Raw genomic sequence first — 121,896 nt, 5'->3', positions numbered from 1 at the left:
GAGAGAAACAGTCTATATTAGACAATCATAACAAAGTCTAAATTTCTATGAAAACAAATTTATTTAAATAAATCCAAATGAACTATTTTTTTGGTAACAATTAACATTACTTAATCCAAAAGTAAATTCAGACATTTAAGTAAGCAAATGAATTCAGTTTTACATCTGATCTTTCAAGATTAGAGTATATAAGATAATATATTCGAAATATCTTTGAAATTTGTTAGGACTTCAAAGACCTAAAAATATACGTAACTAGCATGCTAAACTTTCCTCGGTGGTTGTATTTTCACCAACTGATCTTCAGTTTTATCAGTTTTGATATCTCCAGGTTGATGAGAGGCAGTTTCAGTTTCATTCTTTATGACTTGTTCAGGGTAATTCAGCTTATTTTTTTCCTCTTGTAACGTTCCTGCTTTTAGCTCTTCAGTTATTTCATCACTTTCATTAAGAATACTCTCTTCTCCAGTTTCTTCTACACTGTTTGTTTCTCCTAAATTTGATAAAATTTTCCCATCTTGTTTTTTTACTATATCTGAAATACTGTGTACAGGAAAATCAACTTGTTCTATTTCAGTGTGTGTTTGTACATCTACATTCTCATATTCTTGTTTTTTCATAGGTACTAGCTGCTTAAGTACATTTTCTTTTTCCAAAATTATTCCGGTCTCCGAGAGCATCTCAATTAGCCTATCAGTGTTTTCTTCTACATTTGCTGTAGTACTTTCTTTGTTTTCCAGAAATCCATCGTTTCTAACAGCATCTGTGCAAACATTTAATTTTTCTTTTTCTTCACCAGCTTCAGTATCTGTCGTGTTTTCATCTTCTTGATTAGCTCTCGTCAGTACATCTTCACTTTTTTCGTCTTCAGTTTCAATAAGGTTTTCAGGGGGTTGTTCTTGATCAATGAAACCGTCTTTATCTATTCCTTCTAATCCTTTTGTATTATTTTCACTTGATTCGGCAGTTGAAATTTCTTCTTGAAAAATTTTTTCTAATGCTTCCTCCTTGACTGGCCCTACATTAGTTCCTTCAGTTTTTTTGTTGGACGCTTCTTTCAAATTTTCTTCAACTATCCTTTCAGAAACTTCTTTTCTATCTTCATGAGAGATCTCTTTCGTGTCTTCTTCATGTTTTTCTTCGACGTCCTCTTCTGAGACTATAGCCTCATCAAAGTCTTCTTCATATTTTTCCTCGTGTTCCTGGGTCACATGTTCTGCCTCAACTGTGGCGTCCTTCAAGTCTTGTGATGCATTCACAACAGATTTATTTACAGTGTCTTCAGTTCCTTTATCATTTCCATTTATTGGACAGTCAGTAATTTCCTTACAAGTTTCTTGCTTTTCGTTCTTTTCTTCTCTTTGTTCTGGTGAAGAAGATAGAATCTCATCAGTTTCGTTGTTCCAATCCTTGGTCTGAGTCACTGTTTTTTCCTGACTCTCATCAACAGCTGGATTGCCTTCCTCTCGTTCTTCTGAAGAGTGTGTCAAATCATTTTGACCATTGTTATGAATGTTTTGATTCCTCTCTAATTCTGCCTCTGCATCTTGGGAGAACAGAACATACTCGGTTAAAGGAGTCAAGGGAGTTGACGCCGTTGACTTGCTCTAAAAATAAAATACATATTTTAATATTCCGAAGGCTATCTCGCCCACACATCAGCTTGGTCGGATGAAGTCGACCAGAAAACCTCCGTGTGAAAGAGTTTTCAGAGTATTTTGTGATGATAAAACAAAATAAAAGCTAATTATTAATTTTAGGTTAAAGATGATTAAGCAGCATGATATATTCATGATGAAAGGTCGTGGTAACAGCTTCTAAGCGTTTGGTGCCCCCCAAGGCCGTTGAGAGGACGACCATCTTCAGATATCTCCAAACCTTTGTCTTAATAAGAAACTTGGTAAACTTGCCGTCTAATGTGATGGATAATAGTATTAAATACGAGGTATGGAAGCCAAGCGCTGCATACAACATTTTTGTGGTCCTTAAATATGATTCCATGCTACAGTTTACATTTCCTCGAGCTTTTTAACAGCAGATCCTTTTGATTTTTAATTCTCTATTAAGTGGAAAAAGGAAGCCGCATCAAGTTAAAAAAAAATTATGGGCTTGGTCAACCCCCATCCCATTTTAGAACATTTATATCGCCTAATAAATTGATATAAAAGTTAAAGACAATATATTTTTTATCCTGTAAAGAAAAATCACGCAGAAATATATAAACTGACCACCAGCGCTGCAGGGAAGCACCGATTAGTCACAAAAGAATCTTGGGTTCAACTTCCATGCCAGCAGTAATTTTTCAGTTTTTTTTGTAACGATGCTTTAAGAATTAATCTGCTTAATTAGAGAAATATATGTAAAACTTCGGTATTTAAAAATTGAAAAAAGAATTTATGAAAATTGGTTTGTTTGGTAAAGTCATAGCTGAATAAAGTATATCCCAAAAAAGATTTAGGTGAGGGAGGGTGAAATGTCAAAAAGGCAAATTCATGTCATAATTTTCTTATTTATTATATAATAAAGTTTACTGCATTGTTGAGCTTGCTGACAAAACGCTCATCAAAATTGCCATCCCTTTTACATTTCACTGGATTTTTGAGGGGGGGTCGTTGGTTTTCATATTAGAAAAATTTCCTCCTATTAACCTTCCCTTGCATTCCAAATTCCCCCTCTAAAAGAGTCCCCAGTAATGGGAGAAGGGAACCACGCCTCAAAAAATTCGAAACACTCAAATTAATTGTATTACTAAAACTTAAGGGATTAAGTTTCCCTTCCCTCTAATTTGATCCTATGGGTTTTCCAGAAATCTCAACCAATGAATCAATCTTCTGAGCTTCAAAGACCCTCCCACCCCAGCAGCATTTTACAGTCACTCCCTCCCTTAAAGCTTAATGTGAAAATTTGATTTGTATGGAAGCTATAAGCCCTCACCCCCCTTAAAGTAAGTCTCAAACAGATTTTGTATAAAAACCACACTACTTATAAAGATCACTTACATGTTTTGAGAAGAAAAGTGTGATAACAAGTTTTTTTATCATGTATTTTTAAATATGAACCCTGTTGAAGATATGAATCGGGAAAATGAGGCTTGGCAGCCCTAGAAGCTCAGCTAATCCCTTCCTGTAATGAAAAAACTTGGATACTTGTCTTCGTCTCGTCGTTGTTTCAGAACAAAATGGTTATACTAGCAAAACATTTTCTTTCCAAGAATCAAATTTGAAATTTAAGTTTTGGGGCTCTATTCCATTCTTGTAAGACCTTCTCCAATGCAGACCAGAAACATAGATAGATAGATAGATAGTGTATTTCAAAAGCCCAAGAGCCATATACACACAAAAATTTATGAAAAATAAAGAAATCACAACAGAACAAATTACGAAACACACATTAACATGATACATAGCGAACAATACCTTATGGTAAATTATCGAGAAAGTCAGTTTAATTCCATATAATAAATAATAGTTAATTGTAAAAACTTTTCCTTGTTTCTAATCCCTTCTCTATGTACACACCAATACGAAATATTGTGGTTGGATTACTACTTTGTAAAATTTTAGGAAGCAGCAAAACAATCCCATGTAAGTAATTTTCCCTTTAATCAGAGAGCACCGGGCACTTTTGCAGAAAATGGTCCAAATCTTCGTCCTCATCCCTACAAAGAGGACACACATACCGACCATCAGGATGTGCTATCCCCCTGTCGAACACCATTTGCCTGCTCTGGATTGAAAGGCAATTCGCCCTAAGCTGAATCCATTGACATAAAATCATAGCCGGTAAATTAAATTTAAAATAAATTTACTCTCCAAAACTAGGTTTAACCTGATTATAATGATTCAATGTAGCAGAATTTAAAACCAGCCCTTGCAAATACTGAATTTCTTGACCCTCTAAGATAAATCGTACCTGGCCTACTAAATTTGTTGGTAGATCACGGGAACCAAGACCTTCATTGCATAATTAAGGCATCCCTACTCTTACTAGTAATGACCTGCTTTAGGACGGCCACAACAGTGATGAGACATACCCCAAGATTTGATAGCAAGGAGCTCTTGCTAGTCTATCCTCATTACACCCAAAAAGTTTCAACCAAACCCTAAGTATCAAGATAGACCTACGTAGTTTTAACGAAAACAGGCCCATATCACCTTTCAGAATCTGTGAATGAGTTGTCTGATGTAATCCAAACAGTCTTTTGTAATACTGGAGCTGGAGAGACTCCAAATTTTGTGCCGCTTCTCCGCCCCAAATCTCTGCTCCATATTTTATTACTGGTAACATTTCTGTATTAAATATTCTTTTATGTATTTTTAGGTTTTCAATTCCCACTATCTTCAGATTTATACAAATTGCAGACATGGCCACTTTACCTCTATTAATTAGTTCATCAACAGGACTCTTTAAACGTCCATTTTCCGACAAAACAAATCCTAGATATCTTTTTATTTTGCTTACTTTCAGTTCTTTACTCTATAATCGAAATTCATGATTATCTTCGCTACTTGTTTTCCTTGTTTTAAAAATAAAGACTTCGCTCTTTTCAATATTTATCCTTAGTTTTTTCATCTGCGAATATTCTTCTATAAGACTCAAAAGCGTCTGCAGATCTTGCAGTGTACTAGCCACCAAAGCAATATCATCTGCAAATAATAGTAGTGATAGTTTATGGGTCCCTAGACTAACTTTTGGAGCCCATCTATTCTCTAGATAATCAACAACATCATTTATAGAAATATTATAAAATATTATATAATAGCCTAGAAAACCTGTTACCAACTAACACGATTCCACTCACACAAATATACATACTTACTATCAACCTTACAAAAAAATGAGGGAGCCCAATTCTAAACACAGCACCTTTCAATAGCTCTCTATCAACACTGTCGAATGGCGTGTGAAGGTCCCGAAATCCCACACAAAGACAAGTTTTTCCCTTTCCATATTTATCAATTAATGCCTTTAAAATAAATATTTCATCTACTATCCCGTAACCTGTCCTAAAACCTCCTTGTTCTTCATGTATTATATTATTTTTATTTAACTATTTAGAAAGCGTGGTATCTAGTATTTTCTCCATTACCTTACTTAAAGCAGGGACAAGCGCTATTAAACGATAATTCATGTGCAACTTAGGGTTTCCTCTCTTAAAAAAGCGGCATAAGCAATGATCTCTTCCACTCAATTGGCCATCGTCCTGAAGTTAACACCTTATTACAAAGAAAAACAATTATCGACATAAAAATTGAAAGAAAATTCTTAAATAATGTTATTGGTACACCATCAACACCCGCAGCCGAGCCTCCTTTTAAATTCTTGAATACAAACTTAATCTCATCATTACTCACTTCCCCTACTAAATCATAATCATGTTCCTTCATAGAATAAACAACCATCTCTGTGGTATGTGCTACCTCTTGTATTTCTGCACAATCACCTTCCAAGCTTTCCAGGTAATCAGGCCATGAATTGGCGTTTAACTCCATAATTATACCATGTATATCTTTTCCATCTTCTTCTAACGCTTTCAACTTATTTGTTACATGCAACTTCATAAGCTCCTTTTTAAATGTTTATGATCCTTATCGGTTAAATAATATCTAATTTATTTTTGTAAACCCTCTAACATTAGCTACCCATTACATAAGTTTATAACTCAAAGAACACGATCATGAAGCTTCCCAGTCTTCAATCCAAGCTTAATAGCTCTATGATCGGATCCAACTAAATCTAGTACATCAATATCAATTCATTCAGGTACAAATTTCGTATCAATCAGCGCATAATCTACAACACTTGATGTTGGGCCCGAAAGGCAAGTAAACTCACCCAGACCCTTATTATTTCCAAACCTTCCATTCGGTATGATCAGACCATGTTCCTCGCAAAGCGCCAGGAGCTTTCTTCCCCAAACATTTATTTTTCTTTTTTCATCCTTATTACTTCGTGGTATTCTACAACAAATTGGGACCAAGTCTCCTAAATCTGGGATTAATAAATCTGGAACCTCAACCTCAATGCCGGTATAAGCAATAAAATCCCCCATCAAAACGCACTCAAAATCACTATAGCTTTCTTGTATTAGCGACAGTTCATCATCTAAAAGTTCCCAAGTATTTCCTCGACTATACGAACTATTTTGTGGAGGGATATACACAACACCCAAAATTAATCTATTCCCACATTTAAAACAAATACGCAGCCAAAGTAAGTTTTCAGATCTACTACATTAACTCTTCCATAACCATCAGTAACTGATGATTTAATGAAAACCAAAATGCCGCCATAATATCTATTATTTCTCGCTGGCTTACGCACCAGCTGTTCAACCAAATATCCTGGGAGAGGTGATATAGGAGAATGATCGTTCCATGTTTCAATAAACGAAATCACATCAAACGAAAGTAATTCATCATATTAAATAAGGCAACTTATCACGTAGTCCTTGTATGTTCCATTACACTAAACTCAGTGTATGGCTCTTTATTTCCTATGCGTCTATGCTTTCTGTCAGTGCATTAATATCACTGGCCATTTCTTGGAGTTTCTCGTTCCTGGCCTCTGTCGGGTAAAAGGCAAAATGGTAATACTCACGACTGCGACTATTAATATCTGTTAACACTTGCTGTCTATTATCAACAAAATCACAGGAAAAACCACTGTAAGGTCTTCTGTCAAGTCCTTTTCTTGGAGAATGGTTTCCTCCGGGTGCCACATTACGAGTGCCTGGTCGATGTAGGTCATTAGGGCTAATAACAGCACTAGCAGGTCTTTTAGTTGCCGATACTGCCTGAGAATAGGATGTTGATGGTATCACTGTCTCGGCATCACTATCTAGCCCTATCGGGATAACAGCAGGGTAATTTGGGAGCCTAGCACTAGGAGGTGGACCAAGATTTTTAAATGGCACCAAGTTACTTTTAACCTCTATCACAGCCTTTCCATTGTACCTGAATAGTCGGCCTTGGATAAACAGCTTGTCACCTCGTAGCTTTGCATCACGGCCGTCGTTCTGTGCAAGATTCTTAATTTCCTTTAAGTGTTTACGGGCTTCTCTTTGCTTAGCCGTGTAATCTTGGGCCACCGATAGACCTACCTTTCTCAATAAGGAACTATTTCTTAAGACGTATTCTCTGATTTCGACCGAACTCCGCTGCACTACTACTGGCCATGATTTCAATATAAAAATGTCATGTACATCCCCCTGACTTATTTTGGGATATGGCCTAGCACGGTTTAATAAATCCATAATTTCTTTCTTCACAGTATAGTTGCCAAGGTGTTGAGGAGTATAACTATAAATAATCAAATTTGTTCTTTTCTGCTCTGCTTCGAGCTGGTTGGCTCGTTCAGATGTGATTACTAGGTCTGATTTCACATTTTCCAGCTCTTTTTAATTTCTTCATTTGTCTTAGCATTGCTAGATAGCTGTGTACTAATGCTATTCATCTGTACTTGTAAGGCAGCAATATTATCCGAAAGTCCCGGAATCGCATTAACTTTTTCCGAAAGCGCTGGTAATAAATCCAATTTGAAATTTATTTCTCGTAAAAACTGGGCATTTTGCATTTTCTCGGCCTCTATTGTTTGGTTTGTCATTTTCACACTTTGGATCTTATTGATGTACAAGTGTAGTCCTTAATTTGATCTAGTATCGTACAAAACAATAAATTATTTTTCTTGTCTTCAAAAAAGATAATCGCAATTTTGGCACAAAGCCACACACAGGTAAAAATTGGTAACGCAAGCTGTCCAGATTTAATCCTGTATTTTATCCGATTGAATTGCTATTAACTCTCTGAACTCTGAATCAATGCTACATATGAGATCTAGATACTCTTGGTCTAAAACAATCCTATGAACAGCAAAAAACAAATTTTGAAGGGCATCTTTTTCTTGATAAATGGAGAGTATAATTATCCAGATTCAGACTCTCTTTTTGTCAGTCAGACTTGCAGGCCAAGGCAAAATTAAGCAGAGAACCCTTTCTTTTCTTTCCTGCAAGACTTTTAGGTCTAAGGATAATGAAAAAAAGATGAAAAATACCCTTTCATTTTCCAGCCCGACTTTCAGGGTCAAGGCAAAACTGTCCTAAGAGCCCTCAAATTTTCCAATGTTTACAATAAAGTTGACGACTTTACTTTCATATATAATAGACCATAGACAGATTGTGTTTTGGCAAGCTCTTTGTGCTTTTTCTTCCATGCCTCCAGCAGTGGTGGCTCTAGGCCTGTGCAGGAGCAACTGCCCCCCCCCCAGTTCTTCTGACATCTGGAATAAAATTCCTTTATATTTTTTATTTTCTAATTCCTGACATACCTCCCCCCACCAGATTATGAGGCCTATAACTGCTACTGGCCTCCAGCATAGGTTTCCTTTGATATTTGAAGCCGGCAAAACTTGTTATTCAGGTCCATCTCTTTATTATTTGGCTTATAGCCAGAATTCTAGTTTACCTGCTTGAGTTTTTCAATACTTTTTCTATATTATCTATTTTATATTCAGGTAATAAATCTGTGCAAAATCTAAAAGATCAAGCTTGAAAAAAAGGTTTGGGCGAAGGGGGGCAACTTTCCGCCACCTGGTGTTCTTCACAGAACGCCAAGTGTCCCGCACAGTTCTCCTATACTTGGTGCAGTTTCCGTCCTGCTGGGCCTGGCTAACGACACGCATTCACACGTCTACGACACTTGACATATGTCCGCCACGCTTGGCACCCGCACGTGATTTCTGAATGTGGGCACCCCATTGGTTTGGGTTCTGCACAAAAATAGAAATAAAATAGGAAAAAGTAAAACGTAAACTTAACTAAACATAGCCTGGGCCAATTAAAGGATTCTCAATCAGTAAAAAACAGGCAAATCGTAGGTATATTTTAAAACATAAAATAATCATTAAATTTAAGAAAGCTAAGATTGAAGTCTACAGCTCTGTCTGTTTCTCTTTCCTTGGCCTGTTCTGTTCACCTGAACAGACAAATACAATTTTTCTGCTTACAAGAGATTGAGGGGCACTATTATGTCAAACTTTTTGGAAGCTGGCACTGGATGTCCCGATTTTCCTCGCGTTTATTATTTTAGATCATATGTCAACTGAATAGAAAGGTAAAACTATTTTGCTAACAAGGGTCGTAGGGAGTCACCAAATCTTAAGACTAAACAAAAAAAATAATTTGAATTTTATATATTTATTTATACGAGTTCCAGAAAGTGCACGGTTCACAAACAAATTCGCTATAAGGAAAACAAAACAAAATTAATAACAAGGAATCTCTTGCTGCAATACTGCAAACTAAATACTTTCAATATTGTGCAAAGTTATAATTCTTTGGTAAAACTGAATGTAATTTAAAATGTAAACAATTTATACTAGATGGCAAAGAGAGTGAAAAACTTCTAAGAGTCATTTTTTTGGCCATTTGACAAGGGAAGTTAAGAATTAAAGCTACTAGCATTAGCATCTTAGGATCAGGAAGCTGTATGAAAAAAGTAGGACATAAAAAAAAAGAAAAAAAAAGAAAAAAAAGGAGAATCCATATAGTTTATTTGCTGTTTAGTAAGATTAAAGCTAAAATTTCTCCCTAAATGATGTTAGTTGACGTCTATTAATATCTAAGAATTATCTTAAGTCGAAATTCAGTCTGCAGAAATTAGACCTAGGTTATCTTAAGAAAATCTTGACAGATTAAGTAGGCTTGTTGACGTTAGACTGGCACGTCCTCTTAGGGACGCAGCCACAAGCACATCTGGACGCAGTCTAGAGTCCCCCTCCCCTCCCCAAATTAAATTTTCTTAAAGTTTTAGGAAATTCTTAGTCAAACTATCAAATAAAATTAGATTTTATCACCCCTCTCTTCCCAAATTTTTGTTATTATCCCCCCAAAAAGTCCTAGGTCCACTGGTGGCAGAGATCTGTACTTTTACTCCCCCCTACACTTTTAGGTATCTGAAAAGACATGTATGTAATAGTTTAGGGTACCTTAATAGAAGAACAAGTCTTGAAATGTCTGATGGTATTGATGGTATTTTCTTACAACAATGGCGCTAATTTCCGCTCTTATAAGTTTACCATGCTCTTTGATCGAAGGCTTGAAAGGAAGCTAAGATTATGTTACACCTATTTCAGACTAAAAGGCAATGACTCAATACCATTACTATTACTACGGACGGACTCACCAAACAGAACCGAGGTTCTTGCCAGAAAGTACCCACCCTCCATTACATAACAATATGTAGCCAAAATTCTATTAAAGTTTAAAAACACCAAACTATCTATCACTAACTTTATTAGCAGAATAACGTAAAACTACGTAATGTATCGTAACATGTTAATAAATGTGTAAGCAAAGCTTATGATTACATATATGAATCCACAAATCTTCATTTTAGCAGGTGTTTTTAAGTTGAAGTAAATAGTTTTAAGATGATAAATCATCTAATCTAGTGCAGGCTTACATAGGATTTATGCATCTGACGTTAGATTCTCATTTTTTGTCTCATAACTACATGTGTTTCTCATACTTAAACGTCATTTGTGTGACGTTGTGTGACATCATTTGTGTGAAACAGAAATCGAGGTTCTAGCCAGAAAGTAACCACCCTCCATTACATAACAATATGTAGCAAAAAAAGGTAAATTATCGTAACAGTAATATCAAGCAATGCTTGATTTCACTTATGAATCCACGAAGCGTTTTTAAAGTGAAGTAAATACATTTAAGATGAAAAATCATCAGATCTAGTTCGGGCTTACACAGGCTTTATGCATCTGATATTAGATTCTCATTTTTTGTTTGATTAAAATGCATATACATAGCTATATGCGTTTCTCATACTTAAACGTCATTTGTGTGACTACTCACTCTTGAGGGAGGGCCCTCTGTCCAATTCTCCGCTTGTATCTCGAAACTGGTCTTATAATATCTGTAATTTACTTTAATTGCAGCTTTTAGAATTTTAATTTCCGAATCCCTTCAATCTTTTGGATTTGAAAAAAAAATGACATGAGAATTTTGAATACCCTGACGTGCTTGCACTTTCCCTGTAACTTTTTATGCTTTTACACAGTTTACTGTGCTTTAAAAAAAGCTTAAAAAGCTTTTAATTTTTATTTAACATGTTGCCTTCCCTCAATTTCACTTGCCCACAAAAAGCCTCTTTGTATGCAACTGTTCAACTGAATATAATCCAAAATAAGTTGATTAAATGTTTTCTTTTCAACTCAACATTCCACACCTTATTGTTTTTTAATATTTATTTTTTACATTTTTTAATTTTTTTAATGTTTTTTATTATAATTAGTTTTTTTTTTGTCCTTTTGCTGTGTTTAATTTCGTCCTTTTTTGCTCCTTATTCAACGTCAATTCTAATTTTAAATTTGAAGTTTGGTTAAGGTCTATTTGGCGAAACGCATAAACTCAAATGACATCAACTCCAAAGACAACTCGAAGACTTTTGGAGTTTCACACCGTATTAGTTTATATTTGTGTGGAATGTCTCAGTTTTGTTTAATGAGAAGTATCTCCGACGGTTTTTCTCTGTAAATAAATAGAAACTAATTGAACTTCCTGCATTTTTTGTTAGTTTCAGTCATATTCAATACAGGTGCATTTTTATATTTGTTACTATATGCTACTTTTTCAAGGCTCACTTTACGATTAGTGAGAATGGCAGGAATTTGAAATCTAAAAAATGATATTTTTGGGGATCATTAGTTTCAAATACTGACAAAACACGGCAAATTTCGTCAAGCAAAATCGAACAAGCGACGCTGCTATGTAAGTTCCTGGTGGTAATAGTGAAGTTTTTTTTTAAGTTTTCCTAGAACAAAAACTTCTTTTAGATACACAGCTTAAAAAACGCCGCTATTATATCTTTATGAGTGAAGCAAGACGATTAACCCAAATCGAAGCAATTACTTATCTTAGACGCAATTTCAAAGAACCGATTTTTTTTCTCTGAGACAAACACGAACCAAAAAATTGCCAAAATGAAAATACTTTTATCAGCGATATCCAGCAGATAATAAGCGAAATAAAATGCGATATCCAGCTGCCAAATCAAAGTTTGGATCCTGTCAGAGCCTTAAAGTGTGTTTCATACCTTAAAGATGACTAAATGGCATCGCTCTGTGAATTCCAGCTAGTATGCGAAATTGAAAGCAAAATTCCCTATGTTCCTCTTAGTAGTTTAAATATCTAAAAACATTAAAACTTCTTAAGATACCTATTGGAAAATTTTTTGAAAAAGTGAAAAATATTTTTTACAAGTGTACAAGAAGAACACTTATCTGAAAGTCAATTTTACACGTTGGGCTTTGACCCAAGACACAAGTAAAAATGCAGCCATCAACAGGAAGATACTTTTTTCAAGTGATGTGATATACAGGTGTCAAATCAAACTTCGACTTCTGTCAGAGTTTTAAAGTATGTTTCAGAAACAAAACGAAGGAGCGCTTTCACACCAAAAGTATTAACACTTGATCTCCCCTGAAACTAAATTCTAACGGTAAACTTTGTCGAGTAAAACAACCAAACGACGCTATTCTGCGAATTCCGCCAGGTATATTAAATTGAATGCAAAATCACTAGTAAAGTAAAATAAAATAACTATCTAGTAAGTTTAACTACATAAGAAAAACATTCAAGTTTTATTTTAGACACCTATCTAAAAAGTATACAAATAATATATTTTAACAAGTGTATAAAAAGGAAGCAATTACTTAATTTAAACAAAATTTTGTAGGTAGGAAGGACGAATTTTTTTATATGATCTAAGACAAAAGCGAACCAAACGGTCGGCAACATGAAGTCACTTTGAACCAGGAAATGTGGTATCCAGCTATCAAATCAAAGTCAGATACCACTGAGAGCTTAGCCTTTAAATGTGGTTAAGACATAAATCGAAGAAGCTGTTCCGTACACCAAAAGCTTTAATAGTTGATCTTCCCTTAATCTACATTTTTAAAGAAGATGGTAATTTCTTTGGAGAAAAATGACCAAGTGACGTCGCTCTATAAATTCCGGCTGGTGTATCAAATTGAAAGCAAAATTCCTTGAACTTTCTTTGCTATCTAAGTAAGTAGAAACATTCACATTTAATTTTAAACACCAATTAAAAAAGGCTATCTATAGTATATGATTACTAGTGCATAAAAAGGAAGCTTTTACTTAATTCAGATACGGTTTTCCCGCCTAGAGAAGTAATTTACTCATTTCTGATGTGAAAAAAAACAGACCTAATACTAGCCCAAACTTTTTCATCTGGCCACAGGAAATCTAGCGATCAAAGCAAAATTTGCCTGTAGCTTTTGTATAATTTAAAAGCCAACCCTGGGCGGGCCTATAGGTAATCTAAATTACAAAACTAAAACAATACGGAAAGACGATGATCAAATTAAAAATACACTATTCCATTGAAATTGAAAAGTCCACTTCTACACCATCATAGTTTTTATCTCTCAGCGTGAATAGTCACATGGCTGTGCAGCTCACAGAACAAAGCTGGCTTCACTTTGCATTTCCATCTTCACTCATTGGTGGATTTGGTGACATTGGTGGTGCAGGACTCTGAACAACATGCAAAAGACAAAGTTGTGAGGTAGGTAGCAGTGAAATTAAAAAGCTACAAAATGTGCAAAACAAAGAGTATACTTAACCATAAAGATGAAAAATGAAATGTCTTGCACAGTTCAGGAGAATTTAGGGTTGGGGGGGGGGCAAATGTATTTTCCAATTTCTACGGAGATTCATTTTTTTAAATATGTTGCGAATTTTTTGAAGATATTTGCAAAGTTGGTTTACTCTTCAAATTCATGGATTCAAAGCCCTAAGCATATCCAAAATTTGCTCATGTAAAATTTTGAATTGTTAGAGAATTTCATTGTCAATTGTTATTTGCAATTTTTATTAGCATACACCTATCACTTGCTATTAATAATTTTTCCTAAGGCGATGGAAACACAGCATAAAGTAAAAATATCCATTTGAAAATTAGTTGATATTATGTGGATATAGTGAACATAGTGGATATTAATGGATATAGCCTACTGTAATAACAACTAAACATTATAGCGGCATCTATGCTTAAGGGTGTATAATGATCTTAAAAAATAAGAATTAAATAGAAATTCAATTATTAATAAAAATAAAAATATAACTCCACACACAAGTATACAGTTTTTGGTAGCAGCCGACACAAAAAAAACGAAAAAAGAGACACAGGTGAAAAATCAGCGAAAAACAGATAATACAAGACAGCTGAAACACCTTGCCCATCTTTTGCTACAACAATCAGCGAAGTTGTATTTTCTAGAGCTCTATAATAATTTTTTATTTTGAATATTTTCTGTTGACATTTCAAAGACGTTCCCTATTTTCCTATTTTGGAGCTTGGTACCCATTTAACTGGTTTTGGAGTTCTTTTCATTAAAAAGTGATTTTCTGTTTTTCTAATTTTTTTAGACGTATACGGTTGTATAGGTTTCCGCTTAAGGGGATTTTATACCTCAATGGATCACTCTATCTCGTCCATTATAAACTTTTTCAGTGTGTGTGGCTAAGCTACTTAGCATTGATTTGGCGGTCTTGCCATAGCTTGTAAAGCTAGGATAAGAGATTTAAATAAACGATAGAAAACTGAAAGCCGACACCTATTTTCCTCAAAATCATAGAAAATCATTTAACATCTTCTGTTTTGTGCTGGAGATAGAGGTTTTAGATTCAATGAAGTTAATATCATTAGATAGTCTGACTTTTGTTTTTTTCAATTTAGTAGAGACGAGTTTCCTTTTTGAAGTTCAGGAAAGGGCTGTCGATAAAAATATTCTAGAATAAATGCTAGGAAAACATTAAAAATAAGCTCAAAAGAAGAATCATTTGAGTAATTTGAAAGCTTTTGAAGCTTCCTGTTGTGCCACCAGCCTTGATTGAAAACCCCATCGACACAGGGTTCACATTATTTGTCATCAATCTACATTTGTAAGGAGGCCTTAATTATATGTAATTTGGTAACTCAATTTTAGTAAAGCTTGGAATTTCTATTTTGCTTCAATAGATCAGAAATAGTGACAATTTCAAACTAGCTTGAATTTGAAAATAACTTCACTTTGCGTAACTAGTCATAAATCTTGTATTTACTCTTCTTTGTTCATGAATCGAATGACTTTTGAACCCGTGATAAATCTTCGAAGACTTAATTTAGACCAGTTTTGGGTATAAAACAAAGAGAACGCAAGGCCTTGAAATACTGAAGAAAAACAACTTTAACAAAAGTTGTTGATTGGCAAAAAGAACAGGAGAAGGGGGCTTTAACGAATCAAGTAGCAAAATGAATATAACTTATGGATGAGAAACAATTCGGGGTAGTTTGCCTCGGAACCAAGGAATATGAGTAAGTGTTTTTTTTTTATAAATTAGGATAAAAAGCTACCACTGTCTGTCTAGATTCCCCTTTGAGGATAAAATTGAGATAAGAAGTAAACTTCTGAAGGATTTCTGTCACCTGGATAGACCAGGTTAAGTAATAAATTTAATAAAGCGGGATATTTTATTATATTTTGGTGATTTGGGGTATATTTCGGTTAGAAAGACTTGGGACTCTAAATGAAATACAGCATTTTCTAAGGATTGAAATAGAAATAAAATTAGTTTCGTATTAGAAACTGGAACTTGTGAATAACCTAGGTTTAAGTACAAGATAAACCCCTTAACCTTAAAGAATAAATTAAAGAGCTTTTGCCTCCTCCTTCCAGATTAGGGACCTTTGGAACTTACGTAGCGTTTATTAAAATATTATCTACAAGAAGATTGGAACTAGAGGACAATACAATATTCCTCCCCTAGCGAATTCTCTGACGGTATACGAACGAGGGACTCTGTTTCCTCTTTTTAGCCACTTTTGCATTTCTCACCCGTGCTAATATTATATAGAGGGGGCCCTGATGCTCTACTGATTGGCTAGGGAAGAAAGTGGAATTAAATTGCTAGATTAAGAATTTCAATCTCTTCCGTACCTAGATTCAATTTTCTCTAGAAAAGCTGAAGTATATCAAAATTCCAAAGAACATTAACTTCCTTTTCAGGATATAAACCTAAAAACTTGGTTTAGTTTATACAACTAATTTGAGATCCAATAAAAAGGTTATTCATAGTTTCTGAGAAACAATAACTTGATGCAAAGAATTTTAATTACACTGGTACCCAAGTCTTGTCTGATTATTGAAGTGTAGCTTTTTCAATTAGAAGTATTCGATAGCCTAGAATTAACTTAATCCTCTTTTTTTGGTAAACATTCGTGGATTGAACAACAGACCTAGAAGAGGTTTAGAAGTATTCAAAATAATTAGAATTAGAGTATTTTTCCTTTTATTTCCTTTTATAATATATATCAGCTGTCACTGGATTCTGAGTACCGATTTTTACCCAAGCCTCAGTTAAAACACGCTACCAAATTTTTAGCCCTGATAAGCAGGGGCAACTTTACAACTGGTGTCAGCGGTACTCAAGTTCGGTGCAACTTTCGTTTAAGGGGGGGAGGATTAATAAAAACACATACATTTTGGTAAAATTTAGTCCTCGGTTCCTCCCAAGAAGGTGTGTGTTCAGTTTCTGACGATTATCGTCAAGCCTAGCAGCGACAGAAAAGTTGTAAAAAGTATTCATTAAAGGAATTTTTTTTAAATAGATTGACTTAAAAGGAAGTTTAGACAGCTTCTTTGTCTTTCTCTTTGTTACAAGTTCTAGTGTCCGTATCGTCTGTAGTTTGCTTAAATCTTTTTTGATACTAGTGTCGTAGGTTAATTATCTTCATCAGTGTAATCATACTGTTAGCCTTGAGGGTTAATTTAAATCGAGATATTGAGCTAATTTTTACGCAATTTATAAACTAACTCATTTTGTAGTTTAAAACAATTTAAAGGTTCAAAACGTTTCCCACATTAAGAGTTTATAATGATAGAATCATCATGATTTCAAATGAAAACAAAATCAAAGACTTAGAAATTGCACTACAACAAGCACAATCTAGAATAAACGCTCTAGAAGGGCAATATAGAGATGCCACTGTCACATGTACGCTTTATAATATCTTTGTAGAGCAGGCACCTCCCATCTCGGCACTAACATATCCAGATAAAATCCACTTGTGGATTAATATCCTCAGACAAACACATAGGAATTTAGAAACAAAATGACCTCGCTATGAATAACCAAGCTATTTGCTATACACGGGGAGAAATCCAAAGATTTGCGACGAGATTAGACATTTCTAAAATCAGAGATTTAGTTAGACAGACTTCTAAAAGAAGCCTTTTTACATGAAAAAACCAGCCACACAAAAACTGCAACTCCTATCCGAGAAACAAAGGCCATCTGAGTTGGTAAATCAAAAGTTCATGAACAAACTAAAGCAACAGACGACAAAGATGAATTATTAGTGCTGGCCAAGAGATTTGAATCGATTGATTTAATGTATAGGGACTTCTCAGACATGTCTTTGGGAGCAGCGGTGGTTGACTCAGGAGACAAGACTTCCCCCGGAGAGCAAAGAAATAACTCCAGAGTAGAATTTCAAAACGTAGGAAATTATAAAAAAAACCCATAAAAACTTTTGAACTACATAGAGTCCAGTTATATTAGAATAGATATGTCAAGACCAACTAGGGGAAATTATTCCAGGAATAAATTTAGTGAAAAAAAAAAAAACACTCGCATAAAATGCTGGACTTGCGGGGGTCTACATAGAAAATCGGAACGTGAAAAACCTCCAACCTGTATCCGCTGTGGTGAAACAGGACACAAAGCAAAATATTGTTTAGCTGCAGCACCTATAAAACAACCGCAAGAAAATTTTAAGGGTAATTTTTTCCGAAAGTACTGCGGCCTCCGAGCGATGGTTAGAGAACCACCGGAAGGCAAAGGCCCAGATTCCATAGTTTTGTAGATATACGTTAACCGTTAGAACTAGACCTAGTATGACTAGGAGTAACGGATATGTCATGACAGGGAGTCATGTACTTCAGAGGGAGGTTGAGAGTGGTCCCCAAAGCTGCGCCACGCCGACATGACGGTGGCGAATATGTGATTTAGTATCGGCCGCGGTGCGCCACTAGGCGCGCCGAATTTTTTTGGTGGTGCGCCGCCAATTTTTGACCGGCGGCGCGCCACGGAGCGCCAATTTTTCTGATTAAAATAATAATAAAAATTCCAATTCACCAAGCACATTCAACCTCAACTTGATTTTAATAACGATTTTTAAATGGTTGGCTAAAAACATGCAAGAACAATATGACAAAACAGGAATTTGTTGGGCCGTGCGGAAAGTGTTTATGTGCACCGTCGATCAGACCAACTAGAATTCTCATTTTTAGCCACTAGACTCAGGGAAACCTATGTTGTGTTTATGTTTAACATCGCATTGTTCCTATAAAATCGCGTGTTTAGTCATTTTCTTCTTGATAATGATTTGGGCTAATGTGTGTATAAATTTCAAAGTTTGAAGTTCAAACATCTCCTGATCATCAAATACATACGAAAAGGAAGTAAAAAAACAAATAACAACATAAATAAACACTTTATACAAGTCAGATACCATGGCTTAACAACACCAACAATTTTAAATCAGGCGTTACATCACTTCAGTTACAATTGATGTAACAAAAGTGAGTTTGTTCACTCTGCCTGGAGGCATTGATCTTTTTGCAGTCACTATCAGTCCTGTCGTGCTAAAAAGCCGTTTACCTGGGGCACTTGTGGCCGGTACAGCCAGAACTTGACGAGCGTAAACTGCCACTCACGGGATCTGATACTAGCATTGGACCTTGGGGTCCCACAAAATGCCGCAAATGGGCTTCTTCTTTGTATATGCTGAAATACATTGTTTTTATCAGGGAGAACTAACCTGCACCTTTACTACAGGGCTCCTGCGCCCTACACTACAGGGGGAACTAAACTGCACCCTTACCCTCTTTTCTTATCAACACGGAATAACCCTCCAAAATTCTTTTCTGAAAGAAGTGGTCAAGTTATGAAGTTTCAAGTCAAAGTATAATGCTGCTTCAACTTCAGTGTGCTCTGCTCACTGTGCAAAAAAAAATGTAATTCATTTCTATAGATATATTTCTATACTAGCTCTAGCTCTTTTCCAGATTAATTAAAAAAAAATTTCCACAAAGTGAGTTTTTCAAAGAAAAATAAAAAACTCCATTAAACAAAAAATGAGCAAAAATAAATCAAATAATCTAACAAGCGGGAAACTACCACAAATCAGCATCGATAAATAAATGAAACCCAAAACGAACTGAAATTACAATAAATAGCCGTGTCAAACTCAAAACAAGCAGAAATTAATATAAGTTGGGCTCAAAACCCCTATGCCTTTCCAAGGTCAGAATAGAATTTGCACTTTACTGAAAAAATACAAAGGTTTTTACTTTTATAACTTTAATAGATCAAATAATATTAACATTTTGATTACCAAATATCAGTATATGTATATTAAACTGACAATGCACATTCATTCGTATTTTTTTAGTAAATTACAAATTTCGTTCTGGCCTTGGGAAGGAATAGTGTTTTTGAGCCAAACTTATGTTAATTTCTGCTCGGGTTGGGTTTCATTTATTAATCAATGCTGATTTGTGGTATTTTCACGATTGGTAGATTATTTGGTTTTATGTTTGCTTATTTTTGGTTTAACGGAGTTTTTTACTTTTATTTGAAAAACTTATTCTGTGGCAACAGTTTTTTTTTACTAATTTCTGCTCTTTTTATATTGGCATAGTCTTTTCAGGGAAAAAGAAAATAATACTTTAAATCTTTTCGTTTTTTTTAAGAATTTATAGTTTGGGCTGCTATTTGTATGCAGGAAAAAAATTCTCAGCAATTTTTAACAACATAGACCCTTTTAAAAATCTGGATGCAAATAGTAGTGTTTAATTTAGTTACATATCTCCTGTAGTTGACCTAAAATAGAAAACTTGATACCATTTCCAAAGAAGAATGTTTACTTTCAATGATAGCTTGGATACACATAAGCTATTTTGATTGGGCTAAATTATCTGTGCATATGTATCCCCGAAGGTCTGGAAGTATAATCCTGAGTTAATCTTTGGATACTACCGAGATACCTCATTGGGGATTAGCTTTATCATAGTGCTTTTTGATTTAATTTTAAGGCAACATTTACTTTTTAAACATAAAAGCAATTGGGAGGGTGGACGTAGTAGGGGGATTAGTTGCCCTCCAATCACTTTCGACTATTAAAAAGGGCATCAGCCCTTCCTATTATCAATCGAATGAGCCCTTTTCGAAGTTCCTACGACAACTCCTTCGATACGAAATGCCCTGGTCTAAACAACAACAACAACAAAAAAAAAATGATACATTATACCCACATCAATCTTTACTATAAAAATGTCAAGCCTTCCAATCACTTTCGATTATTAAAAAGGGCACTAGGCCTTTCGATTTCCAATCGAATGATCCCTTTTTGAGTTTCTACGACAACGATTTCTATAAACACCTTATACGCCCTCAGGGTATAAATTACCACCCTTACTCTAAGGGCTGTGAGGGTGGTTGTCATCCTCTAAGACCTAATTTCCAGAACTTTCAGCTACGTTAAACAAAATGGCTATCCCAAAATTTTGATTGGATATGTTTTGGAAAATGGTGGGCGTGGACGGGGTGTTTGTTGCCTACCAGTCACTTTCGACTATTAAAAAGGGCACAAGCCACTCCAATTTCCAATTGAAATAGCCCTTTTCGAAGTTTCTACGACAACTTTTTCGATACGAAGTTCCCTGGTCTAATGGAAAAAGTTATACATAATACGTTGTGCCCACATCTTTCTTATATACCCCCAGGGCACAACTTAAAACCTTTGCCCTATGGGTTGTGGGGGAGTAACCTCCGCAGAAATGTATTTATTCTCCAGAAATAAATTACTCTAAACAAAATGGCTCTCTTAGAAGTTTGATTGAATGTGTTTGGGGAAATGGTGGGCGTGGAAGGGGTGTTAGCTGCCTTCCAATAACTTTCGACTATGAAAAAGGGCACTAGCTATTCCAATTTCCAATCGAATGAGCCCTTTTCGAAGTTTCTACGACAAATCCTTCGATACGAATTGCCCTGGTATGGAAAAAAATAAAAAAATAAATAATACGTTTTTCCAACATCGTTCTTTACTTAGGCAGCGCGATGGTGCTACTTATGATAAGATCCTGTATTACCTAATGTTCTTTTATCTACCTCTTTTAATCTGAAAAATCAGAAAGAAAAATGAAAAGAATTTTAAAGTGGAAGGTAGAATTTTTGTTTCAATAAAAATTTCTTCTTCATCTTCCAACGAACCGATATACACGGCGAGCCCAAGATGACAGTATTTATCTTTAAGAAACAGATTAGCCGGGATGATGGTTGCAGCCTGGAGGTCGATATCGATAAGCAAAAAAGAGACAAAAAATAAACAAAAAAATGGCGGTGTATTAGTGACGCCGCCGCCGGATAGAATCAGCGGTGGCGTTGGCGCGCTGATGCAAGCTCGGCGGCGCGCCACCGTTTTTTTTTCGGTGGAGCGCCGCCGACTTTTCGGCGCGGCTTCGGGGTCTAGTTGAGAGGACACCTCTCAAGGATGCAAAAATGGGTTGCGTCCACCTCTTAAGGATGCAAAAAAGGGTTGCGTCTACCTCTTAACGAAGCAACAAAGGTTTGCATCCATAGGGATACGAAAAAGTTTCTCTAGAAAGTTGAAGTTTATCAAAGTTCCAAAGAACATTAACTTCCTTTACAGGATATAAACCTAAAAACTTGGTTTAGTTTAGGAATTTGAGTAAGTGTTTTCTTTGTAAATTAGGATAAAAAGCTACCACTGTCTGTCTAGATTCCCCTTTGAGGATAAAATTGAGATAAGAAGTAAACTTCTGAAGGATTTCTGTCACCTGGATAGACCAGGTTAAGTAATAAAATTAATACTTATATAGGAGACATAAACTAGTGATATAGGAGACATAGCTGGAGTCAAAGCGGGATATTTTATTATATTTTGGCGATTTGGGGTATATTTCGGTTAGAAAGACTTGGGACTCTAAATGAAATACAGAATTTTCTAAGGATTGAAATAGAAATAAAATTAGTTTCGTTTTAGAAACTGGAACTTGTGAATAACCTAAGACTTAAGTACAAGATAATCCCCTTAACCTTAGAGAATAAATTAAAGAGGTTTGGCCTCCTCCTTCCAGCTTAGTGACCTTTGGAACTTACCTAGCGTTCATTAAAATATTATATATAAGAAGATTGGAACTAGAGGACAATACAATATTCCTCCCCTAGCGAATTCTCTGACGTTATACGAAAGAGGGACTTTGTTTCCTCTTTTTAGCCACTTTTGCATTTCTCACCCGTGCTAATATTATATAGAGGGGGCCCTGATGTTCTACAGATTGGCTAGGGAAGAAAGAGGAATTAAATTGCTAGATTAAGAATTTCAATCTCTTCCGTCCCAAGATCCAATTTTCTCTAGAAAGTTGAAGTTTATCAAAGTTCCAAAGAACATTAACTTCCTTTTCATGATATAAACCTGAAAAATTGGTTTAATTTATACAACTAATTTGAGATCCGATAAAAAGGTTATTCCTAGTTTCCGAGAAACAATAATTTGATGCAAAGAATTTTAATTACACTGGTACCCAAGTCTTGTCTGATTATTCAAGTGCAGCTTTTTCAATTAGAAGTATTCGAAGTATAACTTGATACCATTCACAAAAAAATCTGTTTAATTTCTTTGATAGCTTGGATACACTTACGCGATTTTGATTTGGTTAAATTTTAAGAGCAGAAGTAGCCCCGAAAGTTTGAAACATAATGCCCTCAGTCGTTCTTGGGATACTGCTGAGATGCCTTATTGGGAATTAGCATTAACACAGTGCATTTTGATTTAATCCTAAGGCAACATTTACTTTTTAAACATTAAGGGAAATGGGAGGGTGGGCGTGGGAGGGGGATTAGTTGCCCTCCAATAACTTACAACTTTTAAAAAGGACCTTAGACCTTCCTATTTTCAATCAAATGAGGCCATTTCGAAGTTCCCACGAAAACTCCTTCGATACGAAGTGTCCGGGTCTAAACAACAACAACAACAACAAAAAAATGATACATTGTACCCACATCGATCTTTACTATAAAAAGTCAAGCCTTCCAATCCCTTTCAATAATTAAAAAGGGCACTAGGCCTTTCGATTTCCAATCGAATGATCCCTTTTTGAGTTTCTACGACAATGATTTCTATAAACACCTTACATGCCCCCAGGGTATAAATTACAACCCTTACCCAAAGGGCTTTGAGGGTGGTTGTCATCCTCTAAGACCTAATTTCCAGAACTTTCAACTACGTTAAACAAAATGGCTATTAAGCCATTTTGGAGAAATTGGAGTGGCACAAGCCACTCCAATTTCCAATTGAAATAGCCCTTTTCGAAGTTTTTGCGACAACTTCTTCGATACGAAGTTCCCTGGTCTAAAGGAAAAAGTAATAAATAATACATTTTGCCAACATCGTTCTTATTTACCCCCAGGGCATAACTTAAAACCCTTGCCCTAAGGGTTGTGGGGGAGTAACCTCCTCAAAAACATATTTTCTCTCTGGAAATCAGTGACTCTGAACAAAATGGCTATCTTAAAATTTTGATTGGATGTGTTTGGGGAAATGGTGGGCGTGGAAGGGGTGTTAGCTGCCTTCCAATAACTTTCGACTATTAAGAAGGGCACTAGCAATTCCAATTTCCAATCGAATGAGCCATTTTCTAAGTTTCTACGACAACTCCTTCGATACAAATTGCCCTGGTATGGGAAAAAAAAAAAAAAAAAATAATACATTGTGCCAACATGGTTCTTTACATAGACAGCGCGATTGCGCTGCCTATGATAACATCCTGAATTGCCTAATGCTCTTTTACCTACCTCTTTTCATCCGAAAAATCAGAAACAAAAATGAACAGAATTTTAAAGTGGAAGGTAGAATTTTTGTTTCAATAAAAATTTCTTCTTCATCTTCCAACGAACCGATATACACGGCGAGCCCAAGATGACAGTATTTATCTTTAAGAAACAGATTAGCCGGGATGATGGTTGCAGCCTGGAGGTCGATATCGATAAGCAAAAAAGAGACATAAAAAACAAAAAAACGGCGGCGTATTAGTGACGCCGCCGCCGATAGAATCAGCGGTGGCGTCGGCAAGCTGATGCAAGCTCGGCGGCGCGCCACCATTTTTTTTTCGGTGGCGCGCCGCCGACTTTTCGGCGCGGCTTCGGGGTCTAGTTGAGAGGACACCTTTCAAGGATGCAAAAATGGGTTGCGTCCACCTCTTAAGGATGCAAAAAAGGGTTGCGTCCACCTCTTAAGGAAGCAAAAAAGGTTTGCATCCATAGGGATACGAAAAAGGTTCCCTAGAAAGTTGAAGTTTATCAAAGTTCCAAAGAACATTAACTTCCTTTACAGGAAATAAACCTAAAAACTTGGTTTAGTTTATAGAACTAATCTGGGATCCAATAAAAAGGTCATCACTACTTTCGAGAAACAATAATTTGATTCAAAGAATTTTAATTACACTGGTACCCAAGTCTTGTCTGATTATTCAAGTGTAGCTTTTTCAATTAGAAGTATTCGATGGCCTAGAATTAACTTAATCCTTTTTTTTCAGTAAACATTCGTGGATTGAACAACAGACCTAGAAGAGGTTTAGAAGTATTCAAAATAATTAGAATTAGAGTATTTTTCCTTTTATTTCCTTTTATAATAAATATCAGTTGTCCCTGGATTCTGAGTACCGATTCTTACCAAAGCCTCAGTTATAACACGCTACCAGATTTTTAGCCCTGATAAGCAGGGGCAACTTTAAACATTTAATAGATAGCGCTTTGCTTAACACTAGTAAGAGATTATAACTTATCTTTATTTTAAACTAGACTTTCCGTGACTTTTTCGAACTGTTGACATATTTAAGATTTCCTATATGTTTTTTCAATAATATATTGGGAGTGCCCTTTGATACTGTGAAAACTATTGGACCCTTTGTCTTTGAGACAGTCAGCGAACGTTGATACTAGCAGAATGATTTTTTTGAGGTATCACAGGACCTTAATCCATTTAAGAATCAGATTATATTTCCACTGTCCTTGGCATTTTAATATATTAAACATGCATCCACTCTTACTCTAAGTCCATATGAAAGATAAAATTTCATATATATTTTTCGAAACAAAACAAATTTTCTGTCCTCTGGAATTTCATTTTTTTATGCTTATGGGAATCAATAGCTTGAAAACAGATACAACAGCGTTAAAAGTAAGGCTCATGAACAAAAACTATTGTCTATTTGAACCAAATTTTTTGGCACTTTTTTCCAAAACTCTATATTAACTGACTAAAATGGAATCAGACATTAAATCCTTTAATTTTACTAAAAACTCTTCAAACAAAGAACGTAATAGATATCCTCTCTCATAAAAATAATACCAAAATGGGTGACCTCTTTTGGCTAATGGGATTAAACAAAATTTCCAAAGGAAACGTTCTCACTTCTGTCCTGAAACACACTTCTGGAAAATGTCTCGTTCTAAAGACACTTGTTTTAATGGGTACTAACAAGGAGAAGCCTTGGAATTAAGAAGACCAGTTGCGGTTATAGCTCTCATAATATGGGGGTATACCATATGGGTAAGGTATACCATAGGAGTGTAAAAATATAAAATCAAAGGAATTTAATGTCAAATGTCAGAAGAACTGAGGTTGAAAACTGGGGGCCACCCGGGCCTAGAACCTCTATTGAAGAAGATATTTAAAATAAGTATCAAAAGAGGAATTCAGAACTACTTCCATATAAATTCTGATAAAAACAAAACTCCTGGTAGTACTTGCCTACCCCAAGGGAATATTTCCTTGCTGTATTCTTACTTGTACTGTATCAGTTTAGCGTTATCAAATTTCCTATACCAGCTTAATGCTGTAGACTAGTTTTAACACAGTATTTTCCAATGAGATCCTAGATGGCGGTAATTAAAAAAAAAAAAATTAGAATTCAATCGATTTCTGTGTATTATTATTTTTATGTGTAAAGCAATTTATACTGCTAACGCTTCCTCTCTAAAACCGTAAAACGGCTACAATATCTTGAATGAAGACTTAAAAAAACATAATCTTTTCTAGTGTGGACACCAGATTCAGCCAAAGTCCCTGAGCAAGTAATTTTTATTTGCTAAAGGCCCAATAAAATGAGATTTTACTAGTAGCCAGACTTAACTAGTGCTAATTTGACTAAATCAGAATTTCTCACCGAATTGGCAGAGAAAACACAGAACCTGATCTAATTAGTGACAGCTAAATCTTGGTACTAGTAAAATCTTATTGTTGTATTTATTAAAAGAAAACTTTCGGCAACAGCAATTACAATTCATAAAGGTAAATATAAATTAAGTGGTAATGCTATCTATTATCTGAATAAAAGGTATTTGGTAAAGAATATTCTTTCAAAAATAATTTCTAAAACCAGATTTTCTTGCTATAACAAAAAATAATCTATATAAAAAATAAACCTCATTCTCCATCTTCTTTCTTTAATTCACTTTTTCATATTCCTTCTCAATCCTCGCAAGAAAAACACTCACCATAGATAATCTATTATCAGACCCATGTAAGGTAGATGAATTGTGTGAAGCCTGCCTAAGGTACTCTTTGTCATCAAAAATTTTTTTTTCGCCACCAGCAGGTTTGTGATCAATGTTGTCAAGTGAGCCAACTTTACTGTGAGCTTTCTCGGTGAAATCCAAGTGAACTGTTTCAATCTGCGAGTGCAAAATAAAGCAAGCGTGAGTGACGGTGCAGTAAGCAACAAAAAAAAACTTAACTTCTATCAACTCTACATAATTATAATTACCGTACTAATTTAGGCAGGAGGCACACAACAGACAAAAGAACAACATACACATGTCCAATGACCACTCCACAATGTTCAAAAAAGGGATCAGATATTAAACTTGCTCTGAAACTATTCTTTATAATGGTGGTATATGTTGGAAGGTAGTGTGGCCATTTTTATCAAACGATCAATTCATTTATGGAATCCACTTATGGTTATCAATCAGTGTTCATTAAACTATCTTAAACTTAGTACAGTCAAGTGCTCACAAGTAAGTTGTGACTATTTGATATGTTTTTTAAGTAAAAGCATTTTAAGCATTTGATAAGTTTTATTTGATAGTTATTGATGTTTACCTCTCTATTGAATTTATTTTGTTATGATCAGTGTTCAGGATATATTTGCTTTTAACAGGCCACATTCATCAGAATATTTTTGGAAGAAAATGAAGACAGAATATCATAAGTGCCAAATTTATTGGATATGAAAAAAAAACTCAGTTGGATATCTGTATTATATACTTTTCATCTGTGGTGTAGATACCCACTTCCAATAGAACCAAAAACGTTTTTTTTTCAAGTTTATCCAAAAACTTTTCTAGCCAGATATAAAGACCACCAAAACGAATTGGTACCACTAGTCAAAAATCGTTTTTAAAAAATATCTATTTTAATTGTTCTATCCCGAAAAGATTCAAAATAATTAATCACGCAAATTGAAAATAAAAAAGACGGACAATTTGATGGAATTAAATTGGACTTGATTTTGTTGTTTTCTGATATGAAAATATTTTGGCAATGGATTCTGATCTAGTTCGATAAATACGAGCACTACCACTAATCGTCTTTGTCAACCGGAACGTCGGATCGAGGAACGTCGATCACTAGCCCTTTATTTAAATCTAATATCTCTATAGTTTTTTACTTTTTATTTGGCGGATATTAATTTACCAACCAAAGTTGAATGTTTCATATGGAATATTTTCCCGAATTATTGTTCTGTGTCTTCTTTTTTTTCAAAAAAAGGTTTTTACTTTAAATGCTGAATCCAAAATCCGATTTTAAAAATATTGACGAACATCATACAGTATTGCATTTCCTCGAACGGAGAATTTTTTACTTTTGGGTTCATTGCCTTGAATAAATATTTGCAAGGGGCCGTTGACATCAAAATATCAGGATACCAGGATTCAGTTTCTGAGATTCAAGACCTTGACTCTAAGATATGGAGTCCCGATCTCGATAGCCCGAACATCTCGACCAACATCAGGCATATGAGGTTAGTAGCTGGTTTTGTGTTGAATCAGGAGTTAAGCAGGGTTGTATTCTTATGGATTATTTTGATGGACTTTGTCCTAGGAAAACGTTCGAAGGATTGGGAAAGCATGGAGATAAATAAAAGGGCAAATTTCTGCTAGACTTAGATTATGCTGATGATCTGAGTATCCTAAATGAAAATGTTAGCAAAATGAACACCTTTTGGAGGCTCTGAAAATTAAGGGTGCGAGAGTAGGTAAAAAAAAAGTAATGCTACGAAGACTAATTCACTTAAATTTGGAATAAATGAAGGTGAAGAGATGATGTTGGGTAGCGAGAAGGTCGATTGAGGGGAAATCTTCACTTAACTGGGTAGTATTATTAAGAACCTTTGGAAGAGTAGGAAGATACGTCTGCGAACCAAGGTTAGAATATTGGAAGCTAGAGTAGATTTGAATATTGGAAGGTAAAGTGATGAGAGTGGTCATGTATGGTTCTGAAACGTGAGCACTGTGGAAGCAGGATTTGTTAGAGGACTTGTCTACGGATTGTTATGGGTGCCCGTTTCACGGACCACATTTAAAATAGCAACCTGTGCGAAATATGTGGTTCTATCCCACTTTATAGGGGTATAAAAAGAGACAAATTGCGCTGACTCGGGCACATTTTAAGCATGAATTATGACAGATTACCAAAGATTGCCCTTTCTGGCAATCCATTTACGGATAAATGAAAAGAAGGTTATCCCTGAATGGAGTGGGCAGAGGTAATAAAAAAGGACTTATAGGAAATTAGAACTTCTTGGGTGGTTGTAAAAAGGGAAGACTGGAATATATTGGGATGGAGGAGGAGCGTGCACAGATTTGTTGGCCTCAGGTGGCTTGGTTGTGCACTGAGCTGTTCGTAGCAGTAGTTTTCTTTGTATTTTGCCAAGAGTATTTTCTCAAAGTCGTGAGACTTTCCGAAATTTTTAGCTATGTCTGGAACATATTCTTACTTATAAAAGTTGACAGGAAACAAGTTTTCCAAATGTTTCCAAATAAAAGCCCTAATTCTGTTCAAAAGCACTAGAATTGTTTTATCTCCCTTGAAAAATACTCTTGTTAGGCTTACTTGTTGCTTACTCGAACTGAAATAGAACTGGAGGAGTGAACTGAAATAGAACTAAAATTTTCATAGTAATCTTGGGTATTATTGTGATTTTTTTTTGTTTATATTTCGACAAATAAAACCACACTCTCGAAATATTTTCAGTTTTAAATGGAATACAAATGCACCTAAAGTTGGTAATGGAGATTTTGAGAGGGAGGGAAGAGAAAAGGTATTATTACTCTAATTTTTAAATCTTGTTTAACCTTGAGATACAAATTATTTTGCTGTTTTGTTGTTTATGTTATGAAAAATACAACAGCTCGAAATAAAAAAATATTTTTAGTAAAGCACGAATGACACTCTAGCCTTTAGAAGCCTTCGGGGCGTTAGTCCTACTGCCCTTCGTGGAGTTATTGTTCGTTTTAACGTTGAATTGATTCGTCATTGCAATTTCTGTTCACCTTGGTTCTTATTTATTCATTGATATTCATTTCAGTCCGCTTTAAGCTTAATCTTCGTTCTAATTTACCTTTTTTTTTTAAAGAAAAAGTTCTTACTTGGAAAAAGTTAAAAGAAAATCTTTTCAATAAAAGGTATAAATTTCCCACTTAGTCTGGTGAGTTTCCCTAGTTTCCTTTCGCAGCTGGGGGATAGAGGTGTAATTTTAGAAAATATTTGTGCTTGGACAAATAAAGTAAAACAAATTTTACCCCCTTGGGTGTCCTCACAATACTGTCCATTAAGGGTTGTTATTTATTTAAGTTTTTTTTTTCAGTTTATGATTTTTGTTTAAATGCGCGTTAAGATTTTGCCATTCGAAAAGCTCTTTGGGTAGTAAAATGTAATTAGATCCTGATATTTACGCAAAAACTTATTTCCAGGAGAATGTAACACAACATTTTTTGAGAGAAGAAAAACAACATTTTTAGAATGTTGATAAACAATGTTGATAAAATTTGTATGTTAACAAACAGTGTTTCTAGAAACACAAACCACAAGGAACTTCAAGATGTTAAAAAATTGAAATTGGCTATTATAAGGTTGTTGCAAATAGAAGGAAGTATAGTAGAAGCACACTGGGTAGGCCTTATTTTACCTCTTGGGGTCATTCTATCCTCTGCCTTTCCGGTGTTAATCCCCTCTCAAAGAAGAATGATGTTAAGAAAATCTACCATTTTTATTTTAGATATTCTAAATTTTTATTTTATCTCTCCCTTGGTATAGTAATACTAAAATAACCCTTAATCTGATGTAACAGCAAAGCTGTGCTGGGTAGAGAGCTAATAGATTCATTCTCCAATATTTGCCCATCATCCTTTAGTCTTTCTCTTTAGTTAATTTTATTATCTTATAATTGTAGTACATTCTTTTTTTTTATTAATTAAAAAACTTTTTCCAAAAAACAAATTTTTCAAGGAAAAGTAAAAAACTCCATTAAACAAAAAATGAGCAAAAATCAAATCAAATAATCTACCAAGTGTGAAACTGCCACAAATTAGCATCGATAAATGAATGAGACCCAAAACGAACAGAAATTAAAATAAATAATCGAGGCAAACTCAAAACGAGCAGAAATTAACATAAGTTGGGCTCAAAACCCCTATGCCTTCCCAAGGCCAGAACAAAATTTGCCCTTTACTGAAAAAAATATAAATGTTTTTACTTTTATAACTTTAATAGATCAAATGATATTAACATTTTGATTACTAAATATCAGTATTTGTATATTAAACTGACAAGGCACATTCATTTGTATCTTTTCAGTAAAGTACAAATTTTGTTCTGGCCTTGGGAAGGCATAGGGGTTTTGAGCCCAACTTATGTTAATTTCTGCTCGTTTTGAGTTTTACTCGGTTATTTATTGTAATTTCTGTTTGTTTTGTTTTACATTTATTTATCGATGCTGATTTGAGGTAGTTTCACGCTTGGTAGATTATTTAATTTTAATTTTGCTCATTTTTTGTTTAATGGAGTTCTTTACGTTTGTTCGCAAAACTTATTTTGTGGAAAAAGGTTTTTTAATTAATTTCTGTTCGTTTTATATTGACACTGTCTTTTCAGGGGAAAAAAAATAATAGTCTAAATCTTTTCGTTTTTTTAAGACTTTATAGCTTGGCCTGCTATATGTATGCTGGAGAAAAGTTTTCAGCAATTTTTAACAACATACACCCTTTTAAAAATCTGGACACAAATAGTAGTGTTTAATTTAGTTTTCTCCTCTGGTTGACCTGAAATGGAAAACTTGATACCATTCGCAAAAAATCTTGTTTAATTTCTTTGATAGCTTGGATACACTTACGCTATTTTGATTTTGTTAAATTTTAAGAGCAAAAGTAGCCCCGAAAATTTGAACATAATACCCTCAGTCGTTCTCGGGATACTGCTGAAATGCCTTATTAGTAATTAGCATTAACATAGTGCATTTTGATTTAATCTTAAGGCAACATTTAGTTTTTAAATATAATGGGCAAATGAAGGGGTGGGCGTGGGAGGGGGATTAGTTGCCCTCCAATCACTTTCGACTATTAAAAAGGGCATCAGTCCGTTCTATTTTCAGTTGAATGAGGCCTTTTCGGAGTTACCATGACGACTCCTTCGATACGAAGTGCCCTGGTCTAAACAACAACAACAACAAAAAATAATACATTATACCCACATCGATCTTTACTATAAAAATGTCAAGCCTTCCAATCACTTTCGACTATTAAAAGGGCACTAGTCCTTTCGATTTACAATCGAATGAGTCCTTATTGAAACGACAACGCTTTCTATAAACACCTTATGTGCCCCCAGGGTAAAAATTACAACCCTTACCCTAAGGGCTGTTAGGGTGGCTGTCATCCTCTATGACCTAATTTCCAGAACTTTCAACTACGTTAAAAAAAATGGCCATCTCAAAATTTTTATTGGATGTGTTTGGGGAAATGGTGGGCATGAGAGGGGTGTTAATCGCTCTCCAATCACTTTCAACTGTTAAAAATGGCACTAGCCCTTTCAATTTCCAATCAAATGAGCCCTTTTGAAGTTTTTACGACAACACTTTCAATAAAAACCTTATATGCCCTCAGGCCATAACTTACAACCCTTGCCCTGAGGACTGGGGGTTGTCATTCTCAAAGTCCTAATTTCCAGAACTTTCTACTAGGTTGAACAAAATGGTTATCTGAAAATTTTGATTGAATGTGTTTGGAGGAATAGTGGGCGTGAGAGGGGGGGTTAGTATCCCTCCAATCACATTCGACTATTAAAAAGGGCACTAGCCCTCTCAATGTCCAATTGATTGAGCCCCTTTTGCAAGTTTCTACGACAAAGCTTTCAATAAAAACTTTACATATCCTGAGAACACGAATTAAGCCTCGTATCCTGAGGGTTGTGGGGGGGAGGAGTTATCGGCATTATAGCCCTAAGTTCCTAAACTGACAAAAACGCGTAACGGAATAGCTGTTTAAAAATTTTGATTGGATGTGTTTGGGGAATTGGTGGACGTGAGAGGGGGTTTAGTTGTCACCCCAGCACTTCTAGACACGGTAGTGGCTATTCACCATTTATATTTCAAATCGAATGAGCCCTTTTTCAGGATACTACGACAAAGATTTCAATAAAAACCTTGTATGCCCCCAGGGCATGACTTATAACCCTTGCCCTGAAGACTGTGGGGGGAGTGTCCTGCTCAAAGGTATAATTTCCGGAATTTTAAACTGCGTGGAACGAAATGGCTATTTCAAAACTTTGATTGGATGTGTTTGGGGAAATTATGGGCGTGGAAGGGGTGTTAGTTGTCTTCCAATTACTTTCGAGAATTTGAAAGAGCACTAGCCATTTCAATTTCCTATCGAATGAGCCCTTTTTGAAGTTTCTACGACAACGTGTTCTATAAAAACCTTGCATGCCCCCAGGGCATAACTTACAACCCTTGCCCTGAGGGCTGTGGGGGGTTGTCACCCTCAAATACCTAATTTTCGGAACTTAAAACTACGTTGAATAAAATGGCTGTCTCGAAGTTGTGATTGGATGTGTTCGGGGAAATGGTGGGCGTGAGAGGGGGGTTAATTGTCCTCCAATTACTTTTGACTATTAAAAACGACACTAGCCCATTCAATTTCCAATCGAGTGAGCCCTTTTTGAAGTTTCTACGACAACGCTTTCTATAAAAACCTTATATACTCCCGGGGCATAACTTACAACCCTTCCCTTGAAGGTGTGGAGGAGTGTCCTCCTCAAAACATAATTTCTATCTGGAAATTAACTACGCTGAACAAAATGGCTATCTAAAAATTTTGATTGGATGTGTTTCGAGAAATGGTGGGCGTGGAAGGGGTGTTAGTTGCCTTCCAATCGCTTTTGACTATCAAAAATGGCACAAGCTACTCCAGTTTCCAATTGAATGAGCACTTTTCGAAGTTTCTACGACAACTTCTTCGATACGAAGTGCACTGGTCTAAAGGGAAAAAATAATAAATAGCAATTTGTGCCCACATCGATCTTATATGCCCCCAGGGCACAACTTAAAACTCTTGTCCCGAGGGCTGTGGGGGAGTTTCCTCCTCAATAGTACATTTTCGCTTTAGAAATCAACTACACTGAACAAAATTGCCGCCTTAAAATTTTGATTGGATGTGTTTGGGGGAATGATGGGCATGGGAGGGGGGGCTAGTTGCCCTCCAATTATTTTCGACTATTAAAAAGGGCACTAGCCACTCCAATTTCCAATCAAATGAGCCCTTTTTGAAGTTCCTACGGCAACTCCTTCGATACGAAGTGCCCTGGTATGAAAAAAAAAAAAAATAATAATAATACATTCTGCCAACATCGTTCTTTACTTAGGCAGCATGATTGCGCTGCCTATGATCATTTTATTCTAAAGTGTCATTTTTAAATACGACATGAGTAAAAATAAACTATCTAAAATAAAACTATCTATGAAAAATGTTGCTTAGGTCTCAAACATTCAGTCCCGGAGAGGGGCCTAGAAATCCTTACTCTATGCAAATGCCTTGTTTGGTATGTATTAAGAAAGGATAAACATAATATAAAAGATCTTAGAATGCGTAAAACTTGTAGCTTTAGCTCCTTGGATTGCAGAGCATGCATGAAATGATCGTTTGTGTTGCCAATTAGACCAAATTTACTGTTTCAATTTTTCGAATTGTCAGTGAGGAAGTAAGTGATTTTACTCTGAATTAATGATTTTAGAAAAAATATTTCAGACCAATAAAATTTAGGATTGAAAGAACAAGAAACATTTTGGTTATTGAATTAATTTTAACAATTTGGTTATTGAATTTTGGCTATTAATTTAACGAGCTATTTTTCCTGAATTCTTACTTAAGTGTACTGAAACATATTTTTCATGAAACGCATAGTCAAGGCTAAGAAAGAAGGGAGACACTTTTAAACAGATGACCATTCAAAGCAACCATTCATATTATTTTACAATCTTTACCCTTTTTACAGAAATTGAGCATTTAGTGATTGATAGCTCCAAGTGTGTTGGGCAAAATTAAGGTGAATTTAACACTTTTAAGTGTGTTCTTTTATTGTGTTCCTTCTAGAGCTTTCAAGAATAGTAAAACAGCTTCATTAAACCAAAGACAAGCAGAAGTAAAAAAAAAACAATAATAATATGCACTTAAAATGAACAGAAATCACTATCAATGCGTAAAAAAGATAGCAAAACGCATCAAAATTTGTTCATATGCATCTTTATTTCTTTGAAACAGAAATAAAATATTACTTCAATTTACCATCAACATTTATATTTTTTCTTGTTCCACGTGTTATTTCTATGACATGTGTTGATGAAAAACGATTAGCAGAAAAAATATCATCATTCCTCACTTTAAGAGACCTTCCGCACAAATAATTGTCAAATCAATTTAAACCCACACCTTTAATCCCTAAACTTTCTAATCCCTGCAAGAGAATTCTAAAATCTACAGTGTTTAATGCTTTCCTAAAATAAAAATACCGCTAGGGGGTTTCCATCACTTTCAAAACAATTCTTTACAAAGTCAACATAATTTAAAAAAAAAACCAATTTTCTCATTTTAAGGCAGATTCTGAACTCAACTTCCAAGTCTTAAAGTCTAGAGCCTGGCACAAATCTGGCTCAAAGTCATCTGGATCAAAGTCCTTTAGAAAATTTTAATGGAAATTGAATGGAAATATGACTGAGCATGATCAAGCAAAACGCATAACCTGTCTTAAAATGCAATATGCTTTTTAATCTCAGTCTAAGAGTACCTTTTAAAACTATTGTACCTTCAGTGCGAATTATTTACCTTGACGGCACCTCCTCCAGGAACATGTTTTAGGTTCAGAGTGGAGCCTACTTTCGGTTTTGCTTTCTCTGAGAAATCTAGCTTCACAGTTTCGATTTTAATCTTTCCTCCTCCTGGTTTGTGTTTAGTATTGTCAAGAGATCCAATCTTTGATTTTGCTTCCCATTTCAGTTTCTGAGACACAATCTGAAAAAATGATATGTATATTGAGAGACAAAAGGACATAATCAGTCATTTATGTATAAATTTAATTTATATCTTTTGTTCTCAGGTGAATAAAAGAAGCAGGTGTCACAGGGTAAAAAAATTGCCATTTAAGAGAGCTATCGTTTCTTTACAAAAATTCGGAGAATCTAAGTTGTTGACGATATAAAATTCTAAGTACCCAAAGTTAGATGAGTGGACAAAACCATAGGAAGGAATCCCAGCTTACCCTCAATATACCTTGAATTGAACAAAAGTACACTCTGTGTATCCAGGATGTACAAGAGACGTGTCAGTAATGTACCAGGAAGTGCTTAGGGTATGAAGTTGAAACTCTTAGAACATGTTGAGGGGAGAGTTGAATAACCAAAAGGCACTGTGTAAAACAACTCAGCTACAACACAGCTACAACAACTACTGCTACCATCAATATTATTGCTACTACAGAGGCTAATGGTATGAAGGGGAAAATCTCAGGAAATTGTTTGGATGCTTCTGAGCTAAATTAAAACGCATTATGTACATGCTACTAATTTTTCGGAAATGTTTAGGGTGATGTAGAACTTACCTAAAGCTAAAACATACATATTTCTTTGTCTTACTTTCTTTTTGACAGCTAAATTTTGTATGCAGAGGGAATTTTCCACGGAGGGAATTTTAGACGAGGGGACATTGTCAGTGAAGGGGAATTTTTTGGTTTTAAATATTCTTGGGGGAATACGCCTAGCAACGTATAACCACCCTAATTTTCAAATTTGTTGTCTCCATAGAATAAATTAAAAATCAACTTCCTGTCCTACAACTCGTTCAAAAAAAGATTTTGAGATAAACCATTACTTTTGAACATACTAGGATCTACAGATACAAGAAGATTTCATCGAAGATTCAATGCTACAGATTTCAGTATTAAGAAGGTTGTTTCATTCTTATTTTTCAGTCCACTACTATTCCTACTGCTGCTACTACTACTGCTATAAAAAACTCACTGCAGCACCAAGCCGTCTGAGGCCAACACACCTACACACACTCCTCCTCCATCCTAATCTATTCGAAGCCTCCCTCTTTACACCCTCCCATGAAATTACCATTTCCCTCATATCTATCCTTATGACATACTCCCACCCCATTCGGGAACGACCTGCTTTTTGTTTGGTCTAAGACAGTTGCACGGCAAAGACTATCTTGGTTAATATGTCATCCTTCAATCACAGAACGGGTCCTAGCCATCTCAGTCTTTCTCTCAATATAGCCCGTTGAAAGCGGGATTGAATCGCATTTTTCGAACAGCTTACTGTCTGAGATATGTTCAGTCAGTCGGGTACCCATAACAACCCTTGCAAGATCCAGTTATAGTTTTATGCACCAACACGGAAATAAGTAAATGACTATTATGAGCTTGCCACTGATCAAGCTCTCAGGAAATCTTATACCAAACCAACTACCACATCCGCATTAAGTGCTTCCAACACAGCAGTAATAAAATTCAATTATTCTACAACAATTTTCAGCCGAAACAGCGATATTTTCTGTATTTTCACTCTTCTCTCGAAACAAAATCTTGTATAATTAGTGGACAGCCATAGAAACAAAGTATATACGTTTGACAAATGTCGACTATAAATTTTGACAAATATGCCCTTCAAATGGCGTTGTTCATACACCCTTAACAATTTTCTAAATAGCATTTGTTATTTTCATTACCAAATACCAAACAAAATAATATTTTCGACATCATTAATACATAGATCAAGGGAAGGGAGTCGTTGTTTCAGCTATTTTGGGAGAAATTATTTTTTTTAGTAAATAGATATATAAGTTACAAAGAACAGTATACCAGTGTACTGGCTTTACTAGGGCTACCCCTTGTATATCTTAAAAGAAATCAAAGGTAAATCAGCCCTTTTGTAGAATTTTGTGCCCTTTTGTGGTATAGAGTCGAGGGTTGGCTGGGGTCAATTCCGATAGAAAAGATGTTTTAACTTTTGAAAAATCTTCAAAAATGAGCGTAAAAGTGCTTTCTGATAAAGGATAGTGAGTTTAGCTTGAACAAATATATACCCTGTTGGGCAGTCTAATATCTAAAAGGAATAACAATAGGAAATTTCCACCAGTAAATAAAACAAGAAAGTTTTAAAAATTTTGAACACATTTTTCCATACCTAATAACTATATTAAGACATCTATTTCAACCCGGCAACATGAAATTTAGAAATCTAAGCAAATTCCCCCATGAAACGCTGCCAAAATCAAATATAATTCTAGATTATTCCAAAAATATACGGCAGTTTTGATTTTCCAAATAAACCAAAGACTAATCCACTAAGTGACATTCCGAGGAATAGCTGAGGAGTGGCCAACAATCAGAAATAACCTATACAAGATGCCACGTACCAAGCAAAGTAGAACTGTGCCAAACTTCATAGGGACTGTGCCAAGAATTTGGAAATGTGCGGCACTCATGGCACTTCAAGATGTATGGCACTCCAGGTAGCGCAAACTGTGTGGCCTCTCAGGGATAGAACGGCACGCTTTATTTCTAAGTGTATATAGCTTGCAAGTTCTTCAAAGAATTTTGAAATATATTTACTAGTTGTAACAGTCAGCCACTGCTAGGGATCCTTAAATCAACCTATGTTGTGATAGTTGGTAATTTTATTCTGGTGTGTGGCCCATAGATATGATTTCTTGATTTCAATGTCGGATAAGATTTCAATATTGAGGGATAAATATTTAACATATTGAGCCTCAGATATGTTCAACTTCTCAAAGGGTCAATTGAATTGAGGGAACCAAAGTGAATACTGACCTTTTTGTCACCCCCACTCGGTTTGTAATTCTCATTTCTGGCTCCGATCCTAGGTTTTGCTTCAATCACAATTTTTCTAGACTCGATTTTGACATTTCCTCCACTAGGCTTATAAGACGTATTATTAAGTGACCCTATTTTGGATGTTACAACTTTGATGTTTGGTGAGGGTGCAGTACCGACTTGGACTTTGTTCATAGGCAATTCTGGAAATAAAAATATATAGGTCAAACACGGTAGATTTGTTTCGTTAACAAATCTACTGTTAACGGTTAATTTGTTTCTTACTATAGAAATACGGATTTTAGCACAAAAGTATAGATACCACACGTAACCTAAAGTCTGAAAGTTTGGTATAAACACATAAACTACTAAGTGAAATATTTATACCACTATGCTTCGTATTAATATTTATTTTAGTGTCCTTGATGCCAAATACGAGTTATTTTTCAGAACAAAGGTGATAATAGGGCAACTCTGCTTTAGAATATAAATTTGTATATACTATACTATCCCATTAATGTATACATGTATATACATTTTTTTTCTAGCTGTCGCTTGTCTTCTAACTGCAGATTTGTGAACCTCTGTTCGAGCCTTTCCCCCTGTAGCTATTTTTGCTTTTATTACATTGTTGCATAATTCAGTAACGACCAGGCGCGTTCCATTGCATATACCTTCTAAAATATTTAAATTATGCATTAGCATATATCGTGTTATTTTTTAGTTTTAAGTCATGGGGTGCCAAATGAGCAATTTTAATTGAATTAACAAATTCTGGCGTGAATTCTATTTTTCCCTTCTATTTATCTTTCACTGAATCATAACTTTAACAAAACTTATATTTTCATGGGAGGCAATCAACAATTTCAGCGTTTATTTTACCTACTTCTTTGTTTAGTGGCGCTAAGATAAAGCGTTCCTTCATTCCATTGTAATTTTGATTTAAAATGCAATCTCCAAATCTCCTTCATTTATTAATCTCCATCTCCAATTCTCGAATTAATCATCAAATCTCCAATCTCCTTCATCAATTAATTTACCACTGTAAATTATATCCCAAGGCAATTCGATTTCACTGAAGTCTTTTTTTGGAAGACTTATTTTGACGCTGTCTGGAACAATTAAATGAAAAATTCAATTGCCCTTCCTTCTAAGCTCCCTAAAGTTGTGCGAATTGCTCTTTTTCTTTTTTGGGGGGGGGGAGATTCACATGATGTCATGTTGAGCCTTTTCTTGATTTATAGGACCATAGCTTCAATACGATCAGCCCTGGAAACAAACATTACTATACTGGATAGTTTGCCAGTCTCCAGACAAACTATCATAGTTATCAAGCTATTCGGTGTCATACTCGTTGTCACTTCCCTTCTAAAGGGCTGGACACACGTAGCTTATTTCGGGAACCGATTTCAGCATCAGTGGACAAACGATAGCGGTAAGAAAAATTTGTTGAAAGAAAAATTTATTGCATGAGATTTTCAAAACAAAAAATCATGGACACAAATAGTCAACTGGAGTTTATAAATAGTTGCATGATTGATCTCAGCTTAGTTCTCAGTTTAGTTCTCAGCTCAGTAGCAGGTTCTTTCACCACAGACTTCTCTGGCTGACTATTTATTTGTATCCCTATTTTTTTGTGATGATCATGATGAAAATTGGCGCTGATTTTGTAAATCGGTGCCGAAAACTAGAAAATTTTTCAAGCTCAAATCGATGCCGATTTCTTTTAGAATCGGCGCTGATTTGGAAATCAGTTCCCGAAATCAGCTACGTGTGCCCAGCCCTTAAGTTAAAATTCTGTTTCTCGTTGTCGCTTGTCTCCTAGCCACCGATTTCGCTGTGTGTAATTTTCGTTCGCAATTATGCATTAGAATAATTATCGTGTTATTCCTTAGTTTTAAGTCTTGGTGTGCAAATCAACAATTTTAGTTAAATTCAGAGATTTCGGCGTGGATTCATATCATCCTTCCTGTTTATCCTTCACAGATTTCTGACTGTTATGAAATTTATATTCTCCTGAGAGACGACTGGTAATTTAAGCATTAATTTTTTTTTTTTATAGCGGCGCCAGAATAACGCGTTCCTTCATTCCATTGTCATTTTGATTACTTTGCCAATACTAACTTTTCAACTGAAAATACTCATTGCCGCATGTCTTCTAACCGCAGATTTATTTGTGCATTTTTTTTTGTTTGCAATTCTTTGTGGTCATCGCTGTCACTTGTCTTCTAGCCCCAGATATAGGCGTGCATCATTTTCGCTTGCGATTTCATTTATGACATTTACGGTTTCATTTGCATATGAGCATGGCGTAATTCATATGATTTTTTTTCCAAAATTAAGGCTCTAGGCCAGAGGTTTCCAAACTTTTTTTCTCAGAGACCACTTTTAAATTTTGCTGGTTGCGGTGTACCCCCTGCAGCTAAGTTTCTAATATATTCCTAAAACTCGAGAAAAAATGTAAAGATTAGATCCAAATAAGGATTTTTTTTGTTACGGTCGACAGCCAACAACTATGATAGCCAACTATGTTTTTTTATACCCACCTACGAATAGACAGTTTTCTATGAAGGAAGTGGGAATTGATTGGTTAATTAATTAATTGACTGTGCTGTGAGTAAAGTTGGCCAGTCAAAAAAAGTATTCCATCCAACTTTACTTTTTTTGAAATCTACTCCTAGCACAAAAAAAACAATCAATTAGCGCTTGTCTTGCTTAGGAACCCCCTCATTCGGGGTGATAAAAAAATAGTATAGTAAAATGATAGAAATTAATTAAACCACGCTGCAAAAAGGTGACAAAAGTAAGTATAGTAATCATAGAGGCATTGGCTTGGTTTCTGGAGGAAGCAAATTACTTAGTATAATGATTCTTTTTAGACTTGGAGATGCTGTAGATAAAGTTTTAAGAGAAGAACAGTCTGGTTTTAGGAAGGGAAGAGGATGCGTCGACCAAATTTTCCCTCTTTGATTAATAATTGAGAAGTGTCTGAGTCATCAGACCCCTTAAGTCTTCAGTTCTATGGATTATGAGCAAGTGTTTGATTCAGCCATTAGAAGACCTTTAGCGAAGGTCCCATTCTTTGGTGGTACACCAAATAAATGCATTAAAGGGATATTACAGGGTTATTTTATTATATTACAGGGATATACAGGGATATTACAGAGTTTAAATATTACAGGGATATACAGGGTTATTACAGGGCTATTACAGGGGACATTAAAGAGTTATTTACAGAAATAACATCACTTTGGTTAAGGTAGGAAGTGAGGTTAGAAGCTGGTTTCGAATCGAATCAGAAGTTAAGCAGGGTTGCGTTCTATGTCCATCCACATGGTTCATTTTAATTAACTTTGTCCTAAAAAGCACAGCAAAGGCTATGGGAGAACAAGGAATCAAATTTGGAAGTAATAGCCTCCTATACTTAAAGTAAGCTAATTATTTCAGCGTCCTAGATGAAAATGGTGGCAAAGTGAATGAATTTTCAGAGGTTTTTAGAGTTCAGGATTCAAGAATAGGTTTGAAAATTAGTATTAAGAAGACTAAGTCACTAGGACTGGGCATAGTATACCAAAGACAGCTGAGAACTTTTCGTGTCAGAATTTTTCCGGGGGTATTTCCAACAGGGGGGAAATTTTATGGAGGAGAAAAATCTGGCGGACACCATTGCCTCCAAAGATCTCAAGCTTAAGATTAAAATGTCAAGATCTTGGAAAACATGCCTAGAACTGGCAGTCCTACTTCCAATATGGAAAATACAACTACCCTTCTGATTTCTTTCACCTAGAAACTTAGTTAAAATTTTCTTACTTTTCTTTGGTGTATCGTCGTTGTTTATGCTGGAAGGTTCTGATTTAATTTGTGATGAACTGGACTTCGTTGGTGAAACTGGCACTGAAGGAATTTTCGTGGGTGATTTAGTCGGGGATACAGGAATTTGGGAAGGTTTATTTATTACTGACGGTTTTTCTTCTATTTGTTTTGATGATAATGCTGTCGACAAACCTTCCTAAAAAAATATATAAATACTTAAATATAATGTATATATATATATATATATATATATATATATATATATATATATATATATATATATATATATATATATATATATATATATATATATATATATATATATATATATACATATATATATATATATATATATGCATCAAATTAAAAATGTGTTTATTAAATTAAAAAGTTTTTTCCACTGCAAATAGGGAGTAACATTAAAAATAAAAAGAACATAAATTATTGTGTATATTTGGGAGACTGCCCCTTTTGAATCCCCCGCTCTTTATGCTAAAGTTTGACTTTCTTTTCAATTCCTTAAGTACCACTGCTGAAACACAAGGACCGTTGAATTGGAATGAGAATCTTTTTCAAAACACTGAAACTTTAGACTAACGAGCGATGCATTGAGGAGGGGGCAGCCCCCTTATTATACACAATAATTTCGGTTAGTTTTGAGCTTTGATGGTGCTCCTTATTTTAAGTTAAAAAAACTTTTTTTTATATTGAATATCTGATTGTTTCAAATCAAGCGGGGAAATCCCCCTCCTTGAAAATTTTTCTCAGAAAGCTCCCTCCTTACATAATAAATTCCTACAGTGGAAAATCCCCCTATGGAAACTTCTGCATAAAATCCCCTCTGAAAATTTTCCACAGGACCATTCCCTAAAGAAAATTCTCCATTTTTTTCGTTTGAAAAACTTTCATTTAAAAATAATTTGTTATTTTATTCAATTTTGTTCATTATTCAAATCATGCCAGAGATCCTCTCCTCCTCAGCAGAAAATCTTCCCAAGAAAATTTCCCCTCCATGGAAAGCTCTCGCGGGGAATTTTCGCTATTTCTAATGATAAGGGTTACACCCAATGGGCGAGGGAAGCCATAGAAATTAAAAAACATATGTTTGCTAACCTTTCGATAAATAGGGACACAGGTAATTTAAATATTGACCCAATTTATGATAACCTTCTAAAGAGGTAATCAACAGTCAATAAGGGAGTTAAGATATTAAATAATCACCAGGTGACTATTTTACCTGCTCCACCAAAACTATTTGCTTCAGTAATAGCTAACAAAAGGATTATTTCGCAACAGAATAATTAAAGTAATTTACAGATTTTTTATTTTTCCTCAGTTACTCTGGTGTCCTCACTGAAGTAACTCCATATTAGCATCTTTTCCCTGCGTGGATCAGTTTGCGCCAATTGTACATTTTTTTTTATTTTTTTGGTGGTGGTTTTATTGGTTTTTAGTTTTATCTTTTTTTTTTATCTTGTTCTTCTTGTGTGTTTTTCGTGCTGAAGACGCCTTGTTTGTATACAGGCGAAATATCCGCGTTGTTTTGTTGTTTTCTTTTCTCTCCACTGGCCACAGTCTCGTTTTTTTTTTTTTTTATATTTTTCTATTTTTTTGTTTTTGGAGAATTTACCCCCAGAAAATTCCTCTTACGGAAATCTCCCTCCACTGATAAACTCCTCCAGAGATTTTCCTCCTCGTCGAAAATTTCCCCCGGATAATTCCCCCGGGACATTCTTTCCACATTTAAAATTGAGCAGCCAAAGATAAAATGAAACACACAATCAAATGAAAACGCATCCGTGGTTTTTCTTCTAGACAAAAAATGCGAATTTCCACACTTTTGTAGAGGGGACCTTGAAAGATCTACAATGAGGTTCTCTTACATGTTAATCTCATGGGATCACTTCATTAGGATTTCATTAGAATTTCAAAGGATGAAATTCATTAGGATCACTCGACTTTTTGACGATGTTTCCTCCCTTTTTTGAAAATCAGGCAAATTTTCTCACTGGGTAGCATTAAACTTAATAAATTTTGTATATTTGCCATCAGTATAATTGGCCAATTATTTTGATGTTTTAATTGTTATTCAAATTCTTTATTCTTGAGCTTTGGTTACTATTAGGCCTAGTCACATCTTATGTCCAGTTCATTACCACGAACTGTTTCATATAAATGATTTCTATGGTTTCAGAAAATTCTTCCAGTAGTTCTGTTTTCGATGAAATTCTTCCACGAACGATATTTTATTTTAGCTCTAACTAAGCTTTTTCTTAAATCTTAAAGATAAAATTTTAATTACTTTAAAATCATTAAAAATTTTAATTTTTAGGTCTACAAAATTTCTTACTAATATGTAGCAGAGAAAATATTTAATTTCCCTAATCAGGGGCATTACTAGCCAAAAAGTTTGGGGGAGAGGGAGTGAGCGATTTTACCGACTGGCCGGTCATTTTTACCTACTGTTTTATTTTAATCAATAATTAGCATAATGTCCGTTTCGAAAATAAAACTTGAGAGCCCAATTCAGCCTAAAAAATCGTGTACTATGAAGAAGATTAATACTTTAGTTCAGTTTCTTGTATGAAGCATGTCCAATTAGTTGATGATCAAGTGGAGAAAAGATCTAAGTGATCCAGGATTAGAAATTGACCCTGAATAACGAGTAGGTGGACACCTAAGATGCTGTTTAAGTTGTATCTTGTCTTTAGCTAATTAACCAACTTTTTTTTTCAACGGATGCTTTTGATGCCTCGATTTTCCTTTCTATCTGATCAGTCTCGGAGAAGAGCATATAAGATGTTGCGCGAGGCCCTGAGTCTTGTGTCTGCAATCACCGGATCAAGGTGTTCAGTCTGAAGCTTTTCTGCAAGAATCTTCGTCTTAAACAGGACTTGGTGTATGAACATCAGAATAAAATCAAAGCAGGTAATGTACCGATGCATTTGTTCTGTTCTATTAGTTCTTTAAGAATTTCAACAATAGTGTTACACAACACTATCACACTCCTTGGCCTGGACATCCATCTTGTTATTGGCATATTCTTAGGCTTCAATGTCGATTTGGCACTCTGGCCTGCTCGTTTCTAAGCAATGACTCGTTTCATTCGACCTGTAAAGAAAACGTACAGATCGTGTAAGATTTCAAGCATTTTTCGGACTATGGAGGGGTTGCTGCATATTTTGGACTATGGAGGGATTGCTGCATATTTCGGACTATGGAGGGGTTACTGCAGGTGTGTTCCACAATGAGACTCTCTCTATGAGCCATGGATCTACTTTAGCGTAATTTTCTTCCAGTTCGGCTCATATACGTTCTTTGAAATCCTGTCGAATACCAGACATACGACCAATTTGATTCTTTAAGCTGCTTATGTGGCCAACGGGTTGGAAACAACCTGCTCACCAGCTAAAATCCGTTTAGGCTCGCTGTTTTGTGAAAAACGGTATTGATCTATTTACAATAGTCTTTGTCGAATATAGATAGATAGATCGTGTATTTCAAAAGCCCAAGGGCCATATACACAAAAAATTTATGAAAAATAAAGAAATCACCCATCAACAGAACAAATTACGAAACACACAGAAACATGATACATAGCGAAAAAATACCTAATGGTAGTTTATCGAGAAAATAATTGTAGTTCTATGTAATAAATAATAATTTATTGTAGAAGCTTTTCCTTCTTTCTAAGATTTTCTCTATGTACACATTAACGTAGAATATTGAGGTTTGATTAATACTTTGTAAAATACAATGAAGCAGCAAAACAATGTCAAGCAAGTATTTTCCCCTTAAATCAAAGAGCACCGGGTACTTCCGGAGAAAATGGTCCAAACCTTCGTCCTCATCTTTACAAAGAGGACATACATACCACCCTTCAGGATCAACTATCTTTTTGTCGAACACTTTCTACCTGTTCTGGATTGGAAGGTATTTCGCCCTAAGCTGAATCCATGGACATAAAATTATAGCCGGTAAATTGAATTCAAAATAAACTTCCTCGCCAAAACTAAACTTCCTCTCAGAGATGGGGAATTAGCCAAAACTGCTAAAATTCTCTCTGTTTTAAAAACAGAAACAAACAAAAGACAATAATCCATTATTTCCATAATCTCCTCTTAGGTTCTATTTTGAAAACTCATAGCTACGTTAAACAGGGCCACTAATCCCTATGCCACCAAACAAGGTCCAATAAACCAGTGCCCAAGCTTCTAATTTCAGCATTCTAGGACCAACAAATTTTCTATACAAATATTATTGTTTCTTTGTATTTGAATAAGGACTATTACGACTTGTGGTGCCTTAGAAGATATTAAAAAGCGTGATAAAATCGTCCGAAAAAGCTGTTAATGATATGACACTACCTCTACCTTTTACCCAAGGCCGTACCCTGGGGGGCTACTGGGTATGACCCCCTTCCCTGAAGTCTTTGTTCGACTCGTAAAAACGGAACAAAATTACATATAAACAAATTTTTGACGCGTTTTTTAAAGTTAATTGGCCCCCCCCCTCCGAACAAAAAAAATGGATACGCCTTCGGTATTCCCTCTTGTTTATTTGACTTTTTGACTAAAGAAATATTTCTTTTGGCATTTTCGATTTTCGGTGAAGTACTCGTTATCACTGGCGTGCGAAATATTCTGTATTTGAAGCTTTAAGATCCATTGTCCTTATTACAAGCAAATTTTATTTTACAACTTAATCTATATTTTTAGCTTAACTAGAAAATTTATTCAGCCAGAGATTAATCGTCAGAGACATGTAGCAACAAGATAATTACACGCTCATATGACAAGGCAAAACATTCTAGGCCAACATTTTTTGGAAGGACACTAAGTATTTTCAAAAATTCTTGGCAAACGATTATTGCGGAATAGCATCCAAAATTATGAACAAATTGCAACATCAGAGGGTAATCAAAAGAACTTTGCATTAAATAGTTTTTTTTTAGTTTATACTAAGAATACTTCTAGGTGAAAATTATTTTTACTTACTATACTTTTAATACAGTATTTTCTTAATTTTTTAAGTGTTTTATTTATTGTTTTTGACTGTATATTTTTGATTGTACAGTTCAGGACATAGCTAAACGAGTGTTTTTTTTTCCCATAGCCTTTTCTTATTTTTAAGGCTTATGCTCATTGTGCAAGGGAACTCATTTTTTCTTTATTGTACCAAGGACATCAAAATAAAAACATTCCCCCCCCTATGGCTTTATATTAGCTCTATTCATACCTGAAACCTAAAATTCTATATTTTTTTCTATTTTTAGTTTCATCATTTAGATTCTATTTTTATGTAGATTTCCTATAGTTTTTTCTTTTGTTTGTTACAAAATCATGAGAATTATAAGACTTACACAAAGTTTCAACTACTACTAACAATTCAATGCAGCACCAAGCCACCTGAGGCCAACACAGCTATGCATGCTCCTCCTCCATCCCAATTCAATTCACAGCCTTCCTCTGCTAAAGGGACGCTTAATTAAAAACTAAAATTAAAAATTAAAACACTCCCAGAATCTTTACTTCAAGGAAGTTCAACGAGGAGAGATAGATAAATAATTTTATTTATTTGAAATAATTGATGTTACTGATAGTGAAATAATTTTAGTTTTCAAGGTGATGGTGAAATAATTCACTCAGGTGAAATAATTTTAGTTTTAAAGGTCGTATCTTGCTGTAAGTCTCATTTTGTTTAAATGTATTTTGCTGAGGATGGCCCTTGGATAAGGGGCCAAAATATTCATTCATATTCATAATAAAAACAAACAAAAACAAAATTTGTGTTTGTTTTTATTATGAAAAGGCAATGTGGTTTCGTAGTTGAATACAGTAATATAACTAATAAGGTTGGCCGTCTTCTAATTATGTAAGCAACACGTTAACATAAAACCCATGTTATCATCAAAAACTGTGCTGGTTAAACCTTAATTATTACACCTTCAAAAATGCAACTTTCTATAACCGCTGCTACTTCCTTTCCTAAGCCAAATTTTCCTCTTCTGGGATTTGATTTATCCTAATTTCTACCAACCTGAGCATAAAAATCCCTAATAGAAACAGTATATTTCTATTTGGAAAACATTTTCTAAAAGTATAATCATTTCTGTAAAATAGGTCAAAATAATAGAAACATAATTGGCTTACCTTTTCCTGTGTAGACTCGTCTACACCGCTGTCATGGTCTCCATCTGAAAAAAAGAGAAATAACATATTGAAATAAGGTCAGGATTTGCACACTGACCTACTAGTACAGTCAATATAAGGTTTGACCACAAACAAATTGCAACAGAAATGGTTTTTACACCATCTTGTAGAGAAAAAAAACTGTACAACATATCAAAAGTTGTGAAATCTAGCGGGGTGCAAAATTAGTGTTTTTTAGCGTTTTGTGTTTTATTTTTCGTGTTTAAGCCTAAATTTTCGATTTTCTCAAGGCTTAGAGTTTACTTCATGAGAAACACATTTCTGATGTAGTTTTATGTGCTGAACCCGAATATTACATCAGATTTAAGATACGGTGAACCAAAAGTGTTTCACATTCATCACCATTCACGAAGTTCGCGATTCTATTATAACATAGTCGTTTGACCACATTTCTTGACTAGTTTTATGCGATGAACTCGAATATCACATCAGATCAAGGATATGTTCAACCGACAGTGTTTCACATTCATCACCAAAATGTTTCGTCAAAATAATCAATCATCTCTTAATGTATTAACTGACTAAAATCACAGGTAACAAAAATCACATTGGTAAAATGCAGGCAACTTTTCAAATGACTTGCGACATTAATCACTGGCAGTGTAGTTTGAAGCTTCGTCGTCGAGATCGTCGATGAGATGTTCCGATTTGGGAGAATTATCACATTCTGCTCCCTGACAAGTTTTGCACGCGAGAGTGCAAGACATGCCGTTTCTGACACAAGTGCACCGAGCAGAGATGCAGTTTGAACGGCAGGAACACTTAACAATCTTTAGAAGTTGGAGAGGTGCTGGGGGTAGGTCCGTCATCACAGGGTATAATGTACCATTTCGGTCCTTCCAGCCCCACTTTTGAGGGTCCAATTCTAGATTACGGTCGTCATTCCAGGCGTGTACCTGAAAGTAAACTCTATGGCTGTGAAATGCTGCAGAGTTGGATGTGGGAGGTAGCTGCTCTGGGGGAACGAAAGCCGTTGCTGTGACAAGCTTTCTTTCGAAGAGCTGCTTTCGAAGCTCGTTCAGATTTCCCCCCTTCTTTCCACCATATATTATAAGAAGTGCGTCTTCTCAGGCTTCCTTGACTTCGATTTTTGTTGCTGCCTTCTTCATAAAGACCTTGCCAGATGCTCGAAAACTTTCGTCTTCTATTACTTTTTTCAGGGTAAGACCTTTTCTGATTTTTTGGACACGTGATGTAGAATCACACCCAAGGAATGCATGGGCAAAGAGGATCAGACCACATACTTCTTGGCCTAACTTTTTTTCATTTCATGAACATCCCAGCATCTTCACTCTTTATTTTTCTTTGGCTCTGGGGCGAATTACACCTTGTTAGTGGAGACATCACAGTGGTAGCAGAGAAGGACCAGAAGATCCGTATCTTCTCCATTAACGGCAGTTACCTTCTGTTTAGCTGATTCGATAGCAGCTTTTACAATAGGCACGTCTGCATCACTGGGGGCTTGGACTACAAAATAGCCTGTTTGCCGGAGATGAACTGCAAGCGCACTAATGAATCTTGACTTGTTTTTCTTGTTCCCGAGTAATTCTTCTTTCTTAACTTTCAGACGCATGTCATTCGTGAAGAAAACCTCGTGACCAATCGTTCGATTACGATACGAATGGGCCATATCTTTGATGGAAGGTCCACTATCATACCCATCGAAAACAACAGTTGCGCCAGGGTACTTCCGCGAAATATACAGAGAGTAGCTCTGTATGATACCCGCATACGTGTCATTTTTTATCCATGGGACTCAGTGCAATAGAGATCCGCCGTCAAGTAAGTAGTGTGTCCCGTCGTTCAGCACACACGGAATTTCTTCGAGTTTGCATGCAAGTGCAATGGCCTTGGCGAATTCAGCCTTGTTGGGCACTCTCGGCATAAATGAGCTGTCAAACAGAGCAGCGGGATACGAACAAAGTTCGTACCGGAAGCACTCTGATTTAGGAAGTCTTGTCCTTTTGGCTAACGCAATGAAGCGTTGGAATAGCAAAGCCGGATCCAGTCGCTTGTAATAACCTCCCGCTGGTTGGTTTTTTTGTATATGGACAGCCTGTTCCATTAATTGGCATAAAAAATACATCGCCCCTTTTGCGGTCAAATCATGAAGGATTTTTCGACTAGCAGAATTCACAGAGTCAACGTTTGCAGATTCATATGCAGTCAAACCGGTAGCAATGCTTCTAAGCTGGGTATCCCCTCCGAATGGTGAGCCATTTTCAAAGTACGTGACCATCGCCTGCGTATCCTTGAAGTCTCGTTCTTGTCTGGGGCCTGCGTTCTCCTTGTGATGCTCGCTTGTCCCATAGAAAATTTGCGTCAGATCTTCCATTAGGAGGTTAACAGCAGAGCAGGTTGAAGCGTGCTAAAACCCACAGCGACCTCTGGGTTTCGGTCATGCCCGTACCCCTAGTCAGTCCGCCTGATGTTTTCACGAGCGCATAAGCTCTTGTTCAATAACTAGATCCGTCGACAAGCCAGCCCAATAGCGATCAGATCGTCTGACGACGTGCATTCCTTGTTGGAATGAACTATGAACAGTAGGATGGGTTTCTTCAAGCTTCACCATCTTCTGAAGGTATATTTGGCACGATTTGGCATAGTTGTTGTGACCACAGGCTGCAAGAAAAGGTAGCATTTCAGACACAGACTTTAGGTGTAAGTCCCAAAGCCCCATCCGCTCAGCTTTGATGAAAGAACGAAGTATCCCAACCATATTCATAAGCTGAAACCACAGCTTTGAAGTTTTGTGCTGAGACAGATCAAGTATCTTCTGGTCGACGAAACCTTTGATCCGCTTGAGTGCAGGATTTTCTTCAACCTCCGTCATTGTTGCCTCTCCATTCATTAGCTTGCTGTATAGTGTTTCAAGGTCTGCAACTTCTTTGGTGCCTAACTTTGTTTCACGTTCTGAACAGGGATCATCGTCAAATAACTCGGAGAGCAGCACGGCATGTAGAGCACTATCAACTAGCAAGAGAACTCGAACAGCTCGTGAAATAGCCTTTCCACTTAGGAGATGGGGAATAGTGTTTGGGGCATATGCAAGTTCCAGGACTTCGCGGAGACCGGATCCTTCAATTGTGTATCCTATGCATCCTTTCAGAACTACTGCTGAGAGCTCACTTCCTGGTTCAGAAGCCTAATTAACCCTTTAGTCTCGGCCTAAGCTGAAAAGTAAAATAGGTACATAGAAAAATTCTTACTATATTCACAGTTACACGTATAAAAAGAACTGAACTGAAAAAGGACAAATTCTCCCAGCCCGCTAACCGCATCACGCGGTGGGGGTTACTAGGGGTGGTAAATGAATCTTTCCAACCAATCCCAGGGCTCCTAATATACTGGCCAATCTCCTTAACTGCGCACTTTTTCCCTCGTGGTAAATTAAACACGTACGCAGTTAAAAGGACCCAAAATGGCGTAAAAAAATAATAGGAAAATTAACATTTATTACAAAAGGAAGGAAAATAATTAAGGGGCCCAAAGAAATGAATCTGGGAGGGACATTTATCTGAAAAAACTGGGACCAAGGGTTCCAACAACGACAATTTTAGAATGTACGGAACTTTCCAAAAATATAGTAGTCAGTCGATAGGGCGACGTTATTCCTGACTTCATTTGCCCCTAAGGACGAAAAAAGGGAAATCTGGCCACGAAATACGAATTTCTTGTTTGGTGATGCATGTGAAACACTAACGGTGGGACATAACTTGAATCTGATGTGATATTCGATTTCAGCATACAAAATTAGTTCAGAAACATGTCTCCCATGAAGTAAATGCTAAGCTCTAGGATAAAGGAAAATTTCCGCTAAAAACAACAAAAAACAAACGGAAAACGCTAAAAAACACTTATTTTGCACCCCGCTGGGTTTCTCAACTTTTGATATGTTGTACAGTCTTTTTTTCTCTACAAGATGGTGTAAAAATCATTTCTGTTGCAATTTGTTTGCGGTCGAGTCCTATTTGACGCTAGATTGACTGTACTATACAATTATAAAAGTAGCATCGACAGCGAAAATGACATCGGATTGTCGGAATTTGAGAAGTGAAAACTCCCACAAGTATAAATATCTTGAAAAAACCTCCACATGTGCTTGTGCAGCTTTTGGCTTTAGTGGGTGCTAAGTTAAAAAAGGAAATGTGGGTAAAAAATTATTAAAAACTAAGCTATACGCACAAGGCACTAAGCAGTTTAAGAAGGTGCAGCTTTCCTTTGAAGGCCTAGCTGTATTTGGAAATCAAGGTATTGTGTGTCAAGGTAATGTCTGAATTTTTCCAGACGCAAAGAATTGTAAAATTTAATTATTATTTTTGATTCTTTGTTTTTGCGGTTGAGCATGACAACCAAGAACGTATTCAGGATTTTTTTTTCGGGGGGGGGGGGGGGGTAAAAAAACCTTTAAATCATCGCATCAAGAAATTTGTTTCTGTTTATTGTTGTTACATTTTTACGAGTTGGACAAAATATCGGGGGTTTCAAACCTATTTCCCCTCCCCTGGATACAGCTTTGATGACAACACTGACGAAAATGCGGTACTGCTTTAAAAGCTCCACAATTTTGAAACAAAGAAAGAAAAATCTTTAAGAAATCGCGGTTTCATGGTATGAACAGACCTAACATGAGTTCAGGGGGACGAAAAATATTTTTAATTTGCCGCCCTTGATACAAAGGAGGCAAAAGTTTTTACCTCAGTGGTGGATCCAGGGGGTTGAGGGGTTTGCACGCCCCCCCTAGCGTAGTCTAAAGTAGTGTAATTTACTTAGTTAACGCAATTTTGCGTTAAATAAACTTGCTCCTAACGCAAGTTTATCGGATCAACCTATTTTGTGCCCCCCCCCTCCCAAAAAGTCCAGGATCCAACCTTGTTTTACCTCCCTATACGCTGGACCGCTATCAAGAGAACTGACACAGTTAAAAGACAAAATGATCTTATTTTGAGTTTTGAGTTTATTTTGAGTCTTAAGAAGCGAGCTTTATTTTTTTTGAATGTTCGACAAAATTTCTGTCAAGTAGAAGTGAGACCAAAGCGGCCATAGAATCCCTAAAGTGAGGCAAAGCTCCGGGGCCAGACGGTGTCACTGCTGAACTGATACGCGTCGGTTCAGAAGATTATATCGACCTATACCACAGTCTTATATCAGCCACTTGGTCTACTGGACATGTCCCGCGGCAGTGGTGCAAGGCAGCAATTGTCCCAACACACAAAAAAGGCTCGAAGAAAGAATGTGACAAGCCACCAAACCAGAATCCTGACCAGATCTGCTCCGCAGGATTCAAACAATTACCGCCTCTGTTCTTGGCGAGCATCAAGCTGGCTTTCGATCGGGAATCAAGCTGGCTTTCGATCGGGACGATCAACTATTGACCAAATCTTTGCTGTGTGTCAGCTGATGGAACGGTTCATCGAGTTTAACAGATACCTCTATCAACTCTTTATTGACTTCCGACAGGCCTTTGACCTAATATGGTGGAAAGGCTTGTGGCATATTCTAAGACACTACGGTATCCCAGGTGAAATAGTCGGAATCACTGAGGACACGTACAAACAATTCAAAAGTCAAATACTGACCACTGATGCGCTCTCTGGTGAATTCCCAACAACTTCCAGAGTCCTGCAAGGATGCATCCTCTCGCTGCACTTGTTTAACCTGTTTCTGCATGCCATCCTCTCCCTGATACTCGTCGAATATGGAGCCAGAATAGGAGGAATCCTAATTGACAAACTACCATATTCGGATGATATCGACCTGATGTCCACTACCGCCCAAGAACTCCAGAGTCAGGCTGACTACATTTACCAAGCAACGAAGCCGTTTGGTATGCAGATTAACGCAAATAAGAACAAAATCATGGTCACATCACGACAAGAGATACCCCCCCCCCCGCGATAGTAATAGACGGTGAAAAAGTGGAAACAGTCGATCAATTCCTTTACCTCGGCAGTCTTTTGATGGCTGACAACTGCCACACTGTGGACATTAAACACCGCCTCGGTCTCGCCAGCTCTAGCTTCTAAAGACTATCACACATCTGGAAATCTAGCCACCTTTCGAACCATCTGAAAGTGCATCTATTCAACAGTCTGATCATACCCATTACTCTGTATGGGTGTGAAACCTGGACATTAAAAGCTGAAAACAAGTGCAACCTCCTTGCGTTCGAAATAAGATGTCTGCGCCGGATAGCCAAGATCAGATATACTGACCATGTCACAAACGAAGAAGTCCGAAGAAGGCTGAAGTGACAAGACACTATCCTGAACAAAATCCGAAAACAGTAGATGCGTTGGTTCGGCCATGTAAAGCGAATGAATCCCGAACGCCTGCCCAAGATCGTGCCTGAAGGGACAACTGAAGGACTTCGACCACGGTGAAGACCGCGCAAAAGGTGGATTGAAAACTTTAACCAACAACGCATTGCCCAACTATCTCAAAATGCATTTGACAGAACAGTATATCGAACCCTAGTTCATCAGATTCTGGAAGGAGTGGCCACAAGACGTACCATGAGGATGTATGGGACTTAAGTAAGTAGTAAGTAGATAAAAATACGGAAATGATCCTAACACGATGTTTTCAGCTAACAGTTAACATTATATTGGGAAATTTTGTATATCTACTTAGATATTTTCCCAGAGACAATGCAATGCGGAGGTAGCATTATTCTCACTTTGATTTTTTTGCAGCAATGGAGCATTTGAGCTCTGAGGAGGTTCAAATCTGTTATTCGTGCTGGTTAACTACATTTATATTAAGTTCCGACTAAAATAGTCACTTGCACGAGAAATATCTTGTTTGTTGACAAAAAAAAACTTGTTATTTTTTACTGTACGAGAACATTGTTTAAAAAAGATGTTCTGCTGAGCAAAAGGAGCTTCCGGCTAAGGACAGATGTTTAAACTATGTAAGAAAAACTTGTTATTTTTTACTGTACGAGAACATTGTTTAAAAAAGATGTTCTGCTGAGCAAAAGGAGCTTCCGGCTAAGGACAGATGTTTAAACTATGTAAGAAAAACTTGTTATTTTTTACTGTACGAGAACATTGTTTAAAAAAGATGTTCTGCTGAGCAAAAGGAGCTTCCGGCTAAGGACAGATGTTTAAACTATGTAAGAAAAACTTGTTATTTTTTACTGTACGAGAACATTGTTTAAAAAAGATGTTCTGCTGAGCAAAAGGAGCTTCAGGCTAAGGACAGATGTTTAAACTATGTAAGAAAAACTTGTTATTTTTTACTGTACGAGAACATTGTTTAAAAAAGATGTTCTGCTGAGCAAAAGGAGCTTCCGGCTAAGGACAGATGTTTAAACTATGTAAGAAAAACTAGTTATTTTTTACTGTACGAGAACATTGTTTAAAAAAGATGTTCTGCTGAGCAAAAGGAGCTTCCGGCTAAGGACAGATGTTTAAACTATGTAAGAAAAACTTGTTATTTTTTACTGTACGAGAACATTGTTTAAAAAAGATGTTCTGCTGAGCAAAAGGAGCTTCCGGCTAAGGACAGATGTTTAAACTATGTAAGAAAAACTAAATTTACATATTATTTGTAACAAAACTCTACGTGGCTTCTGCTTACTGTTGCTTTTTGTCACAAAACATTCAAATTAATACATAATACATCTTATGAAATGTTATTAATTAAATCTTATAGATTTTATAGATTGAAATAGATTTTATTATTAAATCTCAAGAATCGATCTTACTATTCACAACATTAATAAAAACCTCAACAGTTGGACATATGGCGTTTTATTTTCAACTTACAATGGATACTAAAAATTTATGTACTGTTTGAGCTATGGAAGTGTGTAGAGTAGAATCTGGAATTCAATGGTGACGAAGTAAAACCCCCTAGGCTGGTACATTTTCTATGTATAAGAATGAAGAAGCAACCATAATATAAGAATCACAAAGTGCTATTAAAGGGAGTATATTGAATCGAGAGTTACAAGCCACTGAAAATTTCTTTGAAGTACCAATGCTTGTCAGCTGATAACTGAAGATTTCACAATTAAATTGGTAGACATGTCTTTTCAATGTTTACCAATTCGTCGAAAGTGCTTACTAGAAAGATTACGAAAACAATAATAAAATTGAGTAATTCTGATAAACTGTATTTACTATTTCCGTTTGACTTGACAAAGATCAATATCAGTGAAGGAAATGATCCGAAACGTAAATAATGAATTTCACTCCAAAACTTTGAAAAATGCAACAATACTTATATGCTTGTTTTCCAAGTGTTCTGTATTCTTAGTAAGGGATTAAACTATAGAGATTAAACATAGTTCATAGGCTTAACTGAGTCATAATTGGCTCGACTGTTTCCGGGGTTGGTAGCATCCGAGGCAAAATTAATTACGTCACCCCTCCCAACTCAAACATAAAAAACGCTTCGGAAGCCCCAGAAACTCCCTCAACCCCCTGTCGTAGTTCCCCTAGCCATGGCGCCCGGGGTAGGTTGCCCCAGTCATCCAACTCTTTGAACAATCCTGTTAATTGTGGATATTATTCCTTTTCTTGTACGATGAAAGATCTACGGGATTTAAACCAATGTAAAAAGGGATTTTCCTTGTTGCTGAAGCTGGGGGGGGGGGCTGTAAGCTTTTATTCTTAGGGTTTTCGAAAAGTGTGATTCTAAAGGTGTACATACGTTTTGGTTCGATGTCATGTTCAAGGAGTTTCAGGCTCCTTTTCAAAATTCCGGTAAACTTGTTTTCAAAATAACATTTTACTATTAAGAATAATCCACATAATAATTACCACTCTTGAATCAGCTACAAAGAACAAGTTTTCCTCATTACACAGTTTGCTTTTTTTTTGAAAATGTACTTTAAAATTTTTGGTTAATATAGGCTGTGGTTCATTCTTTACTAGCTTGCTGCTGTCGCTGCAACCATTATTCTAATCTCTATTCGACACCATTTTCGTGAGTTTTCAGGCTATTTCTTTAAATTCCCATAAATTTGTTTTTGAAAATTGAGATTAACGTTATAACATTAGGATTTACAGAAATAACAGTTACAATTCCTGAATCTGCTTCAAATGGCGGTGCTTCCTCACTTGATATTTTTTAAACACATTTTTAAATTCATGGTTACAATGATCAGATTTTATGGATGATGCAACCATGGCCTCACGGGAAACAAGAGCTTATCTCTTGGTTATGGTTGTTTACATCTGGACACAATATAAATTTTCCAGGTTAGGAAAGAAAAGAGAGAATAGTGTAATTAGATGAGGACCCAGTCGGGTTCGCCAGATCTCAAACAAACTTAGTTATAAGTTACAACTGATGTGTTAGTTCTGGCTTTTGAAGTCAGGAAGCGATTCGAACTCGAACTCACAACTCTTGAAACTCTCTGCGGAAGGAGGAGCGCTAATCCGAATTTATTAAGATCAAAACATTTTTAAGAGAGGGTTTTCGGATCAGGACCAAACACTGTAAGATTACGAACAAGCATCCTATTTGTGTCTTTTGAAAAGTGCTGGCCCGTTCTGATCACTGTGAGGGACAATGAGAGACAGGCTCACATATTTGTGTCTTCAACGCGTCTAACAGAGGAGGCTGTCGAATTCCGATCTTTGTGAAAGTTAAGAGCTAAGGTCCTAATGGTCTTTTCTATCACGTGGGAGCAAAGTAACATCTTTGGAGGAGAAATGGATCCCTTATGTTCGTTGGCAAGACATCCACCAGAGGGGAAGTCTGGATCTTGGCAAGAATCCGTGAAAAGAGCCAGTTCCATCTGTTTTGAAATTTTGCAGTTTACACCTGATGTCACTTTGATAGGGGGAGGGGGCTCCTCAGATTTCCTTCCCATGACCACTACCGTGATGATTCATCAGGTAAATATATAAATTGGCTGGGAGTAAGAGTTAGGATCCTACTTGTGCAAATATGCGACTAAGAGCTAATCCTTTTTTTTAAGGGAACAAAGGAGGGGGAGGGGAATCCTTGCAACCAGTGCATCCACCGGAATTGGTTGTCCAATTCAGAAAAAAACCTCGTGGAAAGTAGTAGTCAACTTTTACATTCTGCATTTTGGACTTTGAATACAATCTGACTTTTTTCAGAGGGGGGGGGATATTGTTAAATTCCTGTCATTTGGAGATCTTGCAGACCTGATCTACCATCTACCTGAAAATCTACCTTTTTTTTGTTTCAACCAAACTGGATTATAAGTAACATCTTATGTCCGTGTTTTATTTTTCAAGGGTGCAGCACCAATCTGACCCCTAATATTAAACTGATCTAGCCTCTTTAAATTTTTAATAATTTTCATTAAACAGTAATGTTTGGCAGTTCTAATTTTAGTTCATTGACAAGCCCATGCCCAACAATTTATGCGCAACTGGATATTTAAACAATTTTCAAAATAATCTTACTAAACGTATAGTTTACTATCACTATTGCTACTGGTACTACTGCTACTACTCCAACTACTACTAGTACTACTACTACTACTACTGCTACTACTACTACTACTACTACTAATTTTACTGCTACTACTATGACTACAACTGCTACTACCACTACTACTACTACTGCTTTAACTGCTACTACTACTACTACTACTACTACTACTATTACTACTACTACTACTACTGCTACTACTACCACTGCTACTACTACTATTACTACTACTACTAGTACTAATACTGCTACTATTCCTACTACTACTAGTACTACTACAGCTTCTACTACTACTGCTACACACTACTACAACAACTACTACTACTACTGCTATTACTAGTACTACTATTACTACTACCACTACTACTAGTACTAATACTGCTACTACTCCTGTTATTACAAGTACTTCTACTGCTACTACTCCTACTACTACTAGTACTACTACTGCTACTACTACTACTAGTACAACTACTACTACTATTACTACTACTACTACTGCTACTGTTACAAATAAGCATAATGAAACCAACTGTGTTCAAAACGCTGCACACGCTTCTCCTCCATTACATTTTATTTGACGCTTCACTCTTTACCCTCTTCCATGAAATTCGACTTTTCATTAAATCCTTTTCTATGACGTCTTCCCACTACTAGTACAGCAATAATACGAAAAAAAAACCGAACCAGGAACAAGTTGATAAAGTTATGCTTTCTTCACCCTCCGGACCAGAAAAAGCGCTGAACAACATGTCGAAAAACCCCCGTCTCTAACCCGTTGCGAAATTTGTTTTTTCTTCGCTATTTTTGATACATTATTTTTTATTTTTCATGAAAAAATGAAGCGTCACGAAATGAGTGGTTGATACGCTGGTGTATACCACTGCGTATCAAAGAACCCTATTTCAGAGGTTCCAAGCTCATATCTGCAAAATGTGCAATTTTATTATGTTTGGCAGAAGAAAGATCCCGGATTCGTGTTTATTTGCTTTTTTCCCCAGGGGTGATCGTATCGACCCAGTGGGCCTAAAACGTGAGGAGAGGGTTCATTCTAGCGGAAATAAAAATTTCTAGTTCCCTATTTATGTGACCAAAAAATTGGAGGGCAACTAGCTCCCCCCCCCACGCTACTTATTTCCCAAAATCATCTGATCAAAATTTTGAGACAGCCATTTTGTTCAGCATAGTTGAAAGTACCAATAAATATTTCTTTGGAAATAAAATGACCCCCTACAGACCCTGGGGAAAGAATGGATGAATTTTTTGCTGGGAGGATTTTACACGGGGAGAACTTTCCATGGAAAGGGAAGGTTCCAGGGGGTGATGATTTTTCAGGGGAAGTTTTACACTGGGTGAATTTGCCAGAATTCCTATACAAAATTTCTGTATATGTCTTGCTTTCTCTCTACCGATTCAATTTTACGCGTGGAGATGTTAAAGGTAATTGTCCGGGGTAAATTTTCGCCGAGATTGAATTGTCCAGAGGATATTTCTATGGGGAGGGGGATTTTTTCGTGGAGGTAGACCCAGAAATCCTGGCGTTATTTAAAAACGATTAGAATTTATATTAAAAAAAACAAGTTTTTTGACCCTTCCTCAACACCTTGATCTTTACGCTAAAGTTTATATTTTGTCCCAATTCTTTAAAAACGACTCCTGAAACACAAGGTTAATTAGAACTATGAGGAACCTTTTTTTTTAATACTGAAGAACTTTAGCGTGAAGAGCGAGGTGTTGAGGAGTGGGCAACTCCCCGCATATACGTAATAATTTCTGTTCGTCTTAAATTTTAATGTTACTCCTTACTTTCATTTGAAAAAGCTTGTTTTTATTATTTTATGAAGCTTAGAGACAAGAATTTTTCTAAAGGAAATGGAAAAGGTATGTCAATCAAAGTAGAAGCACATAAAAATGAAAAAATTAAGTTATTACAAAAAATTGACAAAACAATAGCCTACTTACAAAAACTAAGATATAAACTCCGAGGATTCAGTTCCGTTGAGCAATGCTGAAACATTGGACGTATATTTTTTAACAATTCAAAGTAGTTTGTTCAAAGTAAAACATTAAAAATAAGATCACGAAAATCAAATAAAAATTTTTGATTCAATGTTAAAAACCTAATTTTGGATGCTAAAAACCATTATATTTTACACATTTATACTTCATAACAGTAAAAGATCAAATCTTTTTCAAAGTGATAACTAGATAAATGCAATCACTCCTGGAAAAAAATGATAATAAAACACAAAAAGTGTATCCGTTCAGGGGGAAAATATAGTAATTCCTATAATTCCGTTCAGGGAAACATTTCTGATCGTCATATGTCAGCTAATGGTACTCTTGCAATACAAGCAAAAGTTGACGGCATATTTTTATAAAAATTACGCTTTATTTATTTGTTTCCCTTGTGTTTTCTATAATGTCATGAACTTTCATGTTTTTTTACACCTGCACTAATTGTTATTAAACACATGCACATTTAGAATAACCGTCAATAGATGATCCTTTGATTTCATGTTATCAATAATTAGGTTCTTATGCTTTCGTTATTGACAAGGATAGTTATTTACTTACAATTCATTGCTATGAAAAATTTGATTGTTTGTGTGTTACTCCAACCAAATCATATAAAAAAATTGTTTGTGGAAAACTGGAAAGGGGTCACTCAGTCACAAATTAGAACTTATATTTTCTTTATTAAGGGTCAAAATCTATTGGCAGGCAGCTACCTGACAATGGGGCAACACATTTTTCCCATGGTTTTCCTCTATTCTGCTCTCTTTACTTTGGTTTCCTTGTGATTACTTTATAATCCCAAATTTCCAGGGGAGCCATGCCCCCCCCCCACGTGCCTATGGGTATAGAGCCACACATTTTTAGCACAGCTTGTTGTCTGCAGTACGGTTAGTCAGTCGCGCAGTTTAGATTAGTCGTAAAACGTTTGGCAAACTTATTTCAATTTCAGAAACAAAAATGATTAATTTTTAAGAAGACGTAAAAAAATAACTTACAAATAGGCTACATTGAGGTCAGGGAAAACTTTAAGACCGACTGAAATATCGTAATCCAAAACCAATGTTTTATAAGTTCTTGTTTCATGTCTAATGTATATTGCTTGACGGAAATGATTTATATGACAATCAAATTTCCGTTTCTAAGGTTACCCTGTAAATATAGATATTTCTTAAAGTTTTTATTTAGGTTGAACAAGTCGTATCAACTTAGCTTGTTAGGTTGCTATTGACAGCCAAAAAATAACTTGTTACCATGTAGCGTTGGTATTGGTAACCACAAGGTGACGTAGAATCAACCCAGAAATTTAGATGATTAAGAAGCAATACATATGCAAAAAAGGCAGTATCCAGTATTTTGTTCGGGACGGGTGGGGGCGAGGCACAACTTTAAAAATAAATCTAAAATGTATTTTTATACGTTTTATTGTGTTTTTAAGAGTCCAACGAATGTTTCGGGAAGAGGGGGTTCAAACCAGTCCCCTAAATACGGCCTTGGCGTGTAACCTATGACATGGTCAAAGGGACATCATATCAGTATATGTTGGCTGTTTTTCACAGAAACACGCAAAATGATGAGTATAAGATTCAAACGCGAAATTAAGCAAGCATTGTGGAATTTAAGACATTTTATTTTGTCACGTTATGCCGCCAGGTAGCTCAAAATGGCAAAATATTAGTGGTAAAAATGATTATATTTTGGAAAAAAAAACAGTTGTGATAGTTTTTAGCGTCTTGTTAGATTAAATTACGCGTGAAATCAGACTGATCTCTCAGCTAGCCATTATTTTGAACAAATGTTCAAAATAATCAAGACAATTTCAAAACAAAGTAAAAAAGTAAAGTTGTCGCAAAGAAACTTCGTAAGAAAATTAAAAAGTCAGTAGAGATACTTGAAACATTTAATTTTTTTGTAGCTTGAGACCCCTAACTTGTGCTGGATTTGCCCAAAAAATAACACCAAAAATCACTCATCTCTGGAGTTCGCACAGGTTGTAGTAACTGACTTTCATTTTCAGAAGTACAGAAAATATAGTGTGCGACGATATTCTTTTAGACCAAAATTTCGGTACCATAGGCAAAGTTAAACGAGTTTTACGGTTGCGGTTAGTTAAACGATTAATTAGTTAAACGGTTGCGAGCCAGTGCACCCCAATAGTCGAAGTCAGCACCGCTGTTGACTCTAGAAAACACCCTCATTAAAAATTCTTTTCCCAACCATTCGAGTCTTGACCAATGAGAAGCAGTATGAATGGGGCTCTGTGGAGAGGGAGGTTTATGGCTTGGGAGCGTCAGTGATGTTGAGTAGTGTCGCTGATCACTTTTGTCGCTGGAATTTGTGTTGTAGGGAATTGTGTGGCTTGGGTGGAGAGATATCCGGCCATAAAACGACAAACAAATCTCATCAAAAAAGGCCTGGCATCCTGTGAAAAATCTGTTAAATTTAAAGGTACCTATACTATTTACTAACATAACTAAATTACTGAATTTCTGAAATATTTATCTTGGTTACTCAGGTCATGCAGACCCCCAGGCTAAACCCTAGAAGTTATGAAGGATGGCTTATTTTTTCTTGATGAACTTATAAATAAATCTCCAAAGAAAGGTAGACTTGTTAAACACTAAACACTGTTGAATTTTTTATCTTAGGAATATTTTCGCTATGAAAATTTTAAGTTTACCAAAAAACATTACGAACCCCTCCGCACATTTCAGACTCCAATCGTAAGATGCAACTTAAAAATTTCCACTTAATAAAACATACAGTTTTTCGAATGCACAGTTATGGCATTCAATAATTAATATACGCCCTTGCAATTATTTTTTTCTTTTTACGATTTTTGGGCATGAATAACAATTTGACAGGTTTCAATGGAATACACTATACTTAATTTAGTTGGTTGGCTCTTCGTCCTCTTTTTTTTCTTTTTTTTATCAGTATTCATGGACACGATTGTTAAGCTACAGCCTTTTGCTATGCGTTTAGAATATCAATGTGAAAAATCTCTCTTAAAACTATGAAAAAGTTTACTACTGACAAAGATAGTTGTTACTTAAATCGCGACGTAGTATCTTCAAACCTGGGCATAAGCTACGTAATTATTTTTTTTGCCTAGTTTGCATAGATGTATATAAACTTTGGTCTTAGTGACGTAGTAAATTATCAATCTTGATATAACCTGTTGACCCCCGTCGACCGGTCAATTCTAAGCGGAACTCATCCATGACAAAAACTAAACTGACAGCCTCTTACTTAGGATTAAATAAAAAAAAGAACAAGCTTTTTTTAACTGAAAGTAAGGAACGACGTTAAAACTTAAAACCAACAGAAATTATTCCGTATATGAAAAGGGCTGCCCCCTCCTCAACGCCTCGGTCTTTACGCTAAAGTTTTTTATTGTTTGAAAAAAATAGAGTTGTGAGAAAGTCAAATTTTAGCGTAAAGAGCGAGGCATTGAGGAGGGGGCAGCCCCTTTCATATACGGAATAATTTCTGTTCGTTTTAAGTCCAAATAAAAGTCCAAAATAGGGATAAAATACTTTTTAATAGACAGTGTATAATAAATTTCACAAATAATACCAGATATTTCGGTCACATATACAGTGACCAAAACTTATACATCAGTAGTAAAAGTTTATGTACTAAATCAAATAAAACTACATATTGCATAAATCTCTAATTCTTTTCAAAGCAAAGGTGGAAGCTAGCCTCTTTCATCTTTTTGGTCTCGGTTCATTACTATTCATTGATGTTACATTTGGACAAAGGTCAGCTACAGCGGGTTAATTAAACTTTGCTCTATCAGAATTTAATAAATTATCATAGATAGAGTTCAGCCCATATTCACCTGTATCCTGATTCAAAGCAATATTCATGAATAAGATTTTCTTTATTTCAAGCGTTTCACGAAAATTTTGCTTTAAACCCCGATCCCTAGAAATCAAAGAGACATTCTTGAACAATATAAAATGGTCTGGAAAATTAAAAATATGTTCGGAAAGAGCTGAAGCAAAATTTTCATACTTAGAATCTTGCTTTGAAGCCGAAGAAATAGAAAATTTATGTTGTAATAATCTCATTTCCAAACTTTGGTTAGTACATCCCACATATGAGCTTCCGCAAGTACATGGGATCTGATAAACCCCACTTTGTTGCCCCAATGAAGTTAGATCCTTCCCAGAATTTAGAAAACTACCCAAAGTATTATTACTCTTTAAAGCTACCCTTAGACCATTGTTTTGTAATTGCTTTTATTTGATTTAGTATATAAAATTTTGTTTTAAATTGTTTTAGTTTAGTTTTACTACTGAAGACGGTCACTGTATATGTGACCGAAATATCTGGTATTTTTTGCGAAATTTATTATACACTGTCTATTAAGAAGGATTTTATCCCTATTCTGGACTTTTATTTTATCGTCATGGAAAGGCAGTGTGGTCTCCGAAATTATCTATGGCTTAAAGAGTGAGGTATTGACTAGGGGATGAACCCAATCATATACGTAATAATTTTTGTTCGTTTTAAGTTTTGATGTTGCTGCTTACTTTCAGTTGAAAAACCTGTTTTTTTATATTTAATTTCTGATCTTTTTTTAAAATAATGCTGGGAAATACAACCCCCCCCTTCATAGCAATATCCCTTTCCCCATGAAAACTTCCTTCATGGAAAGATCCTCCCACATAACTACGACCCACTCCCCCCCCACTACCATAAAAAATCCCCCCTGAAACTTCTGTATACTTCCCAATAACCAATACTATATGTTAACTATGGGTAAAGTTCATAACTTTCAGCTTTCCCCCCGGGGACTTCGGGGGACTAAGTCATCCTAAAAGACATAGTTATCCTATTTTCGACCATGCTGAACAAAATGGCCATCTCAAAATTTTGATCGGGTGACTTTGGGAAAAAATGAGCGCGGGAGGGGTTCTAGTTGCCCTCCATTTTTTGGTCACTTAAAAAGGGCACTAAAACTTTTAATTTCCGGTCCATTGAGCCCTCCCACGATATTCTCGGACCACTGGGTCGATACGATCATCACTGGAAAAAAAAACAAACAAAAAAACAAATATTAGATAGGAGCTTGAAACCTTTACAGTACGGTTCTCTGATACGCTGAATCTGATGGTGTGATTTTTCTCAAGGTTCTATAACTTTTAGGGGGTCTTCCCCCTTTTTTCGAAAATCAGCCAAATTTACTCAGGCGCGTAGCTTTTAATAAATAAGCCTAAACGTGATTGAATTTATATATTTGAAATCAGCATAAAAATATGATTCTTTGTATGTATCTATTGGTATCAAAATCCCGTTTTCTAGAGTTTCGGTTGCCATTGAGCCGGGTCGCTACTTACTTACAGTTCGTTACCACGAACTGTTTGATTAACCGAAAAAAACTGAACTTTTTTATTTGAAAGTAAAGAGCAGCATGAAAACTTAAACGAACATAAATTATTCCATATGTCAAAGCGGCTGTCCCCTCCACCATTTCTTGCTCGTTACGCCAAAGTGTTTTGGTGTTTTGAAAAACTTTATTTCAACTCAACGGGCCTTTATTATCTTAAAGAATTGAAAAAAAGTTTAAGGATGCAGAGCAAGGGGTTGAGGAGGGGACAGACCCCTCAAATGCGGAATAGTTTCTGTTCGTTTTTTGGGTCGGATGAGATGGGATTTGCAGCTCAAATTTTTAAAATTATATTTTTTTGCTATTCTTGTTAAAAAACAAAGAAATTAATGCCCCCCCCCCCGCTAGAGTTAGAAAAATATTCGGTATATATTTAGCAGTTCATGTTATTGACCTAACCATAAATTAAACATACCACTAGATGTCATTCTTTACGCTCTTTCTGAATATAATAACCACTTTTTTCGCAAATTCAATTGTAAGCCCTTTTAGGACCCTTGAAAACAATAAAAATTATAATAGTAATAATCCTACATTGTTTTGATATAAAAATAGGTTATAGAATTTGTTTCAAACTTACTTTTTCATTGTAAATCCACTTCGTAAAAGTTTCATAATTCCCAAACATTGATTTGTCAAGATTAAGTTGAATACAAAATTCAAAACAAATCCCCCATGCTTTCTTCTTATTTTGTTAGGCCGCTTAAAAATTGCCGTTTCACCTATATGTCCAAAAATATCAAAGCCGACAGAAGAAACATGGCGGATGGAAAAATTGTTTTGAATTTTTTATCCAACTTTGTTGTGACAAATCGATGCTTGCGGATTATACAACTTCAACAAAATTGGTTTTATAATGAAATAGTTAGTTTGTAACCATTGTTTTAACCCTTTTTATACCAAAAAAAATAAAAGGAAATTATCATTTTCAAGGGTCCAAAAAAGGCTTAAAACTGAATTTGCGAGAAAAGGGATTACTATATTCGTAAAGAGCATAAAAAATGACATATAGCGGTATCTTCCCTTTATTTGTATGTCAATAATGAGAACTGCTCAATATTTACCAAATTTTCATTATAATATTAATTAGTTTTATTGGTACTTATTAAGAATCCAATAAACACGCGAAGAACCGCCTGTAGAATCTAATGAAATCTTAATGAAAAACAGTTTTCCGCTGCCTTGTGAGGTATTGCTCACTCCGTGAAAAATATTTAAACCTTAGCTTTTTGGGGTTGAAGGGGCCAAAAAATTTACCTAGGTAAGATTACGTATTTAATATATGCTATGCTTTACCATCCCCCCCACCCCTAATGTGCAAATATATAGCCTAAATTTGTTTCCAAACTATTATATTTTCATCCTATTTTGTTTTATTTCATTATCATTAACGAAACTTAACTTCTCGCGTGTTTATCAGATTCTCAATAAGTGCCATTTCATCTTTATTAATAAATTGAAACAATCTTTGCCCCTCAGTACATTTTCATGTATTGGCGCCTGCAGAGAGCGTATACATTATCATTATGCGAGGACTTGTATGCTACAAAAGAATAGGCTGGTAATTACTTTTCTACTCTCAATGATGTAAATCAAACCCAGAAAAACGTACGTTAAAACCTATTTTAAGTCAAATGTCAAACTCGGAACACTTTATCAAACAATTCGTGGTAACGAACTGTAAGTAAGGAGCGACGCGGCTCAATGGTAACCAAAACACTAGAAAACGATATTTCGATACCAATAGATGCATCAAAAGAATCAGATTTTAATGCTGATTTCAAATATATAAGTTTCATCAAGTTTAGTCCCACCCATCAAAAGCTACGCGCCTGAGAAAATTTGGCTGATTTTTGAAAAAGGGGGTAAAGACCTCCTAAATGTTATAGAACCTTAATGAAAATCCCACCATCATATAAAGCGTATCAGAGAACCCTACTGCAGAGGTTTCAAGCTCCTATCTACAAAAATGTGGAATTTTGTATTTTTTGCCAGAAGAAAGATCACGGATGCGTGTTTATTTGTTTTTTGTTTTCCCCAGGGGTGATCATATCGACCCAGTAGTCCTAGAATATCGTGGGAGGACTCATTGGAACGGAAATTAAAAGTTCTAGTGCCCTTTTTAAGTGACCAAAAAAAATGGAGGGCAACTAGGCCCCTCCTACGCTCATTTTTTCCCAAAGTCAACCGATCAAAATTTTGAGATAGCAATTTTGTTCAGCATGTTCGACAATATGATAAGTATGTCTTTTAGGATGACTTAATCCCTCGAAGTCCCCGGGGGGAGGGCTGAAAGTTTATGAACTTTACCCAATGTTAATATATAGTATTGGTTATTGGGAAGTTTTTTCTGGTAGTGGGAGCGGGGTGTGGGTTGGGGGCTATGTGGGAGGATATTTCCATGAAGGAAGTTTTCATGGGGGAAGGGACATTGCTATGAAGAGGGCGCCGGATTTCCCAGCATTATTTAAAAAAAGATCAGAAATTAAATTAAAAAAAGTGTTTGAACTGAAAGTAAGCAGCAATATCAAAACTTAAAACGAACAGAAAATATTACGTATATGATTGGGTTCACCCCCTAGTGAATACCTCGCTCTTTAAGCCAAAGATTTTTTAGTATTTTCATAAGAGCTATTTATTCTAATTAACGGCCTTTGTGATTAAGCGGTCATTTTTAAAGAATTGGAACAAAATTCAAACTTTAGCTTAAAGAGCAAGGTACTGACTAGAGAGCGAACTCCCTAATATATGTATTAAAAATGTATGAATATAGAAGTTCGTTACGTAAGTTATGTATATTTATTACTAATATAAACGTTCGTAAATAAAATTAAACAAGTTTCGAGAAAGCCATTTAACCAAATAAAAGTAAATTAATATGCAAATTTGGTTTTAATTATTCATGTACGGTGAGCCAAAATCAAAACCTGCATTAATTCAAAAACGTTCAAAAATTAAATAAATAAAAAACAAGTTTTTTTTTAACTAAAAGTAAGGAACGATGTTAAAACTTAAAACGAACAGAAATTATTTCGTATATGATAGGGGCTGTCCCCTCCTCAACGCCTTGCTCTTTACGCTAAAGTTTGACTTTCTCACAACTCTGTTTTTTTTAAACAATAAAAAACTTTAGCGTAAAGAGCGAGGGGTTGAGGAAGGGACAGCCCCTTTCATATACAAATAATTTCTGTTCGTTTTAAGTTTTAACGTCGTTCCTTACTTTCAGTTAAAAAACTTTTTTTTTTTTTATTTAATGCAAATACCTAGATGTGAAGTGCTGTGAGTTATTCTCTGAATCTATTAAGCCATTGACCCTTCAGTTTTTTGGTGATCTTACTGGTCGTCCTCATATTGTCAAAAAAAATCCTAATTATAAAACTAATAAATCGTCATTGCTCATTGCCATCTGAATTCATCTTTTGTTAAATTTAATAAAGTGATTGTTCAACTCGTGATTGTGGTGGTGAGAAGACTTTTGTCATTATCCTTTTGAGTGCAAACTTTGCGAAAACGAAACAATATAAATACAAATCAACTGAAAAGAGTTTGGACTCTGGTATGATTAATAGGAATGCAAATTGGTATATTGCAGAGCTTCGGCACTCACATTCAGTATATTTGAGAACAAAACACTGAATATTATATAAAGACTTTTTCTTCTCTTTCAAGTTTTCTTTGCCTTTTTATCCACATTCTTTTTAGTAAATTTTACCTTTTTCTTGTTTTTTTCATATTCCCTTGTGATGCTTACTTTTTATTCTTTAAATTTCTGATATTTTTATGTTGTGCTTTGTAGAGTTAGTGAAGTACTCTGTACAAGTCACCGAATTAAATCATTCAACCATTCATCAAGCTCGAATAAAAAGACTATAATCATTTCCTGGGTTCTTATTAATTGTCAATATAGCAAAGCTCATGTATAATCCTCTCACAGGAAGGCTAAATCATGTAATTTCACTGTGTCGTCTTTTCATGAGAGCTCTGTACAATTCAGATACTACTACTGAGATCAGGGTTTCCACCCTCGAAAATTGAAATTTAGGTACTAGTCTAGGAAATCTAGAGATTTTTTGGCAACAAGTCTTCGAGATTTGGAGAATTTTTAGGGAAAAAATAAAATGGAATTTTGGCGTAAAAATTTGGGAGCCATAATTGGGTTGAGTTTTATTTTCAGGCTCAATTGGGGCTTTGATCTGTGTCGTAAATCAAGCCTTTTACAAAATAGGTTTTAGAGCCAGAGCCCGGGATTGGAACCCATAGCTGAAAACACTCATTGCTGATATTGCGGCAAAAACTTCAAAATTGCTTTCAAAAAAAAAAGAAAAGAAAAATAGTGAACACATGTGAACTGTAAATACCAGTAGCAACTTTGTATTAAGTCATTAATCTCATAAATTAATTATAATATTTAAAAAAAAACAAATATTGTTTGCGGTTTCTAGTTAAGTAAATTAAATAGACAAATTCAACCTATAAGTACGGGGTAATATTAAAACTTAAAACAAACAAGAACTAAACTAAACAAGTAAATTTAAACTTAAAGTAAAAAAGGGAATTTTTACGACAATTGAGAAATTATTGGTTTTTCATGCTGCTTCTAAGGACTTAGGTGTTTACCCCCCCCCCCAAAAAAAAACCTCCCACGGAAAGTACCCCTGCGGAAAATATCCCCCGCGAAAAATACCCTCGGAAAATACCCACCCCCGTGCGGAAAATTCCCCCTCCGAACATACATGTTTTTCATTGTTTGTTTCTACTATGCTTTTCTTTCTTTTGATTACCTCATAATTAATATATAGTCACCGATTACCCTCAACCCTCCTGCCATCCCTGTGACCATCCATATTCCAAATATAATACTTATTGCAGTCTCATTTTTATATCAGCCCATCTAATGCCTGGACATGATAGCTGTAGGCTACAAATCTTATAAAATTTACTAATTCTTTACCTTCGCACTAACATTATTTGGCATTATCAACCAACTGTTCGTGATAAATAAGTCCGAAAATATTTAAAACTTGACAAGAAAACAATATGAGCCTAATACCCAAATTTTTATTTTAAGCTTTATCGTAATTTTTTTTTTATGGATAATATTTTTGGGATTACTTCTGTTTGAATCCTCTATTCCCCGACCTTTTACATAGTCTGTAGCTGAATTTTGCCTCATTAGGAGGGAGAGGGAGTTGTGAATTTTTTATGGTAAAAAGATCGTATTTAGGGCGAAGAAATAAATTATACCATATTTTCTTATAAAAAATATTTTATTTCAGAATTAGCCTTCATACAGGGTTATTAATTGTTAAAGCATTAGAAGTTGTAAAGGTAGGCCTTAGATATTTAAACAAATTTACTTGGCTATCCCGAATTTGAGCAGAATCTATTTTCCGTAAAATTTCCTTTGCCTAACTAACAGGTTTGCAAGCCCGTAAAAGGTTCCTAAAACTACAGTTTAAAATATTACGTCACTGAAAATATTACACGGGTGAAGGGACCAGAATAATAATTGTGAGGGGAGTGCTGGGTGAATACGTTTGAGGATAAAGGGTGGTATGACAAATTCCATTCTCAGATAAAAAGAAAAAAACTTAAATTTTACACACCGAATGAAACAAAAATTTAAATGGTAAGAATTCCTGGCAAAAAGATCAATTTCTTCAATGTATTATGCGGTCAACTATTAAGTATTAAACATTAATACAGTATGTCCAAAACCGAAAACAGCAAAAGAAAACCAAATTTAAACTTGTGATTCGGGTTTCAAAACAATTCTCTTTCTTTAGAAGTTCAATTTCAAAATCCAGAATCTAACTGAGCGTTCCGTTAAACAACTTTAAGTATAATTCTTGGCTAATTTAGTCAAGATACTTGACCACGAATGATGTGAATGTAAGAATTATATACCATTTGGAATACTGCATTCGAAATTATTAGACCTAAATAAAAGAAAGTGATACTTTTGTGAACATCTATAGCCGTCTATAATTAAATTGTATCGGTCTGGTTCTTATGCAAAGTAACACAGGAGACGAAAAATAACGAACAAGAGAGTAGTGAAAAATTATGGTATGTAAAGTAATGTATGCTAGGGATAGTCACTAGGGGGTCAAACTGTAGTTGAGTAATTTTCCGGAATTCGGGGAAAAATAATTTTTTTCGGGGAGACACATAGATTTTCGGGGAAATCCCCGGAAATTCGGGGATAGTGGAAGCCCTGACTGAGATTCAGATACTACTGAATCTATTCAGGTACTACTATCACGGATGCGTGTTTATTTGTTTTTTGTCTGCTTGTTTTCCCCAGGGATGATCGTATCGAACAATTGATCGCAGAAGATCGGGATAGGGCTCATTTGATTGGAAATCAAAAGTTCCAGTGCCCTTTTTAAGTGACCAAAAATATTAGAGGTCAGCTAGCCCTCCTCCCACGCTCATTTTTCCCAAAATCGCCCGATCAAAATTTTGAGCTAGCGTTTTTTTCAGCATAGTCGAAAATTCTAATAACTATGTCTTTGAGGATGACATGATCCCCCACAGTCCTCGGGGGAAGGGCTGAAAGTTATGAACTTTGCCCATTGTTTATATATAGTGTTGGATATTGGGAAGTATACAGACGTTTTTCAGGGGGGGATATTTCTAGTGAAGGAAGGGGTTACGTGGGATGATCTCTCCACGGATGAACTTTTCGTGGGGGGAAGGAATTTTCCATGGAGGGGGAGCCGGATTTCCCAGCATTATTTAAAAACAATAAGAAATTAAACAAAAAACAATCTGAAATTAAGGAGCAACATTAAAACTTAAAACGAACAGAAATTATTACGAAAAAACTTAAAACGAACAGAAATTATTCCGTATATGAAAGGGGCTGTCCCCTCCTCAACGCCTAGCTGTTCGCGCTAAAGTTTGACTTTCTCACAACTCTTATTTTTTTTAAACAAGGAAAACCTTATTCCTTATATGAAAGGGGCTTTCCCCTCCTCAACGCCTCGCTCTACGCTGAAGTTTGACTTTCTCGCAATTCTTTTTTTCAAGCAATAACAAAATTTAGCGTGAAGAGCGAGGCGTTGAGGAGGCGACAGCCCCTTTCATATACGGAATAATTTCTGTTCGTTTTAAGTTTTAATGTCGCTCCTTACTTTCAGTTGCAGATTTTTGCAGATATGAGCTTGAAACCTATATAATAGGGTTTTCTGATACGCTGAATCTGACGGTGTGATTTTCATTAAAATTCTTTCACTTGTAGGGGATGTTTCCCCCCCTCTTTAAAAAATGAGGTAAATTTTTTCAGGCTCGTAGCCTTTGATGAGTAATACTAAACTTAATAAAATTTATATATTTGGAATCAGCATTATAAGCAGCATTATAAGAGTGGTAATTAAACCACTATAAAAATGGTAATTAAACCACTATAAAATGTGGTAATTAAACCACAAGTAGTCTCATTTTTATATCAGCCCATCTATCAGCCCATCTAGTGGTAAGCAGCATGGTAAAGTGGTAATTCATTCTTTACGCTCTTTCTGTTTATAATAACCACTGTTTTCGCAAATTCAATTTTAAGCCCTTTTAGGACCCAGGAAAATAATAAAAATTATAATAATAATAATAATTATAATAGGCTTCCACTCTCGAAAATTAAAATTTGGAGACAAGTCTTCAAGATTTGGAGATTTATCGGGAAAAACACAAAATGGTAGTATGGCGTAAAAATTTGAGAGCCATAATTGGTTAGGGCTTTACTTTAAGGAGGAAGTGGGGTTTGTATCTGTGTCATTAATCAAGTCTTGTACGAAATTAATATTAGTGCTTGGGCCCAAGCTGAGATCCCCATGCTGAAAACAATTATTGCTGATATTGCGGCAAAAACTTCAAAATTGTTTTCAAAAAAAAAGAAAAGAAAAATAGTGAACACATGTGAACTGTAAATACCAGTAGCAATTTTGTATTAAGTCATTCATCTCAGAAATTCATTATAATATTTAAAAACAAAAACAAATATTGTTTGCGGTTTCTAGTTAAGTAAACTAAATAGACAAATTCAACCTATAAGTACGGGGTAATATTAAAACTTAAAACAAACAAGAACTAAACTAAACACGTAAATTTAAACTTAAAGTAAAAAAGGGAATTTTTACGACAATTGAGACATTATTGGTTTTTCATGCTGCTTCTAAGGACTTAGGTGTTTACCCCCCCCCCCCCGAAAAAAAAACCTCCCACGGAAAGTACCCCTGCGGAAAATATCCCCCGCGAAAAATACCCTCGGAAAATAACCACCCCCTTGCGGAAAATACCCCCTCCGAGCATACATATTTTTCATTGTTTGTTTCTACTATGCTTTTCTTTCTTTTGATTACCTCATAATTACTATATAGTCACCGATTACCCCCAACCCTCCCGCCAACCCTCTGACCATCCATATTCCAAATATAATACTTATTGCAGTCTCATTTTTATATCAGCCCATCTAATGCCTGGACATGATAGCTGTAGGCTACAAATCTTATAAAATTTACTAATTCTTTCCCTTCGCACTAACATTATTTGGCATTATTAACCAACTGTTCGTGATAAATAAGTCCGAAAATATTTAAAACTTGACAAGAAAACAATATGAGCCTAATACCCAAATTTTTACTTTAAGCTTTATCGTAATTTTTTTTTTATGGATAATATTTTTGGGGTTACTTCCGTTTGAATCCTCTATTCCCCGACCTTTTACATAGTCTGTAGCTGAATTTTGCCTCATTAGGAGGGAGAGGGAGTTGTGCATTTTTTATGGTAAGAAGATCGTATTTAGGGCGGAAGAAATAAATTATACCACATTTTCTTTAAAAAAATATTTATTTCAGAATTCGCCTTCATACAGGGTTATTAATTGTTAAAGCATTAGAAGTTGTAAAGGTAGGCCTTAGATATTTAAACAAATTTACTTGGCTATCCCGAATTTGAGCAGAATCTATTTTCCGTAAAATTTCCTTTGCCTAACTAACAGGTTTGCAAGACCATAAAAGGTTCCTAAAACTACAGTTTAAAATATTACGTCACTGAAAATATTACACGGGTGAAGGGACCAGAATAATAATTGTGAGGGGAGTGCAGGGTGAATACGTTTGAGGATAAAGGGTGGTATGACAAATACCATTCTCAGTTAAAAAGAAAAAAACTTAAATTTTACACACCGAATGAAACAAAAATTTAAATGGTAAGAATTCCTGGCAAAAGGATCAATTTCTTCAATATATTATGCGGTCAACTCTTAAGTATTAGACATCAATACAGTATGTCCAAAACCGAAAACAGCAAAAGAAAACCAAATTTAAACTTGTGATTCGGTTTTCAAAACAATTCTATCTCTTTAGAAGTTCAATTTCAAAATCCAGAATCTAACTGAGCGTTCCGTTAAACAACTTTAAGTATAATTCTTGGCTAATTTAGTCAAGATACTTGACCACGAATGATGTGAATGTAAGAATCTCATACCATTTGAAATCCTGCATTCGAAATTATTAAATCTAAATAAAAGAAAGCAATACTTTCGTGAACATGTAAAGAGCCGTATATAATTAAATTGTATCAATCTGGTTCTTATGCAAAATAACACAGGAGACGAAGAATAACGAAAAAGAGAGCATTGGAAAAATTATGGTCTGTAAAGAACTATATGCTAGGAATAGTCACTAGGGGTCGAATCGTGGTTTATTGATTTTTGGGGAAATTTCAGGGAATCGGGAACAAATATATATCTTTGATGAGACACTCAGATTTTCAGGGACATCTCCGAAAATTTGGGGATAGTGGAAGCCCTGACTGAGATTCAGATACTACTGAATCTGAATCTATTCAGGTACTACTATCACGGATGCGTGTTTATTTGTTTTTTGTCTGCTTGTTTTCCCCAGGGATGATCGTATGGAACCATTGATCGCAGAAGATCGGAAGAGGGCTCATTTATTGGAAATCAAAAGTTCCAGTGCCCTTTTTAAGTGACCAAAATTATTAGAGGTCAGCTAGCCCTCCTCCCACGCTCATTTTTCTAAAAATCGCCCGATGAAAATTTTGAGCTAGCCATTTTTTCAGCATAATCGATAATTCTAATAACTATGTCTTTGAGGATGACATGATCCCCCACAAACCTCGGGGGAAGGGCTGAAAGCTATGAACTTTGCCCATTGTTTATATATAGTGTTGGATATTGGGAAGTATACAGACGTTTTTCAGGGGGCGGATATTTCTAGTGAAGGAAGGGGTTACGTGGGATGATCTCTCCACGGAGAACTTTTCGTGGGGGGAAGGAATTTTCCATGGAGGGGGAGCCGGATTTCCCAGCATTATTTAAAAACAATAAGAAATTAATTTTAAAAAAATAATCTGAAATTAAGGAGCAACATTAAAACTTAAAACGAACAGAAATTATTACGAATATTAGGGGCCTCCCTCTCCTAAATACCCCGCTCTTTACACTAAAGTTTTTTTTTGCAGAACTTTTAGAAGAGCTTATTAATAGAAAGGCCTCATGAGCTCGTGACGGGCACCCCTGCTGCCATCTACAATTTAGTTCAATGCCAACAGGACTCCATATATGGGCATAGAGTTCCTTGGGAGAACACGTGGTTAATCAGTCAACAGTAATTCATGTCTGTTTTATGGTTTTTGTCAGTGAGAATGAAAAAACAGGAACTTTCTCACTTTGATGGATGTTTTCTGGATTATTGATTAATGTCTGACAGGTGATGTCAAGATTGATTGATTTGTCATGAAAAAGGAATGGGTGAAGTTTATTAATGTCTTTGATGTATCTCCAAGAGAAATGTTTCCGGAGCAGAGTTTATTAATATCTTTGGAGTTCGACCAGTAGAATTGTTTCCGGGGCGAAGTTTTTTAATGTCTGACAGATGATGTCATGGTTGATTGATTTGTCAAGAAAGGGGAATTAATTTGTTGTTTCTAAGGGGAATTATTGATTCACGAAAGGGTTTCTTAGTAATTTGAAATGTGACAGCGCAGGGATGCCAAAAACAAAAGCAACACGCAGAAATTACGTTTAGGGGTTATTTGGGCGAAACCGTTTTAGACATTTTAGGGAATTATTTCGGCGAAACAGTTAGAGACATTTTAAAAGATGATTTTAGAAGAGGTTTTAGAAGAGAATTTGAGGGTGAAGCTCTCTGGTCGTTATAATACACAAGTTCCATTTGAACAGTGTCGTGAGGTCCTCTACCCCATTCGCAACGGGTTCTGATCCCCCCTTCCAACCCCGAAGGAAGCCCCCCGCTCTCAAAGGTCCCCCGGCCCCCCCCAGGGTCCCCTGAGCCCCTATTTTTTAATTCTTTTTTAAGGCTTTATTATATATTTTCAGAACAAGTTATTTTCTTAATGTCCTTCCTAAACCTATTTTACAAGTTGAAGTACCCATTCATTTCACCTACAACTTTACTTTACAGCCTTCTGACTGCACCAACACCAAGCAATACTTTTCAAAGGGCATTTCCGAACAAGTTATTTCCTTAATGTCCTTCTTATACCCGTTTTACAAGTTGAAGTTCACGTCCTTTTAAACCACAACTTTACTTTACAGCTTTTTGAATGCCCCAACACCAGGCAATACTTTTCAAAAGGCATTTCAGAACAAGTTCTTTTCGTAATGTCCATCCTAAACCCATTTTACAAATTGAAGTACCCATCCTTTTCACCCACAACTTTACTTTACAGCTTTTTGAATGCTCCAACACCAGGCAATACTTTTCAAAAGGCATTTCAGAACAAGTTCTTTTCATAATGTCCCTCCTAAACCCATTTTACAAATTAAAGTACCCATCCTTTACACCCACAACTTTACTTTACAGCTTTTTGAATGTTCCAACACCAAGCAATACTTTTCAAAGGCATTTCAGAACAAGTTCTTTTCTTAGTGACCGTCCTAAACCCATTTTACAATTTGAAGTACCCATCCTTTTCACCCACAACTTTACTATACTACCTTTTTGAATGCTCCAACACCAAGCAATTCTTTTCAAAGGCATTTCAGAACAAGTTCATTTCTTAATGTCCCTCCTAAACCCAGTTTAAAAGTTGAAGTACCCATCCTTTACACCCACAACTTTACTTTACAGCTTTTTGAATGCTCCAACACCAAGCAATACTTTTCAAAGACATTTCACAACAAGTTCTTTTCTTAATGTCCCTCCTAAACCCATTTTACAAGTTGAATTTCCCATCCTTTTCACCCACAACTTTACTTTACAGCTTTTGAATGCCCAACACCAAGCAATACTTTTCAAAAGGCATTTCAGAACAAGTTCTTTTCTTAATTTCCCTCCTAAACCCATTTTACAAGTTGAAGTACCCATCCTTTTCACCCACAACTTTACTTTACAGCTTTTTGAATGCCCCAACATCAGGCAATACTTTTCAAAGGGCATTTCACAACAAGTTCTTTTCATAATGTCCATCCTAAACCCATTTTACAAATTGAAGTACCCATCCTTTTCACCCACAACTTTACTTTACAGCTTTTTGAATGCCCAACACCAAGCAATACTTTTCAAAGGGCATTTCAGAACAAGTTCTTTTCTTAATGTCCTTCCTAAACCCATTTTACAAGTTGAAGTACCCATCCTTTTCACCCACAACTTAGTTATAGGAAAGAGTTTGAAGTTTTACCTTAGAGACTTAGCTTAGAGTTTTAGTTTGGTTTAGTCTTAGTTAAATGTTTAGAGTTCTTAGCTTAGAGTCTTAGATTAATGGTTATGATAGAGTTCTAGTTTAGTTTATTTTTATTTAAGAGTTTAGAGTTTTTATATTATAGTATTATCTTAGAGTTTTATATAGAGTTCTAGTTTAGTTTAGTTTAGTTTAGTTACAGTTGAGAATTTAGTGTTTTAGCTTAGAGTCATAGCTTAGAATTTTACTTAAAGTTATAGTTTGGTTAAGTTTTAGTTAAGAGTTTCAAGTTTTAGCTTAGATTCTTAGCTTAGAGTTTTTGTTTGAGTTCTAGTTTAGTTTAGTTTTAGTTAAGAGTTTAGAGTTTTACCTTAGAGTCTTAGCTTAGAGTTTTAGTTAGAGTTGTAGTTTAGTTTAGTTACAGTTATGAATTTAGAGTTTTAGCTTAGAGTCATAGCTTAGAGTTTTACTTAAAGTTTTAGTTTTGATAATATTTAGTTAAGAGTTTCGATTTTTATCTTAGAGAATTGACATAGTTTTTTTGATAGAGTTCTAGCTTAGTTTAATTTCTGTTAAGTTTTTGATGTTTTATCTTTGCGTTTCAGTTAGAGTTATTTTTTAATGTAGTTTTATTTATTAGTTTTGTGTTTTAAATTTGAGTCCTAGCTTAGAGTTTTAGTTAGAGGTCTATTTTATTCTAGTTTTAGTTAATAATTTAGAATATTAGCTGATAGGCTTAGCTTAGAGATTTTGTTAGAGTTATAGTCTAGTTTAGTTTTAGTTAAGAGTTTAGAGTTTTTAGAGTTTTTGTTGAAGTTATATTTTAGTTTTAGTTAATAGTTTAGAGTTTTAGCTTTAGCTTGGAGTTTTAGCTTGGAGTCTTAGCTTAGATTTTTAGTTAGAGTTCTAGCTTAGTTTATTTTAGTTAAGAGTTTAGAGTTGTACCTTAAAGTCTTAGCTTAGAGTTTTATTTAGAGTTCTAGTTTAGTTTAGTTTAGTTAAGAGTTTTGAGATTTACCTTAAAGTCTTAGATTAGAGTTTTTGTTAGGGTTGAAGTTTCGTTTAGTTTAGTTATAGTTAAGAGTTTATAGTTTTAGCTTAGAGTCTTAGCTTAGAGTTTTAGTTATAGTTATTGTTTAGTTTAGTTTTAGTTAAGAGTTATAGCTTAGAGGTTTAGCCTAGAATCTTAGCCTAGAGATTTAGTTTTAGCTTAGAGTCTTAGCTTAGAGTTTTTGTTAGAGTTCTAGTTTAGTTTAGTTTTAGTTAAGAGTTTAGAGTTTTTAGCTTAGAGTCTTAGCTTAGAGTTTTTGTTGAAGCTCTAGTTCAGTTTAGTTTTAGTTAAGAGTTTATAGTTTTAGCTTAGAGTCTTAGCTTAGAGTTTTTGTTAGAGTTTTAGTTTAGTTTAGTTTTAGCTAAGAGGTTAGAGTTTTATCTTAGAGTCTTAGCTTAGAGTTATAGTTAGAGTTGAAGTTTAATATAGTTATAGTTAAGAATTTAGAGTTTTTTAGCTTAGAGTCGTAGTTTAGAGTTTTTGTTAGAGTTCTAGTTTAGTTTAGTTAAGAGTTTAGAGTTTTATCATAGAATCTCAGCTTAGAGTTTATGCTGAAGTTGAAGTTTATGTTATTCACAGTTAATAATATAGAGTTTCTAGCTTAGAGTCTAAGCTCAGCCACTCGCATAGGTATCTAGTTTAGTCTAGTTTTATTCAAGAGTTTAGAGTTTTACCATATAGACATTTTATATAGTTTTTGATGATGCGCTGTGGGAGGTTAGTTATTAGTTTAGAGTTATAAATTAGAGTCTTAGATTAGAGTTTTACTTAGAGTTGAAGTTTAGTTTAGTTATAGTTTAGGGTTTAGAGTTTTAGCTTTGAGTCTTAGCTTAGAGTTTTAGTTAGAGTTCTAGCTTAGTTTAGTTATAGTTAAGAGTTTAGAGTTTTACCTTAAAGTCTTAGCTTAGAGTTTTATTTAGAGTTCTTATTTAATTTAGTTTTAGTTAAGAGTTTTTAGTTTTACATTATAGTATTAGATTAGAGTTTTTGTTATGGTTGAAGTTTAGTTTAGTTTAGTTATAGTTAAGAGTTTATAGTTTTAGCTTAGAGTCTTATCATAGAGTTTTAGTTAGAGTTATTGTTTAGTTTAGTTTTAGTTAAGAGTTATAGCTTAGAGGTTTAGCCTAGAATCTTAGCCTAGAGATTTAGTTTTAGCTTAGAGTCTTAGCTTAGAGTTTTTGTTAGAGTTCTAGTTTATTTTAGTTTTTAGTTAACAGTTTAGAGTTTTTAGCTTAGAGTCTTAGCTTAGGGTTTTTGTTGAAGTTCTAGTTTAGTTTAGTTTTAGTTAAGAGTTTAGAGTTTTAGCTTAGAGCCTTAGCTTCGAGTTTTAGTTAAAGTTGAACTTTAGTATAGTAATAGTTAAGAGTTTAGAGTTTTAGCTTAGAGTCTTAGGTTAGAGTTTTTGTTAGAGTTATAGTTTAGTTTAGTTTTAGCTAAGAGTTTAGAGTTTGTAGAGCTTAGAGTAGTCTTAGCATAGAGTTTTTGTTAAAGTTTTAGTTTAGTTTATTAATAGTTAAGAGTTTAGAGTTTTAGCTTAGAGTCTTAGCTTAGAGTTTTCGTTAAAGTTGAAGTTTAGTTTATTAATAGCTAAGAGTTTAGATATATAGATTAGAGTATTATCTTAGAATTTTTGTTATAGTTGAAGTTTAGTTTAGTAATAGTTAAGAGTTTAGAGTTTTAGCTTAGAGTTTGTAGTTTAGTTTAGTTTTAGTTAAGAGTTTAGAGTTTTTAGCTTAGAGTCTTAGCTTAGAGTTTTAGTTATAGTTCTAGTTTAGTTTAGTTTTAGTTAAGAGTTTAGAGTTTTACCATAGAGTCTTAGCTTAGAGTTTTAGTTAGAGTTGAAGTTTAGTTTAGGTACAGTTAAGAAATTAGAGTTTTAGCTTAGAATCATAGCTTAGAGTTTTACTTAAAGTTGTAGTTTAGTTAAGTTTTAGTTAAGAGTTTCGAGTTTTAGCTTATAGTCTTACCTTAGAGTTTTCGTTAGAGTTCTAGTTTAGTTTAGTTTTAGTTAAGAGTTTAGAGTTTTACCTTAGAGTCTTAGCTTAGAGTTTTAGTTAGAGTTCTAGTTAAGTTTAGTTATAGTTAAGAATTTACAGTTTTAGCTAAGAGTCATAGCTTAGAGTTTTATCTAAAGCTATAGTTTAGTAAAGTTATAGTTAAGAGTTTAGAGTTTTACCTTAGAGTCATAACTTAGAGTTTTAGTTAGAGTTCTAATTTAGTTTAGTTTTAGTTAAGAGTTTGGAGCTTCAACTTTGAGTCTTAACTTATAGTTTATGTAAAAGATCTAGTTTAGTTTAGTTATAGTTAAGAGTATATAGGTTTTATATTATAGTATTATATTGTAATTTATTTTATTTTTCTAGTTTATTTTACTTCTATTTAATAGTTTATAGTTTTAGCTTAGAGTTTTTGTTAGAGTTCAAGTTTATTTTAGCTTTAGTTAAGAGTTTAGAGTTTTTAGCTTAGAGTCTTAGCTTAGAGTTTTTGTTAGAGTACTAATTTAGTATAGATTTAGCTGAGAGTTTGGAGTTTTAACTTAGAGACTTAGCTTAGAGTTTTAGTTTAGTTTAGTTTTTAGTTAAGAGTTTCGAGTTTTAGCTTAGAGTTATATCTTATAGTGTGAATTAGAGTTCTAGTTGAGTTTATTTTTTGTTAAGAGTTTAGAGTTTTTAGCTTAGAGTTTTAGTTTAGAGTTTTTTGTTGCAGTTATAGTTTAGTTAAGAGCTTTATATTAGAATTAGAATTTCAATTAAAGTTCTAGTTTAGTTTAGTTTAGTTTTAGTTAAGAGTTTAGAGTTTTAGACTAGAGTCCTATATTAGAGGTTTGTTTATATTTCTAGTTTAGTTTAGTTTTAGTTAAGAGTTTAGAGTTTTAGCTTAGAGTCTTAGCTTAGAGTTTTTGTTAAAGTTGAAGTTTAGTTTAGTTATAGTTAATATTTTAGAGCTTTATATTAGAGTCTTAGATTATTTTTTTATTCATATTTTGTTTATACTTTAGATTTTATATTTTTAGCTTGTAGTCTTGGATTATATGCTTAGTTTAGTTCAGTTTTACTTAATAACTTAGTGCTTTTAGATTAGAGTCTTATTTATTAGTTTGTTGGTTATCTCGCGTGTATTGGTGTTTTAGTTTGGAATTTTGGCTTATACTTAGAGTTTTAATTAGAGTTCTAGTTTAGTTTAGTTTTAGTTAAGAGTTTTTAGATTATAGTCTTAGATTAGTTTTATTTAGATTTATATTTTAGTTTATTTTTAGTTAATATTTTATATTTTTAACATAGATTATTAGCTTAGATTTTTAGTTAGAGTTAAAGTTTAGTTTAGTTACAGTTAAGAATTTAGAGTTTTAGCTTAGAGTCATAGCTTAGAGTTTTACTTAAAGTTATAGTTTGGTTAAGTTTAGAGTTATACCTTAGAGTCTTAGCTTAGAGTTTTTGTTAGAGTTCTAGTTTAGTTTAATTTTAGTTAAGAATTTGATGTTTTACCTTTGAGTTTCAGTTAGAGTTCTAGTTTAGTTTACTTATAATTAATAGTTAATTGTTTTACATTATAGTCTTAGATTAGAGTTTTTTTTATAGTTGAAGTTTATTTTATTTATATTTAAGAGTTTATAGTTTTAGCTTAGAGTCTTAGCTTAGAGTTTTTGTTAGAGTTCTAGTTTGTTTTAGTTAAGAGTTTAGAGTTTTTAGCTTAGAGTCTTAGCAGAGTTTCTGTTGAAGTTATAGTTTAGTTTTAGTTAAGAGTTTAGAGTTTTAGCTTAGAGTTTTTGCTAGAGTTGAAGTTTAGTTTAGTAATAGTTAATAGTTTAGAGTTTTAGCTTAGAGTCTTAGCTTAGAGTTTTTGTTAGAGTTTTAGTTTAGCTTAGATATAGTTAAGCGTTTGTAGTTATACCTTCGAGATTTAGCTTAGAGTTTTAGTTTAGTTTAGTTTTATTTAAGAGTTTACAGTTTTTTAGCTTAGAGTCTTAGATTATAGTTTTTATTATATTTCTAGTTTAGTTTACTTTTAGTTAAGAGTTTGGTGTTTTACCTTAGAATCATAAATTAGAGTTTTAGTTAGAGTTCTAGTTTATTTTAGTTTTAGTTAAGAGTTTAGAATTTTAACTTAGAGTCTTAGCTTAGAGTTTTTGTTAGATTTATAGTTTAGTTTAGTTGTAGTTAAGAGTTTAGAGTTTTTAGATTAGAGTCTTAGCTTAGAGTTTTTTTTGAAGCTCTAGTTTAGTTTAGTTTTAATTAAGAGTTTATAGTTTTAGCTTAGAGTCATAGCTTAGAGTTTTTGTTAGAGTTCTAGTTTAGTTTATTTTTATTTAAGATCTTATAGTTTTATCTTATAGTCTTAGCTTAGAGTTATTGTTGAAGTTCTAGTTTAGTTTAGTTAAGAGTTTAGAGTTCTACCTTAGAGTCTTAGCTTAGAGTTGTACTTAGAGTTGAAGTTTAGTTTAGTTATAGTTAAGAGTTTTGATTCATAGCTTAGAGTCTAGGATTAGATTTTTAGTTAGAGTTCTGTGTTAGTTTAATTTTAGCTTAGAGTCTCAAGTAGTAACTTAGAGTCATGGATTGGAGTTTTAGTTAGGGTTGAAGTTATAGTTTAGTTTTAATTAAAAGTTTTTAGTTTTACATTAAAGTCTTAGATTAGAGTTTTTGTTAGGGTTGAAGTTTCGTTTAGTTTAGTTATAGTTAAGAGTTTATAGTTTTAGCTTAGAGTCTTAGCTTAGAGTTTTAGTTAGAGTTATTGTTTAGTTTAGTTTTAGTTAAGAGTTATAGCTTAGAGGTTTAGCCTAGAATATTAGCCTAGAGATTTAGTTTTAGCTTAGAGTCTTAGCTTAGAGTTTTTGCTAGAGTTCTAGTTTATTTTAGTTTTAGTTAAGAGGCTTTTAGTTAATTAGGTTAGCTTATCATGAGCTCTCATGATAAGCTAACCTAATCTAACCAAACTTAAACGTGGAGAAACCTAACCTCAAACCTAACCTAACCTAATCTAACCTATGGTTTTGGTATTTCTATGCAATATTGTGGAATTTTGTGGTTATGCTAGTTTAGACTAAACTTCATCTCTAACTAAATCTCTAAGCTAATATTCTAGGTTAAACCTCTAAGCTCTAACTCTTAACTAAAACTAAACTAAACAATAACTCTAACTAAAACTCTAAGCTAAGACTCTAAGGTAGAACTCTGAACTCTTATCTGTAACTAAACTAAACGAAATTTCAACCCTAACTAAAACTCGAATCTAAGACTTTAAGGTAAAACTCAAAACTCTTAACTAAAACTAAACTAAACTAGAACTCTAAATAAAACTCTAAGCTAAGACTTTAAGGTAAAACTCTAAACTCTTAACTATAACTAAACTAAGCTAGAACTCTAACTAAAACTCTAAGCTAAGACTTTAAGCTAAAACTCTAAACCCTTAACTATAACTAAACTAAGCTTCAACTCTAAGTAAAACTCTAAGCTAAGACTCTAAGGTAGAAATATAAACTCTTAACTAAACTAAACTAGAACTTCAACAAAAACTCTAAGCTAATACTATAATATAAAACTCTAAACTCTTAAATAAAACTAAACTAAAATATAACACTAAGTAAAAATCTAATATAATACTCTAAGATAAAAAATCTAAATTATTAAATATGACTAAACTAAACTTCAACTTCAACGAAAACTCTAAGCTATGACTCTATGATAAAACTCTAAACTCTTAACTAAACTAAACTAGAACTCTAACAAAAACTCTAAACTACGACTCTAAGCTAAAAATCTCTAAATTCTTAACTATAACTAAACTAAAACTAAACTAGAACTCTAACTAAAACTCTAAGCTATGACTCTAAGGTTAAACACCAAACTCTTAACTAAAACTAAACTAAACTAGAAATCTAATTAAAAGTCTAAGCTAAGACTCTAAGCTAAAAAACTCTAAACTCTTAACTAAAACTAAACTAAACTAAAACTCTAAGCTAAGTCTCGAAGGTAAAACTCCAAACGCTTAACTATATCTAAACTAAACTAGAACTCTAAAAAACTCTAACCTAAGATTCTAAGCTAAAACTCTAAACTCTTAACTATTACTAAACTAAATTTCAACTCTAACAAAAACTCTAAGCTAAAATTCCAAACTATTAACTAAAACTAAATTAGAACTTCAACAAAAACTCTAAGCTAAGACTCTAAGCCAAAAACTCTAAACTCTTAACTAAAACTAAAATAAACTAGAACTCTAACAAAAACTCTAATCTAAGACTCTAAGATAAAACTATAAAATATTAAATATAAATAAACTAAAATTCAACTTTAAAATTAACTCTAAGCTAAGACTATAAGGTAAAACACTAAACTCTTAAATAAAAGTAAAATAAACTAGAACTCTAACTGAAACTCAAAGGTAAAACATTAAATTCTTAAATAAAACTAAACTAAACTAGAGCTCTAACAAAAACTCTAAGCTAGGACTCTATGGTAAAACCCTAAACTCTTAACTAAACTAAAATAGATCTCTATTAAAAACTCTAATCTAAGACTCTAAGCTAATATTACAAACTCTTAATTAAAACTAAACTAAACTAGAAATATAATTAAAACTCAAATTATAATATAAAGATATAAACTAAAATATAAATTCAAAAAAAAACTCTAAAATAATAATCAAATATAAAAACTCTAAAATCTTAACTAAAACTAAACTAAACTAGAACTCTAAAAAAAACTCTAAGATAAGACTCTAAGCTAAAAACTCTAAACTTTTACCTAAAACTAAAATAAACTAAAACTCTAAGCTAAGTCTCTAAGGTAAAACACAAAACTCTTAACTATAACTAAAATAAACTAGAACTCTAACAAAAACTCTAAGCTAAGACTCTAAGCTAAAAACTCTTAACTAAAACTAAAATAAACTAGAACTCTAACACAAACTATAAGCTAAGACTCTAAACTCTTAACTAGAAATAAACTAAACTAGAACTCTAACAGAAACTCTAAGCTAAGACTCTAAGCTAAAAACTCGAGGCTCTTAACTATAACTAAACTAGAACTCTAACACAGACTATAAGCTAAGACTCTAGGCTAAAACTCTAAACTCCTAACAAAAAATAAACTGAACTAGAACTCTAACTAAAACTCTAAGCTATGACTCTAAGGTAAAACTCTAAACTCTTAACTATAACTTTACTAAACTATAACTTTAACTAAAACTCTAAGCAATGACTATAATCTAAAAATGTAATTTCTTAACTAAAACTAAACTAAACTAGAACTCTAACTAAAACTCTAAGCTAAGACTCTAAGGTAAAACACCAAACTCTCAACTAAAACTAAAGTAAATCAGAACTCTAAAAAAAACTCTAAGGTAAGACTCTAAGCTAAAACTCGAAACTCTTCACTAAAACTTAACTAAACTACAACTTTAAGTAAAACTCTAAGATATGACTCTAAGCTAAAACTCTAAATTCTTAACTTTAACTAAACTAAACTTCAACTCTAACTAGAACTCTAAGCTATGACTCTATGGTAAAACTCTATACTCTTAACTAAAACTAAACTAAACTAGAACTCTAACTAAAACTCTAAGCTAAGACTCTAAGCTAAAAACTCTAAACTCTTAACTAAAACTAAACTAAACTAGAACTCTAATCAACACTCTAATCTAATAATCTAAGATAAAAACACTAAACTCTCAACTAAAACTAAACTAAACTAAAACTCTCAGCTAAGACTCTAAGCTAAAACTCAAAACTCTTAACTATTACTAAACTAAACTTCAACTTTAACAAAAACTCTAAGCTAAGACTCTAAGCAAAATCTCTAAACTCGTAACTATAACTAAACTAAACTAGAACTTCAACAAAACTCAATGCTAAGACTCTAAGCTAAAAACTTTAAATTCTTAACTAAAACTAAACTAAACTATAACTCTAACAAAAACTCTAAGCTAAGACTCTAAGCTAAAACTCTAAACTCTTAACTATTACTAAACTAAACTTCAACTTTAACAAAAACTCTAAGCTAAGACTCTAAGCTAAAACTCTAAACTATTAACTAAAACTAAACTAAACTAGAACTTCAACAAAATCTCTAAGCTAAGACTCTAAGCTAAAAACTCTAAACTCTTAACTAAAAACTAAAATAAACTAGAACTCTAACAAAAACTCTAAGCTAAGACTCTAAGCTAAAATTCTAAACTATTAACTAAAACTAAACTAAACTAGAACTCTAACTAAAACTCTAAGCTATGACTCTAAGGTAAAACACCAAACTCTTAACTAAAACTAAACAAACTAGAACTCTAACAAAAACTCTAAGCTAAGACTCTAAGCTAAAAAACTCTAAACTCTTAACTAAAACTAAACTAAAATATAACTCTAAGCTAAGTCTGTAAGTTAAAAATCCAAACTCTTAACTATAACTAAACAAAACTAGAACTCTAACAAAAACTCTAAGCTAAGACTCTAAGCTAAAACTCTAAACTCTTAACTATTACTAAACTAAACTTCAAGTCTAAAAAAAACTCTAAGCTAAGACTCTAAGCTAAAACTCTAAACTATTAACTAAAACTAAACTAAACTAGAACTTCAACAAAAACTCTAAGCGAAGACTCTAAGCTAAAATTCTAAACTCTTAACTAAAACTAAACTAAACTAGAACTCTAACTAAGACTCTAAGCAAAGACTCTAAGGTAAAACACCAAACTCTTAACTAAAATTAAACTAAACTAGAACTCTAACTGAAACTCAAAGGTAAAACATCAAACTCTTAACTAAAATTAAACTAAACTAGAAATCTATCAAAAAAACTCTAAGTTAAGTCTCTAAGATAAAACTCGAAACTCCTAACTAAAACTTAGCCAAACTAAAACTTTAAGTAAAACTCTAAGGTATGACTCTAAGCTAAAACTCTAAATTCTTAACTGTAACTAAACTAAACTTCAACTCTAACTAAAACTCTAAGCTAAGACTAAAACTTAAAACTATAAACTCTTAACTAAAACTAAATTAAACTAGAACTCTAACAAAAAATCTAAGCTAAGACTCTAAGATAAACCTCGAAACTCTTAACTAGAACTGAACCAAACTATAACTTTAAGTAAAATTCTAAGATATGACTCTAAGATAAAACTCTAAATTCTTAACTGTAACTAAACTAAACTAGAACTCTAATTAAAACTCTAAGCTAAGACTCTAAGCTAAAAACTCTAAACTCTTAACTAAAACTAAACTAAACTAGAACTCTAACAAAATTTTTAAGCTAAGACTCTAAGCTAAAAACTCTAAACTTTTAACTAAAACTAAACCAAACTAAAACTCTAAGCTAAGTCTCTAAGGTAAAACTTCAAACTCTTTCCTATAACTAAGTTGTGGTCGAAAAGGATGGGTACTTCAGCTTGTAAAATGGGTTTAGGAGGGACATTAAGAAAAGAACTTGTCCTGAAATGCCTTTTGAAAAGTATTGCTTGGTGTTGGGCATTCAAAAAGCTGTAAAGTAAAGTTGTGGGTGAAAAGGATGGGTACTTCAATTTGTAAAATGGGTTTAGGATGGACATTATGAAAAGAACTTGTTGTGAAATGCCCTTTGAAAAGTATTGCCTGATGTTGGGGCATTCAAAAAGCTGTAAAGTAAAGTTGTGGGTGAAAAGGATGGGTACTTCAACTTGTAAAATGGGTTTAGGAGGAGCATTAAGAAAAGAACTTGTTCTGAATTGTCTTTTTAAAATTATTTCTTGGTGTTGTTCATTCAAAAAGCTGTATAGTAAAGTTGTGGGTGAAAAGGATGGGAACTTCAACTTGTAAAATGGGTTTAGGAGGGACATTAAGAAAAGAACTTGTTGTGAATTGCATTTGAAAAGTATTGCTTGATGTTGGAGCATTCAAAAAGCTGTTTAGTAAAGTTGTGGGTGTAAAGGATGGGTACTTCAACTTGTAAAATGGGTTTAGGAGGGACATTAAGAAATGAAGTTGTTCTGAAATGCCTTTGAAAAGTATTGCTGGGTGTTGCAGCATTTAAGAAGCAGTATAGTAAAGTTGTGGGTGAAAAGGATGGGTACTTCAATTTTTAAAATGGGTTTAGGACGGTCACTAAGAAAAGAACTTGTTCTGAAATGCCTTTGAAAAGTATTACTTGGTGTTGGTCATTCAAAAAGCTGTAAAGTAAAGTTGTGGGTGTAAAGGATGGGTACTTCAATTTGTAAAATGGGTTTAGGAGGGACATTATGAAAAGAACTTGTTCTGAAATGCCTTTTGAAAAGTATTGCCTGGTGTTGGGGCATTCAAAAAGCTGTAAAGTAAAGTTGTGTGTGAAAAGGATGGGTACTTCAATTTGTAAAATGGGTTTAGGATGGACATTACGAAAAGAACTTGTTCTGAAATGCCTTTTGAAAAGTATTGTCTGGTGTTGGGGCATTCAAAAAGCTGTAAAGTAAAGTTGTGGCTGAAAAGGATGGGAACTTCAACTTGTAAAATCGGTTTAGGAAGGACATTAAGAAAATAACTTGTTCGGAAATGCCCTTTGAAAAGTATTGCTTGGTGTTGGAGCATTCAAAAGGCTGTAAAGTAAAGTTGTGAGTGAAAAGAATGGCAACTTCAACTTGTAAACGAGGTTTAGGAAGGACATTATGAAAATAACTTGTTCTGAAAATATATAATAAAACCATAAATAATTATTAAACAATCGTGGCTCAAGGGGCTCTTTTGAGTTCCGAGGGACCTTTTTAGGACCGGGGGCTTCCTTAGGGGTTGGGATGGGGGGATCGGAGCTCTTTGGGGTGGGGGTAGAGGAACTCACGACACTGTTCAAATGGAACTTATTTATTATAACGACCTCAGAGTTTCACTCTCAAATCCTCTTCTTAAACCTCTTCTAAAATCATCTCCTAAAATGTCTCTAACTATTTTGCCGAAATAATTCCCTAAAATGTCTAAAACGGTTTCGCCCAAATAACCCCTAAACGTAATTTCTGCGTGTTCCTTTTGTTTTTGGCATCCCTGCACTATCACATTTCAAATTAATAAGAAGTCCTTTCGTGAATCAATAATTCCCTTTAGAAACAACAAATTAATTCCTCTTTCTTGAAAAATCAATCAACCATGACATCATCTGTCAGACATTAAAAAAATTCACCCCGGAAACAATTCTACTCGTCGAACTCCAAAGATATTAATAAACTCTACCCTGGTAACGATTCTCTTGGAAATACATCAAAGACATTAATATACTTCACCCATTCCTTTTTCATGACAAATCAATCAATCTTGACATCACCTGTCAGACATTAATCAATAATCCAGAAAACATCCATCAAAGTGAGAAAGTTCCTGTTTTTTCATTCTCACTGACAAAAACCATAAAACAGACATGAATTACTGTTGACTGATTAACCACGTGTTCTCCCAAGGAACTCTATGCCCATATATGGAGTCCTGTTGGCATTGAACTAAATTGTAGATGGCAGCAGAGGTGCCCGTCACGAGCTCATGAGGCCTTTCTACTCTTATTATTCTAATTAAACTGTCTTTGTGATTCAGGAGTTATTGTTAACTCTTAAAAATCAAACTTTAGCGTAAAGATCGAGGCATTGAGGAAAGGACGACCCCCTCATGCACGTAATATTTTCTGTTCGTTTTAAGTTTTAATCTTGCTCCTTATTATCAGATGAAAGAACTTGTTTTTTTTATTTAATCTTATATAAGAGCTGCTTTGCAGAGCATGCAGTGAGTCTAGAGAACATCGGGTGTTTTTCATTTTAACTAGTGCTGGAAGTTGAGTTTCGTGTCCTGACATTGACTTTTCACTGTATGCACTGTTAGTATTCCACAATATGCCTTTCTCGTTAAAAAAATTGTCAGTTATATTAAAATTTCACTGGAAGTGACTTTGCAAGGAATGAGTTTGCAAAAAATTTTTATCTTTAGTTATATTATTCTCTTCAACATATTGAAAACATCCAATTAAATACGCGGTTTTAACTACATCAGTTCCTTCTTTAACTTGTAATTTAAATTTTGAATTTGAAGTGCGTATTCGAGAAACTAATTAATCGCCAAGATTGTCTCTGATGATCGTCTAATATATTTTCCCCCTGTAAGGACTATCCAGCAGCATCTATAAAATCTCGCCAATATTAGTTTAAGATGTTGAACTAGCTTTTGTTCAGCCTGGGCCAGTAAACCCTGTCAATCTCGAAAGGGCTAGAATATTTTGCGTGAATGCGTAGTTTTAATTCCATTTGATATTTTTTTCAATTATATATAGTATTTGCGCATCCCCTATGACTAGCCCGTGCCTCCCTAAGGAGGCGCGCCTCCCAGTTTGGAAAACGGTGCATTAGGCAATGCAAAAGCTAATATGGTAAACAGGCTTAAGTTTAATTGGGAAGTAAGGTTTTATCATTCTTTCCCGTGCCCCTGTTTTTTCCCTTGAATTCAAGGGATTGAAAAATAATATGGAATTTAATGAGTGTTTCTTCAATTAATTACCTGAGGGCTCATTTTGATGGAACCTAATCATTGAAGTGCCATATACAATCTGTTTGCAATATTTCATCTGGTAGCTTAGGTGTACTGAGAAAATTGAAGCACCGTCTTTTTCCCTATATTTCTCTTACTCCTTCTCTATTTTCACTTTATCTACCCATATGCTGTAAAAACAGTAGCGTTTCGCAGGGTGCGTTTTCTTCTCAGGGTTACCACCACGGTAAGTTCCTAAAGTGCTACAATTGCCCCAATTTGCGTGCTACGCAGCGATTTTCAGTGCTATAGTAAGAAAATTTACTGCAACAGTGCTAAAATATTGCTAAAATAGCCCTTTCGTACTATTTTAGCAACACTGAGCACGTACAGTGCTACATATAACAAAACAGTGCTAAAATAGCAATTTCGTGCTACATGTCTCAACCCTGTTTCTTCTGTTGTCCGGCCTGTAGGAGTTCTACAAATAATACTGTTCGATTAGGTATTGACCAATAGCCCTGGGATGTAGTACGGAACGCTTACGAGCGAGTAAGGACACTGCCAGCTTGTGAATTCAGAAAGCTATAAACACTTTTGTTTATTTTTGGTCTACACCACGGTGCAAAATTTGCATCCTTTGATAGTCTAGAAAATTTTATATCTTTGATCTACGATTATGAAACTCAATCCTCGAAAGAGATAAATACCCACTGGTTGTTTTTGAAAGGGTCAACGTTTTGCATCCCTTACAGGAGGATTAGGAGCTGAAACCATCTTGATCAGAATATACAAAATATTAGTGATATTTCTTTATTTAAGAGTATAATTACAGGCATGCTATTTAGTAAGTATGGTTTTCTTAGGAGGGGAAGGGGGAATAAATGGATAAATAAATAGTTGCGGCCTCTTGGGATATGAATAGGATAGCACAATCGTTGAAATTGTTTAGTTGTAAGGTTTGCAGTGCTTGTTATGAAACGTGTTGTGTACTCACCCCTTTTTCCTTTTTTAGTGTTACCTCCCCCCCACTCAGATTAGTTTTTACATCTCAAGGTGGCTGGTAAATTGTAGTTGCTGTTTGTTTGCTTTAACAGATTTATCTTTTTCTCTATTTTTTTTCGGTATGTTGAACGACTATAGACAGTCATATTCATAGTCTGTTCTCAATCTTTATGTAAGACTTTACAATTGACTTCTCAAATTCTCGAACAAAATTTTTATCAATCTTTGAGAAGAATCATAATACATTGTGTTCTAAATACTGAAATAATTGTTAGCCACTAACACGCATTGCAAATCAGCAATGTGACTACTATTCTTCAAAAAGACAAAATTTCTTTTGATAATATTCGTTTAATTAAAATCCAATATTAGTTGGAAATTATAGCCTATTTTCTAACTTAATTTCACATTGATTTATGATTCTTCTTCTCATTCAGGTTCGGTTCATTATCGACTTTCGCCGATTTTTCTGTCTAGACTCCGGTTTTTACAAGGGCAGTTGCAGAGACCGTTAGATAGCCACTAAAATAAAAGAAGGGAGAGATGAAACCGACATATTACATAAGCAAGTACGCAATGAGGAGGGGGGGGTCATAATTATTAGGAACCTAGTTCCGGTTCCCAATAATTATTGGGAACCTTTTTTTTTCAAAAAAAAAAAGTAAATGACACTGAACATCTTGGTTTCTATTCTGTTTCAACCAGATGATACCAGGGTTAAGTAGCCTTGGCAAGGTCAGCTTGAGACCCTCTCTCGTTCCCAAAGCATTAATCTTACAAAAAATACTAACTTGTTTGTTATTTAATAGCTAAAAACTGTTTTTCTTATTTGAGAAATTTCCAAAATTATTTGAAGTTAAAATACTGAGTACAGGGCTGACCAAACTAAAGTACAGGCGAAAAATTTACAATGTAGAATTCGTATAAACATTAATGTTATTTCAGACAGCCTACTAACCCATCTAGGGGGTGTTTATGTTAATGTATTGTTTACTTTTCTTTTTTCAGTTTTTATTTTCTTATGCTATTTTGTGCTGTTATGAAGAAGTTTATCCCTATTCTAATGTATAAAGTTTGCTATTATTTTCCACTGAAGATTATAAAATGTGTCTGTCACGAGACATGATAAGAAAAAAATCGACAAATTATAAATAATTAAAGACCGATAAGATAGTTCTTATCTTCTCAAGACTAATAATACGTTCTTAACATGATTCAATTTTCAAATGAGATGCATATAGTTTTTTTATTTTTGGTTAAGCTTATTTTAAAAGTGTGAATACCTCCAATTTCAAACAATTTTGAACCCAAAAATTTCCTTCAATCTTCCTACGTTTTCCAGTGTTAAATTTGCTCTGCAATCTAAAAGTTTCCTCACAATCCAGCAAAGCACAACTCAAAAACAGAATGAAAAACAAAGAAACTCAAAAACCACCACACATTCCATAATTAAATAACACCTTAAAATTCAGCGAAAGTGTGTTTTTTAAATGTAAGGACAAGAAGATTGGAATCTTAACAGATGAAAATCATTGGAGTTCCAATAAATTTAAAATTGAATACCTTATTAGAATTCCATCATTGTTGTTAAGTTTTCAATTTCTGAAAAACCAATATGTTGGATTTCCATAGCCTTATGCATGTTGTTTTTCAACTTGTTGAAAACGAACTAGTATGTTTTTTTCTGACACTATTGAATTTTCAAGTTGAGGAATAACAGATATGTTGTATTTTTCTCTATCTATTGCCACTTTCTCTCGTTTTTAGTCGTAAAGGAACTATTAATGAAATAAAAAATAGTTCCAACTGGAATCGAACCTTTAATCTATTGTGTGAAACATAAATGTTGTAATCTCTACCCTATAAAGGTAAAAATGAACTTGACAGAATAGACTCTATGGTCTGAAATGGCGGTGCTAATCTGTGTTTTGTGGCCCCTCCGCCAGGAAAAGAAATGCGAGGTTGGGAGCTAACCATTTTGCGTGTTTCCTGTTTACCTTCCCTAGATCTCTCCGGGAGTTCATTTAGAGCTGGGTCGACTCTGACTAAGCTCACACAGTCACGCAGTTGACCCCTGTCATAAACCAAATAATTAATTATTCTAAGAATCGAACCCCAGTCCCAATGGACATTAGATTGCAAGTTCAGCGCACTAACCACTCAGCTAGCACAGCAAAAACCCCTACCCCATAGAATTTTAGGAAGAGGTGTTATATAATATTTCGCTGTAAATTATACACGCACGGGAATACTGCCCCCTCACCGACATGTTAATTCAGAGAGAGAGGGTGGTCATTGAACCCTTGATTTAATTGTGCCGTTGAGGATACTCAAATCTATCCTAAACAGTTTATTTTATAAGAATTACAAAGAGACAGATGATAATACTCAGATACTAGCTGTTATTAGGTACTTCATAATTGCACATTAACTATCAGGAATGAGATGATCGGATATTTTATGTAAGCCTTATACCTCTTAACGGAGGCCCTCCTTGAGGAAGGGATGCCTTAAACCTCAAAAGTATATGAATAAGCCCAAGTTTTTCAACCCTTGTGTGAGCTCTTTCAGATAAATTTTGAAAAGATGGTGATCTGAGACCAACCCTCCTCTCATACATCCTTTTAAAGGGTAGTTTTCTTTACGAGTGGTTCACTAAGGTGTTGTTTTGCAGGTGTTGTTGAGGTGTTGTTAAACTTTGGCTTAAAATGGGGAGAGAAGGGAGGATAATACGAAAAGAAGCTCTCCTCACATTTGGGTCCAACCTAAATATAATACTGAAAACGGACATTAAAACAGTGAAAATAAGAAAAATTTATTTTGTGTATGATACCCCCTCCCCGTGCTGCTGAACCGCCTGCTTGTTAACCTAAATTTCAAAATACGTCATCCTGGATGTATTATTGGTTAGATTCTAGCAAAGACAACAACAAAAATTGCGAATTCTTGGCTGAACCTATGTGAGGTGACGACGCTGAGACTCTTCCAAAATCTATTTTATTTTAGTTATAAATTCATTTTATCCATGAGACTTTAAGTAAGTTTGTTTTCTTTTTATTTGTTTTATTTAGTTTGTTATCTCGCTGTTGTCGGCTGTTGCATATATAGCCGAAACATCCACTTAGGCTGCAAAACAGCCTTTGCAAATTTTCACATTATATTCTCTTGTTTTTCAGCAAAGACAGCAGTGAATGGTAGCCTCTTCATAAACAAAATAGTTTAATTTTTCTAGCTCGGTATTGTCACTCTTGTCTTTCATTATAAAAAAAAAAGTATTTTTTTTTGAAAAAAAAAGTTCTCTTTTTTATTTAATTAATCTAAAAGTCAATCCTCAATGCACCTACAGAATTTTAATCAGTGCGTTCCCAATACTGGTTTTTATAACCTTTGTTAGTACGAGTTTCTATTTTTATGAGGCATTTAATTGTTCGAAGAAATAATACTGCATTTTCTTAAAACGAGAATATTTTTTTACAAAATCAGTTTCTGAGTCTAATAATTTGAAAATCCCGTATCTCATTAGTAGTGCCTTCTGGGCGTCCTTATCCTGTATCACCTCTTTGCTAGTATTGCAACATGGCTTTGCACTAGTCGATAATCTTGGGGAAGGATAAATTTTACCAGGGAATATGAACGAATTTCCCAATATCCCTTCTATGTTCCGTAATCAATGTGTATCCACATGCAAGTACATAAAATCGATATATCTTGAAGGAATATAGGGCAAAAACTTGACTTAATAATAGTTCCTGTTACATTGCATGGCATGTTCGCTCTCTATAATAACACTAACACTGCTCCTTGAATTTTCACTTCCATTCAGTGGTAAATTTCATTGTGAACGGTTGAAACATAATGCCTCAGAATTGTTTTTTATCATAAAGTCTGATTGTAATTTTTTTGTTTCATTTTATAATTCCGAATCATTCAATTAAATTGATTTTAAACCCGTCGGTGATTTGTTTGAAAGATAAATTAAGGGATATATTTAAAGCTTAGGTTTTTCATAGAAGTGTTTCATGTTATCCATCAAAAACTACTAGCCTGAGAAAATTTGCCTGGTTTTCAAAAAAGGAGGGAAATACCCCCAAATGGCCGGCAGTCTTAATAGAAATCACACCATCAGATTTACCAGATTAGAAAACACTAACGTGATGTCTCAAGCTGCTATCTACAAGAATGTGAAACTTTAATTTTTATTTTTAATCAGAAATAAGATCACGAATGCGTGTTCATTTGTTTTTTGTTTCTCTGAGGGGTGATTATACCGAACCAATGGTCCTAGAAGGCTCATTCGACCGGATATCAAGAGCTCAAGTGCTCTTTTAAGTGACCAAAAAACTGGAGGGTAGATATGTTGTTCAACATAGTTGAAAGTTCCAATAACTATGTCCTTAGAGATGGCATGACCACCCACAGTCCCTGGGGAAAGGGCTGTAAGTTTTGCAATTTGACCGTTTTTCATATATTGTATTTGTTATTGGGAAATATGCGGATTTCTGGAGGGATTTTCCACGGGACGGGGGATTTTCCATGATGATAATTTTCTGTGGAGAGGAAAGTTGAAAGAGGTGAATTTTCCAGGGATATTTTTATGTACAGGGTGAATGGGAAAAATTCATTTCCTGGCGTGATTTGAAAAACAGTCAGAAATTAAATAAAAAAAAGAAATCCTTTCAACTTAAAGTACGGAGCAGCATTGAAACTTAAACCGTACAAAAATTTATACGAGAGGTCTTCCTGTTACTCAGTCCTTGCTGTTTACGCTAAAATTCGACTTTTTCTTACTATTCTCTAAGAAAGATTGTTCAAACACAAGGGCCGTTGAATTTGAATGAGAAATACTTTTTAGCGAACTTTAAGACTTTAGCATAAAGAACGAGGGTTGAGGAAGAGATAGCCCCCCTCATACGCGGAATAATATCTGTTCGTCTGAATTTTTAATGTTGCTGCTTACTTTCAGTTGAAAAAAAAATTCTTTTTTATTCAATAAGATATAAGGACGCGATTCTTACCATCTATCGACCGTCTTATCATTCAAAAGGTTAGTTAATTAGTAAAAAGTTTCACAAAACGTCTTTTGAGTTACTACAGTCAAGGTAAAAGTTAAATTTAACACAATGACCGGAATATTATATATTTATTAGTCAAACGCCTTTTCATGGTAGTTGGTTTGAAAAGTACTTCCGCTTCACATGTCCGGTGTAACTGGCTTTTAGAAATTTTCCTTGAATAATTGGAAACACCTTAATCCTTTTGTTTTTATTGGTAACTTAGCCTAAGAAATCACTTAGTTTTGGTACTGTTCTATTAGCTCGAAGCCACGCGACATATTGTATAGGGAAGATGCTAAGCAAACTAGTCAAACAGGTTCTTTTAACGAATAAATCCTATGCCGAGGATTGCAAACAGTGATTTCTCACTGCGTTGAATAAAATTTAAACTTCTGTTTTTTGGTGTTTAGGGGGAAACTTTAGGTTTTTGGGGTTTAGGAGGGAAAAGGTACCTAGGTTAGATCAAGTTACGTATTTAATATATGATGTGCTTTACCCCCCCCCCCCTAATGCGCAAATATATAGCAAAATTTGTTTCTAAACTATTATATTTTCATCCTATTTTGTTTTATTTCATTAGCATTAACCAAACTTCACTTCTTGCGTGGGTTCCAGCTAATTGACAAGTACCAAAAGTTGTACAAAATAACATAGAAACGAATGCAGTGGCGTCAATTGTAGGAAGGAGCTGTGCCCCTTGAATTTTTATCACCTTAAATTTTGAAAAATACTTTATTTGGAACATTTTAATTGAAAATGCTTTAAGTTATTGAATTGAAATTTTGAATTATTGAAAACGCATATTGAATTATGCGAACGTTTTAACAGTCCGTGACAAAAATATCAGCGAAACGAAAGAATTTTTTTCGGTTGTTAGAACAGGCTGGAAAAATAACGTAAAGCCGGCAAAGTCATTTAAACTAAGAATGAAGCAGGGTGAAAAGCTAATGCTAGTTAAAAAGAACATCTGTCACTTCATCACTTCTGGCATCACATCACTTCTGAAGCTAGCCATCACTTATGGCTAGCTTCACTAGCCAGAGAAACATTACTAATAAAGATGGTTGGTTTACTAGAGTAAAGATGGAAAAACTAGAATGAACATGACACCAGTTCGCATATCAAAGAACAAGCGAAAAACATTTGGTTCGATCCCTTTTTTAGGGCTATTGTAAAAGAAAGGATGAGATAGCTAGGGAATGTTTTACAAATGAAGGGTTAAAGATTGCCAAAAATTGTACAATTTTGCTCCTTCTGGAGGAAAGCAAAACCTCACGAAAGTTGGTAAAGAGTAAAGATTGAAACAAATTAGAGCGGAGTGTCCGCCGTAGTGTTCTCCCCTAGCAGCTTGTGCTGAAATTAGTTGTTAGCGTAACATACCTATTATTATAATATTGGCTGCATAAAATTCCTTATTAATCTCTTTAGAGGACTACCCTTGTTTTCCAGAATTTTCCTGGGAAAGTATTGTACATATGAATTTGGGTGTTTTTTCTTAAAACAAATCAGCTCTCGGGACACACCGGAAAAAATCCTTAATTCCTGAGAAATTTTGGTATGGTGCACCTGTAAAAGAATTCAAGCGACTTTATAAAAATGCCGAACACTTTGGTGTCGATTAATTTTTCAAAGTCTTGGGGAGGAGGAATTATTTTTCGTACTGGAAATACTAAAAAAGAGATTTTTCAATAAAGATACCCCCGAAAAATATTTCCAAAATCTAGAGGAAGGGGGAATTCTAGGGAGCACAATAGCCCCTAGATTTGCATGGTGGCATTACAAAGCACCGACTGCATTGCGCAGTCAAACAGTTCGTGGTGACGACCTGTATAGTAAGAGCGACTCGTTTCAATAGTAAACGAAACTAAAAAAAACCGGAATTTTCATACCAACTGATCAAAAGAATTGGATTATTATGCTGATGTAAGTTTCATAAAATTTAGTAATAGGCTACCCATCAAAAGTTATGAGCCTGATAAAATTTGCCTTATTTTTGAAAATAGGGAAAACACCCCTTAAAAGTCATAGAATCTAAATGAAAATCACACCATCAGATTCAGCGTATCAGAGAACCTTACTGTAGAGGTTTCACGCTCTTATCTGCAATTAAATAAAAAAAAAAAACAAGTTTTTAAAACTGAAAGTAAGGAGCGACATTAAAACTTAAAAGGAACAGAAATTATTCCGTATATGAAAGGGGCTGTCCCCTCCTCAACGCCTCACTCTTTACGCTAAAGTTTGACTCTGTCTCACAACTTTATCTTTTTAAACAATAAAAAACTTTAGCGTAAAGAGCGAGGCGTTGAGGAGGGGACAGCCCCTTTCATGTATGGAACAATTTCTGTTCATTTTAAGTTTTAATGTCGCTCCTTACTTTCAGTTTAAAAAACTTGTTTTTTTATTTAATTTCTGATCGTTTTTTAGTTAATGCAGCTTTTATTTTGGCTTTTATTTTAAATCCGGCGCCCCCTTCATAGCAATGTCCCTTCCCCCATGAAAACTTCCTTCATGAAAAGATCCTCCCATATAACCTCCGACCCATCCCCATCCTCCACTAACAGAAAAAATTCCCCCTGAAAACGTCTGTATACTTCCCAATAACCAATACTATATGTTAACATTGGGTAAAGTTCATAACTTTCAGCCCTCCCCCTGGGGGATTTGAGGGATTAAGTCATCCTAAGAGACATATTTACAATATTTTCGACCATGCTGAAAAAAATGGCTATCTCAAAATTTTGATCGGGTGACTTTGGGAAAAAAGTGAGCATGGGAGGGGGCCTAGTTGCCCTCCATTTTTTTTTGGTCACTTAAAAAGGGCACTAGAACTTTTAATTTCCGTTCCAATGATCCCTCCCACGATATTCTAGGACCACTGGGCCGATACGATCACCCCTGGGGAAAAAAAAACAAATAAACACGCATCCGTGATCTTTCTTCAGGCAAAAAATGCAAAATTCCACATTTTTGTAGATGGGAGCTTGAAACCTCTACAGTAGGGTTCTCTGATACGCTGAATATGATGGTGTGATTTTCATTAAGGTTCTGTAGCTTTTGGGGGGTCTTTCCCCCTTTTTTCGAAAATCAGCCAAATTTTCTCAGGCGCGTAACTTTTGATGGGTAAGACTGAACTTGATGAAACTTATATATTTGAAAACAAAATTAAAATCTGATTCTCTTGATGTATCTATTGGTATCAAAATTCCGTTTTTTAGAGTTTCGGTTACCATTGAGCAGGGTTGCTCCTTACTTACTGTTCGTTACCACGAACTGTTTGAAAACGTGGAATTTTGTATTTTTTGTCAGAAGAAAGATCACGGGTGCGTGTTTATTTGTTTCTTTTTACCAAGGTCTTTTTACCAAGGAGTGCTACCGGGGTACAAGGTAGGAAGAGGCAAGCTTGCTGCAACAAGGCCTACCGGAATAACGAACGTCAAGCAATGCTAGTGCATCATTGTCGCCAGCACTTACTATGAGTAATATCCACTATATACTTCGCCTAATTTCAGCAAGGAATCAGGGCCCTACCCAGGATTTTTGTTCAAGGAGGGGGGTATTCTTTCCGGGGTGGGGGAGGTTTACATAAAAAACTTAAAAACTCTATCAAAAATTTGTTTCTAAGCATTTTATTACGTTTTTACGAATGGATAAACATTCAAATCCCCTAGTTCCTCCCCTGAAGATGGCTCTTAGGAGAATATCCCTGTTATATTCTTCCTATTAGTATTATATCTCAATAAATGTTATGCCCCAGATGGTTTATTTCGTGATGAATCGATTTGTTAAGTTCAATAGTCTATTTCATTAGTTCATCAGATTCTTTACGTATGAAATTAAAAGGGGTAATGAATGAGTAGTTTTAGCATCGTATAGTATATTTTTGACATCATGTTTCTTTAACTTTTAATTCATTTAGCCTCAAGTGTCATCAATGATGACTCATAATCTGGTGACAAGTAAGGTCAAAACTATTTATAGTTTTATGGCACCTTGAAGGCACCCTATGGCACCTTGAAGATAGTTTTTGCTCCCCAATGGAAATTTAATTACTTTAACTCTTCCTTTCAGTGAACGATTGAAGCGATACCAACTTGACAACCTGGTAAAACCAAACCATAACAAAGTTGGAGTATACAGTTATGGCAAACTACAACCACGGAAAATTGGCCCTGCCTAAATGGTACCCAGATAGCGAAACCAATGGGAAATCAAATTTGTCTATACCACCCAAACACAATGATTTTTCACGTTTTTCACCCTCTAGCTTTTAATTACTGCTGGCAATCCTACCTTTATGATTGTTTCCCGCACCTTCTAATCCTTGATTCTCCATTTTATCTCCAATTTCCGTTTTATTTTCAATCTCCATTTTAACAAACAGAGTTAAAGTAAAATAATATGAGCAGAGATTGTAAATATTAGTAGCTACGCTTTTGGCGAGGCTAGCCTCTATGGAGACTGAGACCGAGTCGATAGAAATGTAAAGCATGCGCCGCCGCGGCCTCGAGTGTAACTTTGTTCTTTGAGATAGCAAAATATTGAAAAAAAGGTGCGAATCTTTATTTGTGAAGTAGGTGGGCGAAATTGGTTTTCTTGAAACCATATATGAATAAAAACATGTTTTTTTTTGCATTTACAATGATTTGGTTTGTCATTACTGATTGTTATTTTTGAAAATGATTTTACGGCTTATCTACCCACTTAACTAAGAAAAATACTATGAAAATAATCTAACAATTTTTTTTATTAGACATGATACTGACAAATCAGGAGTGATAGATTATTTGACGTTCCCATGATTAATTGCTTAGCCGTATTTTCCCAACAAGATTTATATACCACGCGCCACGTAAACCCGCCCTCCCCCTAAATCCAAGTGTATTGCGATTTTCCTTCCAATATCAAATATATTTCATATAGTTTGTGAATTATTTGCAATCCTCTTCAAACAAATTCCACCACAAGTTCCTAACATAAGCATTGGAGCCGTTCAAGGGGGGAAGGGAGACATCACGAATGGGATGATCTCCACTTTGGTTAAATTTTTCACTTTGATCTGGCTTTTTTTGCTTAAAGCTAATCCACCAGGTAAGTGCATTAGTTGAAAGAATTTTACAGGACCAGTAAATACAGTAAGGGAATGCTTCTATGTCATGTCTGTCTCATTATGTACAGTACGGTAAGGATTCTAAGTCATGTCAGTAGCAGTAATTACAGTAAGGGCTGGCTTATAAGTCATGTCAGTCGCAGTCAATAATTACTGGCAGGATGCTATGTCGGGTCTGTCGCAGTAATTACAGTAATGTAAGGCTTCTATGTCATGTCAGTCGCAGTAAATACAGTCATGGCAGGCTTCTATGTCATGTCAGTCGCAGTAAATACAGTCATGGCAGGCTTCTATGTCATGTCAGTCGCAGTAAATACAGTCATGGCAGGCTTCTATGTCATGTCAGTCGAAGTAAATACAGTCATGGCAGGCTTCTATGTCATGTCAGTCGCAGTAAAAACAGTCCGGGCAGGCTTCTATGTCAGGTCAGTCGCAGTAAATACAGTCATGGAAGGCTTCTATGTCATTTCAGTCGCAGTAACTACTGTCAGGGCAGGCTTCTATGTCATGTCAGTCGCAGTATATACAGTCTTGGCAGGCTTCTATGTCATGTCAGTCGCAGTAAATACAGTCATGGCAGGCTTCTATGTCATGTCAGTCGCAGTAAATTCAGTCATGGCAGGATTCTATGTCATGTCAGTCGCAGTAAATACAGTCAGGTCAGGATTCTATGTCATGTCTGTCGCAGTAAATACAGTCATGGCAGGCTTCTATGTCATGTCAGTCGCAGTAAATACAGTCAGGGCAGGCTTCTATGACATGTCAGTCGCAGTAAATACAGTCAGGGAAGGCTTCTATGTCATGTCAGTCGCAGTAAATAAGTCATGGCAGGCTTCTATGTCATGTCAGTCGCAGTAAATACAGTCATGGCAGGCTTCTATGTCATGTCAGTCGCAGTAAATACAGTCATGGCAGGCTTCTATGTCGTGTCAGTCGCAGTAAATACAGTCATGGCAGTCACTTTCGGCTTCTATGGGTCTTTATTGCAGGTCATCGGAGACTTGGGGTCAAGTTGTATTTTTTAAGGGGGGTTTAAATGAAAAGGAAATAGAGTTACTAGTTGAAATGAGGGCTGATAGTTCATCACTGGGCCAAAGAAGAGTGTTTATTGGGAGGGAAAGGTCAAAGGATGGTCCTTGCTTTTGCCCTATGTGTGGAGGTTTGAATGAAAGTGTATATTACTTGATGCGTGACTGTGATGAGCTAAATGATTGGAGAATTGAAGTCTTTGGTAGGTTAGGATTTTTGTAATTTCTGTGCAATTGCTATTTGTTTTATATATTTTGCTGTGACCTAAGCGCAAATAAATTCTATTCTATTCTATATTTGAGTCGGGAGCGGGGCGTTGTAATTAATTTTCCCTGGACACCGCCAACCCTAGGAACAGATCCTACAAGGATGCACTTAAATTGCTGTACTAAGATGCAAACTATAAAATATTTTTTATTCTTTTTCTTCAGGGTTTGTAACCAACTCTGTAAAGAATTATTCAGCTTATGAGGGAGGTTACCGCTTCCTCAATACCCCCCTCTTCATGCTAACGCATTTTACAACTTTTAAAAAGCTTCTTATTCTAATTGAATGGTCTTTGTGTCTCAAGAGTCAGTCCTAAGGAATTTGGAGAAATAAAGTAAAACGTTAGCGTAAAGAGCAAGGTATTCAAGAGGGAGCAACCCCCTCATATGCGGAATAATTTCTGTTTGTTTTAGTTTCAACGTTGCTCCTTGCTTTCAGTTGAAAAGAACATGTTCGTTTTATTTAGTTTGTGGTCCTTTTTCAAATAATGCCAAGAAACTCTTTTTCCCTCCATAGAAAACTTCCTCCTCCCACAAGAAATTCCTCATAGGTAAGATCCTCCCGCATAAAATACCGCCCCCGGACAATGCTGTCCTCGCTGAAAATTCCCAGGACAGATTCTTGCGGACGATTCCACCTGAAAAATTTTCCTTAGCATACTTTCATTTGAAAAAGACTTTAATTTCTGATCGTATTTCCAATCATGTTGGATTTCCCCCCTCCGTGGAAAATCTTCCTGGAATACCCCCACCCACGTGAAAAGTGTCTTCGATAGAAAATTCTCCCGTGGAGGATTTCTTCCGCACAAAGTCCCCCCCCCCTCAATAGAATACCCCTCCAGAAAATTCCACCCTGCTTAAAATATCCCCCGGAACATCTCCAAATGTTAAATTTAGTCAGCAAAGGCAAAGTAGGACAAATAATCTCATAAAGAAATTCTTGCAAGTTCCCCCAATGTGAAATTTCCCCCGGAAAGCTTACCCCTGGAAACTTCCCTCCCCACAGAAAATTTTATCGTATTAGATCTCTCCAAGCAAAAAGTCACCACCCATGACAGATAGTCTGAGTGAGAGGCACAGCTGGCATAAGCTTTTTTCAGGAATATATGAAAATGATGTCATTTTCACTTTTTGAAAGATAGTCTATCACCCATCCATCCATCTTGGGGCAGAACAAAGGTTCTAAACTAAGTCCGTTGATTTTTGAATTAAAATCAAGTTGCCATCAATATACGGCTAATTGGAGAAAAAGCCATGACAGATAGTTGAGTAAGAAGAACAGCTGGCATAAGCCTTTTTCACTTTGCTTGGTGGGGGGGGGGCTGAATTTGCTTGAACTCACATGCGAACAAGTGACCTAAGCCTAATGGGCTTGCAAGTTTAGAATATCATGTAGACTACCGTGTTTTAAGACTGACACATGACTGACAAGTCCCCTGGACTCACAAGTGAATTGGGAGACATATAGTTTTCCAAGTGTTTTGGTAAACGGCATGGGCAAATGGCGGGAGTAGCTATGACTCTCAGATTAGAAAAATACTTGTGTGTTAGCTTTTGGAGAGGCACGCAGTCTCAGGCAGGTTGACCAAACTTTAGAATTGACACATAACCGTTAAGTCACCTGGAAATGCAGGCAAACAAGCGTCCAGTCCAAAGCCTAACAGAGCTTGCCCGCCTGCCTTGAGTGTCGGGCCAGGTTTAGCACCCAATTGATAAGCTCAGACAGTTGTGCTAACAAAACAAAATTAAACATTGAGTTGACCGAAAAGTCACCTGAACTCACAAGCCAGAAAGCATCCATAGGTGGGGCCAACAAGCCCCACCTGCCTAGGGTGTGAGGCAAGCGACCCAATTCACAGGCTCAGACAGTTGCACTAACAAAAAACTAATTGAAAGTTGGTTGACCAACAAGTCGCCTCGAATTGCATATTTGATGTAATGAACTTTCCATATTTTGAATTAGCATAAAAATTCTGTTTCTTTTGAGGTATTTATTGCTATTAAAATTGTGTTTTTTTAGAGTTTCGACTAATATTGAGCCGTGTCGCTGCTTCTTAAAGGTTTGATTATTGTTTGAATCCATATCTACTCAGCTTTGGTCAGCTCTTTACTCTTCTTTGAATTTTATTTTCGAATGTGTTTCTAAGGTTGATTTTCTTTTATTTTAATTGCTGTTATTTTTGTATTGTTGCAAAACAGAGATATTTGTCAAGTTTGTCTTTTCAGTTTTTCTGCTTAAGAATTAAGATTTTGGCTTGCATTTTTTTCTCTATTATATTTCGCTGCATTTTTTAATTATAGTACAAAACTTCGGATGGATGATGGGAAGAATATTTTTGCAATAAATTAATTGACAGTCACACCGTTATTGCCTTTCTATAAAGATGAAACAATCCTGTCACCCATACTGTTATTGCCTTACATATAGACTAATGTTCATCAAAATGTTCACCTTAAATATTGCCTAAAAACCCTTCTAACTACTTGGATATACTTAGTATATTTTGATTTAGTTCAGCGTCATCCTTAACATTTCCTATTGCTTCAACTCAGTATTCATTGACTACTAGAAGCTTATAGAAATTATCTCAGTATCATTAGCCTACAATAATGATCGCATGGCTCGATGAAAGAGTAAATAACCCCTTCGGTAGTTAAAGCACAATATGGATAAAAAAAAGCTACCTGAATAGCCCTAGCTCTAAAACTAAAAACAATTTTTTAACTCAAAGTAAGGAGCAATGAAAATTCTAAGTAATATAAATACCTGGCACGGTGAATGAATAGATATGAAGCTAACAAACAATATAATTAGTGGGAGTTCAGGCCCCTCTCGTGCCTAGGTTGAGATCTTAATTACTCCCCGCCTCATGTCTCTCAAAATTTGCAGTTCACATTTTAGCAAAATTTTCATTCCTTTCAATCTGATTTTTCTTACTTCCTTGCAAAATTATGAATTATCTCGTCCCAGTCGACTGCTTCTAATTCTTTTTGTTCTTTGCTCATTAATGCTAAATCATTTATTCACTCCCGGTCCATAATTAATTTGGCAATGACCCATAGTCGATCTGACCTTTCTTACTAAATGATGTAGGTGTTTACCCCCCAGCACCAAAGAATTCACGACAGCTATTAAAAAGTTGAAAACTGTGACTGTGTACTTGTGACTGTGTCCAATGACTGTGAGGACTTATGGCTGTGACTACTTGTGAATGTAACAACTTGCGACTGCGACACAGGCCACTGTGACTGTGATCACTTGCAACTAATTGCGAAGGGGACTATTTGTGACTGCGACAACTTACATTTACCTGTGACTGCGAATACTAGCGACAGCAAACACTTGAGACCGTAACTGCGACTATTTATGACTTTGACCGAGGTTACTTGTGATTGCAATTTTGACTATCAATACTAGTGATTGCAGCAAAGTCGCTGCAAGAGCTCTTGTTCAAGGTGAATAAGCCGCTTGATGGCCTACATGAATTTGTTTGTGCTAGTCTACTTAGCGCCAATGCATCAAAAACAAATTTTATGATCTTTACGAGGCCTGGTTCTGCTCCCACTCTCCCTGGTGTCATTATTTACAATGGCGTACCGCTCTCACAAGTCGAAGAGATCCGATATCTGGGATTCATCCTGGATCGAAACTTGAGTTGGAGAAAACACTGCGACATCATAGCATGCAAGCTGGCGCAAGGCCTTGGGGTTCTGAACCGTTTTCAAAATTTTTTGCCTTTGAAAATTCTGCTTTTATTGTATTTTTCATTAATAGCGCCTTATATAAATTATGGTTGTTTGATTTGGGCGAGTAATTGTAGTTGCAATTTTAGAAGAGTTCAAGTTCTGCAGAATAAGGCTATAAGGTTGATTGGAAGGTATGATCGTGGTATTGATAGCACTGAATCACTTTTTAGAAAGTTTAAAATTTTAAAGGTTGGTGAAATAAGGGTTTATCAAATTGGAGTATTTGTATTTCAGTGTCTGAATGGTCTTGCACCGGATTTTTTTATGAATATTTTTAAGCCTAATTCGTTTTATCACGATTATTCGACTAGGAGTGCGGATAGTCTTGCATCTGAGCCACGGAACATAACGAGAGCGAGTCAAGTGACCAGACACATGGGCCCGTCAGTTTGGAATTCGTTTCCAGATTCTGTTCGTCAAGCTGAAAGTGTGCCGCCACTTAAAACCCGTATTAAAAATCATTTCTTTTCAGGAATTTGGTAGTGTTAAAGGTTCGAGTGAAGGCTTTTTTTTTTTTTGTAGATGTTTTATTTTTATTTTTTTATATTTTTTGGCATTATATATTTATCATTATTTTCAGTTATTATTATTGTTATCCCCTTTTTTTATTTTTTTTGGTGTGTTGAATTTTCATGCAGGATATCCAACCGGTCGCTTTTTCAAGCATCTTCTTGCTTTATTTCGACATGTTTTCACATTGAGTTGTTTTTTTGTTAATAAAAATTTATGAACCTGAAACCTGAAAAAACTAAGTGCATACTGGTTGTCAAAAGTGTGTATCAGCAATACCTCAGGATGAGTTGAAGGTATTTAGTTGAACTTTTAAATACAAACGAGGAAAAAGTTGAGAAATGAACCTAGTGACAAACCTCACACATCGCCTTCCCCCCCCCTCAACTCTGATCGAAATTGCTAGATCGCCTTTTTTGGGATCTGTCAAAAGATTCAATAACTCTGCCCCATGGAATGTTTTGACCCCCCACAAAAGTCGGGGCAAGCGTTGTAAATTATACAATTTGCTAACTATTTACATATATGATTTATTATTGGGAACCGTCTGAAATCTTAATATAGTTCGTTCCTTTATTCTTTTATGGAAGGTTTTTTAATTAATTAAGATAAATGTCTATGTTCCACATTTATAAATATCGACTATTTGACTTTTCAGGAATAAATGTGCCACCGTGTGGCATTACTTTTTTTGCAACTGGGAGCCTCAATACTCAGCTTTTTGGTACTTTTGAATCGGTCGTCTATATTAGGGTTTTCATTCAATAGCAACTTACTCCTTTTCGGGGCAAAATTATAGCTTGAAGCCACAAAATAAGGCAAGAAACACCATTTTTTTTGTGGCGTAAGCTTTTGTGTAGCTTAAGATGGGCACTAATGCTTTGTTTAGTTTGAATGAGCTCTAATACATACCCTCTAAGGTCTTAGAGGGAATACATACCCTCTAAGACCTTAGGTTCGGTGCAATCCCCCTTAGAAAACGACAAACAAATAAAACCAATCAGTGATCTTTTCCCTGGGATAAAAAAATGACACATTTTTGTAGATAGGAGCTTGATAATTCTAGAATAGGGTTCTCTAATATCCTGAATCTAATGATATCCTTTTCATTAGAATAACTTTTCTTTTTGAGAATGTTTACCACCTTTTCTGGAAATCAGAAAATTTTTCTCAGGATCGTAGCTTTTGATGGTAACTTTTAACTGAATGAACACATGTATTTGGTATCAGTATAAGAAGGTGTATGATGTATACATGTATTGTTTGTTATCAAATTGTTTTGAGTTTCGGTTACTGTTGGCTTGAGTCACTCCTTACTTAGTTCGGTACTATGAACTGTTTGAGTATTGATGGTTTCTTCACCAGCAAAAGTATTTAGAGGAGAAGGAGATAGTAACGGCGATTTACCAAATACTAAGATAAACGTATTTTCTGAATCTACGGAGACCATACTTTTTTTTGTTCACATTTCTTCGATGGAAACAATCAATTCCTGCAATTTCGAAGAAAATCCCAAGAAAAAGTTCTTCTCAAAATCTAGAAAATGGAAAAAAAATTAGAGGAAAAATACCCCCCCCTACTCCAAACAAAAATGGGATATCAAAGTTTGGTTTTAGCTCATCATAGATTACAATCATAATAGTATATAGGCTAATCACAAAGCTTAAATAATTTCACCATTACTCGCTCTTCTTTAAGTTCACTGATGTCTTAAGCTGTCTCAAGCCATTCAATTCAATTCAAACTTTTTATTTCCTTCGAATACGAAGAGTAAAAATAAAAATAAAAAATAACCGCTAATCAACAGGCCATAAAACCTTTTAAACTATATAACAACAAGTACGCAAAGACCTTCAATCAAACTTACCGCACAAATTAACACTTCATTCAATAAATAATAAATTAACATTAAAATTAACACCACAAATTAACACTTCATTCAATAATTAATAAAAAATAAATAAATAAATAAATAAATAAAATTAATTAAGCTTCGTGCGCAGCTTTATATAAATTATGAGAAAAAAGAGGTAATTTGGATAAAAAATTCTTTTGCTTTTTCTCCAAAACATCAACAGGGTTTTTTATTTTATATGTATTCATTAAAAAAGTATTTGATTCAGATTTAGAAAAGCGGCAAAGGAACTTAGCAAAATAAAAAAATGTGGTTTTTACATGCGCAATGTAACTAATTCTAAAAAACGGGATAAGCGATGAAAAAACTAAAATCTGAGGCAAAGCGACTGTATTATATACCCGAGCCAGTGATTTCCGAGAAAGAAGATGGCGAAGACAAATTACTGCCCCGAAACTAGACGCTATTCTGTTTTTAACTGCTTTAGAAATAGAAGCACGGCATAGAGCTAAAGTTGGTTCATAAGGCACATCAAGATATAAAAAAAATTCCAAAGGTTTTAAAATACTATCATAAATACGAACATAAATTCCTGAATTAACGAGATCATTAGCCTTAGGACCAAGAATTACAAACTGACATTTTTCAGGGCGAAAACGAAGTCCATGCTCACTAAAAACCTTTGCTAAAAAATCTACATTTTGTTGAAGTGACTGAAGTGATCGACTCAAAAGGGGTAAATCATCTGCATAAGCCATCCACGACAGAACATAACCTTTACCATAAATAAAAGTCAACTGAATTTGATCAAATAGCCCCGAAACAGTTATATTGAAAATCGAAGGAGAAATAATGCGTCCTTGCCTCAGCCCCCTACATAACTTAATATTATAATCACTAAACTGATTCTTCCACTCAATTCGAATACGAGAGGAGCCATACCACTTTTTTAAAACCAAAATTACTGGTAGTGGGACATTATTCTTCAGAAGCGCAGTCATAGCCCAAGAATGGATAATTGAATCATACGCCGCCGCAAATTCTAACGCAAGTGTATTGAAAGCAAAAATCTGAGAAAGCAAACATATATGGCACACATTTCTGGGAGCGTTATTTGTATTATAAAAATTGGTATACCTCCACCACACAGGGGCGTCCTGAGGCTCATTTTATGGGGGGGACAATCTTCGTAAATTTTACCGAATCGCTACCTGATTTATGCCGAATTTTCCGCAGAAATCAAGAATTTTGCCAAATTTCTTTGATTTTGCGAAAACTGGGGGGCGGAGGGTGGCGCGCTCCTCCCAGCCCTCTCTCCTCGAGACGCCCCTTCCACCCCTCTTCCACGCGTTCCTCCGCCGATTGCCCCTTCCTCGTTTTCCACAACACGTCCTATCTTACGTATGTGATGTTTTACAATGAACTATTCCCTTGGCGTATATGAAGCAGCCTAGTTGGTATCTCCTTGGCTCCTGCTTCACAGGTTACTAGCTTTCTTTTGACACTAAACAAATCAATCAATTTTGCGTGTTAAGAACAAATATATTAATTTCTAACATTTTCGTATGCTATAATAACTTCAGATAGAAACAGGTCAAACATTTACTTTCTTCTTTCTGGGCATTTCCTGACAATGATTATGGCAGTTAGTACTGCATATTTCTAGAATTTAATTTGCCATTATTTGGTGGTAAGGCTTGAATCCCCACCCCAACCATAGACTTTAATAAAAGAGATAAGAAACACCAGAGTAAAGTACCAAATAGAAGCTAAAGCCAGTTAAATGCTACTACAACTACTACTAACAACTCACCGCATCACCAAGCTGCCCGAGGGAAACACAGCTACGCACGCTCCTTGTCCACCCCAATCTATTCAAAGCCTCTCTTTTTACACCCGCCCACGAAGTTCCCATTTCCTTTAAATCTTTCTTTATGACGTCCTCCCACCCCAGACAAAGACGACCTGCTTTCCGTTTAGCCCTAGACGGTTGGCCGAAAAGAACAACCTTCGGCAATCTGTCATCCTTCATCCGTACGAGGTGCCCTAGCCACCTCAACTTTTCTTTCATTATAGCCCTAGAGAGCGGTATTGAACCACATTTTTCGTATAGCCTATTGTTTGAAATACAGTCAGTTAGTTGCGTACTCACAATAATCCTTAAGCGATATCTCTGGAAAACATCTTGCAAATCTTCATCCGCTTTTTGGAGCGCCTATGCTTCAAAGCAATATTTGGAAACTGTCATCTTTGTAACTTCTACTATTTTAATATTGGTTTGCAGACTTGTCTTCCAATTTTTCCAGACTTTTTTTTAACTGTGAAAAAATACCCTGAGCCTTGGCTATTCTACTGTTAACATCTTCACTGCTCCCACCATCTTTACTAATAATACTACCAAGGTAAGTGAAGCTGTCCACCTGATCAATCTTTTTATTACCCATCGTCACCTTTTCATCTTCACTTATTTCTAGCCTTAGTGTCTTCTTAACATTAATTTTTGAACCTATTATAGCACCCTGAACTCACAAAGCTTCTAAAATTTCATTTATTTTGCTCACTCTTTAATCCAGGATGCTTAAATCATCAGCACAATCTAAGTCCCGGAGACTTTTTCTTCCCCATTTGATTCCCTGGTCTCCCATTGCCTTTCCTGTGCGCCTTAGGACAAAGTCTATCAAAATAATCATAGGCAGCGCAATAGTTTTGCCTAAGTAAAGAAAGATGTGGGCACAATGTATTATTTTTTTTTCTTCTTCTCCATACCCGGGCACTTCGTATCAAAGGAGTTGTCGTAGAAACTTCGAAAAGGGCTCATTCGATTGGAAATTGGAGTAGCTAGTACCTTTTTTAATATTCGAAAGTGATTGGAGGGCAACTAGCCCCCCCCCCCCACACGCCCATTATTCCCCCAAACACATCCAATCAAAATTTTGAAATAGCCATTTTGCTCAGCGTAGTTGATTTCCAGATAGAAAATATGTTTTTGAGGAGGACACTCCCCCAGAACCCTCGGGGCAAGTGTTGTAAGTTATGCCCTGGGGGCATATAAGGTTTTTATTGTAAATCCTGGATTCGTAAATCCAGGGCGATTGAATCGTCCTGGATTTACAATCCAGGGCGAGGATTGTAAGTTATCCCCTAGGGTCATGTAGAGTTTCTATTGAAAGCGTTGTCGTAGAAACTTCAAAAGGGCTCATTTGATTAGAAATTGAAAGGGCTAGTGCCTTTTTTAATAGTTGGAAGTGATTGGAGAAAGGCTAACGCCCCTCTCACGCTCACCATTTTCCCAGACACATCCAATCAAAATTTTAGATAGCCATTTTGTTCCACGCAGTTTAAAGTTCAGAAAATTATACCTTTGTGCAGGATATTCCCCCCACAGTCTACAGGGAAAGGTTATAAGTTATGCTCGGGGGCATATAAGGTTTTCATTGAAATCTTTGTCGTAGAAACTTGAAAAAGGGCTCATTCGATTGGAAATTCAAAGGGCTAGTGCCTTTTTAATAGTCAAAAGTGACTTTAGGGCAATTAACCCCTCCCCCCCCTCTCACGCCCACCTTTTCCCCAAACACATCCAATCAAAATTGTGAGATAGCCATTTTGTTTAACGTAGTTGAAAGTTCTGGAAATTAGGTCTTAGAGGATAACAACCATCCTTAGGGTAAGGGTTGTAATTTATTACAACCTTAGGGGTGGGTGTCTGTTTGTGTCTTGTACAGTAAACTCCCAAAGGTTAGTTTTTTGTTGTTTTGTTTTCTTTTTTGTTTAGCGCTGAGGACGAATTGGCAGAGGTCCTTGTCGAAATATTTGCTTGTTTTTTGTCTTCATGTTTTTGCCACTGGCTGACAAAATCATCGTTTTCTCACCCTTTTTTGGTTTTATTAAACTAAAATTAAACACTACTATTTGTGTTCAGATTTTTAAAAGGGTGTATGTTATTAAAAATTGCTGAAAATTTTTCTTCAGCATACAAATAGCAGGTCAAACTATAAAGTCTAAAAAAAAGAAAAGATTTAAAGCATTATTTTCTTTTCCTCTGAAAAGACTATGTCAATATAAACCGAACAGAAATTAATTAAAAAAAACTTTTTCCACAAATAAATTTTTCAAAGAAAACTAAGGAACTCGATTAAACAAAATATGAGCAAAAATAAAATCAAATAATCTACCAAGCCTGAAACTACCACAAAGCAGCATCAATAAATAAATGAAACCAAAAACGAACAGAAATTACAATAAATAACCGAGTCAAACTCAAAACGAGCAGAAATTAACATAAGTTGGGCTCAAAATCCCTATGCCTTCCGAAGGACAGAATAAAATTTGCACTTTACTGAAAAAAAAATACAAATGAATATGCATTGTCAGTTTAATATACATATACTGATATTTAGTAATTAAAATGTTTGTATTATTTGATTTATTGAAGTTATAAAAGTAAAAATTGTTTAATTTTTTTCAGTAAAGTGCAAATATTGTTCTGTCCTTGGGAAGGCATAGGGATTTTGAGCCCAACTTATGTTAATTCCTGCTCGTTTTGAGTTTGACTCGGTTATTTATTGTAATTTTTGTTCGTTTTGGGTTTCATTTCTTTATTGATGCTGATTTGTGGTAGTTTCACGATTGGTAGATTATTTTATTTTATTTTTGCTCATATTTTGTTTAATGGAGCTCTTTACTTTTCTTTGAAAAACTTATTTTGTGGAAAAAGGTTTTTTAATTAATCCATATAAATGGGGATAGAACACAACCCTGCTGAACTCCTGATTTAATACAAAACCAGCTACTAACCTAATTTCCTACCTTAACTGCAGCAGTGTTATTCTCGTACATAGCACTAATCACTTTAATTTATTTGTCTTGTATACCATATAAGGATAAAACCTTTACTAAAGCTCTTCTATCAACAGAATAGAACGCTTGCTCATAATCTATAAAACTGAGGACCAAAGGTGTTTGAAAACTCAGGCACTTCTGAATTATCAGCCTAAGAGTGAAAATTCGGTGGACACATTCTCTACCTTTTCTAAAACCGCACTGTTTTTCTCTTAAAACTTTGTCTGCAGCATCTCTCAGTCTAAAAAGTATCATATTACGAAATTATTTACTACCTAGAGAGACCAGACTAATGCCTCGATAATTGCCACACTCGCTTTTATCACCTTTCTTATAAAATGGCTTAATTAAGGTTTGCCTAAAATCGTTAGGTACTTCCTTTTTTTCAAAAATCATATTCATAATCTTCAGTAACTTATTTCTAACCTTTAAATAACTAAAATATTAAAAAAGACATAGTAAAAGGAACAAGTGAAATATGTAGGAAATACAGGTAATTTTCATAGAAACCTCGAGTTCAGAATAAAGCGGGCCCAAATGTCTTATGCCTGAATTATATCCTATAAGTAAATGTAGAGTATTTGCACTGCCTTATTTTTATTTTTTAGAGAAACTTATTGCTACTAGTCTGCCATCAAATATGTTTTTCAATTTCAGAAGGGAAACAGAAATTTAGTTAAGTAAAATTCAGAATTTTAATATTTAGATATTAGAAAACTTTAAAACAGAAAATGTTGCCTTTTATTTACTTCAAAACATTTTGATAATGGGCAGCCCCACTCCAAAGTAAGGTTTTGCTACGTGCTAACCAAATTTTAAATTTACTCTATCATTAGAATTTCACTAGTATCTGAACAACGTTTTAACCGAAAATTCTTTCGTTATTATTATTTTATTTTTACTTTTTAGTTTACTCGAAGATTAGTTTTTTGGATATATCCTAACATTTTTAATTCTTGTCAGATAGATTCCGCTTTTTACAGAGGCAATAATGAAAAAACATACATGTGGGAAAATTACAACGAAATCAGTTTGAAAAGGTATAAAATGAATGCTGACGCATCCGTGTAGGAAGATACAAACTATCAGGCAAGCTGGCCCCATAGTAAATTACCTATATATCCCCACATAAATTCGTTTCAATTTTCTAAAACAATAAATAACATTGATTGCGCGAAATTTCCAGACTTTTGTTGCAGGTATTCGGTCTGTATTTTGTTTTTAGTACCTTCTGAGACAACAAGTAAATGGCATGGGTAAATGGCGGGAGTAAATATGACTCTCTTATTGGACAAATATTTGTGTATTAGTTTATGGAAAGGCGCAACTGCCTAGAGTCTCGGGTAGGTTGACCAAGAATTTAAAATTGACATTGGACTGATAGATTTCCTGGAATGAGACGCAAACAAGGCAAGCCCGCCTATGGTCTTAGAAAGGTTGACCAAGAATTTAGAATTGACACAGGACCATTAATTTGCATGGAATAACAATCGTTTAAAGCCATCTTCATCTTCCAAATAGTACCCTATTCATTGCCTAAGCTCAGCCCCACTTTCCGAGCAAATTTCAATTTTCACAGATTTATCAAATTTTTGGGTCACCTGTCTGAGACTCTGGGCGGGTTGGTGCCTCCAAAAATTGTCCCAAATCCTGTATTTAGCTGTAAAGTCACCATCTCATTTTATACTACTGCTGAAAATACTAACAACTCATCGCAGCACCAACCTTTGACTTGTTTTTACTTTTATCGAGTAATTACTTGACTGTGGATTAGCAACTCTCCCCTCATGTCCGAGAGTAAATATTTTATAAGTAGGAATTTTAGGCAAAGGATATAAAGGGGGTGGAAGAACGTCGATTCTTCCACCAAAGAAATGAATAGGACATATCAATGATATGACTAAAATAGCGGCATATATCTTCAGAATAAGAAACCATGCCGAGAATTATTGACTTTTATCCAAAATTGAGAGAATTTTTTAATTCACCATGAGAAATTGTCTACGTGTTACCTTTTCGAAATTCTTAATTCTGGTATGTGCTCAGTAAAATGGATAAATCGTTCATGAAATAAAACAAATCTGGATAAAGTTGCCATAGCATCCCACTAGGCCCATTAATGGTTTAACATACTGTTTCGACACGGCTCTTGGATAACTGACAATTCCCTGGACCTTGCTTCTCGGTCCAGGGACCTTGCTTCTCATCTCATCATGCAACATCGATCTTATGCATCTGCCATTTCCTTTTTTTTTACTATGACTTAAAATTCCGTAGATTGATGTCGAGATGGCTTCCTCGAAGTTTCAGTCACTTCCTGCACCCTTATAATCCGTCATGTCTTCCAGATAGTCTCCTCATAGTCGTCTACTTGAATTAGTAAGATTCTAAATACATTTTTAGACCACACTGTCTATACATGACAAATAAAACTCGGTGAGGAGAGAAGTTAACAAAATGAAAAATTAAATAAAAAAAGGTGAAAGAACGAGGATTTTTTCAGCCATTGGAAAACCTCGCAGAAGGAGAAATAAGCAAATATTTTGACAAGGACCTCCACTAAGTCATCCTCAGTGCAAAAAAACAAACGAAAATCTAACCTTTCGAAGTCTGTTCTGCCTTTGTCTGGTAAACATCGAAAGGTTATATTTTCTTTTTTTTTTTTTTTTTTTTTTTTTTTTTTTTTTAATTTAATTTCTGATCGTTTTTTAGTTAATGCAGCTTTTATTTGCATAAAAATTTTACTTTTCTTTTGCTAAATGGATGTCTTTACAAATTAACTTACCCGTACGTAACTAACTTCTATATTCGTATATTTTTCTTCTGGCAAAAAATACAAAGTTGCAGATTTTTGCAGATATGAGCTTGAAACCTATGTAATAGGGTTTTCTGATACGCTGAATCTGACGGTGTGATTTTCATTAAAATTCTTTCACTTGTAGGGGATGTTTCCCCCTCTTTAAAAAATCGAGTAAATTTTCTCAGGCTCGTAGCCTTTGATGAGTAGTACTAAACTTAATAAAATTTATAAATTTAGGATCAGCATTATAAACACATTCTTTTGATACAATTATTGACATCAAAATTTCGTTTTTAAAAGTTTCGATTACTATTGAGCCGTATCGCTCGTTTTTTTATTGTTTTTTTTATTACGTATATGTTATTACTTATATGAAGGGGTTCTCCCCTTAGTCAATACCACGCTCTTTACGTTAAAAGTTAAAAAAAATTTTGATTCACAAACCCCTGAATCACAAAGGTCGTTAAATTAGAATAGATAGCTCTTTTGAAAGCACTAAAAAAAACTGTAGCGTAAAGAGCGAGGTACTGACTTGGGGGAGAACCCCCTCACATACGTTATAATTTCTGTTCGTTTTAAGTTCTAATATTCCTTCTTACATTTCAGTTGAAAAAACTTGTTTTTTTTTATTTAACTTCTGATCGTTTCTTAAATAATGCTTGTAAATCCGGCGCCCCCTTCATAGAAATGGCCCTTACCCCAAAGAAACATCCGCCACGGAAATATTCTCCAGAGTAATCCCCTCCTCTAGCCCCCCCCTCCAGAAAAAATCCTTCCTGAAAATGGTTGTATACTTCCCAATAACCAATAAATAATACTGGCAACTCCGGCGCCCCCTTCCTGGCAATGTCCCTGCCCCCATGAAAACTTCCTGCATGGAAAGATCCTTCCCTATTGCCCCCGCCCCGCGCCGTCCCCCACCGACCCGAAAAAATCTCCTCTGAAAAAGTCTGTATACTTCCCAATAACCAATACTATATGTTAACATTGAGTAAAGTTCATAACTTTCAGCCCTCCCCCTGGGGACTTTGGCAGATCAAGTCATCCTAAAAGACATTTTTATCATATTTTCAACTCTTCTGAAAACAATGGCTATCTACAACTTTTAATAGGGCGACGTTGGTCAAAAATTAGCTAGGTAGGGAGACTCGCGATCCTCAGAGGTTTTGGGTAAATTAAAAATGGCACAAGTCATTCTCATTTTCGATCCAATGAGCCATAATACGATTTACTCTGACAACTGTTTATATAAGATCACCACTGAAAAAAAAACAAATAAACACACATCCGCGATCTTTCTTCTGGCCTAAAATGCAAAGTTCCACATTTTTGCAGATAGGAGCTTGAAACATCTACAATAGGGTTTTATGATACACTGAATATGATGGTGTGATTTTCAATAAGGTTCTATAACTTTTAGAGGGTCTTTCCCCCCTTTTTCGAAAATCAGCCAAATTTTCTCAGGCACGTAAATTTTGATAAGTAAGATTAAACTTGATGAAACTTATATATTTGAAATCAGAATTAAAATCTGATTCTTTTGATGTATCTATTGGTATCAAAATATACCAGTATATACTGTTTTTTAGAGTTTCGGTTACCATTGAGCCGGGTCGCTCCTTACTTACAGTTCGTTACCACGAACTGTTTGATGAGCTACTTATTGTCGTCCTTTTCATGAGAAGTGTAATTTCGAATTTTTCGATTTTCTTTTCATCAATTTCCTATACTCCTCTGTGTGCATCCATTTATGCATAGAGGGCATAAATAAATTATTATTATTGTTATTATAAGAAATAAATGTTCAAACTGAACAGGGTGTGTAATAGAACAATTTGCATCGAGAATAAACTGAATCATTATTGCTAGAATCTGAGCATTGGTGTATGGGAAAAACATTCGAACTATAAAAAGGAATTTTTTTAAACCCATGGACAAGCGCAGATTAGTATTTGCCTGGCATCAAAGTCATATCCAGGGGGAGTAGGGTCTTTGAACCCCCTCCTTACCGAAATGTTTGTCCTAAAAATTTTGATGCGTTTTTAAAAGTATTTTTGTCCCCCCTAAGAAAATGCCCTCCTCCCGCGCAAAAATCCTGGATACGGTCCTGCCTGGAATATGTCAGAATATTTTCTTTTCAACCATTCAGGCTAATTATAATTTCCAAGTACTTAATATTATTTTTGATAAAAAAACATACAATACTTCTGAATATTAATTTTGTCTAAACTTTCACAGACGAGCAATTTTTATAAAAAAGAATGACAAAATACAAACCAAAGAAAAATTAAACCTTTCGTTATAAAAAAATTATGTATGAAGTTACTCCTGCTAATGTTAATCAAAACTCGAGACAGAGAGTTTTCAATACCAACATGCACATCAAAGGAATTAGCATTTTATGGTAATTCCAAACACTTTTTGAATCTGCTTTTATTTTTCGATTTAATACGTTTCGCATACTGCAAGTCTTACAAAGTGCTAATAATTGTAACATTATATGATTAAAAACATTTTACACAAAATGTTTTTATTTCAAAATGTTTTTAAGAACTATTTGTTAATAGCAACAATTTGAAAAATTTAATGTGTAGTTTGATTTTTTTTAATCTTAAAAATAATATAAATATCTTCCTAAATTCCAGTTTGAATACATCGTTATTCCAGTTAGAACCGATTGAAATTTTTGAAAAGCTGACGTGCCTTGAAAGATGGTAACTCTGAATTCAGGTTTCAGCTTAAAATTCTACTGTCTAACTCAGATTTTTGGGACACCGGGTTGCAGTGTTCAGTTCCTAAAGTGGCAGTTGTACCCTGTGTTGCCAGGTTTGGCTATTTTTGCCGATTGGGCAATAAAACAATGTTGCCACCCTGGCCTGAAAGTATTTACTAAATCTGAAAGGAAAAATTTGCTGAATCGCATTTGTTTCTACTAAATGCTCAAAAAAATTTTTTTTAGCACCATCAAGCATCGATGTTTACTATAGGAGGATAATCAATAGGATTTTCACAATCTTTTTTCCTTTTTTTTCTCTTTTCTTTCGTTTTCATAGTATGATTGAAAATTCCGGAAACCTATAAGTTCAAAAATCCTTTTTCTTTGGATTATTTGTACTTACTA

The 121,896-nt window shown here is 34.9% G+C and overlaps 1 protein-coding gene across 2 annotated transcripts; it reads right to left on the bottom strand.

Annotated features, from left to right (window-relative positions):
- Positions 1 to 248: 248 nt before the first annotated feature.
- LOC148943453 (uncharacterized) lies at positions 249 to 103,088 on the bottom strand. Of its 2 annotated transcripts, none has more exons than XM_089101738.1 (6): positions 102,913 to 103,088; positions 48,521 to 48,564; positions 42,366 to 42,564; positions 38,553 to 38,758; positions 35,543 to 35,728; positions 249 to 1,607 (listed from the first exon to the last, which is right to left on the bottom strand). In XM_089101738.1, exons 1-6 carry the CDS (start codon positions 102,989 to 102,991, stop codon positions 264 to 266), a joined length of 2,058 nt encoding a protein of 685 aa, XP_088957864.1. In that variant the 5' UTR covers positions 102,992 to 103,088; the 3' UTR covers positions 249 to 263. The 2 variants fall into 2 exon arrangements, with proteins under 2 accessions (XP_088957864.1, XP_088957865.1); XM_089101739.1 differs by lacking the exon at positions 102,913 to 103,088 and adding an exon at positions 62,014 to 62,054.
- Positions 103,089 to 121,896: the final 18,808 nt, after the last annotated feature.

The sequence above is a fragment of the Artemia sp. Qi Xiang Cuo genome, chromosome 15 (genome assembly GCF_049724085.1).
Source record: "Artemia sp. Qi Xiang Cuo chromosome 15, ASM4972408v1, whole genome shotgun sequence".
Lineage (NCBI taxonomy): Eukaryota > Metazoa > Arthropoda > Branchiopoda > Anostraca > Artemiidae > Artemia > Artemia sp. Qi Xiang Cuo.
Note: the sequence above shows the minus strand (reverse complement) of the source record. Positions and strands in the feature narration are given on the sequence as shown.

What these genes read in the sequence shown, in the direction of transcription:
- LOC148943453 (XM_089101738.1), bottom strand. Translation starts at nt 102,991, where the DNA reads ATGGAGATTGAAAATAAAACGGAAATTGGAGATAAAATGGAGAATCAA. An exon ending in TGCGGGAAACAATCATAAAG is followed by an intron (nt 48,565 to 102,912) that starts GTAGGATTGCCA and finishes TCTTTTTTTCAG; the next exon opens with ATGGAGACCATGACAGCGGT. An exon ending in CGACGATACACCAAAGAAAA is followed by an intron (nt 38,759 to 42,365) that starts GTAAGAAAATTT and finishes TTTTATTTCCAG; the next exon opens with AATTGCCTATGAACAAAGTC.